This window comes from Mus musculus, chromosome 18 (genome assembly GCF_000001635.26).
Source record: "Mus musculus strain C57BL/6J chromosome 18, GRCm38.p6 C57BL/6J".
Lineage (NCBI taxonomy): Eukaryota > Metazoa > Chordata > Mammalia > Rodentia > Muridae > Mus > Mus musculus.
This window is the reverse complement of record NC_000084.6, coordinates 13,487,553-13,631,731: the sequence shown is the minus strand read 5'-3', so window position 1 is coordinate 13,631,731 and position 144,179 is coordinate 13,487,553. Positions and strand designations below refer to the sequence as shown.

General features: G+C 42.2%; 3 long non-coding RNA genes across 5 annotated transcripts; 2 read left to right on the top strand and 1 right to left on the bottom strand.

The window, feature by feature from the left end:
• The first annotated feature begins 30,447 nt into the window (after positions 1-30,447).
• On the top strand, positions 30,448-85,107 carry Gm41670. Its single transcript, XR_877193.2, has 3 exons — positions 30,448-30,654; positions 35,299-35,422; positions 84,894-85,107. It is a non-coding gene; the product is annotated as a predicted gene, 41670 (long non-coding RNA).
• Positions 85,108-89,452: 4,345 nt separating this feature from the next.
• Gm36802 lies at positions 89,453-107,042 on the top strand. 2 transcript variants are annotated; one of them, XR_386063.3, is made up of 4 exons: positions 89,453-89,544; positions 98,335-98,502; positions 101,863-101,985; positions 104,883-107,042. It is a non-coding gene; the product is annotated as a predicted gene, 36802 (long non-coding RNA). The 2 variants fall into 2 exon arrangements; XR_386065.3 differs by lacking the exon at positions 101,863-101,985.
• Positions 107,043-107,984: 942 nt separating this feature from the next.
• On the bottom strand, positions 107,985-123,341 carry Gm36747 (predicted gene, 36747). 2 transcript variants are annotated; one of them, NR_166720.1, is made up of 6 exons: positions 123,291-123,341; positions 121,313-121,421; positions 120,643-120,801; positions 110,303-110,409; positions 109,333-109,416; positions 107,985-108,250 (listed from the first exon to the last, which is right to left on the bottom strand). It is a non-coding gene; the product is annotated as a predicted gene, 36747 (long non-coding RNA). The 2 variants fall into 2 exon arrangements; NR_166721.1 differs by lacking the exons at positions 107,985-108,250; positions 109,333-109,416 and having other exon boundaries at positions 110,245-110,409.
• Positions 123,342-144,179: the final 20,838 nt, after the last annotated feature.

Sequence of the window (144,179 nt, the reverse complement as noted above, 5' to 3'; positions counted from 1 at the left end):
TAGACCAGTGTGTCAAGATCACCTACATTATCTTAGCAGGACTACCAATGTTGCTTTTGAATAAAACAACACATTTAAAAGAACATATAGCTTGATTTATATAGCTCAGCCTGGGTGTGGGCCTTGCCTACTTCCTACATGCTCTATGTAAACCTTCTCTGGTTTCTGGGATACATCCCTTCCTGGTGCCCCCTATCTGGTAGGCCTGTGACCTGCTGGGGCACTGAAGTTAGAGCAGGGTCATGTGGGGTTGTAGATCAGCTTATGCTGTAGCAAGCAGTATGGGTCATCTTTGTATTCAGAAACAGAAAGATCAAAGGATATATTTAACAGTCTCCCACCACTATTTGAAGTAGTTTGCTCCACTATGTACTTACAGTCGGTCAAACAGACTTAAGATCTTGGATCATCTTAAGCAATTGGGGGAAGTGAGAGACATTTTCCCTTGGCCTTATTACAGACATCTATATCCACCATTCCTGTGGTGCTGAAGTTCAACCTTGCATCAGAGATGCTGGGGCTCTGTGACTTTAAGCACAGCATCATATTTGGTTAAAAGACTAGATAAATGGCTGGTTACTTCAGATGCAGAACTCTGGATCCAGAGGTAATGTGCAGTCAGATGTGACTGGCTGCACACTGGATTGCTTCTCAACCTTGGAATCACCTAGGGAGCTTTTAAAAAATTACTGATGTCCAGGCCCCTCCCCAAGAGAGCTCATTTAATTGGTCCAGGGTGGAGCCTGGGCACCAGTAATTTTTAAAAAAAGCTCCCTAGGTGATCTTAATGTGTACCAGGGTTGAAAACTACTGGTTTACAGTAAAATAGTTTCAGCCATGTAGCAGTAGCAAAGGGGGTGGGGGAATGTCCTCAGATTGAGCATGGCAAAGAAAGGAAGGTTCTATCAACTTCTATAACTCTTACAGACACAGCAGGAGTGTGAAGGTAGAGGTATGTATCAAGAGACTCTACCCCAGAGCTACCCAGGGAGTGAGGGAGGAAGGCTAGGCTCTTGGTGATCCAGGAGGGTGGGAGAGGGATGAAGTACTGTCTCCATGTTGGCAGAATGGTGTGGGATTTGTCTGTGACTCAGATGAAAATGAAGTACCTATACTTACCAGGTACAAATCGAACAAAAGCTAAAAGGACAGTTGGCTAGAACCACACTTTAAATTCTCTGACTTACATCATTCCTTTCTATGAGCCTCACTGTAAGAAGAGGGTTTGGCTAAAAAAAAATCACATTCAACACATGAAGAAGAAATATTAATATAAAAGCAGAGACAAAGGGAGGTGGCAATAGTTTTAACTAGTGCCTGCTGGAACTAAACAGTACCAATTGGAATTAGCTAGTGCTTCCGATGAAACGGCCTCACCCAGTCCTCACCCAGTCGTCTCAGGACAGTGCCATTTGACAGTTGCTACTGTTACTGCTTTTGCATGCTCAGAAGGAGTCACAGCCTTGTTGCTTGCCCAAGAACAGGTGACTGTTCCTTCCCCTTTGCTGTCTTCAAGGGTCACAAATGCAGTGCCTCAAAATAAAGCTGGCAGTCCCAGCCATACAGGAGCTGAGGCAGGAGCATCACCCAAGTCCAGGAGTTTCAGGCTAGGGTGGGCATACATTAGCCTCTCATATCTCTGGCCTCTGCCTCAGTCATTCCGTTTCTTCCAACACTGGCTCTCCTCTGCCATTTCCTCCCTTTTATGAACCTCTGTTTTTAAATAGGACACAGCTCTACAAGACTAAACAATACAGCCCAGTATCCTAAGGTGACACCAACAGTTTCTAGAAGAAAGAATGTGTGTCTCGGGTCAGAGATAAAGGGGCCTGTTGCTGAACCTGACAACCTTAGTTCAATCCTGAGCAAGGTTGAAGGAGATAATGGACTCCTGCATGATGTGCTTTGAGCTTCATGTACACCTGCCAAACACAGAAAGAAAGAAGGAGAGAAAGAAAGAAAGAAAGAAAGAAAGAGAGAGAGAGAGAGAGAGAGAGAGAGAGAGAGAGAGAAAGAGAGAAAGAAAGAAAGAAAGAAAGAAAGAAAGAAAGAAAGAAAGAAAGAAAGAAAGAAAGAAAGAAAGAAGGGAGGGAGGGAGGGAGGGAGGGAGGGAGGGAGGGAGGGAGGGAGGGAGGAAAGAAAGAAAGAAAGAAAGAAAGAAAGAAAGAAAGAAAGAAAGAGGGGCGAGAAAGGAAAGAAGGAAGGAATAAAGGAAGGAAGGAAGGAAGGAAGGAAGGAAGGAAGGAAGGAGCAAAGAGAAAGATAGGAAGGAAGAAAGGAGGGAAGGAAGGAAGGAAGGAAGGAAGGAAGGAAGGAAGGAAGGAAGGAAGGAAATTGTGATGATTTGTGTTGGGGTTTGTATTTCTGCACAAAACATCATGACCAAGAAGCAAGTTGGGGAGAAAGGGGTTTATTCAGCTTACATTTCCAAATTGCTGTTCATCACCAAAGGAAGTCAGAATAGAAACTCATACAGGGCAAGAACTTGGAGGCAGGACCTGATGCAAAGGCCATGGAGGATTGCTGCTTACTGGCTTGCTTCCCCTGATTGCTTAGCTGGCTCTCTTATAGAACCCATCGATGGCAACACCCGCATGGGCCCTCCCACCCTTGATCACTATTTGAGCCTTACAGCTGGATCTCATAGAGGTATTTCTTCAAGGGAGTTTCTTTTCTCTGTGATAACTCCAGCTTGTGTCAAGTTGACTCACAAAACCAGCCAGTACAGTTTGCATATGCTTGGACTAGGGAGTGGTACTATCAGGTGTGGCCTTGTTGGAAGAGGTAAGTCACTGTGGGCATGGGTTTAATACCCTAGTCCTACCTGCCTGGAAGTGAGCCTTCTCTTAGAGGCCTGCAGATGAAGATGTAAACCTCTCATCTCCTCCTGCACCATGCCTGCCTGGATGCTGCCATTCTTCCACCTTGATGATAACAGATTGAATCTCTGAACCTGTAAGCCAGCCCCAATGAAATGTTGTCCTTATAAGAGTTGCCTTAGTCATGATGTCTGTTCACAGCAGTAAAACCCTAACTAAGACAAAAGTAATAAATATTTTTTGGAGAAAATTGACAAAAACCTTGCTATATAATCCTGGCTAGCCTAGAATTTGGTGTGTAGACAAGGTTGGCTTCTAGTTCATAGAGATCTGCCTGTCTCTGATTCCCACGTGCTTGGAATAAAGGCATGTGCCAGTAAACAAATTTTAAATATTTTCCCCTCTCTCTCATCTTTGCCTTTGTGCTTCTCCATGCATATGTGGGAGGGTGGGAGATGTCAGTGTGTTGGCTAGAAGAAGGAGAATTATTCTCCAACCTCTCAGGGACAAAAAAAAAAAAAAAAAAAAAAAAAAAAAAAAAACCTGACCAGAATGGATGACAATCATTTTCCCTTGCCTCTTTTCCAGCACACACACTGTGGTGGTTAGTTTTATGTGAACTAGATACAAGCTAGAGTCACTTGGAAAGAAGGAACCTCAACAGAGGAAAAGCCCTGAGCAGCTTGTTCTGTGGTCATTATCTGGACTGATGATCAGGAAGGAGGCAGCTCACTGTGCACAGTGCCACCTTTGAGCTAGTGGTCTTCAAGTCTATAAGAGATCAGGCTGAACAAGCCCCGAGGAGCAAGCCAGTAAGCAGCTCTCTTCCATAGTCTTTGCATCAGTTCCTGCCTCCAGGTACCTGCCCTGTTTGAGTTGCTGAACTGAGTTCCCTGGATGATGGATTGCAATTATGAGATGAAATAAGCCCTTTTCTCCCCAGGTTAATTTTTTGCTTATCATATTTTACTATAGTAATAGAAGGCACACTAGACACACACAACACACGCACTCCAAAATGAGACCCCTCAAATGGAATTATTCTTTTATGCAATACTTGTTAGATTCTTTTGGACAAAATTATGTGGCCTGAGTTACTGTAACAATCATGCTGTGTTCTTTCTCTTCAAGTCCTCAGAACAGGAACACACAGAGGTCACGTTAATAATAAGTATTTGGGGGGAAGCTAAGCTAACATCATACACACGGACACAGCACAGGAAGAACACTTGTGGATCCCTAGGGTTGGTGAATGTATCTCAAGGCAAAGGGAAGTCTTTGGTGTGACTACACCAAGGAGGATGAGATGGGGCCTTAGCCTGGGTCAGCGGTCTGGGCGCCATCAAACGCTAGGAAGTTGTTAAGTACTTAGATTTTGAGACAACACAAAGGTCTTTCATTACTATGGAGTCAGCACTGGAGATCACATTTAAAGGAATACTGTACACAGAAGAGGAAAAAGACAAAATCATAATTACACAGGGAAAAATAAGTCTCTTCAAAAGAATATAGAAAAACCAGGAACAAATCCATCATGTTCAACACAGCAAACACCTATTAGTAATGGGGGAGGAAAGAAAGAATTAAAAAAATCCAACAAATCAAAAAATAATCACCAACAAAACTGTAAGACTAAATAAATGTACCTCAATAATAGCTTTAAGTATCAATAGCCCAACTCACAAAAAATAAAATATAAAATAAAATAAAATAAAAGCACTCAGACTACACAGATGGATTAAAAACTCATTTCTAACTCTCTGTTGGCTCTAAGAAACATATCTGATAAAGAAGCACACAGGCAAAGGATAAATAGAATTTTCTGTCAAGGGGATGGGAGCCAAACGAAAGCTTAGGGAGTTTCTGTGATATTTCTTAAAGTAGACTCCAAACCGAAATCGGAAGAACTTTTCTTTTTTAAAAAAGCCACTACATAATTATTCAGGGTGATAAATTATTAAGAACTTATAACAATTGTAAATATGAGTGCCAAATATTGGGGTTGCCAATTTAATAAAACAAAGACCAATGGGTGCAAAAGATCAGACAAGCCATGGAGTAATAATAGTGGGTACTGATGTCAGTGCCACCCTCTCTTCTCTAGATGGGTGCTCCTAAAAGTCAGCAGAGAAATCTCAGAGTCAAGCTACACCGTAGATTAAACGAATTTAATGGATGTCTACAAACAGCTCCATCCAACAGAAACTTGATACACAGTAGCCTACAGAACCTTGTATAAAATATAGTTTAGGCCACAAAGCAAACCTTACCAGTAATACTTGAAATCATTTCTTATATTAAAGAGATCAAAGTAGAATAAAGCTATAAATCAATAGCAAGAAAAATTGCAGAAACTACACAAATATAAACAGACTGAAGAGTTCACTGTTGCATGATAAGTGAGCCTTCGGAGAAATCACGGAGGGAAATTAAAAATTCCTAGAATCAAATGAAATGAAAGCACAGTTTGCCAGAATTTTTGATATATGTGTATATGGCAGCCCTGTGAGGGAATTTTTACAGTTCTTTATATTAAAACTTCAAGAAGATGAAAGATTTATACAAACTTGAGAAAGATGAAAAAAGGAACACCTAATGATGTCGCTTCAGGTTGGAAGAAGATCCAGCCAAACACAAGAGCCAGAAAGAGCAAGAAGCAATGAAGATCATGGCAGAGCAGAGAATAATGAAATCAGGACTAAATGGACAATACAACCGAGATAGATCAACCCCTAACCAAGCCAACAAAAAGAGAAAAGATGCAAATTAACAGAAATGGAAATGATATAGGGAAACAAGCTACAATTTCTCACAAAATTCAGAGAATCATTAGGGAATACTTTGAAAAAACCTGTATTTCAGAGCAAATAGATAAATTCCTGGGTACATAAAGCATATACAAAATTAAGGCAAGAGGATGCAGATGACTCACATGTAGATCCATAACAATGAGAAATGGGGGCTGAAGAGATAGTTCAGTCATTAAGTGTATGTGTTTATGTAGATGGATATATATATATGTGTGTGTGTGTGTGTGTGTGTGTGTGTGTGTGAGCTAGGCTGACAACCAAAACATCAAGAGACAGAGAAATAATACAAAGCCTCTCAACAAAGAAAGGCCCAAGACCAAACAGGCTTACTGCCAAATTTTACCAAATATTTAAAGAAGAATTAATGCCAATTTACTCCTGAATTATTTTATAAAATAGAAAGTGAAGAAAGATATACAAGCTAACTCACTCTACAAAATGAGCATTACCTAATACCTACATAGATAGAACTATAACATAAAAGAAAGTGGTAGAATCCTTGACAAACTCAGATGTTATTATTCTTTCAATCCAAATTCAAGAATGCAGTAATAAGACTATTCACTATGAACACTTTGCAAGGTGGGTTCGACTTATGCAAATCAATAAGCATAACATAGCACATATAAGTAGATGCAAAGACAGAAATCACATGACCTTCTCATTAGCAAAGGCCTGTGACCAACTTCAGCATTCCTTCATGATAAAGAGTCTTAAAGAAAATAGGGACTGAAGGAATATACCACAGCACAATAAAGTTCCATAGCCGATGTTCTCATAGGCAATGGTATACTAAATGGGCAGAGGTCGGAAAAGTATCTTCACTAAAAGTTGCAATGAGAAAAGGGGATCCGTTGTCTCTGTTCTGATCTGATAAATTGCTTAGCCTAGGATAGACCAATAAAGACAAGGTCAAGAGTAAAGAGGATACAAATAGGAAAGGCAGAAGTGAAAGTATTCCTAACCACAAAGACATTATCATTTACTTACTTAAAAGATCCCACAGACTCCACCAGAAAACTCCTACAACTAATGAATAATTCAATGTAGTGTTGCACTATGTTGGTATAGAAAAAAAAAAAAAAACAATGCTTTGCTATCCACCAATAACAAACTTGCAAAGAAAGAAACTGGAGAAAATTCCTTTAGAAATATTAAGATATCTAGGAATAAATCCAGTCAAGAAGATAAATGACCTATACAGTGTAAACACTAACATAGCAACTAAAGAAATTGAAGAAGACACTAGAGTATAGAAAGATATCCCACGGTCATGAATTAACTGATTTTATGTTTTGAAAATGGTAATTTTATTAAAAGTGACCTTCAGATTGAACACAACTCTCATCAGTAACCCAACAGCATTCGTCCCAGAGATGGGGGAAATCCACATGGTAATACAGAAGACCCTGAAAGCAATTCTGACAGAGTCAGCTATGATGCAGCTGCCACAATGCCAGACCTCAAACCATACTAACAATGATAGAATAGGATGCTGGCACAGAGCATAAAGACCAATAGGAAAGAATAAAGGATTCAGAAGTAAGTGAACAAAGTCATAGCCACCTTGTTAAAAAAAAAAAAGTGTCAAAACCATATCCCAGAGAGAAAACAGTCCTTTTAACTAATGGTACATGTCCCCATGTAGGAGAATGAGACTTGATCCATGGGCTAGATTCAAAAGGAGCCTAAGTCAACACAGCACAGGTACAGCTGTTCATTGGATTTAGTGCTGCACCATTCACAATACTGAGGGAAGGGAACCAGTTAGATAACCATTAACAGATGAATGAGTAAAGAAAATATGGTTTATACACAATGGAACTTCATAGAGCATAAAGAAAGATGAAGTCATGACATTTGCAGTAAAATGACAGACATAGATGGAAGTCCTTCTTAAGCCAGATAAGCCAGACTCGGAAAGACAGATGCCATATGTTTTCTTTCATAGGCAGAACTTAGATTTAAAAGTGCCTGCTGTGTGTGTGTGTGTGTGTGTGTGTTGGAACTAGAGAGGGATCACAAGGAAGGCGAGAGAGATGAGGAGGTAATGGAATACATATGACATAAAACACAGATTATTTGGGGGAGGGAAGCAAGTCAGCCAGGAGAGCCGGGGACATGGGGGGGAGCAATGAGGGAAGACAATGGGGGAGGGCAATGGGGGAAGGCAATGGGGGAGGGTAGTGGGGGAGGGCAATGGGGGAGGGCAATGGGGGAAGGCAATGGGGGAGGGTAGTGGGGGAGGGCAATGGGGGAGGGCAATGGGGGAAGGCAATGGGGGAGGGTAGTGGGGGAGGGCAATGGGGGAGGGCAATGGGGGAAGGCAATGGGAGAGAAGGATGAATTAGAAACGTGTATGAATATATATTATATGTTTATACACATATTATATATAAATAATGAAGCCCATTTCTTTGTATACTAACTTGAAATTTTGTTTAAAGGAAACTTTAAGATTCTTGAAGAGAGAATTTTGGCTGTGGCTATTTAGCAACTTTGCTTACTTTCCAATATTCAGCTGGAGCTGTTTGAATGCAGTTTGTTCACTAACAGCCCAGAGGAGCTCTTCTTGCTACACCTCCCTGTTAGTCTGCTTTTCTGCTCTATGACAAAATACTGGAGTAAAACAATTTAAAGAAGGAGAGGTTCATTTTGGTTCATGGCTTCAGCCATAGTTGACTGGCTCCATTACTGTTATGCCCACAGCAAGGTAGAAACACTATGGAGAAAGAGCATGGCAGAGGACAGACGTCCTCAGGATGGACTGGATGGCAGAAGACAGGCGTCCTCAGCATGAACTGGATGTCAGAGAGGTTAGGGTTCCAAGCTACCAGTGACTCATTTCCTCCAACTAGACTTAACCTCCCAAAGTCTATATCATTTCCAAATAATGCCATCAATCCAATTCATTGATGAGACCAGAGCCCCAGGATTTAATCAGTCACAATAATTCCTACCTCTAAACACGGTGACATTTTTAGACATGGCCCTCAAGAGATGAGGAAAACTTTAGATCTAAGTTATAATACTCCCTATAGTTTGGAAGAAAAATCTGCCACACTTAGTTGGTTTTTAAGACCCAGACTGAATATATGTGGTCTCTCTGAAGTAGGGGGCTTAAAACATGAGGAGAAACTGACATGGAAGCTGCCTTCTGATCGCCCTGAAACTTCTCTGCTCAGTTCCCTTGGAAGAAGCCAGACCTCCCTTGAATAAACAGAGAGGAACAATTCTCTCCTTGCCAAGGAGAGGTTTATAACATTTAAAAGAATGTTAAGTATACGTTCCAGGGCTGTCAGTAATAAATTCTTAAACTCTCATCATGTAGATCTTGTAGGAACAGATTTAGATGACAGTACTTAAGGCAATATTAAGGTAACTCAAGTTTAATTTACCATGTGGGCAATGTACCACTCAGCAGCAGCCATTGTTCTGGGGATGATTAGACAGCGAGTTCCCTGAAGTGGCCTCACTTACAGTATCTGAGAGTCTACTGAAGCTTGCTCTATAGTACTTGGACTGTTTCTTTTGAGACTCTGACATGGGATGTGTGAAGCTTTGTGTTTGGCTCATGTTTTACCCTCAGTCTGTGTTGAATGGTAACAAGGCACATGTGCCAGGGGTTAACAAGCATGCTACCTTGTAAGCATTTCTACACAAACCAAGAAGACGGTTGACTGTTGGAGAGCTGTGGAGACACTCTTCCCACCAAAGTGTGACAAACATCTGGAGGATGTTTGCTGACCATCTCTTAGGCCAGGGCTCACATCCTACCTCTTCCTGGAGATTTTTTTTTTTAAATCCACCTTTATCTCTTAATGTACTTTGTTGAGTTAGATAGTTGACTCTCTGTGTTCATTTGTTAGTGCTGTCAGGACAAAATTTTGTTTTGTGTGGCTTAAACAATACAGATTTATTTCTTCCAAATTCTGAAGACTGATGTTCCATGGCAAAGATTTGTCTAGGCTGAGCTCGCCTAGACTTCTGTCTCTGTAGATGTCTGCCTTCCCTGGTTTCTTTGACAGTCCTCTCTGCATACCTGCCTTGTCCAAACAGGACATCTTAGAACAGCAGCTATGTCAGATTAGAGCCCACCCTAGAGTCTAAATTTTAATCTAATCACCTCTTGTGGGGATGGAAGGAAGTAAGGAGGAGGAGCAGAGAGAAGCTACTCTTTCCAGGTTAAATGATCATGCAACTGAACACTCTAAAGACCAGGGCCCTGTAGTAGAGGAGGCAGTTGAAATACTCTTAACTGCAGAAATGTCTTTAAACTTCTCTAAAGTACACAACCAGGGGGAAATTGGCATAAGTCATGAACATGCTCTTAGAGATTGTCATTAACAGAATAAAGGGAATAGACTTTTGTCTGATTCCCAGTGGTGTGTTTGTGTCAGAATAAATATGGTCGATTTGGCCAGGAACAAGCACCCAACGATGTTCCACGATCAGAAGAGCACTCCCCAAGGTCTCTCCCAGCTCTTTGACTCTCTGTCTTTGCTCTGCTCTCTCCAGAGGCCGCATGCAAAGCAGGGTTTGCTGTTGTTTCGTCTAACTGTGCAGTCCTGTGATGTGGGCCTCTCAAAGTCACCCTGCTCGGCTGGGCAGTGTTTCAAGGGATAGGGAAGCTGTTTTCCATCCCAGGAGCCAGCCTCAAAGTTAGAAAGTTCTGTGGTTTGGTTTGGATTTCACTCTTCCCAACAGAGCACTGGGCCTGCCAATCTCTACATACATGTCAGAATAAATAGCAACAGATGTACCTTCAACATGTAAAACTCTCCATAAAATATAACCAACTCTGTTTTTCCATTTAAGATGAGTCATTAACCATATGTTTGTGATCGTCTTTCATTTGCAGATCTGAGGCTCACATTCTACCTTGGAGCAAGCCAAGTGCAATTTCTTTTTAGGAGGTTCCTTTCCATCTCAAGAACCGAGTCACTAAAGCCTTGGTCTATTTCTGTGGCTATCTCGAATAAGCACATGGAAAATGTATGGAATTTTCTTTACGTGCACTACATGGTGTGCCTGGGCTTCGCCCTCAGAACTATTCTTGGCCAGGATATTTCAAACCCGCTCTGGTGCTCTGAGTCCTGTTCATATGCCAGCTCCCAGGCTGGCTTCTGGGATGGAGTATGCTGATGTCAATGGAGCTTGTCTAGGGCAGCTTTTATGACTTCTGAGAGAGAAATGTGGCAATTGGTGAGGCTGCAGGTTGGGGATACAGGAGCTGGGGATTAGGGGATGCCATTCTGCAGAGAGCTGGACAGTCCTTTGTGTGTGTCTGTGAATGAGTTGTATGAAAGTCCTCAGTACTGTAGTCTCTGAAAGTAAACTCCTTTTTGAGAAATCTTAAAGTTAGTATTTTCTCAGTATTTAAATGTTTTTCTTGCTTTAAAAAACATTTCACATATGTGTGTACCACATGTGTCCAGTATCTGTGGAGTCCATAAAAAGGTGTCAGATCCCCTGAAGCTGTAGATACAGACAGTTCTGAGTTACCATACATGTGCTGGGAACTAAACTGGGTCCTCTGCTTTGAGTATTGATCCATCTTTCCAGTCTCTAAATGTTGATATTCTGAATGGAAAGTGTGTTTTATTTGATAGATTCCTAAAATACACACAATAGGGAACACATTATAATAAGCCTGCACCACTTAGTCTCCATACTCAACAATTCTTGTCATTTCATTAGAGTAGTCTTTTTTATTGTCTCCTCTTTATTTAAAAAAGTACTTGAAGAAAAAAAATCAACAACATGTCATTCAGAATTGTGCTTATTCTAATAAAGATATTGTCCTATAAACATCCAATTGTTATTATAATGAACAAAATTAATTGTAATTTTTTCCCTGTCATCTGGTGCTAGATCTGCATTCAAATCTCTTGGATTATCTCAAATATATTATTTAATGATCTCTATGATCAAATCTGGATCTAATCAATGTTCACATGATGTGTTTGAAGATGGTAATTTTCAAGATCTCTTTGTTTCGGTTTCTTCAAAACAGACCTTATAATCAGGATTTGAGTGCGAATATTTTAATATGGTAGCCATGAACGGAAGCAAAAATGAGAGACTAGGAAGGCTGAGACAGAATGGGATAATAAGCCATGGAAAGAAATGTACATCCTTGAGTGACTTGTCACTGTGGCAAGTGTGGTCCATCAGTTGGCTTTTCTGGTCACCATGACAAAACAGCTGACAAAATGACTTAAAGAGAAGGAAGGATCATGGTAGAATGAGTGGGTTGAGATGGCTCTGTTCAAGATTACTTAGGACAGAACACCATGGTGGAAAGATCTTCTTTACCCCATTGTGACATCAAAGAGGAGGGAAATGGAAAGAGCGAGAGAAAGTGGAGGGGGAGAGGAAGGGAAAGAGGGAGAGGGGAGGAGGACAGGAAAGGTGGAACGAGAGAGAGGGGAAGGAGAGGGAGAGGGGGAGAGGGGAGAGAAAGGAGGCAGGATGGAATAGGAGAAGGAGAGGGAGGCAAGGGGGAGAGGAAAGGGGATGGGGCAGAACATGGCACAAGAAATGCCAAAGGACATACCTCAATGACTTATACTTCCGAAATTTACCATAACATACCAAATAATGCCAATAGTTTGTCTCTAAGCCTACAATACATGAGACTTTTGGGGGGAACATTTCCCATCCAAACCATGACCAGGGTATTGATAATGCTGAAGATACTCAGAGCAGCCATGGTGCATGCATCTGAGTTGTCTCAGATACAGTGGGCTATGTGAGCTCTGCTATCTTGATCCTCACCTCACCCTTCATTTGTTAAGAGGCATCTCTGCTCATGAAGAGATGGAGCAATTTCGAGTCCAGGAAAAAAGTTGAAAGAGAAGTGAAAGGTCCCGGTGATAGAGCTGCTAGACATGGCCAGTCAAGGGTGGTAATATTTCATGATGGCTGCTTAGAAATCAGAGATAGAGTAGTGATGTCTAGAAGGGGACAAGGTCTCCTACTTCCCATCCTTTGCTGTGTCCTTTGCAGTACCACTGACTTACTGTGCTGTACAATCCCCCACATCTGACATTGAGCTCTATTGCTTCCTTATTGGAATCTGAAATGCAGACTCCTTTCCACCCCCCACATTCCCTGTAAACTGAATGATGGAGTCACAGTCCTGATCACAACTCATCCGTTTCATCCCTGAGAGTTCAGGAAATTTTTTGAACTGTTTTCACCAAGCTGAAAGCCCCTTTAGGTTTATCCAGGGCAGTTTCTTATTTTATTAGAAATGGAACCAATGACCAAAACTCAGTTGATGACGTTTCCTGTCACATACTCTTCATATTTATCTTATACCTTCCCATTCACCAATAATGTTCTACATTTTCTTCCCTAGCTCAACATTCTACTGAAAGCTTCTCCTACCCCACTCAGCCTTTACTGGTAACCTGTCTACTGTAGAAACCTCATAGGTTACTTATTCTACTTGGTGCCTCTGTGGCTCTGATAAATTTCACAGCCAAATTCCTCAAACTTGCTCCTCTAATCTCACGGTTCCATGCATCTCCAACCCTGCTGGTCAACACTTCTTATCTAAGGAGCTAAATGTGTGTGTTTGATAAGATCTGAAGAATACCTGTCTTAGACAGAACAACTTAAAAGAAAACCTCATACAAAATTAAAAGTACATCCTAGGTATTAGCATATTGCCTGCACTTGTTAAGAATGACAGAGAAGAGCAGGAGAGATACCTTAGTGTTTAAGAGCACTGTCTGCTTTTCCGTGGGACCAAGTTCAATTCCCAGCGCCCACTCGGCAGCTCTACTGTCTACTGTCTGTAACTCCAGTTCCAAGGGATCTGACCCTCACCAATGTACACAAAATAAAATTAAATAAATTATTTTTACAAAAGAATGACAGATAATTAGGGGAAGTAAGCAGAGAAAATGTTTTCTTTCCTGACAATGTTCCCAACCCAAAGATAGAAAGATCGAAATGGAATTGGGACAAAAAAACAGGGTTCCTTCACCTAAAGTCTGCTCCTCCTGTGAATCAGTGAGGGCCAAGAAGCTTGGATAAAATGTCTCAGGGTTTCAGGCCAAATTGTTTTCTCTGAGTTGAAAGCTTTGTCCACAAACAAAATCAATCCAGGTAAACAGTGAGATGATCTCATAGCTCAGAGCAACTGACAGATGACCAAGTAAAGAGGACATCTAGATGCTATACACAAAGGTGACTGAGTAAAGAACTTGTCTAGATGCTCTACAGACAGATGACCAAGGAAAGAACTTGGCTAGATACCATTGAGTGTCAGGATAGCCAAACTTTCCAACACTCTTACTTCTGGATGTATGTCCAAGGGGAACTAAACCCTAAGCTCAAAGAAGTGTGGGTGTGGGCTGTCCCTTGTTCACTGAAGCATCTATCATAATTATCAAGATATGAGTCAAATCAAATGTCTGTCACTTGCAACAGCATGTATTGACCTGGGATACACCATCTAAATGAAACACATCAACGACAGAAGGGCAAATATTGTGTGATTCCTTCTTTATTCAGGACCTAAAATAACAGTAGTCAAAAGTCTATAAGTAGACCATAGAATCTGGTTCTCAGCTGTGGTGGTGTGGACAGGCTTTCCCAGGGAGTGCCACAATTAAGAGGTGCAGTCTTGCTGGAAGAAGTGTGTCAATGTGGGTATGGGCTTTAAGACCCTCCTTCTAGCTGACTGAGGACAATTTGCTCTTGGTTTCCTTTGGATGAAGATGTAGAACACTTAGCTCTTTCTGTACCATGCCTGCCTGGAGGCTACCATGATTCCTTCCTTAATGATAACGGACTGAACCTTTGAACCCGTAAACCAGCCCCAATGAAATGTTGACCTTATTCAAGTGGCCTTGGTCATGGTGTCGTCTATTCACAGCAGTGAGACCCACACTAAGGCATCAGGAGATGAGGGAAAGGTGACTTGGGGAGTTACTGACCAATGGATAAAAGCTACAGTTATGCAGGATACATGCAGCACACAAAAGGAATGGGCATTAAACATTATTTGAAAAGCCAAATGTAGTGGCACACACCTTTAATGCCAGCACTCAGGAAGCAGAGGCAGGCAAATCTTTGTGAGTCTGAGGTCAGCCTGGTCTACATAGTGAATTCCAAGACAGCCAGAGCTACATAACCCTGTTTTGAGAAGAAGACAGCAACAGAAAATTATTTGAGATTATTATTTTATCTCGTGTTCAGTGTTCTTATTACAACACTAAGCAAAATAAATAAATAAATAAATAAATAAATAAATAAATAAATAAATAAATAAAGGTTGGGTATTTTTATATCTTGGTCACAGTGACAGTTACACAAGCTTATTAGTATCTATAAATTTGCAATATTGTATGTGTGAATCATGTGCGATTTCTCTATTCCAAACATTCTTTGGTGAAGCTTGAAGGGGATTCTTTGAGCTACACTATTCAGACTTCCACAGTAGATCTTGTGGCATAAGACATTAAGATATTTGTTCTCTCAGTGTTGATGGGAAATTCAAGGCTAAGAGGTCCTACCCACTTCAAAGCAAGGTTTGGATGAAGAAGCTTCAGACCATAAAGAAAGAAGAAAAGAGAGAGGGAGGGGGGAGGGAGGGAGGGAGAGAGGGAGGGAGGGGGAGAGAGAGGGAGGGAGAGAGAGAGAGAGAGAGAGAGAGAGAGAGAGAGAGAGAGAGAGAGGAAGAAGGAGGAAGAGGAGGAGACCGAGGGAGGGAAGGAGAGAGGGAAGGAGGGAGGGAGGGAGGAAGGAAGGAAGGAAGGAAGAAGGGAAAGAGAAGGAAGGAAATTTGAGTCATTAGAAACAGAATGAGGGGCTGGCAAGATGGCTCATCAGGTAAGAGCACTGACTGTTCTTCTGAAGGTCTTGAGTTCAAATCCCAGCAACCACATGGTGGCTCACAACCACCTATAATGAAATCTGACACTATCTTCTGGTTCATCTGATGTCAGCTACAGTGTACTTATGTATAGTAATAAAATAAATCTTGAAAGAGAGAGGAAAAAAAACCAGAATTAGTCTAGAGCTATATGGCTCAGCAAGTAAAGGCATTTGCCAACAGCTCCCAAGTTTAATTTACCAGGGGCCCACATGTTGGAAGAAGAGAACCAACTCCTGGTTGACCACTAACTACACACAGGCAGACACACACACACACACACACACACACACACACACACACACACACACACATACCACTCATGAGTAAATAAGTAAATGTTAAAAAAATGTAAAAATGCATAATATGCAATACCCAAAGACCAAAAGAATGTAAATAAAAAGTCATAGTTTAAAGTAAACTGTGCATCCCAATGCATATTGTAAAGCATGCAGTGTCATCAAGCCCATCTGAGAAGGAGAAGACAGATGGCCCTGTTAAATGGTGAAGACAAAGATAGCAAAGTGAATGTGTGCTCTGTAAATTCAAAGCAAAGGCAGAGAGTAATGTTACTAAAGAATTCAAATTAACTTTTAGAAGAATACACACACACACAAGAAGCCTACTAGATACAATCTATAGAGACTTGTCAGCACTGAGTGAGGAGGACCAGGACAGAAATGGTGCATGAAAGTCAGTGTAGCATCTGCAGGCTGATTCAGACTGGAGTCAAACTACCTGGGCTCACATCCATTGCTTGTGATGTTGAACAGGCTCTGCAGAACTTCAAGAGGGCTGGAGAGATGGCTCAGCAGTTAAGAATACTTGCTGTTCTTCCAAAGGACCAATATGAGGCAGCTCAAAACAACGTATAACTCTAGGACCAGATGCCATCTTCCAGACTGTCACAGGCACTGTACTCATGTGAATATGCCACCCCCCAACATACATATATGCATATATTAAAATAATATAAATCTTAAGCTTGTGTCTAAAAACTGAAATACAAAAGCCTTCAGCCTCCTGCCTGGATGTAACCAACAGTAGAAACCATCAAACAAATCCAGAAGTCACTCTAACAGTAGCAGTGAACTTGAAGATGGAAAGCTCTTGACCAAGAACTCCATAAGCAATCTGTTGTTAGTCTTGTAAAGGCAAAAGAAAGGTGCATGAGAAAGGAGAGCCTTTGAAATGCATAGACAAGGGGCAACTTATCGGAAAGGTCCTTCAAAAACTTTGGAGCAGTAGAAAGGGAGGCAAAATAACATGGGAACTGAAGACTACTAGTGAAATCAACCCCTTGAAATAGTCATGTCACAAACCTTGTTTTACACACCTATCTAAGCTTAAGTAACTTTGAATGCTATGATTATAAACAAAAATTAAATGCTAAATTCATGACAGTGTTGCTGCAAAATATCAACTTAAATAAGTACAAATACTCAAACCGGGAAGAACACTACAAGAGACCACAAATGCATACATTGTTCCAGCCTGAGCTGCCAATAAATGAAATGATGTAGCAACCTTGGATCAGCTGAAGCCACTATGTAAACATAAAAGTAATGCTTAGAAGAGTGAAAGTAAGATGTATGTATTTTAAATGATTAGCATTTAGCAAACTAAATGCAGAATATAGACAGATGGACACAGTGTGGCAAAATGTCCACAGTGAATCTTGACAGTGAGCACCTTCGCTCCTCATGAGTCCCACAACTTTTTTAACCACCCCTCAATTTTCTAATTACTGCCACAACTTTCTTTTTTTTCTTTTTTTTTTTTTGAGATAAAAGTTTTAATCTTTGATTTTTATTTTTTATCTTCTGTTCCTTGAAACTTTTCAGACAAGAATGTGTGAACTTATGCATAAACTTCTGTCATTATACAAGGATCCTTACCCTATCTTTTTTTCTCTCTTTTTTTAATTAGGTATTTTCCTCATTTACATTTCCAATGCTATCCCAAAAGTCCCCCATACCCACCCCCCCAACCCCCTGCCCACCCACTCCCCCTTTTTGGCCCTGGTGTTCCCCTGTACTGGCTGCCCCAACTTTCAAACCATATCCCTTTCCTATCCAGCAAAACATTTTTGCATAAAACCACGTGTGACGATAAACACAAGCAAAACAAACAGCAAACGCTAAGACAGGGAAATTTATAAAAGCCCTATAGTTGCTTTGCTAAAATTAAGCAAATCTCTAAAGTTTCTGCATGGAGTTCAATTTGAAGAGAGCATCTGTTATAGATACACATTAGGAAACCTAAAGCGATCACAGAAACTCAGAGATACGTGTAGCGAGTAAGTCAATCGTGAGGCAGCCCAAGTTTTGCCTTTTTAAAAATTTACCATAAAAGTCTTATGTATTTTCTGCTATATTTTATAATCATTATTATTTGAGTATTTTCTTCTAGAATTAAAGATACATTCTTTAGTTATAATTTTTGTTTTGTTTTACTAATATATTTTTATAACACAGCTGATTCTTTTCAATTATGTCTTATGAAAATGTCTTTATGTGTTTTAATATAGAATAGTGTATTCTTTACAAGTAAATTCTGCTTTGTTTTGTTCCTTTCCAGTTACCCCCTCTATTTTTGCTTTATTCAAAAGATACATTGTAAAGAACCAAAGGTAGAAATAGTATGTGTCTATTTTGGACCAAAGTGGTTAGAAAATGGATGTAGGCTCAAAAGGAAGGGGAGATATGCCTGAAGAATCTTTTCTGCCTCATAGCCAGAGCACAGCTCTACAAACACTACTGGGACTTTTGTGTTGTGCCACTGATGTTTTAGAAGTTATATGTTTCAACAATTATTGTCTTCATAGTTCCCAGAAAGAAAAAAAGTTTAAAAGGGAGATTTAGCCTTCCCTTGTCCAGAGCAACATGGAAGTCTTTTGTTAATCAATCTATAGTTTAGACACTATCTCAATCAACGGATTAATTACTGACTGGGAACTTGACAGATCTTTCTGTTTTGTCTTTAGGAATAAAAAAAAATGACAACAAAGATAAGAAAAGCTAAAGGCAAAACATATTAAATTTGTGCATTGGACTAGGAGAGTGCTTACCTGGTATGCAAGAAGCCCTGGATTTGGTCCCTAGCCCTGCACACAAACAGCTGTAGCAACACTTGCCAATGACCCACACACTCAGGAGATAGAGACACCTACGTCAGAAATGCAAGGTCATCTTGGGCAGCACTTTGGGTTCAAGTTACCCTGGGATACATAGCTTTGCTTCCATAAAAGGTAATGCTGTTGAATATACAGAAATGTCTAACACAATGGAGTCTGTAGTAGTAAAATACATAAGCACCATAGAAGAGAAATTTCAACACGATAAGGGAAAGATAGGTCAACGTAGTGTGTCTTAACAAACAAAGATGGCCGAACATTTCGGTTTATTAATTCATTTGGTATCTTCTTTTGTAGAGGACGTACTATATGCCAAGCTTTCCTCTGTCTCTTAGAGACACCACGTGTAACAGAAAGGGAGAATTCCCCCCCTCACTTGGGACAAGTGTTGCTACAGCTGTTTATGTGCAGGGCTAGGGACCAAATCCAGGGATAAGCAGAGGAGTGATTGAGACATGGCCTAGCTCAAATGGTGACAAGTGTTGTTGAGAGATGTGAAATCATCGAAGCATTGCTCAGTCCTAGTTTAAAATTCCTAAGGACCTAATTCAGTGGCCTGACCAAAACCAAGTACCTAGTTCTCTGTTTAAACCAGGCTTTTAAACCTTTTAACCCTTTTAACGTGCTGATCTGTTCCTGGTAACATTTGCGAGAGCCTCCTTAAGTAACAAAGAGTTTGTGTTTTAACAAGATTAGCTCTTGTGTTTTAGAATGAGTCTGCTCTACTTTCAGCTACTGAATCACTAACTCTTCATTTAAAAAAAAAATTCAAGATTTACCTAACAACCAGGTCACTTTTGCCTAAGATTTGCCTAATGTCACACAAATATTAAAACTAAAACTAGTGAAACTTGATTACTTAATAACCAAATCATGTGGGCTTGGGCCAATGGTGATTGATAGAGAGGTGAAAGGGAGAAGTCAATAGTTTGGATTTCACCCTCTAAAGTCATCTGGGACTCCTGGAACAATGAAGTCTCTCTAAAAGGACCCTTCAGCTCTTGTAAGTCACCTGACCTCTTGGTCAGAGTGACCATGAAGACTTCAGAGACTATGGTCTAACCAGTGCACATCCTACAAACAGAAGATTCACCAAGGGGGAAATGACCTCCACACTCGAGAGAAGCCACATGCCAGCCTGACCCTGATGCATCCCTGTAGATCATACAGCTGGTGAAGGAAGGGCTCCAACCGTAAGGTGCTGCCCTTAAGTTCTTCAGAGTTGCCCTACTGAGCCTTAACTGACCCGAACAGTTAAAGAAAAGATATGCATGCTAGGATGATATTAGGTCATTAGAGTGTGTCCTTAGATGGGCTATTAGAACCTTAGGCTCTTCTTTTCTTCCTTCTTGTCTGGTGCCATCATGCAAGCAGCCCCTCCAACATTTGCTGTGATAGCCCAGAAGTCCAAAGTGATGGGGTCACATGGCCATAGAGCAAAACCTCTGAATGAAAACTAAAACTAAAACTTTGTTCCTTATAAATGTGTGTTTTCAGATGTTACATTCCAGTGACAGAAAGCTAACAAGCATGACCTTCCCAAATACGTGGCTGTGGGACACCATTTAAATGAAGTGAGCAAAGCACCATGTTCCTTCAGACAGAGAAACCATAAAATGAACACAAGGAAGCATGTTTCTATAACTTTCCATAGTCTGCAACCTTAGAATGGGAAAATTGTTGGAAAGAAGTTTGAAATCCTAAGGAAAATGGACAAAACTTACCAACAGAATCCATTACCATTTTAATCCGACTTAGAAGGCAGACGACAACCTGAGAGAAAGTAGCGACATATTGCCACTCTGAAGTGATGCGCATAGGATGATTATGTCTTTACCTAAACTAAGAAACATCAGACTAACAATGCCAGAGGAACAGACATAGTGTAGAACTGCCCCAGAGTCTTTACAGATAAATAAGATAGATACCTCAAAAAATAGGCTGTAAATGGCTAGATGATTGGTATCATCTTAGACTTCACTAATAACAAACGGAAAACTGGACAACAGTAGGCGATCACAGCTTTAGAAAGTGCATGTGCACGTGTGTGCATGCGTGTGTGCATGTGTGCATGTGATAAGGAAGAGGAGCAGCATTCGTTCATGTGGAAGCCAGAGATCAATTTTGTGGACTCTTCCTTCTACCTTTATGGATTCTTGAGACCAAAATCAGGTTGCCAGGCCTGTGCAGCAAGTGAGTTCCCCACTGAGCTGTCTTGCCAGCCTAATGCATAACTTTTGCTAATCTACTTTTTAGAAAAAAATAGAAAAATAGTGGTGATGGCTCTGATGTTGATGCTGTGCTAGAAGAACTTTAAAACAAGTTAAAATTGATTCACGGGGACAGAGACAGCTCAGTAAGTAAGAGTGCTCACTCTTCAAGCCCGCACGAGTACCTGAATTCAACCCCAGCATCCGCACAAGAAAGCCTCGTATGACTGTTCACACTCCTATAGCCCCAGAACTGTGGGTGGTGGAGTAGAAGGATTGCCAGGCTAGCTCCAAGTTCAATGAAAGACTCTGTCTTAAGGAGCTAATGCGATAGGTAATAGAGCAGGACATATGATATCCCCTCTGGCCTTTCTACATGTACACACACATATATGTATGTGTACAACACAATGCAAATTAGCTAAGGGTAATCAGGCAAAAAAAATAATACAGAAGTGCTTGTATTATTTAATCCTGTGTTCCCAGGTCTAATAATAATATAGTATAAAAATAATTAGGCAAGTGGAGAATGGTTTAATACTAGAGTATTGGGTTTTTAGTCATGGCAAAACATATGGAAACAGCTCAGCTGTTCATTAATGGGGACTTATTTTTTTTAATCTGTTTCATGTTCAGACTGTAAAATACCTTGCAGCCATATTATCTAAAGTAGTATCCACCATAGTAAATGACCAGAAATGAGAGCAAACACAGTTCTGTTTCCTCCCAAGGTTCTCTATCTCTGCTTGAAAACTAGCCATGTCTTGCCACCCTCTCCCCCGCTCCGTCCCGTTCTGCCTCTTGTCCAGCCCACGCTAAATCACTACACACTCATTTTACTTCCAGCCCTTTCCTCAAATTAACGCTCTCAGTATGGGCACAGTCAGCCTCCCAAGTGATCGCACACAACAACTTTGCTGTTCATGAATGGGCCAGCCTGAGAGACTGCTGCCTTCAGTGCTGCCTGCCATTCTGCCACTAAGCTGAATGACAGAGATTTCAGACTTTGGTTATGAAAGCACTTGGTTTCAAACTATAAATTTCTCGGAAAGTTAAAGCAGCACTCGCTCCCCTGGGGAGCAGCACTGACTATGCACACTGAAGGGGACTTGGATGTGCTCACATCAAGGCCAATCTAAATGCCCTCAATGGTGGGCAGCCCTGCTCAGCACCAGTTCAAGGCCCCCCCAGCCTCAGTTTCACGCACCCATTCATCTCTCATTCATCTTAACCCCCAAGTAATACTTAGTGCTGGCCCACAGTCCACTGTCACTCAAGATCTGGAGTATGTCATTACCTGAGGACAAGAAGGAAATGTTAGGTGGCTCCATACATGAGACAGAGCTGCCTGCCAGTGCTGCAGAGATGGTACCAGGATTCTCACCATTTAATCTGAAAACCCAGATATTTTTCCATCTAGAGACGGATGACCCACAGGCAGCAGTCCAGACAGGCTCATGTCTCTCTGCTGAAGGTCTCTGACTGAAATGGGCATGGGGGCAAGGAGATGAGGGCCGCCTAAGAGTGTTGCCTCCTTTCTTCCTGGAAACATGCCAATAGCCAGGGTGAGACGCAGAGGGTAGCCTGCTACATAGCCAGGTAGTCAAACTCTGAGCCACCATGGTTATGTTACTGTAAGAATGCTCACAAGTGCTATTGATAAGGGGTCTTAAGTATAGTTCTGTATTGGGAGGTAACAGAAACAGCATGAACACTTTAAAAACCAACCCCATGGAATTTACATGAAGACCAAAACACCTTGCCCTTTGAAATGCACATTAAGTTTACCCTCACCTGTTAGCTTTTTCGCCCTGATTTCTGGGCTGTCTTCTTGAGCTCAGGTAGGAGGGTCAGCAGTAGGGTCCCCTTCACCCACCCCCAACCCCTGCACTGAGGAGCTGGTGAGTGGGGGACCCTGTACTCTTTTTCCTGCTTCCTTAGTGGTCAGGCAGTTATTTCTTAGGGCTTCCAGAAAGTTCACCAAAGATCCAGGAAATCTGGAAAAATACCAAAGAGAATTACATTTCAGCTCTGCACAGAACAACCCAGATGAATGCTGGATTTGAGATAAAGTGTCTCAAAGAGGTCCTCTGTCATCTGTGCAGCTCAACATGTGATTACATCAGAAACCTGGGAACTGAGGGTCCACTTTGGTCTATTTTTCTCTCCCAACTGTGAGGTGAGTGTCACACTGTTCACCTTCAAGCAAGGTATGAAGACATTTTCATGATTATGGTTCTGTATAAATAAATGTACTTGTGTAGGGATATTCTGAAGAAAAATTTTAAGGTTAGTGATTATTAATTATACATATTATTAATTTGTAATAATAATAATGGTATATATAATTAGTAATATTAGTAATGATATATACATATATCATTACTGGTACCTGTGATATACATATACTTAGAGAAAGAAATTCAGAGAAATATTTCAAATCAAGTGGAGAGGTGGTTTAGTGATGAAAATCGCTTCCTGCTCTTCTCAAGTTCTGTTCTCAGCATCCCAGCTCCAGGGTAACCTGCATCTCCTTCCAGCTTCGGCAGACACCCAGCAGCTGCGTCTGCAGGCACCTGTGTGAAAGATGCCAGGGCATTCAGCAGCCCCTTCCAGATTCTGAAGGCACCTGCACACAAGAGACATAAACTCAAAACAGAAGAATGCACATTCCCAAAAGTAATAAAAATAATATTGTTGGGGCAGGAGAAATGGCTCAGCAGGTATAAGTATTTTCTCTTCTCTCAGAGGATTTAGCTTCAGTTCCCAGGACCTACACAGTAGGCACAAACCAGCTATAATTTCAGTTCCTGGAGACCAATGCCCTCCTCTGGTCTCCTCTGAGACCAGGCACTCATGTGGCGGATGTACATACATGTAGGCAAACACTCCTACACATAAAATAAGGACAAGTATAACTTTAAAAATGTTAAAGTAACATGTTAATAGCAATATCTGTATTATAGTTATTGAAAATGATGTTTCTGTTCTTTTTAAATTTGATTTTGTTTTTACCTTTTCCAGTATGACCTAATATTAATTCTGAATCAAGAAAAGATAAAAATAATACCATTTAGCACACATACATTTCTCAATAGCCCCTGTACATGGCAGGAATGTTGTTGCTCCCCTGCCCTTTTTTCAGTTCAAAAATATTCCTGCTGGTGATTGAGTCAGAGACTCCTAAGCATTCAGGATCCAAGACTCACTCCTTGCAAGGCCCTGGTGTTCAGTGGGGAGCTGGCATGTGGGTGGAGGAAAGACAAGGTTAGCGTCTCCTTTGTTTCGCTCTGTCATACTAGCCTTTAGGCCAGATCACATGGCAGGAGGATCTATAGTCCCCAGGGAAACCATCTCCTGAATTTAAAGTCAGAGCGGAGAAGAGGGCAAAGGTGATAAGAAGCAGAGCTGAAATTTTTAATAGGAAAAGCCTCTTGGGGCTACAGGGAGAGTGAGAGGAAGAGTGAGAGGGAGAAAGGGAAAAAAAGGGAGAGGGGGCGGGGCTCTGTATTTTTAAAGAAGTTTGCAAATCAAATTCATTTTTCTTTCTATGTATAATAATTACTTATTTCTTAAGAAAAGAAATTCTAGGATATTTCTGATGAGGCCCCACCTATACAAGCAAGTCATTGTTTACTTAAAGGGCAGTTGCTTTGTTTAGCTGAGGCTGGTGCATGCTCTATGTTGGCTCTAATCTTGTCTATCCAAAAAATTTGTATTGACTACTTGGCTCTATCCAGGGTTTAGCATTTGAATCACTAAATTGTGAACTGTAGATGCTGACCAATGTACATTCAGAAAAGACATATCCAAGATGCTGGCCATAAAGAAATTACTGTGCAAATAAGAATTTCTGGCCTTTAAGCATATAATAAAACACACATAATTAACAGGAGTTAAAGGTCAAATGGTGTAACTGGGGTATAGTTTTTTACAGATCTATGATAAAACATCATGAAGTGTTAAATGTGGGGGCCTCCAGCTCAACACCCCCCCCCCCAGTCATTCTGTCTGTGCCATTGGAAAAGTGATTTGTGAGACTATAATTCAGGAATCTGTGTGAGGAAGAAGCACAGATGTTCATAGACCATATGTCAGTGCCTCTACTCTGAATTTTCCTACAAGCTTCTCTCTGAAGTGACCCCATGCCTCTCGTTCTGCCAGGTTGCTTGGCCCCTCATGTGGAAGTGTGTCCTAATTACCTGCAGTGAAGCAGAAGAGACGGCAACTGGCTCTATGCTCCTGAAACTGTACTGCAGTCTTACTTCATAAGTATGCAAGAGAGCAGTTTAGGACAGTGTTCTACCTCAGTTGTTCCACACTACCTACCTCCCCAAATGTCAGGGTTACTGATAACAAACACTCATTTTTCGTATACGTAAGCACTACTATGGTTTGGGGCAACTTCCCAAGATGGCTACTCTCTGTGTGGTGATCCAGTCACTTAGCTACTTTGGTCTTCTTGTCTCTTCAATGTGAGTCCTCCTTGATCACCAAAGCAGGAAGTGACTACCTGGAGATTCAAGTCTACTTTTTGTTACTTTGGCTCAGAAGTGACTTGTGTCACTTTCAATTGCAGTCTATGGACCAGAGCAAATCACATAACCCCAGCTGAACTCTTAGAAATGGAAGAAATGTGGCTGAGCCCATACCAGGCCTTGGCCCATCATATCCTGTTTCCTCTCACCTTTCTTTATTTATCCTGAGCTAGATTTCATTGGGGTGGCCTAAGTGCATCCGGCATAGAGCATGTGATCATCCTAGATGACCATGACTCATTGATAGTTGACTTGTGCTTCTCTGGTGTTGCTGGTTTCATCTCCCCAGGATAGTACTGTTGGTCTTCCATATCTGTAGGTTACAAGCTTGTCTATTCAATCACCTATGGATCAAGAAACTGGAAGAAAATTCATCTTTACTGACTATGTAGAGGCTTGGGGGGGGGCCTGTAATTGCCTACACAATACAGTATAGCATCTATTTACAAAGCACTCATGCTGTCTTAGGCATATAAAGTAATCTAGAGTCTATTCAAAATATACCAGTGGATGTTTTTAGGTTATATTCAAACTCCATACCTTTTTACATTATGGGCTGGAACATTCATAAATTATGATGTCCAGGGTATATCCACAAACCCCAAAGGATAACTTCGTACACAGCAACAAAATGTTTTTAAATATTCATTTTATTTTTAATTATGTGTGTTCATATGCAGGTATATGCACGTGAGTACAGATGTCCACAGATGCCAGAAGAGGGCACTGTCCTGAGCTGGAGTTACAGGTGGTTGGGTTGTCAACCACTTGATGTGGGTGCTGGGAACTGGGAACTAACTTTGGTCTTCGGGAAGAGCAATAAGTGTCCTAACAACTGACATTTTAAAACATCAGTTGAGACCTTTTTAGGATTAGGAGGTATGGCTTGTTGGAAGAAGTATGTCACTAGAGGTGAGCTTTGGAGTTTCAATGTTCAAGCCAGGCCCAGTGTCTCCCTCTTCTTGCTGCCTGCAGATCCAATGTAGAACTCTCAAGTTCTTTCTCCAGCACCATGTCTGCCTGCACACTACCATGATTCCTGTTATGATGATAATGGACTAAACCTCTGAAACTGTAAGCCAGCCTCAATTAAATACTTTCCTTTATAAGAGTTGTCATGGTCATGTATCTGTTTGCAGTAATAAAACACTGACTAAAACAGTTTAGTAGAAGATTGGACAAATTGATCCTCCTTGGAGCCCATCTTGTGGTGATGCTCAGAGAGGTGGGAAAGGAACAATTAACCCAGACTAGAAAGTCATCAAGAGATGGCAACATTTGAATTAAATAACAAAGCCCAGAAGAAGGAGGAAGGAGGTGAGGAACCTGAAAGTGCATCATCACTTCCTGAAGTTGGACATTGGCAATGGAGAAATGGGCCAAGCATGTGGGTGGGGTCTGCCATCGATCTCCTTCTGGTGTACTCCAAACAAAACCTTCCTAGAAATGGCCCACTTTCAGTGTGACCTGGGATGTGGGAATCAACATCATCTTGGGATCGTGTGGCCACACTTCCTCCCATAAATGGGGACTGTTTTCATGCAGCTTAGAACTCAGAACCCTAAATGAACTACAAAGAGCTCATTTCCTTCCTCTGAACAGGAGCCAGCTGGCAGTGTAGCAAGCAAGTAAGCATAACTTGGAGGGTCACCCTGATGCTCGATAGCCACTTCTGTGTGCCTCCAGACAGTCCTTGAGATAGTCATGTCCACTTAGCCACCTTACCTCCCAGGCCCAGTTCGTACCTGGAGACCGGAACTCAGAGTCTGCTGCCTATGTTACCTCAGACTCTTCACCTCTTCATTCTGCTGGACTGCAGACCCCGAAGACTTCCAGGCTTCATAGCCTGGGTTCTCAAGCCTTGGCAAGAACGTGGAACTAAATATGTGGTAGATGCGAGCAGGGTCAAGGGGCTTTCGTCCTTTTGCTGCTTTGCAGTTTCCATTGACCGTTTTACTCTGCCCAGCAGCTCTGATAAGTTCCTACTCCGTCACAGCACGAGGTCTGAGGGTTTCTCTCCGAGCATTTGATCAACTTCAGTAAGCCATGCATGTCAGGAACCCAAGAGCCAGTTTCCAAAAGAGGCAGGGTAGAATGGTATTGGTGGTAGCTGATGAGATAGACAACCCATGGAAAATTTCATCTCTGTAGGTGACAGACCATGACATATGCTACAAATTCCCAGTGTAAACAAGCATCTCTGTGGTTGGAACTCAGCTCACTAAGGGTCAGAGGGCAGAATCATTTTTGCCCATGCTCTGAGGAATAGATATGCCTGTTACTGATCCAAGGGGCTCGGGGCACTATAGTAAAAATGTTATGCCACCTAGCAACAATAGCTGTGCCCCTGAGATGAATTGTTTGGGGAACAGGCCATATCAGAGTGACTTTTAAATAGCTCATTTCTTTCCGCCTCCAGCTTTTCATCTGGGTGGCCTTCCCAGCTTAAATGCCACTCTCTGTCCCTTAAGGGGGTCTGAGTTTAGGTTTTGTGTGTCTGGGAAAGCACACTATCATCCTACACTTGGAGGACACACCAGTTTTCCATGAGGGAAAGACTGCTATGTTTGTATATGGTAACTCAGTATCAAGAAAGAAAGAGCCGGGTCTTGACAGCCACTATCACTAGAAGGGACTCCTCAGTACTTTCCTGACACGGCAGGCAATGACTGCCGCAGGAAATTAAGCTCCTATAGTCTATCGGTCCTGCAAGTGTGTTATAGAGTTAAGGTGCAGAAAATCTCAGGGGGCCAAAGACAAGTTGTCGTTTGTGTTCTCTCAGTCAAGGAATACTTTAAACCTGGAGACTCTTAGCCATTGTTAATAAAGATCTTTGGCACACCCACATCCTACAGTATGGAAACTAATGACAGTTACCTTGTATGGCAAAAGGGACTGTTTCTAGAATCTGGGGCTGTATATTCTCTAAAACAGTCATGCTTGGCTACCTGTTCTCAATAAGCCAATTAAACAAAGACCAGTGATTCACTCACCGTAGCCACAACAGGAAGAGGAACAAGGAAAACCTGGGTAGTCCATTTTCAGAGACCTGAGTATGAGATTTAGCTTTAAAGAGGGGTGAGTGGATGTATTAGTGAGCTGTCCTGGTCACTGTGTGGTCTTGCCCAACATCACTGTCTCAGTTCCAATCTCTCTGGCAAGTTGATCTGATAAGTTGTAAGTCTCTTTCCCCACGAGACAAGCTTCCTCTTGGGTTGTGACCAGGCCCTAGCCTTTTCCTCTGTCACTATGAGATTCCTGGGGAAATTCCAATATCTTACCCTCCATTGTTTCAAAAACCTAATTAGCCTAATGACTGCAACTTAGTGGCTTACAACCACCAAAGCGTAGCCTGATGCAGTGAACATACTTTCCTGCAATCCTTTCATGTGGAAGACAGAGGCAGGAGCGTGCTAAAGTTCCAGGTCAGCCTGGTCTACGTGGTGAGGTCCAGACCAGACAGGGCTATAGAAAGAGACCCGGTCAACCAACAACAACAAAACCACCAAATCATTCCTACTACAACCTGGAGGCCAAGATCCATGAGATCATTTTGACTATATTAAAGTCTAAATGTCAGCTTGACTCAGTGTTCTGTACCTGTGGTCTTGGCACTCAAGAGACAAGAGGGTTGTTAGAACTCAAGTTCTTTGTCAGTCTGGATAGCTTATCAAGGCCCCACCTAAACCCAAATGCTATAGGAAAAAAAAAACAGTTCTGTGCTTCATCTGGCTGCTTAGTCAACAGTTTTAGAGAGTGGACACATTACTCTGTGCCTTTAGCCTATGCTCAAGACGAAACATGAGCTATGTAGGCTCCACCTTCTCAGTTTAAATAGATAGTTGTTTGTTTGTTTGTTTGTTTTTAATAGGAAAGGAATACAAAGTATTCTTCAGGTTTACCCTATTAAATGGGTTCATTCCTTGTGGCTTCCTCAGAGCAAGCTTTTAAAAGATGCAAGAAGGCCACGGGGCCTCCTGGAATGGACGCTCTCTCCTTTCATGAAAGAAGAGAGCTCCGACAGAGGCACTCCTGGAGCTCTTGCCCAGTCTGGATGGCCTGAGCCAGCAATCCCCTGGGTCACTGCAAAGAACTTGCTGAGTGTAATTCAGGAGCCTCTAGGGAGGAGTCCTGGGAGTGTCCCTCTCCCTGCACCATCATCCTTAGTCTGAACAGGATGTCCCTTTTGCATACACATTCCTTAGACTCCTGCTTTTGGTGACATTCTTCCCTTCAGAACTACCCTGGGGGTTCACTTAGCCTTCAGTGTGTCTGTGTAAATATTCTGGGAGTGAGACACACAGAGTGCTTTGCTGTGGGCCCCACAAACCCCAGAGAGCTTCTTGGAACCTCCTTCTTGGGCTGGACACGCTTGGTTTTTAGTTACGTAAGAGTAGGAGAATTTGCTAAGTTATCACCGAAAGCTTAGGGTCAGAGAGGAGGAATGCAGCACAGAAGGAAGAGTGGTCTCTTTACATCCTTACAATGCCTACCAAAACTCCAGTAGCTCTGGTCTAAAATGACAGGAGGGATCAATGGATTCCTCCGGTTGATTGGCAGGAGCGGGAGGCTTCGGTTCCTTGCTGCAGGTTGCCCACTTCAGTAGCAGGGCTGGGCTCCTCACCCAGGCAGGATTGATTCCAAGGCTCTTGTTTTTCAAGACATAATCTGAAGGCAATACAGGCTCCTGAACAAAATGTTCTGGGCATTTCTGTTTCACCAAAGAGACAGAGAAACCCATACAAGACACTCTTCTCAAATGACCAACAAAATTAGGCCCTGTTTGGAGGGCGGGGTCTTTCTTTTAAATTAAGTTCTCAGCTCATTCTAGAAAGAAGAAGAAAGACTTGGCCTCTGGATATGTGGCCTCTTGCAAGGGTGCCTGGTGGCATTCACGTGGTATTGTTCCTTGCATGGCTTTTCCCTAGAGACATGCCCTGTCTAGGCAGCTACAGAAAGTCTCACTCCTGTTTCCCTTCTCTCTGTATCCAGTGGCTGCCCAGCTCCTCCCCCCTCCTGTTGTCCAAGAATATATCAAAACTTGGTCAGCAGTGGCTGGGAGAAGGAAGAAGGCCCAGAAAGTCTGAGTTGAGTTTATGAAAGTTTTCCACTAAAGTCAGCAACAGCTTAAATTCAAACCAGGCCCAAGCCGTTCAGTCTCCATATGAGTTGTTCATCAAAGGACCAAAGAGAAGAAATCTGAGCCTGGAGCAGAGGCTGGCTTAAAGGCTTCCAAGTGATTCCTTCTGGTAAGAAAACTATTTCCTATGTCTGCACACGCTCAGGAAAACGGCCTGCTTGACTCTCAATTCAGGTCGTTGTTCTTTTAGCCAGTTTTTTTTTTCATCGTTAAGTATGGAAATGTCTGCTGTGCATTACCCATGCATGTCTGCACACACGTACAAGCACACATGCTCAGTGTATGCATCTGTGCCTGAACAGTATAAAACTTCAATGCTGTGTCTGGCTGGTTAAAAGCGGGTTTAGTAAAACAATCTAGGGTTAGGGGTTAAGAGGTGGGGTAGGTCAGTGGTGAAGTACTTAGCCAACAGTCACAAAACCCTATTCTAACATCATTTCCAAATAGATGAACGAATGAATGAATGAATGAGGTCTGTTGGGCTCTCATCATAGTTGGCTATTAAGCCAATCTATGCCTGTGCACACTGAAATCAAAAGAAGACAAGCTTTGTGCCAGTGTGTTCTCTGACAGACTCAGGGCAGAAGCCTTCTCAGGGAGGCTGGCTGGCTGGACAGATCTGCAGTGAGGACTAGGAAGAGGAATCACCATCCCCGTAAGAAGAAGGCATCTCAGCGCTGCCCGCCCATGGCAGGCTGCCTCGCCCAGCACTTTCTTCAGACAAGTTTTCAGTCTTCCTTGAAGTCCTGCAGGAAGGGAATTTGCCCACTTACTGTTTAGCTCTTCTGTCCATGTGCTCTACAGAACCCAGCCCCTGTGGTGGCCAGATAAGCAGAGACAGTCCAGGCCATTTTCTAAGCATGTGCCTCAACATTATTTTCTCTTTCTCTCCCCAATTTTTTCCAGTTTCAATTTGTGTTTCCTTCCTTCTTCCCTCCCTCCCTCCTACCCTCCCTCTCTTCCTCTTCTTCTCTCTCTTCCTCTCTCTCTTCCTCTCTCTCTTCCTCTTCCTCTTCCTCTCCCTCTCCCTCTCCCTCTCCCTCTCCCTCTCCCTCTCTCTCTCTCTCTCTCTCTCTCTCTCTCTCTCTCTCTCTCTCTCCTTCTTTCCCAGTCTAATCAGATTTTCAGACATTAAAACTGAGAACTCTTAACCCAGTCCCTTCTGTCCCTTGCCAGGACATGATTGGTCCCTATGTTTAGTTTTTCATCTCCAGCCAGAGTTCCTTCAAAGCGGCTCTAAGGGTGGGGTTCCCATCCCATGGAGAGTTGGTACCCAGCTTCCCAGAGATGACTGCTGTCTGGAGTATTTTCGAACACCTTTCCTTTGTTCCTGCTGCCCCTCCAGGACTCTGTGGGAAGGTGGATTTCAGTTCCTGTGCCCACTGCACCCTCTGCAGGACACTCAGTTGATGTCCCCATAGGGCAAGGATTATTTTTAAGTGACTTCTCTTTTGGAGCAATGGAAGTGTGTTGGATACTCCATTTGTGAGACAAAATTATATGGCATTCACTTCAGGAGCCTTTTACAAACTTAGGGAAAACACAAAAAGTCACAGTTTTGTCTGTTAGCTGGCTTTCTTTGCATTAATTAGTAGAAAACAGGTCACGTGGCTATTCTCCCTTTCTCTTTCTTAGCAAGATGATCTCGTCTCTTGGTGAATGTTGCTGTCTCTTTCCTAATGGTGTGAGTGAGGGGTAATCTGCAGAGTATCTCTAGAGAAATAACCCTGAACAGTATCCACTGTGACCATGGTAGGATGTTCTGGCTGACGGCCTGTGCTCAGACTCCACCAAAGCTCGGGTCCTGGTTCCAAGTCTTTATGAAATCCGACACTCAGGAAACTTTGAAATGGCTCCTGTGGCTTTAGAATCAAGAGAACTGCCCCCAATGAATAAATAGCAAATAGGTTCAGGAGAGAGAGAGACTCTTTCTAAAGCCCAACGCCAGCACCAAGCTCTATAAAATCAGGGTTCATGAGCCACATAACACAATGAGCTGCCTTTTAACCCGAATGGGGAAGAAACCCTGGGCTTAACAGAGATGTGTGAGTCCAAATTTGTAATTTCCTTCCTTCATGCATTAAGGAAAAAGTGCATTCATCCGTGAAAATATCTGGTCCTTGTTTTATTTTTGACTCACCCCAGTGTCCAGGAAGTAATTGTAGCCTCAATTTGTTTGGGTGATCTGGGGTGATTTCTCCAAGTCTCAAAGATCTTGTGAGGACCAAGAGAATCGCCCACCTGAGTAGGAGTGCCATTCCAGAACATACTCTCTCATATGCCTCTCGCCTCTACTTTGTGAATTTACTTGGGTAGTTACTCTCATTTTGAAAACATCACTTTCTCCATTGCTAGGCCCTGGCATACCCACATGGGAAATTTTTTCCTTTAAATATCCTGCTACACCAACTGTTCTTTTCCCCCTAGCAATAATTTTCATCTTCAAACTCATTTTGGGCATCCGTGTGGTTCCCAGTGAGGGGTCCCCAAACACCTAGAGGTCCTGGAGGTAGATATAGGAGTCTGTGTAGTTTACATATTTCATAAAGCCTAATGAAAATCACAAATATACCGCAGAAGAAACTGGTAAAATGTTTCTGATTGGATTGGAAGCATGGCAAGGCTCTGTGCTAACCACTGATGACTTGTGTGGCTGGGAAGAGTGTCATTGTCACCCTGGTAGAGCTCAGAACTGTTTCTAGGATATTTGGGATTGCTTGCTAGTTACTTTGATGCAGGTTATCTGAGGAGGGAGGTGCTGGTGAGCAGCCTCTGAAAGGCAGCTGGAGGCTGACATAGATGGGCAAGAACTATTGTTCTGTAGCAGCTCACAAACAGCCTCTCTGTCCTCCTGGGCCAGAGTCTTTCCTTTTGACATCTTTCCAGAAGGAAGAAGGATGGGGTGGGGGTGGGGGACTGCAGTGCCCCTGGGGTCTGGTAGAGCATCTTCTCTGAATTTTTTTTTCATTGCTTTATAGAGCAGGAACTAGAGTGAGATTCCAGGGAACTGATAATTCTTACCAACACCTTGTTTTCATGATCTAGGAAATCAAAGTCCATGGCCTTCTTTGTTCCTTCATGCCACACTTAGAAAAGGAAGAATAAACTAAATATTTTCAGTGCTCAAATCCTTGGACTATTGTTCTCTGTAAAAACAACTTGTTACTGCCTATTAGTTTTGAGAAAAAAAGCAAGAATCCAAAGATACAAATATATATGTTCATGTATACATACATACATACACATGTGTGTGTCTGTGTGTGTATATATATATATACATATATATACATATATATGTGTGTGTGTGTGTGTGTGTGTGTACACATATGGAAGTACTTTCTAAATGGAGTCGCATGTTTTTATTCACATAGCCAGATAATTGGAAGCATATATATGCCCACATACAGTCACCAACACTTAATGACATGGATACATGAACATATATGCATATACACCTTTTTTATCTATTTTGTTTGGGGTCTGATTTATTACTAATTAGGGTTTTATAAGGAAGTGGATCGTGTAGGAATTACACAAGCACTCCTGAAATTGCAATGCAGGTTTTACCACTGAGTGTTTCCAAAATCACAGCAGAGCACATATTCCATATTCATATTTCAGATCTGTCAGGACATCCAGATAGCTCATCTGATCAGATGGATTTTCATTCTAGGCCTTGAGAGACAGAAATCCCAGCCATCACGGGGGAGCTGGGGCAATTACAGCAAGTCTGCTCTCCAGCCTCAGTGGATATCTTCTGGGTACCACAGGGGATGCAGGCTGGTGTGAGGCTTAATCAGGCACTAACAGCACCTTGCTGGGAACTTCATGGTTGATAAAGGCAGTGGCATCAGACCAAGTAGCTCCTGCTTTTTAAAGAGACAGCAGCTTCTTTTGAAATGTAAAAGAGGCGGGCTTTTTTGCAAGGTGCAGTGGATAGAGAATCTGAGACAAGTTTTGGTGGGGTCCTTTCTCATGGTTCCCAGCCTTCTTCCAGGGGTTTGATGATAAAATGAAAGACACCCTTGGGGCTAAGGTTTTAAAGGGCTCTCTATGGATACAGGGCCTACTCGCCCTGGGGTCCCTCCCCACTGCTGGGCTGCCTCTTACTTGGAGTCTCACTATGATCCCTGTGCTCATCCTGCTACTTGGCTAATGATGTTCATCATAACATCCAGGTTCGCCATGAGCCGAGAGAGGGGATGAGATGTGGGAGACTGAGCTTCTGGGTGTACTGGCTCTCACTTCTGAAGTAGGAATTTTGAAGGTTCTAGTCTTGAATCTGTTTTATTTTGGACTAACCTTCAACGAGGTTTTAGTCTTAATGGGGCTAGAGAGTACCGAGAGTCCTATCAGATGAGGAGGGCTTTAGGGTAGGCATGGCAGGACACACTCTAACATTTGAAACATATGGGATCAAAACCTCAAGGCCAGCTTGAGCTACATAGTGAGACCCTCATCTCAAAAAAAAAAAACAAAAAAACCAAAAACAAACAAACAAAAAAAAAACAAAAAACAAAAACAAAAAAACAAACAAAAAAACATCAAAGCCATTAGGCTGGAGAGATGGCTCAAAGGTTAAGAGCACTGACTGCTCTTCCAGAGGTCCTGAGTTCAATTCCCAGCAACCACATGGTGGCTCTCAACCATCTATAATGGGATCCGATGCCCTCTTCTAGTGTGTCTGAAGATAGCTACAGTGTATTTATATGCAATAAATAAATAAATCTTTTATTTTTCTATATATTTACAGGTTTACCATGACATTTGCCATTAAAACCAAGATGTGAACGGAGGTCAGATATATAATCTCAGCCCTTGTGTGGTAAGAATGGGAAGGACAAGAGATCAAGGCCATCCTCAACTAGTTCGTGACTGTAAGTCCAGCCTGGGCTACATGGGTTTCAGAAAAACTAAACGGAGGAATAGAAAGGATGAGAAAAAGGTGTCAAAAACCACTCAGAGGCAAGAGGCAAAAACCAGGATTAGTACAGGCAAGGAGCAAAGGTGCTTTTGTGGTACTGTAGCAAAGTCCAAGTTTCCTAATCAAGGACCCATGGTGTGAGTATTAGAAAATAATATGTGTGAATGTATTGGGTTATCATTTGTGTTTGCATTTCATGTGATCAGGTATGTGTGTGTTGGATAATCATGTGTATATATTGGATAATCACACATGTGTGTATTGGGTGGTCACATGTATGTGTATGGGATGATCATAAGCTAAGATCGCTGACTTAACAAACAACCTGGAAGCCCCAGAAACATGGGTGAAAGATGCTCAGTGCAACAGCAGAGAGGAGATGACATCCCTTTTACAACTGCCTAGGACCAGAGTTCCAGAACCCACAGGAACCCTTTTTCTTTTGTTTGCCTCTCTTCTCTTCCTCCAGTATTGGAACGCTTGCCACTGTTCATGCTTCTGATTGGCCACGGCAATGACTGTTACAGATAGAGGTGTCATTTGTCCCTGACATCTGTCATATGTCACCAGGGATTATAAAAAAACATTAAAAATGCCAAGGATATAGCTCAGTCGGTATATTGCTCACATAGCATGCATGAAGCCCTGGGTTTGATGTCCTCACCAACAAAGGGGGATGTGGTAATGCCTGTCTGCAATCTCAGCATTCTAGAGGTAAAGGCAGGAGGGTCAGTTCAAGGTCATTCCCTGCGGCACACTTAGACTACAGGAGCCCTTGTTAAAAAAAATAAATAAGAAAAGAGAGGGAGTGGGAAAGGAAGAGAGAAAGAAAGAAGGGAGTGGGGAAAGAAGGTTAGATATTTAACTCTTTCTAGCTGCCAGGCAGGCCCTTAGCTACTGTCTTCCTCATGAACCCAGTAAGCAGTGGCTGGGTCACCCTAAGTCTAAGAAGTGCCTTCTGGGAACTTGGGACCTCAGAAAATTGGTGGTGGTGGGGGGGTGGGGTCACTTAGGCCAGCTACAGAAACTTACAACTCCTTTTTTAGTAGCAAATGCCCAGAGCACTGTCTCAGAGAGAACCGATGCTCCCTCTCCAAAGTGTTGAGATGCTATCACAGGGTGAATTTTCCTCCCTCATATTTTAATTCCATGGAGTTATTGTCTTCCACTTCAAAGAATACAAAGAAGCTAGGGAAGGGAGGCACACAAAGCAGTTGGGGAAATATTCCTGGGGTAAGGCAATGCAGGGTGACAGTTATTCTGAGACAAAGGGGAGAGAGGACAGGAGACCAGGGAGATGATCAAGATAATGAAACGTTGGTGCCAAAAAGGTCCAGGAATATAGTCAGATGTCAAAAGACCATTGAGGGGACAATTCCCTCTCTACCCCCTGACAAGGCTTTTTTTTTTTTTTTTCCTTTTTCTTTTTTTGGTAAAGCCAGTTCTTTAAAAAACAACAACAACAACAACAAAAAACCCAAAAAACAACAACAAAAAACAACAAAACCAATCACATCATCAAAACTTTGTATCTGTTTTCTCCATCTCTCTGTGGTCTGAGATATGACAGTATTTAACCCTTCATTGACTCATCCACATGCCCCAAAGACAAAGGGGTTAATTGGAAAGGCTATAGACCTTCCCCTCGAGGTGGGACTGCAGGTGGAAGTCTTGCGCTCTCTGTGTGCACATCTATTTGTTCTTTCCACACCATTCTTTCCAGAAGGTTTGGCGGTGGCTGTACTGTATCTTAACTGTCAAGCTATTTTTTTCCTTGCTAGCTTTCATTTGTGTTTTTTCCTCACCTTCCTGAGACCCCTTACCTCTCTCCTCTTAAATCTATACTCACCACAGAGCAGACATAATCCCAGATTTTCAGTAAATCAACACTATATGCTCCCCACTGACTGAGAGAATTTGATACTGACAGACTGTTAGACCTGAAAGAAAAATACTGCCATGCTCTTCGCCTGCAAAGACGGGGGGAGGGATGTCCATTATAAATTCGGTAACATGCAATCTGTTCTTACTATTCTGTGAAAGTATACTACCTTATTCTTACTTATATTTTTGACCAATCAAAACCCACCACACAGAGTATTTCTAAATGTAACAAGCATCCTTCAGTGTGAGGGTCCTGGTGACTTATGCAGAATGCAGCCAAGCTGACGTCTACTGTCTGAGGAAAAGCATGGGCCTCCATGTCTTCGACAGAGTCTGAATGTGGAACTTTCAATGCCACACCTTGCCAGCTCAGGGTTCCATCTCAGGGAGGCATATTTTGGCTATGGGATGAGAGGGCAAGTTTCCTTGGTGATTTGTCCCTGTGTCAGTGACAGTCTCAGCCCTAGAGTTCCTAAGAACAGAACTGACTGAGGTTGCTCATCCTCCCTCCACAGATTGGGATGCTAGGTCACCAGCGTATACTTAGATTTAAAGCTAAGTGTCCTTGTAACAATGAGCCCTTCTATATTGTGGGCTGGACAGTGCAGAAGATTCTGTGGCTGCGTGGTATAGACCACCTGGGCAAGCAGCGTGAAGAGTCCACAGTGGGCAAAAATACCTTGGGGTGAGGGAAACGGCAGCCACAGTTTTACAAGGATTCAAATAATCTCCCAGATCACTAAGGACAGGGACTGAATTACTGTTGGGCAGATCCTTGCATGGAAATTACCACCAAGAGACTGGGAGCTAGTCAAAAGCAGGAGCTGTATGTGGTTTCCCCTCATGGAACAAAGGGTGGTGCATATCCTAGAGTATGTGAGACAGGAGGAGGGTCTCCATCCATGGTAATCCTTGGGAAAAGACACAGACTTTTTTTAAGGGCCCATGATGCTGAAAGAATGATGCCTCAGACTCAAATAGTATGTTAAAGCAAAGAGTGTTTTATTCTACAGAAGTCCAGAGTTCTGGGGTTTCCCATTCCAAGATGGAGACAACCAAGTGAGCTGGCAGATTTGATTTAAAGCACATTAGGGCAATTCCAGGGTAGGTGACCTTTATCTCGATCCATCCATTACCAGGGCATGGGGGCTGGAAACTGTTGCTAATCCGTTGCCCTTGCTTCAGGCCAGCTTCTGATGGTAGGGCAGTTTCTGGCTAGCTACCTGAAGCCTGGATTTTTTTGTTTTTTCTAGTAACTGACTTGCTTGGGCTTACCTGGACTTGCCCAGTTCTTAGGCCTATTTTCCTGAACTGCCAATTTGATGTGTGTCATGGAGTCACTTAGCCTTCTTACTCTGTAAGGGTAAACCATGCACACTTACAACAGGGTGTGAAACACTACCAAGCCTAGCCTCTGCTGTGTGTATCCAGTCAAAGCCTCTTCTCCTCCATACAGAACAGTTCTAACTATCTCGGGGAACTTCTTCAAGGACTGCAAAGAGGCAACATGTTTTCATTCTTTATTCCAAAAAGCTGAATATGACCGTTCTAGATTCTGGGCTTTACAATGGCTCTGCACAGAGTATTGGTATCCCGAGGACTCTGCTGTTCCAGTCTGTTTTCAGTCCTCACAGTTTGTTCAGCAATGTTCCACACCACTCCAACCCTCGAGACTAACCCTCAGTGAGCTAGTGTGAGCCAAGCAGGTGAGATACCAGTGCACCTGGCCCTGGGGAGAGTTACAGCCCAGCTACATTCACACTGTTCTTCATGTAGAAGGTCGTCACCCTATGCGATGAGGCACAATGGGTTCCAGGGCATCATTCCGTTTAGCAATGTAGTCCAGTCCTTGAGTCCTATGGGTCACCCCCCTGCCTCACTCTGTCAATCCTAGTTGTGCGGCTGCCACTGCTTGTGAATCTGGAAGGAAAATTACCCACATTTCCTGGTTTTCTTAACATGTAGCAAAATCAGGATGATTCATAATCTTCATCTCCCATTTCATCTCCCCTTGGGGAGATCCCAACCTCTCAGCCACACATAAAATAGTGCCTAGGTCCTGAGGGCATTCACGACTACTTAAATTATTGCATAGAAGCAAAATTCCATTCCTATCCCTAACTGGAGCCTCTCTCTCTCTCTCTCTCTCTCTCTCTCTCTCTCTCTCTCTCTCTCTCTCTCTCTGTGTGTGTGTGTGTGTGTGTGTTTCCATAGGCCAATGTTTTTCTTCTGGCTTCTGTTTTGTTTTCTGAGAGCAGAGGCTGATGAAAGAAAACCGTCACCCCATCCTTTGTGAAGTTGAAAATCCCCCAACTTCTCCTCTGGTGCCCAGCAATACTACTGAGTGTCAGCGGGCATCTGTCTCCTCCACTCATTTTCCATGGACCCTCCCTGTGTTTTTAGTAATTGATTAGGGGCCCTGCAGAGGACTCCTGCACCCCCTGTGGTCTGTTTCATTTGTGATGACCACACCTCCCTCACGACCCACTGAGATGTCAAAAGCTGCTATTCAGCGGCTGCTGATCCATTTGAAGTAGGTCTGGGCTGGACAGACTCCCTACCCCACCTCCTCCTTCTTTCTTCCCCACTGCCTGGATCTTCAGGAGACTCTCCTGAGTCTCTGCCAAAGCTTGGCAAGTATGGGACACTGATTCTAAGTGATGTAGAATGCAGGACTTGTCTCTGGCTCAAAATCATAGGCCCCAGCACAGTCACCTTGCCAGGAAATATGACGTATTTGTCACGCTCCATGCTTCCTGGCTGTTGTGCTGCTTGTAGGCTCTCCTCATTGGTTGGAGTTTGTCTGTTTGGCATGGACCCACCACTCTCTTATTTACACCGGTTCTCAACTACGAGTTGTAAACAGCTACAATACCAGGCCTGCCTATTTGGGGAGGTGGGGGAGGGCAGAGAGAAAGGCAAGGCAGAGAGAGAGAGGCAGAGGCAGAGAGAAGGGGAGAGAGAAAGAGAGAGAGAGAGACAGAGACAGAGACAGAGAGAGACAGAGAGAGAGAGACAGAGAGACAGAGACAGAGAGACAGAGACAGAGAGACAGAGACAGAGACAGAGTCTCTTGAGATCTTGAAAGAGCTAGCATGATTTAGAAGTCTCTCTAATGGACCTCTCTTGGGAGAAAGGAGCTTATGTAGGGGTTTGAAGCAGGCTCGTCTAAAATACCAGTTAATTTTTAAAAATATGTGGTGACATAAATGCCTCCCTTTAAAGTTGTTGAGATTTGATATTGATTGACATTGGCAAAACCTCCTGGCTTGGCATTCTATTGTTGTGCAGGTCATGTGTGACCACTGGCAGAACCTCGGTGACTCAGAGTAGCTGCAGAGCTTGCACTACTGTCATTGCAATAGCTTGTGAGACTGTAATTACTTCAAAATCTCCAGTTTTAGGTATTGCACTGCCATCTAAGAAAATCTGCAGCTCTTTGAAGCTCCTTAAAATTGGGGAGACATCCAGTCCTAGTGACCCTGGAGATACACTATGGCTCCCTTATTTGTGCTTTACCCAATAAACCTAAGGTGGCCAGCAATGAGGATACATACTCTAGTATTCACACACACACACACACACACACACACACACACACACACACACATACACAAATGAAGAGAGCTACTGTAAGAAAGAATAAACTGCTACCTCACTCAGATTTTCCATCCAAGGAGTGTTAAAAATGGAGGCTTGGATTACACACAAGGTAAACAGACGTGGGTTCTAAAAATTCTCAAATCTGAAGATCTGTTCAGCATAGACTCCTGAAGAAGGTGTGGGAGATAGGCAGGTACAGCGAAGAAGGCACCAAATGCCGCCCTGTGCTTTCCATTACTTCCTACTCTGAATCCAAAGTGGCCACTGGCTCCTGTGAAGAGAACCCTGTCTTATGAGTAGAGGTAAGAGGAAGGAGATGAAGTGGACCAGGTTCCTGGGTGTTCCCTGGGGATTAAAGTTTAGTTCTCAGAGTGCTGGTGGGTGAGCAGCTCATATACAGGTAACATTTGGTCCAAAAGAGCTCCCACATCCTAAAACACAATAAAATATCCACTTTTCCTCTGGGAAAGACTTCTATGTACTCTATGAAATTTTAACTCATTAGTATCATGAAAACTATGTGGATTGTGCCAGACTCTAATTTGTAAGGGCATTCATAGTTTCTGAATACCTACTGTGTTCCAGGGTATTCATAGTTTCTGAATACCTACTGTGTTCCAGGGGCGATGCTTAATATTTTGTTTTATTTTTGAGCAAGTTCTCAGTGCAGAAATTTGCATAAGTGGTATCTTGTCTAATTATAACATTTTCCAGAATTTGATTAATATATTAATTCCAATATTGCGTAAGAATCTCGATTGGAATTGTTGCTCTGGATGTCTGGTCTTCTGCCTCTCACAGCCCCCCATATGCAGTTTGAAGGAGGAACTGACTAGGAAAGTTGTGTTTGGGTTCATGTAAATAAGACACAAGGTTTTCATGCCCTTCCCTTTCACTGGGGACTCATTTCCCTAATACAGTCTCGTTGTAAAACAATCCACTCCCGAGGAGGTCAACAGCGAAAAGTTTGTCTTCTCAAATTAGTAATCAAAGAGTGAAAATAATTAATAGAGAAAACAGCACAGTTCCACACTGCGTGCCCATGTAGATGTCTATAGAACAATAAATCAGTGGGGGAAAGAAACAGTAGAGGCATTTACAATTAGGCCTCGTACAGAATACCCTGGAAGGAGAATTTGTGTTAAAAAAGACAACATCTGCTGCAAGTTGGTTTATAAATAATACAGCCAGATATTCAGGTAATGACATGACAGACGGTCTCTTGTGTCCTTGTCCTTTTGTGTCCAGGGCTGAATGTGTTTACATACCGTAGCTCATGACATATAAGCCTGGCCTGTTTGTGCTGGGGCCAGGGGCACGTCTCTTCTCCAGGTAAACGCTTCTCTGCTCAAACCATAGCACACCCATGACCCAGATATCCAGAGAAATGTGTTCCATTTGTTTTTAATTGATCCCTTACTGTGAGACGGTTAGTGCCTGAAAGAAGTGTGATCAGACACCCTTTCAGGACTTTCAAGCACGAACCAGTTCCCTTGCTGTTGATGCTCTGGCTTGACAGAAAGACTGATGGCCAAGGTCAAGGGCACAGAAGCTAATTCTAAACAAAGATGGATGAGGCAGGGTGTGGGCTTTACCTGATCTAAGAGGGTCTGCTCGAGGTTGGGATTTACCAGGCATTCTTAAAAAAAATAAAACAAAGTTCTTTAATTCTGAAATGAATGAAGTTATCATACAGCCTGCCTTTGTTGGGGCCCTTTCTCTTATTATTCGGCTCCTCGCCACCCAGCTGACAGCGGGGTGAGTGATGGCCTTCAGGCAGATGATTCTTCTTCCCCATGAAGGAACTAATAAATACTGCCTGTCTCAGCGATAAATTGTGCATGAAATAGTCCACTCTGGTAATCTATGGTTATGGTAAGGAAAATGGCATTGTGAAAAAAATACAGCAGATCTGTGATTGAGACACAAATGAACAGAAGCTCTGTATACTGAACTCTGGGTTTGCTTGCTTGCTCTCTTTTGTTCCTGTTTAGAGTCTACAACAAAATAAGGTACCAGTGGGGGACTGACTTCTGGGGTAGGTAACATAATTCACAGAGATTTATTTCAACCTCTGATATCTCCTATGTCTGCAAGTCTTTACCGAGAGTTGCCAGTATTAGTGATGGCTAAGAGAAGCCATTCTGCAGCACCCAGAACTCTCAAAAGAAGCCAATCAATTTTCTTCCTTAAAGTAAAGGACATTGTATGTTGTACATGTTTTTCAAGAGAATGTACTAAATTAAGAGGTTGAAAGACTGGAGATTTTTAAGGTGGAACTCTCAAGCTCAGGGTACAAAATGTAAAGGTTGCTGTTTTTTTCAAAATTGTACTTAGAAATAAACAATGTAAAGTTAAAACTCTTGTTTGACCAATTTTTGTTCTCTTGAAAGCATGCTTTAGAACCCAATATTTTCCTAAGAATGGTTACACTGACTTTGGTAATATACACACAACCTTAGGGTCTTCCTCCAAGAAAATTACCAACGCATAAATGTTTCCTGGCTTGTGGACCAAATGGGTGTGTTCTCTTCTGTATCCATACATTGCCCCTACATATGGTAGGAACCTATTCATTACCCTAAATGTTTCATGTTCTTTCTTTGATTTCCACTGAAATAGACCTTGGTATTTAGCCCTTTACACTCACCGAAAGTTGAACTGGATATGTTGACCTGCCTAGGATGATCTCAGTGTAAGGACTGTTTCAGATAATCAAATTATCTGTCATCATTTTAAATGAGCCTTGGTAATCACGTGTTGGGTTGGAGGCCAAGATTGGCTCAGTTCTGCAGTGTTGAACTATAAGGAATCTGAGAGATGATTCAGCTGCCCAATCCAATGATTTACACCAATTGTATGAGGCCATTCTTTATGTCAGGTGCTTACTCTCTGAACTCTACCTCATTTCATGCGCACAAATCCCTATGAATTTGGAGCAATTTTTGTTGTGTTGTAGGGAAGGTGGCTGAGATCAGGAAGTGTTAATCTATTGTCTGAAATTCTTAGAACAAAAATAGACAGAACTTGTTTAAAAATATATATATTTTAACATTTACTGGCAAGGGTGAGGCCTGGGGCTTTAAACCCTGTTGGTGGAAATGTAGACTAGTTCAGCCACTATGGAAATCAGCATAGAGGTTACTTATACAACCAAAAATGGAGCTACTATAAGAATCAGCTTTTCCATTCCCAGGTGTGTGCCCAAAGGATTCGAAGTCAGAATACAACATAGACACCTGAACATCCACAGTTACCACCATACATTAGCAAGTTACAGAATCTGCCTTGGTAACTATAAACAGAGGACTGATAGAGAAAGTGTGAGTGTGTGTGTGTCTGTGTTATTCACCCCTAAAGAAGAATAAAATTATGCAAAAGGAAAAGAGATAGAATTGTGTATCATCATAAGTCAAATATAGAAAGTCAGATATCACAGTTTCTCTCATATATGGACTTTTTATTTATTATTTTATATATAAAATATATTATATATTTAAATATATTATTTTATATATAATATATAACATGTAAAAGTAAAAGGCAAGGATAGAGCAAGAGTGAGAGAAAAAACGAGAGCACGAGAGAGAGAGAGAGAGAGAGAGGGAGGGGGAGAGAGAGAGAGAGATTGGAACGGAAGGACTATTTGGAAAAGAGGGGCCCAACACAAGAGAGGGATACCAAGAAAGGATAAAGCAATAGTGAATGGATAAGAGTATAGTGTGTCCAATAAATCCATGTGAAATATCCATGCGGAAACTCGTTACTTTGTATAAATAATATGTGGTAATAATTTAAATAAATGAAAAATAAGTAAATCCTGGCATATGGCTCCAAAAAAGACTGTCCACACATGACTAGTCAGTCAGAAATCTTCATGAAACAGAATTTGCCACTGGTGCAATAATATTCTTGATAAAATACATAGGCAAAAGAAAAATAAATAAATTGATTAATAAATTAATCAATCCAGTTATCATTAGCCTCTGCTATTGTAATGGCATAACAAAACCCCAGGAGATTCAAAGGACAAGCAGGTGTCTGGGAGTCCATAACTCCAGGCTGGGCTCAGCTTAACTGAACCTCAAGCTTTGTTTGTGCCCTGGGTCTGTTCTGTGTCTCTCATCTTTTTGGACCAGTGGTCCAGTGAAGACATTTTCTTTTTTTCTTTCTTTTTTCTTTTTATTCTTAGATATTTTCTTTATTTACATTTCAAATTTTATCCCCTTTCCCCATTTCCCCTCTGAAAATCCCCCTACCTCATCCCTTCTCCCCCTATTCATTAACCTACCCACTTCTGCTTCCCTGTCCTGGCATTCCCCTACACTGGGGCATCAAGCCTTCACAAAACCAAGGTTCTCTCCTCTTAAAGATGTCCCACAAGGCCATCCTCTGCTACATATGTGGCTGAAACCTTGAGTCCCACCATGTGTTTTCTTTGGTTGGTGGTTTAGTCCCAGGAAGCTCTGGGGGTACTGGTTAGTTCATATTGCTGTTCTCCCTATGAGGCTGCACACCCCTTCAGCTCCTTGGGTCCTTTCTCTAGCTCCTCCATTGGGGACCCTGTGCTCAGTCCAAAGGATGGGTGTGAGCCACCACTTTGTATTTGTCAGACACTGGCAGAACCTCTCAGGAGACAACTATATCAGGCTCCTGTCAGCAAGTACTTGTTGGCATCCACAATAGTGTCTGGGTTTGGTAACTGTATATGGGATGGATCCCCAGGTGGGGCAGTCATTTGATAACCTTTCCTTCAGTTTCTGCTCCAATCTTTATTTCTGTATCTTCTCCCATGGGTATTTTGATCCCCCTTCTACAAAGGCCCAAAGAATCCACATTGTGGTCTTCCTTCTTCTTGAGCTTCATGCGGTCTGTGAATTGTATCTTGGGTATTTCAAACTTCTGGGCATACCATGTGTGCTCTTTTGTGACTGGGTTACCTCACTCAGGATAATATTTTCTAGTTCCATTCATTTGCCTAAGAACTTCATGAATTAGCCAGGTGTGGTGGCACATGCCTTTAATTCCAGCACTTGGGAGGCAGAGGCAGGCGGATCTCTGAGGTCGAGGCCAAGGCTACACAGAGAAACCCTGTCTCTTAAAAACAAAAACAAAAAACCAACCAACCAAACAAACAAAAACAAAAAACAAAAAAGAACTTCATGAATACATCATTTTTAATAGCTGTTTAGTACTCCATTGTGTAAATGTACATTTTCTGTATCCATTCCTCTGTTGAGTGACATCTGGATTGTTTCTAGCTGCTGGCTATTATAAATAAGGCTGCTATGAACATAGTGGAGCATGTGCCCTTATTACATGTTCGACCACCTTCTGAGTATATACCCAGGAGTGATATTGCTGGGTCCTCAGGTAGTACTATGTCCAATTTTCTGAGGAACCACCAAACTGATTTCCAGAGTGGTTGTACCAGCTTGCAATCACACCAACAATGGAGGAATGTTCCTCTTTTTCACATCCTCACCAGCATCTGCTGTCACCTGAATTTTTGATCTTAGCCATTCTGACTGGTGTGAGGTGGAATCTTAGGGTTGTTTTGATTTGCATTTCCCTCATGACTAAGGATGTTGAACATTTCTTTAGGTGCTTCTCGGCCATTCGGTATTCCTCATTTGAGAATTCTTTGTCTAGCTATGTACCCCATTTTTAATAGGGTAATTTGGTTTTCTGGAGTCTAACTTTTTGAGTTCTTTGTATGTATTGGGTATTAGCCCTCTATCGGATGTAGGGTTGGTAAAGATCTTTTTCCAATCTGTTTGTTGCCCTTTTGTCCTATTGACAGTGTCTTTTGCCTTACAGAAGATTTGCAATGTTATGAGGTCCCAATTGTCAATTCTTGATCTTAGAGCATAAGCTATTGGTGTTCTGTTCAGGAAAATTTCCCTGTGCCCATGTGCTCTAGGCTCTTACCTACTTTCTTTCTTTTTTTTTTCTCTTATTTTTTTATTACGTATTTTCCTCAATTACATTTCCAATGCTATCCCAAAAGCCTCCCACACCCTCCCCCCCCCCAACTCCCCTACCCACCCATTCCCATTTTTTGGGCCTGGCGTTCCCCTGTACTGGGGCATATAAAGTTTGCCTGTCCAGTGGGCCTCTCTTTCCAGTGATGGCTGACTAGGGCATCTTTTGATACATATGCAGCTAGAGTCAAGAGCTCCGGGGTACTGGTTAGTTCATAATGTTGCACCTACAGGGTTGCAGATCTCTTTAGCTCTTTGGATACTTTCTCTAGCTCCTCCATTGGGGGCCCTGTAATCCATCCAATAGTTGACTGTGAGCATCCACTTCTGTGTTTGTTAGGCTCCGGCCTAGTCTCACAAGAGATGGCTATATCACGGTCTTTGCACCAAACGCTTGCTAGTGTATGCAATGGTGTCATCGTTTGGAAGCTAATTATGGGATGGATCCCTGGATACGGCAGTCTCTTGATGGTCCATCCTTTTGTCTCAGCTCCAAACTTTGTCTCTGTAACTCCTTCTATGGGTGATTGTTTCCAATTCTAAGAAGGGGCAAAGTATCCACACTTTGGTCTTCGTTCTTCTTCAGTTTCATGTGTTTTGCAAATTGTACCTTATATCTCACTATATTAAGTTTCTGGGCTAATATCCACTTATCAGTGAGTACATATTATTTGAGTCCTTTTGTGATTGTGTTACCTCACTCAGGATGATGCCCTCCAGGTCCAACCATTTGCCTAGAAATTTCATAAATTCATTCTTTTTAATAGCTGAGTAGTACTCCATTGTGTAAATGTACCACATTTTCTGTATCCATTCCTCTGTTGAGGGGCATCTGGGTTCTTTCCAGCTTCTGGCTACTATAAATAAGGCTGCTATGAACATAGTGGAGCATGTGTCCTTCTTACCGGTTGGGACATCTTCTGGATATATGCCCAGGAGAGGTATTGCGGGATCCTCCGGTAGTACTATGTCCAATTTTCTGAGGAACCGCCAGACTGATTTCCAGAGTGGTTGTACAAGCTTGCAATCCCACCAACAATGGAGGAGTGTTCCTCTTTCTCCACATCCTTGCCAGCATCTGCTGTCACCTGAATTTTTGATCTTAGCCATTCTGACTGGTGTGAGATGGAATCTCAGGGTTGTTTTGATTTGCATTTCCCTGATGATTAAGGATGTTGAACATTTTTTCAGGTGCTTCTCTGCCATTCGGTATTCCTCAGGTGAGAATTCTTTGTTCAGTTCTGAGCCCCATTTTTTAATGGGGTTATTTGATTTTCTGGAGTCCACCTTCTTGAGTTCTTTATATATATTGGATATTAGTCCCCTATCTGATTTAGGATAGGTAAAGATCCTTTCCCAGTCTGTTGGTGGTCTTTTTGTCTTATTGACGGTGTCTTTTGCCTTGCAGAAGCTTTGCAGTTTCATGAGGTCCCATTTGTCAATCCTCGATCTTACAGCACAAGCCATTGCTGTTCTATTCAGGAATTTTTCTCCTGTGCCCATATCTTCAAGGCTTTTCCCCACTTTCTCCTCTATAAGTTTCAGTGTCTCTGGTTTTATGTGAAGTTCCACTTAGATTTGACCTTAGTACAAGGAGATAGGAATGGATCGATTCGCATTCTTCTACATGATAACAACCAGTTGTGCCAGCACCGTTTGTTGAAAATGCTGTCTTTCTTCCACTGGATGGTTTTAGCTCCCTTGTCGAAGATCAAGTGACCATAGGTGTGTGGGTTCATTTCTGGGTCTTCAATTCTATTCCATTGGTCTACTTGTCTGTCACTATACCAGTACCATGCAGTTTTTATCACAATTGCTCTGTAGTAAAGCTTTAGGTCAGTCATGGTGATTCCACTAGAGGTACTTTTGTCCTTGAGAAGAGTTTTTGCTATACCTACTTTCTTTTCTATTATTTTCAGTGTATCTGGTTTTATGTGGAGGTCCTTGATCCATTTGGACTTGAGCTTTGTACAAGGAGATAAGAATGGGTTGATTTGTATTCTTCTACATGCTGACCACCAGTTGAGCCATCACCATTTGTTGAAGATGCTGTCTTCTTTCCACTGGATGGTTTTAGCTCCCTTGTCAAAGATCAAGTGACTATAGGTGGGTTCATTTCTGGGTGGGTCTTCAATTCTATTCCATTCTATTCCAATTCTATTCCAATTCTACCTGCCTGTCACTGTACCAGTACCATTCAGTTTTTAATCATGATTGCTCTGTAGTACAGCTTGAGGTCAGGGATGGTGATTCCCGGAGTTTTCTTTTATTGTTGAGAATAGTTTTCGCTATCCTGTGTTTTTTTTTTTTTTTAAATTCCAAATGAATTTTAGAATTGCTCTTTCTAACTGGATGAAGAATTGATTTGGAATTTTGATGGGAATTACAGTGAATCTGTAGATTGCTTTCACCAAGATTCGGCCACCTTCCGGACCGGAGGACAGGTGCCCGCCCGGCTGGGGAGGCGACCTAAGCCACAGCAGCAGCGGTCGCCATCTTGGTCCGGGACCCGCCGAACTTAGGAAATTAGTCTGAACAGGTGAGAGGGTGCGCCAGAGAACCTGACAGCTTCTGGAACAGGCGAAAGCACAGAGGCGCTGAGGCAGCACCCTTTGTGGGCCGGGGACAGCCAGCCAACGTCCGGACCGGAGGACAGGTGCCCACCCGGCTGGGGAGGCGGCCTAAGCCACAGCAGCAGCGGTCGCCATCTTGGTCCCGGGACTCCAAGGAACTTAGGAATTTAGTCTGCTTAGGTGAGAGTCTGTACCACCTGGGAACTGCCAAAGCAACACACTGTCTGAGAAAGGTCCTGTTTTGGGCCTTCTTCTTCGGCCAGGAGGAGGTCCAAATACAAGATATCTGCGCACCTTCCCTGTAAGAGAGCTTGCCAGCAGAGAGTGCTCTGAGCACTGAAACTCAGAGGAGAGAATCTGTCTCCCAGGTCTGCTGATAGACGGTAACAGAATCACCAGAAGAACAATCTCTAAACAGAGTCAACTATAACTACTAACTCCAGAGATTACCAGATGGCGAAAGGTAAACGGAGGAATCTTACTAACAGGAACCAAGACCACTCACCATCACCAGAACCCAGCACACCCACTTCGCCCAGTCCAGGGAACCCCAACACACCTGAGAAACTAGACCTAGATTTAAAAGCATATCTCATGATGATGGTAGAGGACATCAAGAAGGACTTTAATAAATCACTTAAAGAAATACAGGAGAACACTGCTAAAGAGTTACAAGTCCTTAAAGAAAAACAGGAAAACACAATCAAACAGGTAGAAGTCCTTACAGAAAAAGAGGAAAAAACATACAAACAGGTGATGGAAATGAACAAAACCATACTAGACCTAAAAAGGGAAGTAGACACAATAAAGAAAACTCAAAGCGAGGCAACACTAGAGATAGAAACCCTAGGAAAGAAATCTGGAACCATAGATTTGAGCATCAGCAACAGAATACAAGAGATGGAAGAGAGAATCTCAGGTGCAGAAGATTCCATAGAGAACATCGGCACAACAATCAAAGAAAATGGAAAATGCAAAAAGATCCTAACTCAAAATATCCAGGAAATCCAGGACACAATAAGAAGACCAAACGTACGGATAATAGGAGTGGATGAGAATGAAGATTTTCAACTCAAAGGTCCAGCAAACATCTTCAACAAAATTATTGAAGAAAACTTCCCAAATCTAAAGAATGAGATGCATATGAACATACAAGAAGCCTACAGAACTCCAAATAGACTGGACCAGAAAAGAAATTCCTCCCGACACATAATAATCAGAACATCAAATGCACTAAATAAAGATAGAATACTAAAAGCAGTAAGGGAAAAAGGTCAAGTAACATATAAAGGCAAGCCTATCAGAATTACACCAGATTTTTCACCAGAGACTATGAAAGCCAGAAGAGCCTGGACAGATGTTATACAGACACTAAGAGAACACAAACTGCAGCCCAGGCTACTATACCCAGCCAAACTCTCAATTATCATAGAGGGAGAAACCAAAGTATTCCACGACAAAACCAAATTCACGCATTATCTCTCCACGAATCCAGCCCTTCAAAGGATAATAACAGAAAAAAACCAATACAAGAACGGGAACAACGCCCTAGAAAAAACAAGAAGGTAATCCCTCAACAAACCTAAAAGAAGACAGCCACAAGAACAGAATGCCACCTTTAACAACTAAAATAACAGGAAGCAACAATTACTTTTCCTTAATATCTCTTAACATCAATGGTCTCAACTCGCCAATAAAAAGACATAGACTAACAAACTGGCTACACAAACAAGACCCAACATTTTGCTGCTTACAGGAAACTCATCTCAGAGAAAAAGATAGACACTACCTCAGAATGAAAGGCTGGAAAACAATTTTCCAAGCAAATGGTATGAAGAAACAAGCAGGAGTAGCCATCCTAATATCTGATAAGATTGACTTCCAACCCAAAGTCATCAAAAAAGACAAGGAGGGACACTTCATTCTCATCAAAGGTAAAATCCTCCAAGAGGAACTCTCAATTCTGAATATCTATGCTCCAAATACAAGAGCAGCCACATTCACTAAAGAAACTTTAGTAAAGCTCAAAGCACACATTGCGCCTCACACAATAATAGTGGGAGACTTCAACACACCACTTTCACCAATGGACAGATCATGGAAACAGAAACTAAACAGGGACACACTGAAACTAACAGAAGTGATGAAACAAATGGATCTGACAGATATCTACAGAACATTTTATCCTAAAACAAAAGGATATACCTTCTTCTCAGCACCTCATGGTACCTTCTCCAAAATTGACCACATAATAGGTCACAAATCAGGCCTCAACAGATTCAAAAATATTGAAATTGTCCCATGTATCCTATCAGATCACCATGCACTAAGGCTGATCTTCAATAACAAAATAAATAACAGAAAGCCAACATTCACATGGAAACTGAACAACACTCTTCTCAATGATACCTTGGTCAAGGAAGGAATAAAGAAAGAAATTAAAGACTTTTTAGAGTTTAATGAAAATGAAGCCACAACGTACCCAAACCTTTGGGACACAATGAAAGCATTTCTAAGAGGGAAACTCATAGCTATGAGTGCCTTCAAGAAAAAACGGGAGAGAGCACATACTAGCAGCTTGACAACACATCTAAAAGCTCTAGAAAAAAAGGAAGCAAATTCACCCAAGAGGAGTAGACGGCAGGAAATAATCAAACTCAGGGGTGAAATCAACCAAGTGGAAACAAGAAGAACTATTCAAAGAATTAACCAAACGAGGAGTTGGTTCTTTGAGAAAATCAACAAGATAGATAAACCCTTAGCTAGACTCACTAAAGGGCACAGGGACAAAATCCTAATTAACAAAATCAGAAATGAAAAGGGAGACATAACAACAGATCCTGAAGAAATCCAAAACACCATCAGATCCTTCTACAAAAGGCTATACTCAACAAAACTGGAAAACCTGGACGAAATGGACAAATTTCTGGACAGATACCAGGTACCAAAGTTGAATCAGGATCAAGTTGACCTTCTAAACAGTCCCATATCCCCTAAAGAAATAGAAGCAGTTATTAATAGTCTCCCAGCCAAAAAAAGCCCAGGACCAGACGGGTTTAGTGCAGAGTTCTATCAGACCTTCAAAGAAGATCTAACTCCAGTTCTGCACAAACTTTTTCACAAGATAGAAGTAGAAGGTATTCTACCCAACTCATTTTATGAAGCCACTATTACTCTGATACCTAAACCACAGAAAGATCCAACAAAGATAGAGAACTTCAGACCAATTTCTCTTATGAACATCGATGCAAAAATTCTTAATAAAATTCTCGCTAACCGAATCCAAGAACACATTAAAGCAATCATCCATCCTGACCAAGTAGGTTTTATTCCAGGGATGCAGGGATGGTTTAATATACGAAAATCCATCAATGTAATCCATTATATAAACAAACTCAAAGACAAAAACCACATGATCATCTCGTTAGATGCAGAAAAAGCATTTGACAAGATCCAACACCCATTCATGATAAAAGTTCTGGAAAGATCAGGAATTCAAGGCCAATACCTAAACATGATAAAAGCAATCTACAGCAAACCAGTAGCCAACATCAAAGTAAATGGAGAGAAGCTGGAAGCAATCCCACTAAAATCAGGGACTAGACAAGGCTGCCCACTTTCTCCCTACCTTTTCAACATAGTACTTGAAGTATTAGCCAGAGCAATTCGACAACAAAAGGAGATCAAGGGGATACAAATTGGAAAAGAGGAAGTCAAAATATCACTTTTTGCAGATGATATGATAGTATATATAAGTGACCCTAAAAATTCCAACAGAGAACTCCTAAACCTGATAAACAGCTTCGGTGAAGTAGCTGGATATAAAATTAACTCAAACAAGTCAATGGCCTTTCTCTACACAAAGAATAAACAGGCTGAGAAAGAAATTAGGGAAACAACACCCTTCTCAATAGCCACAAATAATATAAAATATCTCGGCGTGACTCTAACGAAGGAAGTGAAAGATCTGTATGATAAAAACTTCAAGTCCCTGAAGAAAGAAATTAAAGAAGATCTCAGAAGATGGAAAGATCTCCCATGCTCATGGATTGGCAGGACCAACATTGTAAAAATGGCTATCTTGCCAAAAGCAATCTACAGATTCAATGCAATCCCCATTAAAATTCCAACTCAATTCTTCAACGAATTAGAAGGAGCAATTTGCAAATTCATCTGGAATAACAAAAAACCGAGGATAGCAAAAACTCTTCTCAAGGATAAAAGAACCTCTGGTGGAATCACCATGCCTGATGTAAAGCTTTACTACAGAGCAATTGTGATAAAAACTGCATGGTACTGGTATAGAGACAGACAAGTGGACCAATGGAATAGAATTGAAGACCCAGAAATGAACCCACACACCTATGGTCACTTGATCTTCGACAAGGGAGCCAAAACCATCCAGTGGAAGAAAGACAGCATTTTCAACAATTGGTGCTGGCACAACTGGTTGTTATCATGTAGAAGAATGCGAATCGATCCATACTTATCTCCTTGTACTAAGGTCAAATCTAAGTGGATCAAGGAACTTCACATAAAACCAGAGACACTGAAACTTATAGAGGAGAAAGTGGGGAAAAGCCTTGAAGATATGGGCACAGGGGAAAAATTCCTGAACAGAACAGCAATGGCTTGTGCTGTAAGATCGAGAATTGACAAATGGGACCTAATGAAACTCCAAAGTTTCTGCAAGGCAAAAGACACTGTCTATAAGACAAAAAGACCACCAACAGACTGGGAAAGGATCTTTACCTATCCTAAATCAGATAGGGGACTAATATCCAACATATATAAAGAACTCAAGAAGGTGGACCTCAGAAAATCAAATAACCCCATTAAAAAATGGGGCTCAGAACTGAACAAAGAATTCTCACCTGAGGAATACCGAATGGCAGAGAAGCACCTGAAAAAATGTTCAACATCCTTAATCATCAGGGAAATGCAAATCAAAACAACCCTGAGATTCCACCTCACACCAGTGAGAATGGCTAAGATCAAAAATTCAGGTGACAGCAGATGCTGGCGAGGATGTGGAGAAAGAGGAACACTCCTCCATTGTTGGTGGGATTGCAGGCTTGTAAAACCACTCTGGAAATCAGTCTGGCGGTTCCTCAGAAAATTGGACATAGTACTACCGGAGGATCCAGCAATACCTCTCCTGGGCATATATCCAGAAGAAGCCCCAACTGGTAAGAAGGACACATGCTCCACTATGTTCATAGCAGCCTTATTTATAATAGCCAGAAACTGGAAAGAACCCAGATGCCCCTCAACAGAGGAATGGATACAGAAAATGTGGTACATCTACACAATGGAGTACTACTCAGCTATTAAAAAGAATGAATTTATGAAATTCCTAGCCAAATGGATGGACCTGGAGAGCATCATCCTGAGTGAGGTAACACAATCACAAAGGAACTCACACAATATGTACTCACTGATAAGTGGATACTAGCCCAAAACCTAGGATACCCACGATATAAGATACAATTTCCTAAACACATGAAACTCAAGAAAAATGAAGACTGAAGTGTGGACACTATGCCCCTCCTTAGAAGTGGGAACAAAACACCCATGGAAGGAGTTACAGAAACAAAGTATGGAGCTGAGATGAAAGGATGGACCATGTAGAGACTGCCATATCCAGGGATCCACCCCATAATCAGCTTCCAAATGCTGACACCATTGCATACACTAGCAAGATTTTACTGAAAGGACCCAGATGTAGCTGTCTCTTGTGAGACTATGCCGGGGCCTAGCAAACACAGAAGTGGATGCTCACAGTCAGCTAATGGATGGATCACAGGGCTCCCAATGGAGGAGCTAGAGAAAGTACCCAAGGAGCTAAAGGGATCTTCAACCCTATAGGTGGAACAACATTATGAACTAACCAGTACCCCTGAGCTCTTGACTCTAGCTGCATATGTATCAAAAGATGGCCTAGTCGGCCATCACTGGAAAGAGAGGCCCATTGGACACGCAGACTTTGTGTGCCCCGGTACAGGGGAACGCCAGGGCCAAGGGGGGGGAGTGGGTGGGTAGGGGAGTGGGGGTGGGTGGGTAAGGGGGACTTTTGGTATAGCATTGGAAATGTAAATGAGCTAAATACCTAATAAAAAAAAAATTCCAAATGAATTTTAGAATTGCTCTTTCTAACTGGATGAAGAATTGATTTGGAATTTTGATGGGAATTACAGTGAATCTGTAGATTGCTTTCACCAAGATTGCCATTTTTACTACAGTAATCCTACCAATCCACAAGCATGGGAAATCTTTCTATCTTCTGAGATCTTCTTTGATTTCTTTCTTCAGAGACTTGAAGTTCTTATCATACAGATCTTTTACTTGCTTAGTTCTTATCAAGGTAGCAACAGAAGCACAAGATGATAAGATTAACCACAGAAAGGCATTTCCCATCTGTAGTTCTGTCATCTCTAATAGTATTCTATTGACTAAAGAGGAAGAAGAACACCCGTGGGCTCTTAGCTGGGAACCGATCCCTATTAGGAGAGAGAGAGAGAGAGAGAGAGAGAGAGAGAGAGAGAGAGAGAGGAAGAGAGAGAGAGAGGAAGAGAGAGAGAGAGACACTACAAGACAGAGAAAAACAAACAAAAAACAAACAAAAGTTTATTAGTAGCTATAATCCATATATACATGGTTGACACCCAGGGATAGGTAGCTCTCATCAAGGTGGATTTGAATTCCAGACTCTTGAACAAATTACAATAAAATGCTGGCGTGGTGAAAACACAAAGGAGCAGAGCTCTGCATCTCCACAGGGCGCTGTGGGAGAAAAGCAGATAAGGCAGAGAGGAAGGTAGGTTAGGATGCTTGCTGATGTAGAATCCTCTGCAACTACTGCTGGGCCAGCCCAGATCTAAAAGCGTCCTGGGTGGTTAACCTTTGCTCTTCCTGGGTTGCGCATGAAGCCTCTTGTCTTTATAAATTTATGTCCTCATTTTAGGTGGCTGGAGGGAGGGCAGAGTCTCCCTGTGCCCGCATCTTCTCACTTGCTTTCAGCTCTGTAATCTTTCCTATTTTCGTATGGCCTCTTCTGGTTCTGCACATGACTTAAAACAAATGACAAGGTCAAACCCAAACCTACTGTCCCACACACTGTTATTAGAACCCCAAGTATCATGAGATCATGACGTCAGACTCAGAGCCATAAATTTCTTGGGCTAAATCAAGGATTTCTTGGGTTTAAGTGGGTCACATGGTGAAAGGGACTTAGCCACTCCTCTGTGAAAAGAAGGACTGGGAGAGCCATAGCTGCCACTACAACATAGTAAGTGTGGGTGTCTACAGGTCAGATGATGATGGGCATCCTCTTCCTGGGAAGGGATTTAAGTTTTTAATAGTAGCCTATAAAGTAATGAGTTTCATCATGGCACTATTTTGTTTTTCGAGATAGGATCTCAAGAGCCTCTGTCTAACCCAGATCTCTAGAATAAACATGAATTTCTGGTCTTCCTGCCTCTACCTCCCAGATGCTGAGATCACAGGCTGCATGTTCAGTTCATGTGGTACTGGCGACTGAACCTGGGACTTGCTGTACGCTGGGAAGGCACTCTCTTCCTCTCACCCCCACAGTGAAATTTTCATACATTGCTTTTAAGTCCCTCACTTCCTGGTGGCCCTCTTTGCTGCCCACATTTCTTCTCCCTTTCCTCTTTTTTATCCCCTCTCCAACCTTCCCTTAAGATTTCTTCTTCACTACAGGCATAGTTGGTGGCAACCATCTTAACACCAGGGAGGCAGAGGCAGGCAGATCTTTGTGAGTTGGAGGCCAGCCTGTTCTACATCGCACATTTAAAGCTACACAGGCCTGTACACTGAGGTATTGTCTCAAAAGCAGAACACCAACCAAATGAAACAACAAAAAGGACTCTTCTCCCATCTCTTCTGGTTTCATGATCTATACATGCACTGCCTATGTGTCCACATATTCACATATTGTGTCAGTTGGTGTGATGGTTTGTATATCCTTGGACCAGGGAATGGCACCATCTGAAGGTGTGGCCTTGTTGGAATAGGTGTGACCTGGTTGGAGTAGGTTGTCACTGTGGGTGTGGGTATAAGATCCTCACCCTAGGTGCCTGGGCGTCAGTCTTCCACTAGCAGCCTTTGGATGAAGACATAGAACTCTCAGCTCTACCTGCGCCAGGCCTGCCTGGATGTTGCCATGCTCCCACCTTGATGATAATGGACTGAACCTCTGAACCTGTAAGCCAGGCCCAATTAAATGTTGTTTTTTATAAGGCTTGCCTTGGTCATGGTGTCTGTTCACAGCAGTAAAACCCTAACCAAGACAGTTGGCTGATCCAGACTGAGCTCCTTCAGAGTTCCAAAGTGGATGATGAAAGGATGAACCATCCTGAGCGCAGCAGACACCACCACCTGGGCCAGGGTCCTAGGCTAAAAATCAGTGTGGGAGGGAGAATTGAACCGAGCTCCAGGATTCCACTCTCTCTGCCACCATGCTGCCTGGTCAGCCACTGTGTGAGCAAGCAGCCTCCACTGCCCTAGACAAGAGGTGCCACCAGGCCTTCCCCACAGATGGACTGTGGCCACTGGATAGTGAACCAGAGGAAAACCTTGACCCTTATGCTGTCGTGCACTTCATCCACAAAAATGAGAAGGCAGCTAACACCTAGTCACATTGGCTGGCCCAATATTAGCTTTCTATGATTGCTCTGCCATTTCCTCAGACTTACTGACCGAAAACATTGATCTGTTACTCATGGTCCTATAGGTCAGAACTGACGGCTAAGGAGGCAGCAGTACAGCATTTCTTACCAGGCAATCATGGAGAGACAGGCTTCTGAGTTCTTTAAGATTGCTGGCCACTTTTATTTGCTTGGGTTGCAGGACAGAAGTCCTCATTTCCAAGCTAGCTGTCAGGCATGGCTCATCTTTTCTCCTAGAGTCTGCCTATGTTTCTTCTCCCACTTTTTCCAACCATTGTACTCAAAGCCAGCTAAAGCCAGCCACTTTCCATGCTTCTGATCCCTGCCTTATGCCACATGGCTTTTGCCCCCTCGTTCTGACCGACTACAACCAGATGCTTCTTCATGCCTGGGACTCAGACAGACTCACAGGCAGTTACATGTTTTATTTTCTTCTTGCTGTGACAGACATCTAACAGGAAGTAACTTTAGGGTAGAAGGGTTTGTTTTGGCTTACATTTCGAAATGACACCACCTACCATGATGGGGAAGATACGGTGGCAGTGTGGCATCTGTCTACATGAAAAAGAGAGGGCAGACAGGCGATCTGATGTTTTTCCTGTTGACTCCCTTCCTCTGGCACAGTTCTACCTCCTAAAGGTTACACAGCCTTCTAAAATGGTACCAGTCAGCATATGTGCAAATGCATGCGATGTGGGGGATGTTTCAAAATCAAACCACAACACTAGATAACTGTGACTTCTGTATTCACTTCTTTTTAGCTGCTGTGATAAACACTATGACCCAAGTGACAAATACAAGAGTCTGCTCTGGCTTACAGTTTGTTCTAGTGAACCCAGAGTTCATGGTGACAGGAAGGCATGGCAGCAATCGACAGACACAGTGGTGGGAATAGAACACTTGCAACTCAACTTCAAACACACAGGAAGCAAAGAATTTGAACTGGTTTCAGGGCAAAGCCATTCCTCTCAAACCCACCCACAGTGATGCACTTCCTCCAGCAAGGCTTTGTCTTCTAACCCCTCCCAAACTCTGCCATTACAGGGAACCAAATGTTCATATTATGAGGGGCATTGCTAACTCAGACGGCCACCACTAACAGAATCCCCTTGCTTACTCTATGCTTGCCAATCAAACAGTTAAGAAAAAGCTCGTAAACCTTAATTTGGTCCACTGAGGCCCCTAAATCAAGGGGCATGGGCATGCGCTGTGCTCAGCATGAAGCTAAAGTAAGTTCTACAACAAGCTAACATTAATGGGGAGATGAGAGAAGAGGGAATCTTGTCAGAGAGAAGGCAGAAGGAAAGTACATGGTACAAAATTGAAAACCAGAGGTTGGCATGCTTATTTGCTGGCAGCATAGGGAGTGGTTTAGTCCTTGTAAAATGCACGTGTCCGTCGCAGCTGCTCAACTCCACCATTCTAGCTCAGAAGTAGCCACAGACCAGACATCGAGGACTGGACATACTCTGTAATAAAACTTTATTTACAAAACCATGTGGAGGGCCATCTTGGTCGCACATACTGAACTCATTCTGGTTTCAGTCTAAGATGAGTCGCTAGTTATGCCTTAGAAAGTTCCAAGAAAGCCTAAGTGGTAACAAAATGCCAGAAATAACAGTGTCCCACCACAAGAATGTTCTCATGTGGGCAGTCTTTTGTTTTAAATTTCCTTCAAATTTCTTCAACCTACCATTGAAGGCAAGGTCAATAATATGAATTATTTCTATGGTGATTTATATAGACTGTCAACAGACCTAAGATCACCCTGGAAACAAATCTCTGGGAATGTCTGTGAAGGATTTTCTACATTCTGCTTATTTAGGAGGGAAGCTCTGTCTTGAACCATGATCAGCACCCTTCAAGGGGCTGGGGTCCTAGACTGCTCTGGAAAGGAGCAGCAGCCCAAGCTTAGATGTCCCTCTCTGTCACCTCACTGCAGACAGTGTAATTAGGAGACTGACTCCTGCTAGCCTTGATGGCTAGTATTCCCTCTAATACAACAGTATCAGATATACTATTATATACAACATATTAATATAATAAAATAATGGATTCACATATTAATATATAATAATAAAATAATGTATATTTATCTATTAGTGTATAATATAATAAAATAATGAAAATAATATAATAAACCCTCCAATCTTAAGTTCCTTTCTGTAGGCATTTTGTGACAGCAACAAGAAAAGTCACTGATGCCTTTCCACTTCCCTGTGTGTCCCTACAGTCCGCACTGAGCCGTGCTTCTTTGGGCAAACGTCACACTGCCCAGAAGGTTCTCTAGCTGTCTGGTGTATACCACACCTACTTAAACTGCTGAGGCAGGCACAGCTTAAGGTGGCTAAGCCTCATGCTGACATGTGATAGTGGCTACCTTATGTGAGAATTGATCCCACACCCCATAGGCTATGCACAGTGGAGGCAAAGCCATCTTCTCCTTGGATGAGGAAGGCCTCTAGATTTCTATAAATGTACCCTGGGGGAAAGCATCTCCCCGGGCAAGCCCTGCAAAGTCCAGTTAGAAAATGCTGACAAGACCCTTGTGGTGGTTTGAATAAGAATGGCCCCCCAAAGGCCCATATATTTGAATGCTTAGGGAGTGGCATCAGGAGGTGTGGCCTTGTTGGAGTAGGTGTGGCCTTGTTGGAAGAATCACGTCACTGGGGGTGGGCTTTGAGGGTTCAGAAGCTCCAACCAAGACCAGTGGCTCTCTTTTCCTGAGGCCTGGGAATTCAGATGTAGAACTCCTAGCTACCTCTCTGGCACCATGTCTGCCTACAAGCTGCCATGTTTCCAGCCAAAATCACACTGGACTGAATCTCAGAACTGTAAGCCAGCCCCAGTTAAATGCTGTCCTTTGCAAGAGTTGCTCTGGTCATGGTGTCTCCACAGGGCAGTAGAGCACTGACTAAGGCACTCCTGCAACCCCAGGTTCTCAGGAGGTTCCAGGCCCACCCAAGTTAAAGAAAGAATTAAAGACTACCCTAGGTAACTTAGCAAGACTCTGTTTCAAAAAACAAAAACAGAAAGTTGGGGATGATCCCAGCACTCAGGAGGCAGAGGCAGGCAGATTTCTGAGTTCGAGGCCAGCCTGGTCTACAGAGTGAGTTCCAGGACAGCCAGGATATACAGAGAAACCCTGTCTCAAAAAAGACAAAAAAAAAAAAAAAAAAAAAAAAAAAAAAGCTGGGGATGGGCGTAGCTTAGGGATAGAGCCTACTTAGTAGGTACAAAGCCCCAGGTGTAAGCCTGAACCACACACACACACACACACACACACACTTAAGGGCACCAAACATCTCAACAATTCATGGTTCTTCACAAGTCCTGAGGACATGAATAGCATCTCACCAGAGCCCAGGAAAGTGGGGAGAGAGGCCTTTTCTTCTTTTTTAAATATTTAAACATTTTAAAAAATTAGCTGTGTTTGTATGTGTGAGTGTGTGTCTGTGAGTGTACGTGAGTATGTATATATGTGTGTGTGTGAGTGTGTGTATGTGCATGTGAATATGTGTGTGTGTGAGTATGCATGTGAGCATGTGTGAGTGAGTGAGAGAGTGAGTGTTTATGTGTGTGTGTATGTGTGCTTGTGAGTGTGTGTGTGAGTATGTGTTGTGTGTATGAATATATGTGTGTGAGAGTGTCTGAGTGTGATATATATATGTGTGTGTGTGTGTGTGTGTGTGTGTGAGAGAGAGAGAGAGAGAGAGTGAGCAATAGTGGGCTACCTTTTGGGGGTGCTGGGAACCAAACTTGGGTCCCCCGTGAGAGTAGCAAGTGCTCTTAACCACTGAGCAATCCCTCCAGTCCTGTGTGGACTCTTTGCATTGATCTTATTACTTGCTGGACTTTCTGAAACATTTGGGTTTTTCCTTTGTGACAGCTGATTAAAAGACTGCTATTACTGAAGAAAACAAAGATTTACAAACAAAAGCAGTTAGTAGCTTTTATCCATCATCAAGGAATTAACCAATTGGCAACAAGCAAGACAGCTCAATTCCTTTAGATATCTGAGCCCGAATGGCCTTAATTGGGGAAGCATGTTAAAAGGAACGCAATGACATTCATTATGGATTAAGCTAATACATCACAGACCCATCACATGCCTTAATTTAACAAATTCCACATCTTACTGTTTGGCAGGAAATGGCATCTCAGGAATAGATTCAGCAGCCTGCCAGTCTGCCTTGAGTCATCGGGAAGGACTGAGTCCATCTGAAAACTGTTCATCTTAACAGCTCTGTGCCTCGCCTTGACAAAGGGTGCTAGAGGCTTGGGGGATTGTACAATTGGCTTAGTACTCTATTGCCAGCCTCCCTGACACTCTTCTCTTGGTACCTGAACTGAGGCGGACAGGAGTGATGCCTGTATATTCCAGTTCAACCCACACAAAGCAGGCCAGTGTTTGTCCACTGTTGGAAAACCATTTGCTTCCTGCTATGATTACAACCAGATTTCAAATACAAATGTCTGGATTCTGACATGACATGTTTGATGTCAATACATCAGTTATAGCATCTTCTAATGCAGGAAAGGGGGAAATGAAGTATTTAATCAAAACCAGCAAAACTAAAACTAATTTAGTTTTTAATTTTTAAAAATAATAAACCATCTATCATGAACTAGAGATTCTGTGTGCTATTCCCCTCTCTCTTTATATATGTATATATGTGTTATGTTTTTGAGTGTGTGTGTGTGCATGTGTGCATGCATACATGTGATTGCTTATGTATGTGGAGGCAAGAGATTGATGTTCAGTCTCTTTCACAATCTTCGTTCACTTTCAGCTTTGAAATGACCTCTCTCTCTCTCTCTCTCTCTCTCCCTCCCTCCCTCCCTCCCTCCCTCCCTCCCTCCCTCCCTCCCTCCCTCCCTCTCTCTCTCTCTCTCTCTCTCTCTCTCTCTCTCTCTCTCTCTCTCTCTCTCTCTCTCCCTGGATCTCACTAGTTCCCTAAGCTGGCAAGCCAGCAGTTCCTAAGACTCTTTTTCATTTTTACCTTTTCAATGCTGGGTTTACAAGTGTGGGAGACGCACCTGGATGCTGGGCATCTGAACTCCGGTCCATAGGCTTTATCCACTAAGCCACCGCCCCCATACCAGTAGGCATCTGTTCATTTATTCCTCAAAGTAACAGGGGAAGGTTGCTACTGCCATCCCAACATGCTGTGCTGATGAGGAAATTTTCCCAACAGAATTATACAGCTCACCTGTGGTCACCCCTGGTGGAAACAGTCTGTTAGGCAAGCCCTGTTTATTCCAGTCCTTCTGACAGACACCCTCCATTCTCCCATATTATGTCTGGAGAATTGGAGCCTCGTTCCCAATACCAGCAGCAATCCATCTGCCTTTTAAGCCTCAAGCCATAGATGTCCCTTCCAGTTGCATCAATAATCTTGGGTTGAGACATTTCAAATGCCTCCTGTCGTGAAGAAGGGATTCTTCCAGTCTCCCTCCTTCGCTCTGTTAGTAACATGCAGGGAGATTCTGCAAGCTTCCCATGAGTGGTATACGGGTTGTATGTGTAGACACAGGCAGGCTGCCCTTTCCCTTCTGACCCATCAGGGGCATGGGTGATTTTTCTGAGCTCACTCAAGCCAGCACTTCCAAAAGTCAAGAGAAGGCAAGGCTGTCTTGTTCTTATTGCCCTTCTGCTCTCTCATTCACCCACTTGGTTTCACAAGGCTTCCAGAAAACAAGCAACATGGTTTCTGTGGCAGCACCAATAAACATTCCTTCCTTGCCCTCATAGGCACTCTCCTGGAAATGGCTCTAGGTTCTGACAGCTACTAGTGTGACCTGGGCTGGACCCTGACCCTGGTGTAGACCAGACTTGGCTAGTTTTACTGATTTTAGCTGCCTTAGGTAGCTTGAGGCCTCTGTGTCTTTCCTTATTCTGGGGCCAGAGAAGTATTTTTATTTTCCAAACTTTAAAAGATAATATATATATATATATATATATATATATATATATATGTGTGTGTGTGTGTGTGTGTGTGTGTATACGTATATATATATATATATATATATATATATATATATATATGTATTATACATGACAATGGGTTTCCTTGAGGTGACATTTTTGAACACATGCAGAAAGTATTTCAAACACATTCTCTCCACCTATTGTCTTCTCCTTCTTCCACCAATCCCCTTTCTCTTCCCTGCTAACTCCCTTCTACTGCCCTGTATACACGGATGGGTAACTTACCAGCAGCTACACCACCGAAAAATGTACACCCGGAAGGATATCTGTACTCATGGAGAGGTGTCAGAACCAGAAAGGCAGGCAGAAGCCCTCAAACTCTGGCTATTCCCAGCCATAATCAAGTCACATAGGTGAGCCCAGCTTCTGTGGTGTGGAGGGGCAACTTATGGAAAACCAGGCCAGTCTGCGGCACCATCTGTTTAATCAAGGATCAATGAGAAGAATTTGAACTAAGGTAGAGAGGACTGATAAGAACTGGCGGCCCACCCTTTTAAATATCATTTCCATTGCAGCAGAGAAGGGAGTTTTGACTTAAATGAAACAAATTCAGAGTTCTGACGGTAGTTTTGGACCTTAGTGAACACAAGAGGACCCTGTGTGGGTGCAGATATATTCCCTAGGATTCATTTAATTGCAAGTAAAAGAACACCAAAGTGGTTCCAGCCAGGGCTAGAAAGAGAGATCCATGGGCCAGTACTGAGTTAATAAATAAGGGTTAAATGGGATAGAGCTTGATTCCTATGCAGATTTCTTGTCTGTAGCAGAGTGGGAAAGCTGAGCTCTGGTCATGGGATCTGGTAATGGACAAGCCTGAAACGTTTACTCTCTGGATGCTAAGCAAGTGTTGCCTAATGCTTAGGTTAGTCTAGGAGGGGCAGTCTGCACCCCACAGGATCAAGAAGCTGAGCACTTCTTATCATTGTGTTCTTCACGCTTTACTGCCTGTCTTTCTACGAAGCTTGCAGCCTTGTGGTTGCAGTGTGATGACCACATTTGTCCTTAAGAAAAGGAAGGTACTGATGCCCAAGACTGGTTTGGTTTGGTTTGGTTGGTTTTGGTTTTGGTTTGTTTTTGTTTGGCTGGTTTAATTTGGTTTGGTTTATAAAATGAGTGCCCCAAGGAGACCTGCCTTCTACTTAACTATCTGGAACTCACCAGAGGCTACTGGCCACAGGGAAAGCTGGAAAACCAATGATTTCATGAGGGACACAGGCATGTCCATGTCAGGCATCATAGTCAAACATGATCTAATGTCTTGGGCTGACAACAACGACCTAAAAGTGAAATTACAGGTTTGTTGGCAAGGAAGAGCAGGAGAACACCATCAAATTCTCCACTCACCATACTGCTAGCACTAAAGCAGAGGCCAGAGCTCTGAGCAGCAGCCTGAATTATTTGCACATATTAAATACAATAGCATCTGCCAGCCCTTGAGAACCACCTGCTAAAGTGAACCCAGCTCCCTAGTGTGCCTTTGGAACACAGCTCTTTGCATGATTAGGAGACAGCCTTCACGGGTACAAGAACAGAGTTACTGGATGTGAACCTCACCCAGATTCACAGCTATAGCCTTTTGTGAATTGGGGATATGGTTCAGTTAAAAGTGTGCTTACCTAACATGCATGAGACTGGCTTCAGTCCCTATCACTGTATAAAAGCAGGCCTGGTGGTACATACCTGTATCTCAGAGCTAAGGCTGTAGATCAGGAAAGTCAGAAGGTTAAAATCATCCTCAGTTTAAATAAGGAATTCTAGACCTTGTCTCCACACACACACACACACACACACACACACACACACACACACACACACACCAGAACCATGACCTTTTCCAGAAGGAATGGCCTGTGTAGCCAGGTCATCTTGGCTGCCTATATAGTGATATGGAAAAGAGCTGCTTGTGAGAATTTTCCAAGCCAGTTGACTTCCAGACAACGCCCAGCTATTACTCTGTCTCTCCCGTGGTCACTGTCTGTCTCCAGCACATTGTTTGTGCATTTGTGGATGGTTACAGCACGTAGGTTCCAGAGACTTCCTGAGGACCTGGAAGTAGAAAGATGCCGTGTGAAAGCCTCATCTAAGTGGAGAGGTGGATTCCAATGGCATCCTGGAATTTTTGGGATGACCTGAAACTCACAGCAACTCTCCTATTTCAGTCTTCTAAATGCTGGGTTCATGGGTGTGAGCCACCATGCCTGCCTAATGCTGACATTTATTGACTGTTGGTGACACATCTGACGCTATTCTAAGTGTTCTCGGCTGCATGCCAACTCATTAGATTATCAGAAAGAGCTAGGGGAGGAAGAGAAGCCTGCTGCCCTCTGTGCCGTTCCCTCTCTAACAGATGACTAAGTGAAGCAGAGAGAGATGAAGTCATTTGCCTCAGATCAAGGGGCAGAGCTGGGATTTGAACCTACCATCCACATTTTGTCATGGTTGTTGTTTACTGAGATACTTTTTAAAATATAACTTTTGTTTACTATTTGAGAAGTCCATACAACAGTTTTATCTTCTCCCTTAAGTCCTCATTCCTACCCACATCTTCCTCTCAACTTCTTATCCTCTTTTATTTTTTATTCCCTACTGAGCCCAATTAGTGCCTGTATGTGCATTGTATGTATATGTGTGTGTGCCTGCATGTACATGTGTGTGTGTCCATACCCTGGAGCATGGCCACAGCCCTGAAAACAAATCTCTCTCTCTCTCTCTCTCTCTCTCTCTCTCTCTCTCTCTCTCTCTCTCCCTCCCTCCCTCCCTCTCTCCCCCTCTCCCCTCTCTCCCTTCCTCCCTCCCTCCCTCCCTCTCCCTTTCTCTCTCCCTCCCTCCCTCCTTCTCCCTCCCTCCCTTCCTCCCTCCCTCCCTCCCTCCCTCCCCCCCTCCCTCCCTCCCTCCCTCCCCTTCCCCCAGCAAATCACCTATAAGCACCTTCTCAGTCAGGCTTGGAACCTCTGAGCTGTCCCCTACCACAACAGCTCATTATGGCTTGTTGCTGGCTTTATCTTGAGCTAGTCCCATGGAGAGAACTAAAGGCTGCTGTAAATTTGGGCATGGGGCTTGCAGAAGATACTGGTTCACAGCAGTTCTTCACAACCTCTGCCTCTTACAACCTTTCTATTCCTTCACCACAGCTCCCTGAGTGTCTGTGTGTCTGCCTGTGTAATGTGAGCACCCCACAGTCTCTTTCTCTCTGCACTCTCACCAGTTCTGAGTCTCTGTATTGACTGTCAGACTCTTTAAAAAGACAGACCACATTAACCCATGAATATAATTATACTTAGATTTATTCATTTTATTTTATGTGTGAGCATTTTGCCTGTATGCATGAGTGCATATTACATGTCTGTGTAGTATCTGTATGGGTCAGAAGAGGATATTAAATTCCATGGAGCTGGAATTACTGATGGTTGTGAGCCACCACCTATGTTCTGGGGACCACACCCCAGTCATCTGCAAGAAGAACAAATGCTCTTAACAACAGAGTGAAGATCTTTCCAGCCCCAAGGTAAGTATTTAAAAGGCACACTGAAACTATGTCCATTTACTAAAACAACAGTAGTGCATTCTCCTCTAGCTAGACTTGGATCTCAATCACTGTGACATTAAGATCAGAGCTGAACACAAGTGTGTCCTGTGCCTCCAGGGGCCTGAGAGGTGGGTGAGCCCCTAGCCCATCTTGCAGACAATTCCATGAAACATCATGGGGCTGCACTGTGATGGTCACAGGTCACACTCAAGCTAAGTAACTGAGTCACAGTGGTGGCAGTGTTGTTTTCAAGTTAACAAACCAACCAGTTTGAGAGATGTTTCTTTCTCCCTTCTTAACCACTTACTCTCATAAAAAGGATAAATCAAAGCAAACAACCAAAACCAAAACCAAGTGTTTGAAGGCTTGAGTAAGAAGGAAACCAAAGCATCGATAATATCTAAGCATAGTAGAGCTCACAAGTGAAGAACTGGATACCAGAGGGACACAGTCCTGGCCTCTGTGGAGGTGTATCCAGTATCTATCTTCTTACTGGGGGCTGAGTCCTAGCCAAGGGTGGGTCTCTATCAACCAAGGGTCTAACCGAACCCAGAACAAAATGAATAAAATAGCCAAGGCATTAAAAGGTACTTTCTAGGGATCAAATCAGTTAACAACAGTACTGAGCTCACTGAAACCTAGAAGCCAACCATCTGAATTCAGTTTATATTTAGAAAGATAGCTAAAACAAACAAACAAACAAACAAAAAACAATATAGCTCACTTGAGGTGACTTCATTCACTCATTTGTTTAACAAATACATTTAAAAATGCTGGCAAGGATGCAGAGGAGAGGAATTTATGTACACTACTGATAAATATGGAAATTAGTGTGGGTATGATGGGAATTAATACGGAGTATTCTCAAAAACTTGAAAATCAAGTTAGCACATGATCCAGCAATTTCCTACTAGCTATACGTCTAAGTGAATGACAGTCATCTATCCAAGACATGGCTGTGACACTACCACAGGACCAGATATATGGAACCAACCAGATGTCTAGCAATGGATGACAAAGTTGTTTTTAATGTGGAAACTATGCATAATGAAGTATTATTTGGCTGTAAAAGGGACGTATTCCCGACTTTTGTAGTAATCTAAATAGAGTTAGAGGACATTGTGTTAAGGGAAATATGCCAGGCACAGGGAAAGGATGGGCTGCCTTTAGTGGGAACTGACAATGTGGAAAGGAACTTAGAGGTGAGTAGGAGCTAGGGAGGAAGTGGTAGTGGGTGGCTAGTGAGGGAGTAGCTTGTGAATGTACAGTCTAGGAGAACAAGCACACTAATGTCCCTCAGCACAGAGCAGGAGCTCTAGGCTACAGGAAAGACATTCTTAAATAGCAAGGGAGAGGGTGGGGTTTCTTGACACTTAGAAAAGATGATGTTCGAGGAGAGCCTGGTTTCTTTTATTTCTTTTATTTCTGTTTTTCCCCCCTGGGGATACTATTCCTGCTACACATGTACCATGCACATATGGCTGACCCATGAACATTATGTGCACAGCAAAGTAAATTCAGTGATTGAAACAAAACAAAACAAACAGAGCATGTAAAGTTGGGGGGGAGGGACTGGGACAGGGAAGGGAGAGAGTGGAGGAGAAGTGAATTTGATAATTTACTTTAAAAATTACATTTAAATTTAGAATATTAAATGCCCCCCTCCCGCGTCCCAATCTAAGGAGCTGTCACAATAAAGAGAACCTAAGGGGAAAAAGTAAGGGGTGTGGTTTCCCATAGGGAATTTCTTTCTCTTTAGCATACTGCCACCTCTTGCTCCTTCCCTACCCTCTCTCTCCTTCTCTGGGCCTCCTAGTTGTCTCTGTCCTTCAGTCTAGTTCCTTGACTGCCTCTCAGAAGCACCTCCTCAGAGGCCTGTATCTTAAAACTTTTAATTAATTTTAAAATTTGTGTTTGGATGAGTATGTTGCGCATGCTCTTTTGCATGCACATGCTCACATACACATGAGCACTTGTGCTGTTTGCATATATCTTCTCTTGTTCACCATCTTATTTTTGGTACAAAGTCTTGTCTTACCGACGCTGCAGAAAAGCTGCTTTTCCTAGACTGGCTGACCAGAGAGCACCAGAGATCCTCAAGGGAGCCTCCACAGTGCTGGAGTAAGCTACACGCCACCACATTTCCATGGCTCTTTAGCCAAATGTAGGTCCACACGCTTGCTTGCCGGTGCTCTACTGACCAAGTCATGTTCTCAGCCCCTGAGAAACATCCTTTGTAATCATCAAAGGGAGAGCAGAAAGGTCTGCCAGCAATGAAGTTTATCTCTAAGATAAACTTTCGGAGGTCCCAGCAGGAACCCTTGAGAGATGATGCGGATACAGGTATAAAACAGTATCCTCAGCCATTTTGCTGAATATTCCCATTAGCTAACTAAAAGGAGGTCATAAGGGACAGAGGGTCACCTGCCACTGTGGCTAGCATTAGCTTATGACTTGGCCACGTGTGGTAGTGCACACACCAAGGCAGATATCTCACAGAGTGTGAATTTGTACCCAGCACTTCTCCAGATCTCCAGACATAGGTGTTCCGCTGAAGACATGGTGGGGACAAGTGACAACAGATCTCACCATCTCAGAGCACGAGGCTAGACCATGTGGTCCCATCTCAGTCACGGTTGCTCTTCTGCCTAGCAGTATGCCAAGGAAGGAAACTAGCTAAGGTAGCAGGTGATGTGAGGGAAGGAGAAAGAGTGTATATGGATGGGGTGGTCATGGCAGCAGGATGAGAAGCTGGGGAAGAAGGGGAGGAAACTCAGCCCTCAAGTCCCTCCCAATTGGATATTCCAAGATCTGAACCCTGAACTTCTGTGCTAGCTGCAGACATGTTTAAAGATGAAGAACACATGATGTGTCAACATGTGGATGTGTCAGCCAGAAAGAGCCACTGAAGATATAGCAGCACTCACTGGCCTCAAAGGCACAGCAAAGGCACAGGCACCACACTCCCCTGCCTCTGTCAGAAACATTGTTCTGCGTTCCCTGGCTTCAGAAGACTCCCTGTAATTCTAGACTGTGCAGACTCACCATATAAGTGGATCCTTCAAAGCCCTCTTTTCTCTCTGAGAGGGCTGGCTCCACCCACAGCTGTTGGTCCTCAGCCCTCCAAGCACTGGCTATGGTTTTCATCACTAGGACTAAGGGATCAAGTGTAGAGTCACACACCAATCTTTGCATTCTGAGTACTTTGTAAGGACGACCCACTTGACTTCCAGCCCACCTGCAATGTGTCACAGGAAGCCTCTAACCTGCAGAAACGAGTGTTTGGTAAAAAGATCATACTGAGATGCAGTGTTACTGGAGCCTAAAGATCACTGAGCTGTGACAGCCTCTTAAGCAGCTGATGGTTTTCTCAGGACTCAGGAATGAATCACGGAGGAGTTATGCTGACAAGCTGTCCCAGTGCTTAATTTTGCCTGGACAGAGTGGCCCAGGGGCCAGCACACACACTGAATGCTGGTAAGAGCCTGCCAGGTCTGTCTTTACACCTCTAAGTGGAGAGTAGTGTGCAGACACACCCCGGGAGGGGAGTTTTTGAGGGAGATAATGAAGTCCATGTGCTCTGCTCCAGGAAGCCGTGGCATCAGAGACTCGGTGTCCTCAAAAGCATCTCAAAGCCCAGCACTAACAGACCAACGCCCAAGGGAACCCACGCCCTCGCTGTTCCTCACGGTCTCCTCATCTTAGCTCACAGCCCAGTTGTCAGCTCTTGAAAGCCAGGAAGATAAACTTCTCTCTCCAACTCTGAGTGATAGTAAAAAGGAGAGATAGGGAAACTGAGTCCTAACCATTGTGACCGTCACCAGCGACACCTAGGGAGCCAGTTTTTGTTTGCCTTTTGTGTTCTGAATGTGTGTACATGTTCAAATTTGGGTGCATATGAAGGTCAGAGGTCAGTGCCTAGTGTCTTCCTTGAATTGCTCTCCACAGTATTATTATTTTTAATAATTTCATTTTTTGAGATTAGAATTACATCATTTTTCTGTTCCCTTTCCTTATTTCAAATGCGCTGACACCTCTCCTTGTTCTTTCTTTTCAAATTCATGGCCTGTATTTTCATTAATTGTTGTTTTATACACACACACACACACACACACACACACACACACACACACTCCTAATTTTGGAAGTACAACTTATTCAGACTGCAAAATGACTTGTAGGTATGCTTTCAGGGCTGATCCTTTGGTATTGTAGAACCACTAGTGTTCGTGGGGAAGGCAGTTTTTTCTGTTCTCAGCACTCCTTGGTTGTCAGTACTAATTCTCTGTGTAGAGTTGGGGTCTTGTGGACTTTTCTCTGTGTACTTCATCATGTTTCTTGTTGCTGTCCTTCTTTGGCTCACGATTAGGCAGCTGTATTGGTTATAATTTACGGACGCAGCTTCTGGCACAATCTCACAAGAAACTCTCTGTTCCTTTGGCTCTTAGACTCTTTCTCCCCTTCTTCCTCAATGATCCCTGAGGCGTGGGTGCAGGAGTTATACTGTAGATGCATCAGATGGACCTGGGCTCCACAACTCTCCATTTTGACTGATTGTGGTTTTCTATAGTGGCTTCTATTTGTTGCAAAAAGAAGTTCCCTTGACATGGAATGAGGACTACACTTATTTGTGACTATAAGGGCAAGTATTTAGAGGTATTTAGCAAAATGGCAGTTCCAGGTTCTCCTCCAAGATCCGTGATGTCACAAGCTGGGTAGTTGGCTAGATTTCCAGTACTAGGCACAAATTCCCTCTTCTTGAGTAGGGCTTAAGTGTAGTTAGAGAGCTGCTGGTTATTTCCAAAGTATGTGTACCACAACTGTACCTTTAGGGTTATTGTGAAAACTGGTGGTGGTTGTGGTTCATGGGCATAATTGAGCAGTGATGTGGGTTGCATTGCTCCTTTGGAAACTTACATAACATGTTCTGCTATCATGAACACTAGGCCTCAGAGAGGAAGCTTTTAGGTCCACTCCAGCTGAGGGGCTCCTGGGCTCCTGCATCAGAAATATGTGGTGTCTTCAGCCATAGAACTTAACATCTACCCCTGGGGAGTGGGGGAACCAAAGGCAGTAGCAATAGCCTGTAATGTTTTGAGAATCTCTTGGCCAGTCCTGACCAACAATGAAAAAGAGGGTTTTCCATGTCTGGTTTTTGGGGTTTGTTAGATCAGTGGTTCTCAACCTTCTTAATGTTGTGACCCTTTAGTAATGCATGTTGTGGAAACCCCCAGTATTAAATTATTTTTGTTGCTACGTCATAACTGTAATTTTACTACTGTTATAAATTATTATGTAAATATTTGTGTTTTCTGATGGGTTTAAGTGACTCCTGTGACTCCAAAGGAGTTGTGACACATGGGTTGAGAACCTCTGTGTTAAATGGTCTTTGGCTCTTGGAGGGAGTCTTTTCAGCTCAGGAGGAAGGTCTCAGTCTGTATGTGAATACTATTCACTGCCTTACATGTAGTGTAGGTGTGTTTTAGTAGAGTGTTGATACAATTCCCTTTGCATTTTTGGACTTTCTTACTATTGTATGGCACTCCTACTTCTTCTGGATGTCCATCTTCCCTCTCTAATTAGAGGCTTCCCATTCCTCTCATTTGCCTTAATGACTTTTTAGTTCTTTACTTCTGTCAAACATCTAGGTGCCAAAGACTCTTTCCTGTTTCTGTGGGCTGTCTCTTCACCTGTTTGAGTGTTTCATTGGCTGTGCAGAAGTTTCATAGTTTTGGAAGTCCCACTTGTTCAAATGTTGGCCTTAATTTGGAGGCAAATGTAGTCATATTCAGAGAGTCCTCTTCTATACCTGTATCATGTAGGGTACAGCCTATGTGTCTCCTAGCAGTTTCAATGACTCAGGTTTTACATGTAGATTCAAAGGACCCATTTGAAGTTAGTTTTTGTATAACATGGTAGTTATAGGTCTAAGTTCATTCTTGTGCCTGTGAACAGCTCATACAGTTTTCCCAAGACCCTTTGTTGAAGATGCTTTCTTTTCTTCAACAGTTTCTGGCCACTGTGTCAAATATAAGATGGCTAAAGATATGAGTACTCATGTTCGCCTCTCCATTTTGTTCCATTCGTATACATGTCTGTTTTTGTTTTTCTGAACATGGCTCTGTACATATCTTGAGACCTGGAGTAGCAGTCCCTTCAGCAATTGTTCTTTGAGCTCAGGATTGTCTGGCTCTACGGGGTCTTTTGTGTTCCATATAAATTTTAGGACAGTTTTTTGTTTTCAATTCCTGTGAAGAATGAGATGTGGACTTTTGATCGGGATTGCATTGAATTTGTAAATAGTTTTTGGTAACAATTTCACAATGTTAATTCTATGACTCCATGAGTGTGAAGGGTCTTTTCATTTTCTAGTGTCTTACTCTATCTCTTTCTTCAGAGAATTAAGCTTTCATTGTAGAGGTCTTTCAGTTCTTTCTCTTTATGTTTGTTGATGATGTATAGAAAAGCCATTATTTTGTGCAAGTTGATTCTGTACCCTACCACATTGCTAAATTTGTTTTATTTGTTTTACAAGTTTTGTGATAGAATTCTATGGATTTCTAACGTAAAATGTCATGTCATCAGCAAATTAGATTGGTTCTACTTCTTTTCTTGTTTGTGCCTCTTTAATCTCCTTCTCTTATCTTGATGCTTCAGCTGGTGCTTCTGGCACAGTATTGAAAAAGAAGGGGAATAACGAGACATCCCTTTCTTTCCATTGACTTCAGTGGGACTTCTTCAGGTTATTCTCCACTTAGGATGATGTTGGATGTGGGTTTCTCATGAGTAGCTTTTATTATCTCTTGGTATGTTCCCTCTAGTCCTATATTCTCTAGGACTGTTATCATGAAGGCGTGCTGGATTTTGTCAAAGACTTTTCCCAGCATCTATTGGGTTGATCATGTGATTCTTTTTTCTTTAAGCCCATTTTGTGGACTTCATGTGACTTACATATGTCAAAACACCTCTGCACTTTGAGGATAAAGCCAACTTGGTCATGGTGGATTTGTTGTATGTCAGTATTCTGTTTTCTTGTATTTTATTGAGCAATTTTGAATCTATGCTCATCGGGGATATTGACTTGTAGCTTTCTTTGCTTTTTCTTTTTATTTATTTTTCTATTTCTATTGTTTCTTTACCTGGTTTTGGCTTTAGAATGATATTGACTTTGTAGAAAATGTTTTGGGGTGCTCCTCTGTTACTTTTTCTTTTTCTTTTTTTTCTAATAGTTTAAAGGGCTATAGATCTTCTTCCATTTTCTGGTAGAATTTTGCTATGACTCTATCTGGTCCTGGAAGTTTTTAGTTGGAGGATTTTTATTAATATTTCATTACAGATGTTTAGGTTGTTGGATTTTTCTTCATTTAATTTTGGTGGTTTGGCTAAATGAATGAATGTACCAATTTACTTTAGGTTTTCAAACTTGATGAGGTATAGGTTTCTTTTTTTTTTTTTTTTAATATTCCCTAGTAATAGTCTGAGTTTCTTTGGTATCTGCTGTAATGTTTCCTTATTAGTTTTGACTCTGCTAATTTGATCTCTCTCAATCTCTCTCTTTCTCTCTGTCTCTCTCTGTGCCTCTGTCTCTCTCTGTCTCTCTCTCTGTGTCTCTGTCTCTGTCTCTGTCTCTGTCTCTCTCTCTCTCTCTCTCTCTTGCTTAGTTGGTTCAAGAGGCTGTCAAGGTTGTTTATCTCTTCAAAGAACCGGCTCTTAGATTTTTTTCATTTATATGTTTTTATTAATTAATTTCTTTATATGCTGACTGCAGTTTCAGCCTTTTTCCACTCCTGCCAGTCCTCCCCGCCAATTCATCCACTCCTCCTCTCTTTCTCTTCAGAAATGGAGAGGCCTCCAGTGGATATCACCCAGCATTGGCACATCAAGTAGCAGTAAGACTATGTGTACTTTCTCCTTTTGATGCTAGATTTGGCATCCCTGTAGGGGGAAAGGGTCCCAGAGGCAGGCAACAAAGTCAGAGACATCCCCTGCTCCTCTTGTTAAGAGTCCTACATAAAGACCAAGATGCACAACTGTTATCTATGTGCAAAGGGCCTATGTCTGATTGGTGGTTTCTAGCTTGACCCAGAGATGCCTCCCTTCCCTGATTCTGGTTGTCTATCCAAGTACTCTTTTCCTCTGTCTTCCCCATACCTGATTCTGCTTGTTCCCATTCCCATTCATTCCCACCTTCATCCAATCCCCTCCCCATCCACCTGCCCTGTCCATTCTAGTTCTCTTTCTCAGTGAGATTCATCAGTCCTTCCTTGAGGTCTTCTTGTTACTTACCTTGTTTGGGTCTATGGATTGTAGCATGGTTATCCTCTACTTTATGGCTAATATCCACTTATCAGTGAGTACATACCATGTTTGTCTTTCTGGGTCTGGGTTACCTCACTCAGAATGATCTTTTCTAGTCTATCCATTTGCCTGCCAATTTCATAATGTTACTAGTGTTAATATCTGAGTAATAATCCATTGTGTAAATGTTCCACATCTTCTTTATCCATTCTTCAGTTGAAGGGCATCTAGGTTGTTCCCAGTTTCTGGCTATTACAAATAAAGCTGCTATGAACATAGTTGAACAAGTGTCCTTGTGGTATGGGTCTTGAGTGATAACTAGTTCCAATTTTCTGAGAAACCATCAAATTGATTTTCAAACTGAGCTGTACAAGTTTGTACTCCTACCAGCAATAGAGGAGTGTTTTCCTCCCCATCCTCACCAATATGACCCGTTCCTTGAGTTTTTGATCTTAGCCATTCTGACAGGTGTAAGATGGAATCTCAGAGTCTCTTTGATTTTCATTTCCCTGATGACTAAGATGTTGAACATTTCTTTAAGTGCTTTTTGGGCCATTAGAGATTTCTTTTGTTAAGAATTCTGTTTAGGTCTGTACTCCATTTTTTAATTTGGTTCTTTGGTTCGTTGATGTCTAGTTTATTTAACACACACACACACACACACACACACACACACACACACACACACACGAATGATATCAATGATATCAGCCCTCTGTTAGATGTGGGGTTGATGAAAATCTTTTCACATTCTGTAGGCTGCTATTTGTCCTTTTAGCAATGTCTTTTGCCTCACAGAAGCTTTTGAAGTTCATGAGGTGCCATTTATGAATTGTTGATCTTAGTGCCTGAGCTATTAGTGTTCTGTGGGAAAAAATCCAAGATATATAAAACATATAAAGTTCTTTCCTGTGCCAATGTGTTCAAGACTATCCCCCACTTTCTTTTCTATCAGGTTCTGTATTTGGTTTTATATTAAGGTCTTTGGTCCACTTGGTCTTGGGTGTTGAGCAAGGTAACAGACATGGATCTATTTGTATTCTTCTACATTCAGACATTCAGTTAGATCACCAACATTTGTTGGAGTTGCTTTTGTTTGTCCATTGTATAATGGCTTGTCAAAAATAAAGTCTTTGTAGGTATGTGGATATACTTCTGGGTCTTTGATTTGATTCCATTGATCATTTTGTCTGTTTTTATGCCAGTACCATATGGTTTTTTTTTTTTTTTTTATGATTGTCTGTAGTACAGCTTGAAATCAGGGATGGTGAAACCTCCAGAAGATTTTTTTACTGTACAGGATTGTTTTATATATCTTGGGGTTTTTCCCCACATCATGTAGAGTATTGTCCTCTCAAGTCTGTAAAGAATTACGTAGAAATTTTGATTGAAATTGTGTTGAATCTGTAGATTGCTTTTGGTGAGATGACTGTTCTTACTAAATTAATCCATGAGGATGGGAAATCTTTCACCTTCTAATATCTTTTTCAATTTCTTTCTTCAAAAAGTTGAAGCTCCTATTATGCATGTCTTTCACTTGCTTGATTATAGTTACTCCCAAGATATTTTATATTATGTGTGGCTATTGTGAAGGGTGTTGTTTCCTTAATTTCTTCCTCAGCCTCTTTATCATTTGTGTATAGAAGGGCTGCTAATGTTTTTTTCTTTAGTTTATTTTGTGTTCAGCCACTTGGCTGAAGGTGTTTATCAGCTGTAGGAGTTCTCTGGTAAAATTCTTGAGGTCACTTGTGTATATTATGTTATCATCTGAAAATATCAATACTTTGACTTCTTCCTTTCCAATTTGTATTTTCTTGATCTCCTTTAGTTGTCATATTGCTCTAGCTAAAACTCCAAGTACTGTATTGAATAGATAAGAGAGAGTAGGCCCTGGGCATGGTGGCGCACGCCTTTAATCCCAGCACTCAGGAGGCAGAGGCAGGCAGATTTCTGAGTTCAAGGCCAACCTGGTCTAGAAAGTGAGTTCCAGAAAAGCCAAAGCTATACAGAGAAGCCCTGTCTTGAAAAACAAACAAACAAATAAACAAAAAAGAGTAGGCAGCCTTGTCTTGTCCCTGATTTTAGTGGAATTGCTTTAAAGTTTCTCTCCATTTAATATGATGTAGGCTACTGGCTTTGTGTATGTTCTCTTCATTATGTTTAGGTATGTGCCTTGTATTCATGATCTCTCCAAGACTTTTATCATAAAGGGGTATCAGATTGTGTCAAAGGCTTTTTTTTAGGACCTAATGAGATGATTGTGTGGGTTTTTTTTTCCTTTTAGTTTGTTTATTTGATGAATTAAATTGACAGATATTTGTTGTTGTTGTTAAACCATGACTGCATCTTTGGAATTAGGCCTACTTGACTGCAGAGGATAATCTTTTTAATGTGTTCTTGAATAGAGTTTGCAAATATTTTATTGAGTATTTTTGTATCACTGTTCATGAAGAAAATTGTTCCAAAATTCTCTTTCTTTGTTGAGTCTTTGTGTGGTTTAGGTATCAGAGTGACTAGGGCCTCATAAAATGAATATGGCAATGTTCTCTGTTTCTATTTTGTGAAATAATTTGAGGAGTATTGGTATTAGTTCTTCTTTGAAAATTTGGTAAAATTCTGCACCAAAACCATCTGGCTCTGTATTTTTTCAGTAGGAAGTCTTTAGTGACTGATTTCCTTAGTGGTTATAGGTCTATTTAGATAGCTTATCTGATCTTCATTTAACTTTGGTAAGTGGTATCTATCAAGAAAATTGTTTGTTTGTTTGTTTTAAAGATTTCCTAATTTTGTGGAGTATAGGGTTTTGAAGTAAAAATCTAATGATTCTTTGGATTTTATCAGTGTTTCCTGTTAGGTTGCCCCTGTTATGTTGCCCCTTTTCATTTCAGATTTTGTTAGTTTTGTTACCTTCTCTCAGCCTTTAACTTAGTTTGGCTAAGAGTTTGTCTATCTTGCTGACTTTCTCAAAGTACCACCTCTTTATTTTGTTGATTCTTTTAATGTTTCCCTTCTTTCTATTTTACTGATTTTAGTCATGAGTTTGATTATTTCCTGCCATTTACTCCTTTTGGGTATGTTTGGTTCTTTTTGTTCTATAACTTGTAGATGTGCTGTTAAATCACTAGTATGAGATTTCACTAATTTATTTCTAGAGACACTTATTGCTATGAACTTTCCTCTTAACACTGCTATCATTGTGTCTCATATGTTTGGGGATGTTGTAGATTAATTTTTAGAAAGTCTTTAATTTCTTTATTTCTTCTTGACCCAATGGTCATTGACTAGAGGGTTGTTCAGTTTCCAGGAATTTTTAGGTTTTCTGTTGTCTCTACTGCTGCTGAAGTCCAACTTTAATCCATGGTGGTCTGAGAAAATACAGAGAGTTATTTCAATATTCTTGTATCTGTTGAGGCTTGCATTGTGACCATTTGTATGATAAATTTTGGAGAAGATTCTGTGAGGTGCTGAGAAAAAGAGTATATTCCTTTGTGTTTGAGTGATATGTTCTATAGAATCTGTTAGGTCCATCTGGGCCATAACATCTGTTAGTTTCATTCTGATTATTTTTTGTCTGAATGGCATGTCAATGTGTGAGATGAGGTGTTAAAGTTTCCCACTTGTAGTGTGTGAAATTTGATGTGTGATTTAAGCATTAGCAATATTTCTTTTATGAATGTGGGTGCCCTTAAATTTGGGGCATAGATATTCAGGATTAAACATCATCTTGATGGATTTTTTCCTTTAATGAGTATGAAGGGGCCTTCCCCATCTTTTGACTGATTTTGGTTGAAAGTCTATTTGTTAGATATTAGAATAGGCAGCCTGCTTCTTGTGTCCATTTGTTTGGAAAATCTTTTTCCAGCCCTTTTACTCTGAGATAATATCTATATTTTTTTTCCTGTGGTGTGTTTCTTGTACACAGCAGAATAATAGATACTGTTTGCACATCAATTCTTTTAGCCTGTGTCTTTTTACTGGGGAATTCAGTCCATTGATATTGAGGGACATTAATGATCATTGATTGTTAATTCCTGTTAACTCATTGTTGATGGTAGTAGTGGTGGGGGGGGGGGATTGTGTGCTCACACACGCATGCACTCGCGTGCACGCCTGCAGGCAGTCTCCCTTCATATGTTTTCCTGGTGTGAAATTACTTATTTCCTGTGTTTTCCTGTGTGTAGTTAACCTCTTTGGGTTGGTGTTTTCCTTCTAGCATCTTTTGCATGGTTTGATTTATGAATATGATATTGTTTAAATTTGGCTTTGTCATGGAATATCTTGCTTTCTTCATCTATCGTGACTGAAAGTTTTGGTGGATAGTAGTCCAGGCTGACATCTGTGACCTCTTAGAGTCTGCAGGACATCTGCCCTGGCTCTTCTGGTTTTTAGAGTCTTTGTTGAGAAGTTGAGTATAAATCTAGTCTACCTTTACATGTTATATGTTACTTGGCTTTTTTCCCTTGCAGCTTTTAATAGTCTTTCAAGTTCTGTGCATTTACTGTTTTGTATGTATGTGGTGGTGAAGGGGGAGAATTTTTATCTGATCTCTATTTGGTGTTCTGTAAGCTTCTTTTACATTAACTCTTTCTCTGGATTAGGGAAACTTTTTCTATGATTTTGTTAAAAATATTTTCTGGGCTCTCGAGCGGGAAATCTATCCTATTATTGGTTTGGTCTTTTCATAGTGTCCCAGATTTCCTCCATATTTTATATCGGGAACTTTTTAATCTAACATTTTTTGGCTGATGTATTAATTTTTGTATTGTATCTTCTACACTTGAGATTCTCTCTTCCATCTCTTATATTCTGTTAATGATGCTTGTATGTGTCATTTCTGTTCTCTTATCTAGTTTTCTAATCTCCAGGATTCCATCAATTTGTGTGTTCTTTATTGCTTCTATTTCCATCTTTAGACCTTGACTACTTCTCATTTTCCTCACCTGTTTGATTGTATTTCCTTCCATTTATTTAAAAGATTCATCCATTTCCTCTTTAAAGGCCTCTATCATCTTCATATGATAAAAAACAAAACAAAACAAAACAAAACAAAACAAAACAAAGCAGCCCTAAACCACCCATCTAACAAGAATAAACTCAGAAATTTAAGGTCATTTTCTTGTGCTTGAGCTGTGTTGGGATATCCAGGGCTTGCTGTAGTAGGTAGGATAGCTGGGCTCTGGTGGTCCCATACTGCCCTGGCGGTTGTTGCTTGTGTTCTTACACTGGCCTGTAGTCATCTGGGTTATGGTGTTATCATAGGTGAAGGTGCAGATTTCTGAGTTTATTCTTGTTAGATGGGTGGTTTGGGGCTGTTTTGTTTTGTTTTGTTTTGTTTTGTTTTGTTTTTCCCCTTTGATTTCTGTTTCCTCATCGTCTTTGGGTCTGGGGTTCTGGTAACCAGTAGGGTGTTTCCAGTGGGTTTGGTGACTGACCTCAGGAACTTTGGCTGTCAATGCTGCCTCTGGGGTTCCTAGAACCAACATGGCCTGTGGTCCCTGGTGTTGGTGTGGCCTCTGGGAAAGAAGAAGGAGTTTCGGACCAGAAAATGAAGCTCAGGGGGTGAGATACAGTTTATGGCTTTAAGGGGAATTGGGAGGCCCTTCTATTATTTTGTTTTGTTTTGTGCTTCTACCTTATTCTTTTTTGCTCTGACTTTTGTCAGTTCTTGCTGATGATTGGGTTTGGATATGGTTCGATCTTGTTTTTCCAAATGTTTGAGTAGCATTGCTACATTATTTGCTTGTGCTCTTACTGATTTTTTAACATAGGCACTTACAGCCATAAATTTCCCTTGTAGGACTGCTTTCAATGTGTCCCTGCTGGTTTGTTTTCATTTTCTTTTAGTGCCAGGGACTTTTTAAATTTCTTTTTTGATTTCTTCTTTGACCCATTCATCATTCAATAATGATTTGTCTGATCTTCATGGGTTTGTATATTACTAGAGATTTGCTTTCTGTCTATTTTAAATTTTATTGCATCATAATCAGATAGGACACATGGAGTTATCTCAACATTTTTGGATTTGTAATGTTTACTTATGTCCCAGGATGTGGTCTATTTTAGAAATGTTTTTATGTGCTGCTGAGTAGAACATTTATTCTTTGGTGTTTGGTTGGAATGCTCTGCAGACATGTTTTAAGTCCATTTAATGCATAATGTCATTTACATCTAATGTTTCTCTGTTTATTTTCTGTCCAGATGACCAGTCTATTGTAGAAAGTGAAGTACTGGAGTCACCTAGTATTTGATAATCTTGCTTTGTTTTGTTTTAGAAATAGGATATCTCTCTGTAGCCTTAGTTGTTCTGGAACTTGCTCTATCGACCAGACTGGCCTTAAACTCACAGAGATCCAATTACCTGTGTCTCCCAAGCACTAGATCAAAGGCTTGTGCCACTGTTGCCTAGATCAGTATTACTTTTTTAAAAAATGAAATTGTGTCCACCAGAGTTTAGTGCATATATATTTTAGAATACCAATGTCTTCTTGGCTAATTGTTCCATTGATTAGAATGAATTGTATCTCTTCTGATTCTTTTGTAGTTTAAAGCCTATTTAGTTACGTATTCTTCCTGGTCTTGTTTGATTAGAGCACTTTTGTCTATCCTTGTACTTTTAGATTATAGCCACCTTTAACACTAAGATGTGTTTCTTGTAGACAGCAAAGAGATGGAGTTTCCTTGTTGATCCATTTAGTTATCCTGTGTCTTCTGATTGAAAATTCTAGATCATTAATATTTAAAGTTATTATTGGAACATGTGTGTGAAGTGTCATGTTGTTTGTTTTGGGTTATTGTTTGTTTTCCAGGTGATACCTTTGTGTCTTAGTAGAGTAATAGCCCCACATTTCTCTCCATGCTCTCTTGGCTATGTTCATTCTTCCTTTTAGCCTGAAATATGGCCTCCTGTGTTTTCTTTAAGTTTGATGTGTTGCATATAAGTTTCTCTAGGTTGTTTGTTTATGTTATGAAAAGTTTTTCTTTCTCCTTCAATTATGGCAGACAGTTTCACTGGTTATGTTAATCTACGTTGGTCAAAGTGGTGTCTTAGGACTCAGAAACTTATTTTCCAGGCTCTTCTGGCTTTCAAAGTTTTCACTGAGAATTTAGTTACTGTTCTGATATGTTTTCCTTTGAGTGACTTGGTTTTTTGTACTTTCTTTGTCATGCATACTCAGTGTTTTCTTTTCTGGTCACGACTGCTTGGTATTCTACATGCTTCTTGTATTTGTATGGTTATGCCTTTTCTAGTTGGAGAACTTTTCTTTTATGATCTAGTTGAAGATCTGGTTTATGCTACCAACTTTGGATTCTTTTCCCTCATCTATACCTATAATTCGACAACTCTGAATTTTTTTTTTATGATGCCCTGCATTTCCTGTGTTCCTTTCCTGAGTCTTTCCTTTTTTCATACTTGTTCTAGATTCTCTGCTCTGTCTTCAGTCCTCTGCTTGACTCACTTGACTTCTCATGTTTCCTTTTGAGTTTCTAGTTTAGCTATTGGGTTTTTCCATTTCATCTCCCACTTCATTTCTGCTCAAGAGCTCCTCAATGTCTTTATTGAATTCCATTTTCACATCCTAGACAGTCTTTGCCACTCTCATCAACCCCATGCTTGTGTTCCTTGACCTTCACTCTGTGTTTATCCTCCATACACTCTTTCTACTTGATTTCCTCATACTGTTTGTGTCTTCATTAAATTCTTGAATCTTAGAGAAAAGTTTATAATTTTATTTTTCAAATTCTGTTTGAAAACTCCTGGAGTTCATCTAGGTAACTCTCATTAGCAAACGTGTCTACAAAAGAAGACCCAGGGGACACAATTTTTGCAGGGGAGATTCTAGCTTGATCTTAAATATTGTCTGTCTTTTTGTGATGAGATCTGGGCACATGGTCTTCTTTTGTTACTTCTGTGTCTAATATGGACAACACAGCTTGGGGGGGCAGAAGACAGGATATACAAGTGGGTGGAGAAGAATGATCAGGATCTGGCTGAGTGGAGAGTTAGATCTGTCTTATTTTTAAGATAGCCTCTCTCATCCAACCTGCAGCTCACTGGTCCAGCTAAAATGGCTGAAAATAAGTCTCAAGACCCTCCTTTCTCCACCTTTCTAGGGTGGAATTACAGGCACACACAATCGTGAAACAGCTTTTACATATGTGCTGGAGAAATGAACTCAGATTCTCCTGCTTGCAGGGTATTATATTCATTTAGTGAAAGAGGAGTCTAGCTTGAGGACAATAAAATATTATTCCAGGGATCACTCATGGCTAGAAAGCAACAGAAGTCTGGATCAAGATCCAATAAGATATATGAGCCCAAACTCTTTTAAAATTGCATTTTGGACTCTCTTGCTCTCTGTGTGTGTGTGTGTGTGTGTGTGTGTGTGTGTGTGCGCGCGCGCGCGCGTGCGTGCGCAAGTGCACTTAAGACATGGGTTAAGTGGTAGGGGCACTCAAATGTCATGTTCCATATGTAGATATCAAAGGAAAACCTTTAAGAGTCAATTCTCTCCTCCCACTTAGATCACAAGCCTTGGCAGGAAGCCCTTCTCCCTGTGAGCCATCATGCTGGGACCCCAAACCCTTCACCACTTTATTAGTTCTCTTTTTATACTTTTAATATTTTAACTACTATCCTAGATCTAAATAGCTTCTAACCATTTGTCAGAGTCTGTATCATTAACCATACTTAGAATAGGCCATGCTGTTCAAAGGAATAAATCCTGGGATGTTCTTCAAGACATTTCTTGACTACTTTAAACATATCCTCTGTTTTTCAGTGGCAGTGTCCAGGTGCCCTCTCTTTCCCAACAAGAGCCAAGTAATACGAAATAAAAAATAAAATGAATACCTTTCTTCTCATTTGAATTTCAGTTCTCCTCTCCAGAGCCAGTCATCTCATGGCAAGAAAGCTCCAGTCCTGTTAGGACAACACTAGACATTAGCAAGAAGAAAGAAAGACACATTAAAGAAGTGCCACTCCAGGTTCTGCAGGTGAGGGTCACACCTCTGCCACTGCTGATGTGACTTTCTAAGGAAAACCTCACCGACTTTATGTGAAGTTTCTTGATCCTCTTAGACTTGAGCTTTCTACAAAGAAATAAGAATGGATCAATTTGCATTCTTCTACATGCTAACCGCCAGTTGAGCCATCACCATTTGTTGAAGATGCCGTCTTCTTTCCACTGGATGGTTTTAGCTCCTTTGTCAAAGATCAAGTGACCATAGGTATGTGGGTTCATTTCTGGGTCTTCAATTCGATTCCATTGATCTACCTGCCTGTTGCTGTACCAGTACCATGAAATTTTTATCACAATTGCTCTGTAATACAGCTTGAGGTTGGGGATGGTGATTCCACCAGAGGTTCTTTTATTGTTGAGAATAGTTTTTGCTATCCTAGGTTTTTTTGTTATTTCAGATGAATTTGCAAATTGCCCTTTCTGACTCTGTGAAGAATTGAGTTGGAATTTTGATGGGGATTGTATTGAATCTGTAGATTGCTTTCAGCAAGACAGCCATTTTGACTATATTAATCTTGCCAATCCATGAGTATGGGAGATCTTTCCATCTTCTTAGATCTTCTTCCATTTCTTTCTTCAGAGACTTGAAGTTCTTATCATACAGATCTTTCACTTCCTTAGTTAGAGTCACACCAAGGTATTTTATATTATTTGTGACTATTTTGAAGGGGGTTGTTTCCCTAATTTCTTTCTCAGCCTGTTTATCCTTTGTGTAGAGAAATGCCACTGAATTGTTTCAGTTGATTTTGTATCCAGCTACTTCACTGAAGTTTTTTTTTATCAGGTTTAGGAGTTCTCTGGAGGAATTTTTGGGGTCACTTAAGTATACTATCATGTCATCTGCAAATAGTGATATTTTGACTTTTTCCTTTCCAATTTGTATTCCTTTGATCTCCTTTTGTTGTCTAATTGTTCTAGCTAGGACTTCAAGTACTATACTGAATAGGTAGGAAGAAAGTGGTCAGCCTTGTCTAGTCCCTGATTTTAGTGGGATTGCTTCAAGTTTCTCTCCATTTGGTTTGATGTTGGCTACTGGTTTGCTGTATATTGCTTTTATTATGTTTAGGTATGGGCCTTGAATTCCTGATCTTTCCAAGACTTTTATCATGAATGGGTGTTGGATTTTTTCAAATGCCTTTTCAGCAACTAACAAGATGATCATGTGATTTTTGTCTTTGAGTTTGTTTATATAGTAGATTACATTGATGGATTTCCATATATTGAACCATCCCTGTATCCCTGGGATAAAGCCTACTTGACCATGATGGATGATTGTTTTAATGTGTTCTTGGATTCAGCTTGTCAGAATTATATTGAGTATTTTTGCATCAAAATTCATAAGGGAAATTGGTCTGAAGTTTCTTTCTTTGTTGGTTGTTTGTGTGGTTTAGGTATCAGAGTAATTGTGGCTTCATAGAAGAAATTGGGTAGAGTACCTTCTGTTTCTATTTTTTTTTTTTTTGAATAGTTTGAGTATTAGAATTAGGTCCTCTTTGAAGGTCCAATAGAACTCTGCACTAAATCCATCTGGTCCTGGGCTTTTTTGGTTGGGAGACTATTAATGACTATTTCTATTTCTCTAGAGGATATGGGGCACAGGGGAAAATTTCCTGAACAGAACAGCAATGGTTTATGCTGTAAGATCAAGAATAGACAAATGGGACCTCATAAAATTGCAAAGAGATTTTACGGCAAAGGATACTGTCATTAAGACAAAATGGCAACCAACAGATTAGGAAAAGATCTTTACCAATCCTAAATTTGATAGGGGGGGGGGGCTAATATCCAATATATATAAAGAACTTAAGAAGTTGAACTCTAGAAAATCAAATATCCCTATTAAAAATTGGGGTACAGAGCTAAACAAAGAATTCTCAACTGAGGAATACTTAATGGCTGAGAAGCACCTGAAAAAATGTTCATCATTCTTAACCAGCAGGGAAATGCAAATCAAAACAACCCTGAGATTCCACCTCAGATCAGTCAGAATGGTTAAGTTCAAAAACTCAGGTGACAGCAGATGCTGGCGAGGATGTGGAGAAAGAGGAACACTCCTCCATTGCTGGTGGGACTGCAAGCTGGTACAACCACTCTGGAAATCAGTTTGGCGGTTCCTCAGAAAATTGGACATAGTTCTATTAAAAAATCTAGCAATACCACTCCTGGGCATATACCCAAAAGATGCTCCAACTTATAAAAAGGGCATATGCTCCAGAATGCTCATAGCACCCTTATTTATAATAGCCGGAAGCTGGAAAGAACCCAGATGTCCTTCAACAGAGGAATGGATACAGTTAATGTGATACATTTACACGATGGATTACTACACAGCTATTAACAACAATGCATTCATGAAATTCTTAGACAAATGGTTGGATTTACAGGATATCATCCTGAGTGAGGTAACCCAATCACAAAAGAACACACATAATATGCACTCATTGATAAGTGGATATTTGCCCAGAAGCTCAGAATACCCAAGATACAATCTGCAAAACACATGAAACTCAAGAATAAGAAAGACCAAAGTGTGGACACTTTGATTCTTCTTAGAAGGGGGAACAAAATACCCGTGGAAGGAGTTACAGAGACAAAGTGTGAAACAAAGACTGAAGGAATGACCATCCAGAGACTGCTTCACCTGGGGGTCCATCCCATAAACAACCACCAGACCCAGATACTATTGCAGATGCAAACAAGAGCTTGCTGACAGGAGACTTATAATAGCTATAACCTGAGAGGCTCTGCCAGTACCTGACTAATACAGAAGTGGATGCTCACAGTCATCCATTAGATGGAGCACAGGGTCCCCAATGAAGGAGCTAGAGAAAGTACTCAAGGAGCCGAAAGGGTTTGCAGCTACCTTGGAGGAACAACAATATGAACAACCAGTAACCCTAGAGCTCCTTAGGACTAAACCACCAATCAAAGAAAACACACGGAGAGACTCATGGTTGTTGCTGCATATGTAGCTGAGGATGGCCTAGTTGGTCCTCAATGGGAGGAGATGCCCTAGGTCCTGTGCAGGCTCTATGCCCATCATAGGGGAATGCCTGGTCCAGGAAGTGGGAGTGGGTGGGTTGGGGAACAGGGGGAGGAGATTGGGGATTTTTGAAGGGAAACTAGGAAAAATGGATAACATTTGAAATGTAAATAAAGAAAATATCTAATTTAAAAAATAACAAACAAAAAACCTCCCTGGGAACAGTGAAACAGGCCTAAGTGGCCATGGAGATTGATTTGCTAGGATAGGAAGTTAGGGAAGTTCACTCACCTCCAACCTATCCCGAAGTAACCGACCAGGGATGAATGAAGACACACAAATACCATCTGATTGTTGTACCTTCTCCAATAAGGGGCATGATTTTAAGGGTCATAGGTTGAAGGACATGTGGGGTTCAGAGCCCTCAAGTTTAGAGTAAGCCAAGCAGATGCTGTCTTAGTAGCCTTCACATTTCTGCAATAAAATACTTTGAAAAGGGCACCTTAAGGAAGAAAGGGCTGATTTTGGCTTAGAGTTCCAAAGTTCAACAGTTCATCATGATGGCAGCTGCCAGAAGAAAGCCTGTTTGCAGAAGCAGGAGTTAGACTGGACAGATCACAGCCACAGTCAGGAGTTAGACTGGACACATCACAGCCACAGTCAGGAAGCAGAGAGGAAACAGGAAGCAGTTCCAGATCACTATGCATATTATATTTGAAAATAATTTATTTGTGGTTGTGTGTGTGTGTGTTTGTGTGTGTGTTCACCATGACAAATGTGTATGCCAGAGGATACCACGTGACGTTTGTTCTTTCTATCTCTCCATGTTTTAGGTTCTGGGGCTTGAACTCAGGTCATCAGCCTTGCCAGCAAGCATCTTTATTAGCTGAGCTATTTTACTATCTTCCAATTTACTTTCTGAGATAGGATCTTTTACCGAACTGGACACTCACTAATTTGGCTTGGCCCTGGTCATTGAGTCCCCAGGGTCTGCTTGTGTATGCTTTCCTCCCCTGTGCTGGGGTTGTAGGTATACATCCCCATATCCAGCTGTAGGTGGTGCTAGGCAATGAGTCTCAGATCCTTGTCTTTGTGTAGTAGGCACTTTCAACCCAGCCACTCCTAGCCCCTCTGGCTTTTCAGTGTGTGGCTTTAGTTTCTTCTCTATCGTCAGCCCCTCTATGATTACCATTTTCAGGTCCCAATTACCTGGCACAGACTCAGCTTCTGACCTCTGTACATGCTCATCTTCACAGAAAATCTACTCACTTTCAGTACTTGGCTCCTCCCCTGGGAGTTAGAGCATCAGTCCTCCACACCTGCAGGAAACGCTGTCTCTGTTCATGGGATGAGGGATTTCTCCAACTGTTACCTGCAGTCATGAGTTTTGGAAGTCATTGTTTGCCTTTCTTCATTTCAGAACCCATCCATCAATTTCTCAATAGAAAGATGGTGTTTACTGGTGAACTTTAACCTTTCTGAGGTCAAGAGCCCCAGGAAGCAATTTCCTGGATTTAGAAAGGTAAGGACCAAATCTTTCCCAGCTGACCTCTGAGGTAGAAGGTAAGCCTTACATTCTTAACCCATTCTCTGTTAAGTCCTGTCTCTTCTCATGCTTCAGTTCTAATGGTTGCCATAGCTGCCCCCACAACTTCTATAGCTCACTCACAAAAACCGCATGTCTTAGTAATTTCACTCATTCACTGAACAGATTTTCTCCCATCTTGGGTCATGTGCCAGTCTTTGTGACAAAGCTGAACATGGAAAGAAACTAGAGTCTCCACCCTCAGATACTCAGATTAGATGGAGAGGCCCACAGAAATTATGATTGATTGCTAGGATACAGGTTCGAAATGCATAGGGAGCTTGAGTATTGTTGTGGTAAATAACAAGATATACCTCAACAAACAACTTCTAAGTAATTAGTTAATGGTCACTCAAGAGTAATACTTCTCAAGGAAAGGAGCAGGCTCAAGGGAGGGGAGAGCCAACAATGGATGGAATGTCTTGTATTTTCTCTCATGCAGAATCAATTGTGTGTGTGTGTGTGTGTGTGTGTGTGTGTGTGTGTGTGTGTGTGTTGACATGAAAGTAAGGAGAAGGATGTAGGAAGGAATATAGAGAAGTATGGAGAGGGGTAAATATAACTAAGGTACAATACCTACATGTATGAAAGCATCATAGTGGAGCTCATACATTTATGTTAACAACAACAGTGCAAAGTTAGGAAAATAACACTTAGGAGTAAACTTAACCCAAAAGGCGATAAACTGAAACACCACATACTCAAACAGATAAATGAAGAGATAATCTATGTTCACAAACTGGAACAATTAATATTGTTTCTATTATTCAAAATTATCTTCAAATTTAATGCAATTTCTATGAAAGTTGCATGGCAATTCTCCCCAACTAAAAAAGGGAAAAAAATTAAAAAAGCATTCTTAATTAAAAAAGAAAACAGCTAGAGGCTTCCCTTTTCCTGTCTTCAAACTATACTGCAAATCTATAGTATTTAAAACAATGCTATTGGCCCAAGGAGAGACACACAAACTGACAGAGCAAATCAATCGCTCGCCTATGGGGAATTAATTTTCAACAAAGTTGCCAAGAGTGCCCAGGACAGGGCGTGCTCTTCAGTAAATGATGGATACCCATATGCACAAGGAGACCAGGCCAGACATGGCACACGAGGAGAAGCACTTCTTGCCAGATGACCTGAGTCCCATCACCAGAACCCACCTTGTGAAACGAAAGGACCGGGTACCACAAGTTGTCCCTACATGTTCACCCACATGCCATGGGAGCCTGCACCCATATCAATACAGAATAAATGAGTGAATAAATGCATGTAATAAAACTTAAAAACATAATGGAATTAGATCTTTGTCTTATACCACATAAAAATCAACTCAGAATGGATGAAAAACTTAAGCTGAGGGCCTGCAATTATAAAGCTATGAAATAAAAAGTAAAAAAGAAGAAAAGCTCTTTAACATTGGTCTGATTAATGCCTTTTTAAAGTCTAAAGCCCAAAACTTGGGCAACAAAATAAAAAAAATAGATAAAAGGAATTCCATCCAAATAAAGGTCTTCAGTAGAGCAGGAGTGAAATATCAGTGAACTAGATTTGTGATCAGGAATTACCACGAAAAACACACAAGGAGCTCAACAACTCAGTAACAGGACATGAGCAACCCGAAGAGAAGACTAGCAGAAGACTGAGTCAGATGACATCTCTTGCCCTCCTCCTCCTCCTCCTCCTCCCTCCTCCTTTTCCTTCTCCTTTTCCTCCTCCTCCTCCTCCTTCTTCTCCTCCTCCCCTTCCTCCTCCTTCTCCTCTTCCTCCTCCTCCTTCCCTTCCTCCTTCTGTTTATCAAGACAAGGTTTTCTAACAGCTCTGGCTGTCCTGGAACTCACTATGTAGACTAGGTTGGCCTAGAACTCACAGAGATCCACCTGCCTCTGCCTCCTGAGTGCTGGGATTAAAGTAGTACACCACCACCTCCTGGCTTAAAATGAGTATTTTGTGGGGAAAGGGGGAATAAGACACTTCTCAACCTAAGATGTATGATTGGAAGCAGGTGCACGAGAAACTGCTCAGCATAATAAATCACCAGGGTCCATAAATGCCCATCAAAATTACTGTGAGGGAGCTGGAAAGATGGCTCATCAGTTGAGAGCCTGTGCTCCCTTGCAGAAGGTCAGAGATCAGTTCCCAGCACCCTCTTCTGATGACTTATGACTACCTATAACTCAGCTCCAGGACATCTGCCACCTTCTTCTGGTCATGATGAGCATCTACACATACACATGCATGTATCTATACATAAACATGCATATATCCATACACATACATGAATATATCCATATATACACATAAATAAGCAAATTAAATCTTAAACAAAATCCATTGTGAGATCTTAAACAAAATCCATTGTGAGATATGTCACTCAAGGATTGGCCAGGGCAAAGAAAAGAAGGAACACAATAGCACTGTTGTAGAACACAGATTAATGCAGCTATCATGGAAAACACTATAAGAGTTTCTCCAAGAAAAGCTACAAACAGTACTATGTGTGATCTAGCTACTGGGCTGCTGGGTATATCTCAAAAGGAAATGAAACATGTAGAAGAGATATTTGCAATCTCCTGCTCATTACAGCAGTACCTAAAATACCTAAGATATGCCTCATTGATACCTGAAGACTAAAAAGAATGTGGTATACAAACACACACACACACACACACACACACACACACACACACACACACACACCCCAAATGGTATTGTTTACTGCTCTAGAGGTAGTCAGACCTGGCAGAATGAGAGCAATAAATGAGGTAGACTAAGGTCTCATGCACTATCCAACTTCATTTAGAGCATCAGACAATTTATACTCTGAGGGTTAAGAGGACTCAGATGAGTGAAATGTACAATCAAAAGGGCAAGCCGCATGTGGTGGGAAAGCCACATACTACAAAAACATATTTTTTTCATAAAGGCATGTAAACAAACAAAAGTAGCCAGATGTAATAAATAATCTAAAGTAAGTTCATTACTATCCACGATGCCTGGGAGAGACACAATAACACAGTCTAAAACAATCCCATGTTTTGAAGAAACTGAGGTCACAACACTCCTGTCTCTTTTTCTTGGCGTTTTCTTATAAGCACTCAGAATTTTCTTCACATGACTTCATTCTAGAACTGTGTTCCTGTTCTGAGAGATATAGGTATACATAATGAAAATTATATAAATATAAATGCATTTCATTCTTAAAAAGAAAAGAGAAAGAAAAATTGCTCTTTGTAGCAATATAGATAACGTGGAAGCAATATATATTATGAAATAAACCAGGCACAAAAATATTTAAAATAATCTATGATCTCACATGCGTGTTATTGTGGTTCGCATGAGAAAAGTCCTGTGTGAGGAGAATGAGGCTCTTGTGTTTGGGCACTTCCATGGTCCCCAGCTGGTGTCACCATTTAGGGAGCTTGTGGAACCCTTTAGGAGGTGGGACCTTGGGAGGAAGTGGGTCACTGGGGTGGACCTCGGTGTTATGTACCCACGCTTCACTCCTATTCACTCTTTGCTTCCTCTCTGTGAATACCATGTGACCAGCCAGCACTCTCTGCTTCCTGTCTGTGGATACGATGTGACCAGCCAGCCTCTGTCTGGCCACTGTAACTTTCTAGGACTGTAAGCCAGAGAAATCCTTGTGTTCCTAAGTTGCTTTTGTCACAGTAGTTGATCACACCAATTGGAAAGTAAACTAGGACATATGTGAAATCTAAAAAAGTGAACGCAAGGCTTGGGGGTGGGAATAGAGTATTACCAAGGGTTATTGAGGAGGTGGGGATGTTGCATAAAAGACAAGAAAATTCAGTTAGCTAGGAGGCATTTCAGAACTCTAACCTGTAACATGGTGCATATAGTTAATAATTCAACACTGAATTATACTTTTGAAAATAGCTAGAAGACTAGATTTTCTTACCATAAAAATGCTAAGTCAGTGAGCTAATACAGTACATTATACCATGTATGCATATTTCAAAATATGTTGAACATGATCAACATACATCATCATTGCATCAATTAAAACACTTTTTTTTAAGGAATGTAAGTGGTACGATAAATATCCATGTTAATTCTCTGAAATTCCCCCGTTTATGCCTGTGTTGTTATCTAGCATTTCTGGGAATAATTACAATATAGAAATGAGTGTCTCCTAAGAAGACTTCACGTCTGCTGACATCCCTATGACACTTTAGTGTACAGTGTACCTTACTATCCTTGCTCCTAAGGAGACTTCAGCCACTTTAGTGTACAGTGTACCTTACTATCCTTGCTCCTAAGGAGACTTCAGCCACTTTAGTGTACAGTGTACCTTACTATCCTTGCTCCTAAGGAGACTTCAGCCACTTTAGTGTACAGTGTACCTTACTATCCTTGCTCCTAAGGAGACTTCAGCCACTTTAGTGTACAGTGTACCTTACTATCCTTGCTCCTAAGGAGACTTTAGCCACTTTAGTGTGCATTGTGCCTTACTATCCGTGCAGCTATCCATTATTTGCACCCTTCATCAAACAGGGACTCAACAACTTAAGGTCTCATTTTTCTATGTTCAACATGTGAGAATACTTCTGGGATCACAGGGTTCTTAGGAAAATGAACATGGTATAGACCAGGGTGTTTATTTCACCAACACTGTTTATATCAGATTTCATATACCAAAGATGAAAATTAGCATTTGATTCTTAGCAAGCATGACTGTTCTCTCTTCTTTCTGGTCATGTACTTAACACGATGGAAGAACATGTGATTCCACACACTGGTTCAACTTTCTTCCCATGCAATATTTGTGTATGCTTCATGTTATTTGTACAAAGTACATTTTAATATCTTAATTTTTCAGGTGGGGGAATGGACAGTCGCTCTTGCCTGAGGATTATGGGTGGACCCAGCAGAGTTGGAAAGCAACCTCAGGTGCCCCTTGGTTCAGCCCCACATCATAATGCAACTGTAACTCAGTAATAACATCCAATTTTCTCAGCAACAGCAGGGGCAGACCTGAGCTCCTCTTCCTGCCTGGTGGCCAGTTTCTAGCACAGGATTGTGGTACTTTCTTCTACATCATCAATTAGGATAGAATATTCAGGAAAAAGAAAGATTTCTTAAAAGAACTCAAGGCTTGCCCACTCACTCTGTCTTGCTCTCTCTGTCTTGCTCACATGGCTTTTCTCGGTAGTTGCCTTTCAAGTAGCACACTGGACTTCTCACTTCTCGGGCTCAGAGATGCCCTCCTGAGGACACATTCTTTCTTTTAGTTGAAGTCTTCATCATTGGTTGGTTCCGAGTGGTCTAGCATATGCCTTTTTCTTTTCTATAGCTGACACAGACTAGGTATAATGTTCCAAAACATTTTTTTTCAAGTTGCAATTTGGTGCTAGCAGCCAGATTTCTTACTGAACTACATTGAAAAGCCAAAAGCCTAAGTAGGCCCAGAAGCAACAAATAACCTTTAGAGGAAGTTTTTAAAGCTTTTTTTGGTAAACTAAACACACACACACACACACACACACACACACACACACACACACGAGAGAGAGAGAGAGAGAGAGAGAGAGAGAGAGAGAGAGAGAGAGAGAGAGAGAGAGACAGAGAGAGGGAGAGAGAGAGACAGAGAGAGAGACAGAGACAGAGACAGAGACAGACAGACAGAGACAGATGGACAGACATATAGAGGTAGGCCCACAGAGACAAACAGACAGACAGACAAACACACACACACACATGAGAGAGAGACAGAGACAGAGAGACAGAGACAGATGGACAGACATATAGAGGTAGACACACAGAGACAGAGAAACAGACAGACAGACACACACACACACACACACACACACACACACACACACACTCTCACACATTTTCATATTCTTCACTTCAGTGGTTTAGCCTGGATTTCTGTAAACTTTTTACATGTATGGAGCTTTCTAAGGATATGCCTCAAGCCACAGCCATAAAGCACCTCCTGTCCTAAACTTCGCATTCTCTCCAGGGAGCTGGCCCCACTGCCATTCTCTGGTCTTTTCTCTGTCCTTGTTCCGTACTCAGAAGCTGCTTGTTGCTTAAAACAGCACGCTTAGTTCTCACTTCCCAGAGCAACTCCTAGAACTTAATACAGGCAAAACCCCAAATATTTATCAAATCAACTAAAGTTACATCAAGCACAGCCATGTCTTATTCTTCACCCAGACATTTAGAGTAGAGTCAAAGTGACCTTTGCCCCTAACTTAAGTGGCACGTGATGATGGGGTTCATTTTAGTTTCCTGTCTCATAGAGGAGCAAACCAATTAAACATATAATAAAACAGCTGGGAATTTGGACTTTATAGCACTCTGGGAGGGTCCAAGAACCTCCTGAGACCTGCACTAAAGTGGAGACTGCCAATCTCCATCTCTTAAAGAGTTTTGCTGGCCTTGGGGAGGGTGCTAACACAGGGTTCGGCTGCCTTTTCATCAAAACTAAACAGGAGAAAACTAATCAAACTCACCCCCCACTGCCCACTGGTTGACCAAAGGCAGGACTGTTTGTATGGGGGAAGGGGCCAGACTGGGAGGAGGTGGCAGTTTCCTAAGGAAGTGTATTGTTTGAATAGTTTTATTGAGTGTGGGAGAAAGGAGGAGGGGGAGGAGGAGGAGAAGGGGGAAGAGGAAGGGAGGGGAGGGGGAGGGGGAGGAGGAGGTGGCCGCTTTCATACTGAGCATTTATTTGGAAGTTCTGGGAAAATTAACTTTTGATAAAAGTCAGAACTAAAGAACTTTATTGGGAGTGCTACATACATCCCAAAGACCAACAGGAGAATTTAAGTTAGACGGGGTTAGTATGAAGAAAGTTACATTTATTGTACTCTTATGTATAATTGATCACATGAAAGGCCTTTTGTAACTATAAAAGAGACAGCCTATTAAATTGTTTTACCCGGAGGATTATACAAATTTGCGGGTATCAGATTGAATCACCAGCCTATTGGTTTCATAGTGGCATTAAATCATCAAGGTGCTTATTTTAATTCATATATCTTCCTTGTTATTTATTATGAACGGAATAGCTCCTCCCCATCTTAGCGTTAACTTTTAAGCATCAGAATCTACGGGTTGGTTTCTTCACCAGTAAATGATGAGATTGATGCTTGCGGCTCTGCTAGAGTCACCTCTGACCGAGCTCAAGATTTGGTCACAGTCTGTAGAGAAAGTCAGAAGCCACCAGCACCTCCTGATTCAATGGCAGGGGCCCTATACCCTTCACTTTGTGTTGCATGAAGACAGGCAGCCATTTCTTACTTATTTCAAATGGCCCAGAGAACACATAAGCTTTAATATAGCCCACAGATGACTGAGGAAGGCACAGCTGCAAACCACAGCCTGCTTCACAGAGCAATGGAACCCAATTTGTCATTGTCTTTTCTCTTGATTTATGTTTTTCATTTGGCGAAATACACATGGCAGACCTCTGTCAGAAGAAACGTGGAGTTGGAATGAGATGTTTGTGTTCATGTGTGAAACATCTCTAGTTAAGCACTTCACATTTCTACCAGACCTTGTAACATCTACCCAGCTCTCATTTTTAGAGGGACTGCCAACCTTGTGGATGTGCTTGCTGCTGAGGGCATTGCCACTATCTACTGTTCCTTCTGTCCCCAAAGCAATCCTTGAGTGTGCTGATTTCTGCCGTTACAGATCAATTCCACTCAGAATTTTAACTGAGAGGTCAGAAGGTGCCTAGGTATCTATAAATCTAGAACTCTGTCAGTCTGTTGCAGTTTCTCTGTGTGTGTGTGTGCGTGTGTGTGTGTGTGTGAGAGAGAGAGAGAGAGAGAGAGAGAGAGAGAGAGAGAGAGAGAGAGAGAGAGAAATAAATGGCATAAAGTTTTAAAAGAAGTCTCTCAGTTACTATCAAACATTTTTAAAAACAAGGTATCAAAGCTAGAAAAGGTACCTTCTGAGTATGACTTTGTGCTTGGGATGATAATTGCTTTATGACATTTTGGTGTCATTACAGCATAAAACAAGGAGGGCAAAACGCTTCCAGAGTCTTACCTTGGATGCCCTGTTAGGAAGCTATTAAACGTCATGACGGTGCTGGCAAAATGACTTCCGCGTGTGCCTCTGGAACCTGCTCAGGCAAGAGTCAGGAGCCGAGGTTACAAGGCAAATGGTTCCAATGTGTGCCTCTGAGAATGGACTTCCCCAATTCTACTGTATTCAAACTGAACTGGAAAACCAAACTCACAAGCAAAAATAACAGGGGCTGGGGAACATGGACATTAGTCTCAATTACCATGTCACAATGAAATAAGACAATTACACAAATTATAAGCATCAGAACTTAACTCAATCCCCCTGAACCCAACCTGTCTGAAACAACTAAAATCTGAGACAGCCTAATTTTGCTCACCAGCATCAGCAATGAAGTTCTTTACTGAGCTTAAAAGAAGAGTGGTTTTATGTATCAAGAAGCTTAAAACAGTATGTTCTGTGTTAAAGAGGAGGCCAGTCTGTATCTGAAATTTAAAGTCTGCATGAGTGCAAGAAAAAAGTTGACTTTCTTTAGAAGATTGAAAAGTTAGTAACTCCAGCCTTAAGAAGAAACGCTGGCATAGTCTTTGTTATTGCTCCAACAATGACAAATGAAAACCTGCAATGGGGGTTGCCAAAAATCCCTCTCAAGAATACTTAAGAATCACAACCAGGCACACACCAATATTCTACATCTCTCATGATCTCTCCTATTTTCCCCAGATGTTGCCTCCTGCTGTGTAATCTTCTTGTCCAAAGAGGCCCTAAGACTCGGAACATCTGGGATGCTCCATTATAGGAGTCAGTGCCCAGAGGAAAGCAGAGTGAAAGCTAACATTCCTTCCTGGCAGTCCATAAAACCCGGCTCACTTTTCAGATCTGTGCCAGCAGGTCAGTGTTTGTAAAATGCAACCAATTTTTCCAGTCGTCTGGGCGGGTGTTTTTTCTCTCAATGCACAGTGGAGCCTTGCTTGTGTACACCAGTGTCTGTCTGTGCAGTGTGCTGTTAGGTATACTCTGATGACTTCAAAGCCACATAACTGTCTACATAGTCTGTATGATAAGAAAATGTGAAGTTTATTTAGCTAGTACTAAGAAATAGAGAAATAAAAAATTAGTTGAGATTAATATCTCCCATCACAAACACAGTAGGGGAAGGTGCGTGTTATTGGCTGCTGGCAGCAGAGTGCCATTGAAACCATTAGGCACCATGCCATGTTCTTCTCCTCTCATGGTACCACACACACTTCCCCCAAACCCTCTCTTCTGCCTCAGCTATGTGACAAAGTGAGTAATCTGCATTATCAAACAAAAGATGAATGCCTCCCAGTTAGTGGGCTGCCATCTTCTTACACGGGAGGAATCACAAAAAAGAGGTCTGAATACACACTTCGAGTCTTAGAGTCTCCATTTTACTGAATTCTTTTTTTGTTTTTAAACAAAATAATAGTGGTTTTAGATGAGCTGAACATGGGCCCAAAGAAAGAAAAGGAGCCCTATTCAACTGCAATCCAATTGCAATCTTGCAGCTTACACAAAGGTGGTCCCATAAGTTCTGAGTTGTCACCATCTTAGGATTGTAAGCATGCTCTACATGCTATTTCTACAACAAATTCAGTGAATAGCCCATTTCTCAGAATATATATGTATGCATGCATATATATATGTATGTATGTAGATATGTATATATATATATATATATACATATATATATATATATGGCTGTGTTCCTCTTTTATACGTGCTATGATGCTATGATGAATTTAAGCATGTGGCTATAAATACATTTATGATAAATGTGAAACTTATTTAGTCCATACACAGAATGATAGAAATATTTTTTAAAACATTTCATTTTACCTTTCACTTTGTATGTTTTCTACATAACTATGTGAAGGTGAGTCAGGTGGCCTTGGAGGTGAGCAGAGGCGCTCAGATCCACTGGAGCTGGAGTGGCAGCTGACTATGAGCCGTGTGACAGGGTACTAGGAGCTGAACTCTGCTTTATGCAAGAGTGGCAGGCACTCTTTCCTGCTGAACCCTCTCCAGTTCCATGCGATTTGTATTTCTCTTTATTTTCATAATTATTGGTCGCTCCTTAGAATCACTGATATCTATGGAGAAAATTCCCTTTTCGGGTCAGAACTACTGGATTTTTTTCCTACTACCTAACCCCTCCAGCTTTGCTTAGCACTATTACCAAAGCCTTCAGAGAGGATTCGGTTCCATCTCTCTGCTGTGTGACGCGTTTCCGAAGCCCCTTAGAGAGAGCGGTGCTGTTACCGAGTGATACTGTTATTAGAGTTATTATATGCATATGCACTGCCTCTTACTTCTGAAGAGTAAATGTTTGTACTAATTATATCAGTGTCATCCACTGTGCTAATTATATCAATATCAACATGTTGATATTGATATAATTAATTAGCACAAAGCTTTACTCTTCAAAAATACATGGTGGTGCCTCTGAATCATCCTCTGAGGGGAGCAGGAGAGGAGTAGAGCGCTATGGCGCTATATTTAGGCCCTGATATGCAATCAGCCTTAATAATTACCTCATACTGTAGGTGGCCTTACACAAGTGAAATGATGGTTTTCCAGCTTTCCTGGGAATTAGATGCTAAGATGGAAAGCATTTGAGGTACCTGCTCCCAACGTTCTACATCGTGATTAACGGACTCTCCAAGAAGTAAGCTGCTTGTAATTAACCCTAAAGCCCCCAATAGGAAGGTGGAATGAATTAAAGAGTTAAAATACAAAGAAAGGAATTCTCTCAGTTAACTGCCCTTACTCAACAATAAGGGCAGCCTGCGAGATTTTGAAAGGGAAACTAGAAGAATAAGAAAGGCAAGAGAAAAATGCTGCACCCAGAGCCGTGTGCTCAGATGGCACCCCGAGCCCTGTGCTTGGGTGGCACCCAGAGCAGTGTGCTCAGTGCGGTTTGAGGTGCCTCAGGGTGGAACAAGTTCCTTGCATTTCCATGAATAACACTAGAGTTGTGGAGGTCAATTTTTGTTGTCAACTTGACACACCGGGAAGGCAGACTCTCAGTGGAGGAAGGCCTTGCTCAGACTGATAGGAGGCCATGCCTTTGAAGCATTTTCTTAATTGATAATTGATGGAGGGGAGCCCAGACCACTGTTAGAGGTACATCCCTAGGCATCTGGATCTGGCTTGCATAAGATACCCGAGCTAAGCCAGAGCGAATGAGCTAGGAAGCAGCTTTCCTCCACACTTCCTGCCTCTGGTCCTGCTTGAGTTCCTGCCCCGACTTCCCTCAGTGACAGATCATACCAGGACATGCAAGCCAAACAAACCCTTTCTTCCCCACATTGCCTTTGGTCATGGTGTTTATCACAATAACAGGAAAGAGCCTTGTGACAATAGTTCACTTGTTTTCAGCATAAATATAACCTAGTGCAGAGGGTTTTCCTTATGCCTCTCACCTATGTTCACAGCTTTATAAAACACAATAATTCTTGTTCCATAGATGAAAAGACTGAGAACCAGTGAGGAGAAACCAATGTCTTAGCAGTGGGGCTGGTGCTCAGAACACCAAATCTAGGCACATCTTTGCCCAACTGTTCTTTCTTGTGGATGTGCCCAAATAACCAAGCAAGAGGTATTCTGGGGTCCCAACTTCATTAGGACAAAAAAGGCCAGTGACTTGAAGCACACGGCCCTGCCTCCCTGTAAGACTGTACAGGCCTGCCTAGAGAGAAGTATAAAATGCAACTGTGTCACAAGCAAGCAGCCAGAGGCAGAGCTAAGATGCAGCCCATCATTACTACCTGGATTCACAAGCCCTCGAGGAATGTTTTAGAAATAATACCAGCAAATTTTGAAAACCACCAAACTTCTAAAATTTTACTAAGTGGATAGCAATCACAGGCCAATTTAATAAAACAGCATTTAATGTTATATTTATATATTCTTTGAGAATTTCATATATGTATAGACTGTACTTTGATCATACTCCTTGTGTGTTTTCTCAGGCCCTCTAAACACATGTGCTTGATGCCTTTGCATGTCCACTGTTTTTGTTCTTCCCTGAGGCACTGACTCCTCTTTCAGTAAGGCATGATCCTGTTCTTCTCACATGGTCTAACTTCAGTGAGCGTTGGTTTATTCTTCTTAGAGTTCTGCATGATGTTCCTCTTCTGAGTGTCCTCCCCGCCCGCCCCGCCCCCCCCCCCCCCCCCCCCGGCATCCCCACCTTCTTCACACTAAAGTCTTTTCTGCCCTGTCCAGTGTTTGGCAGTGAAGAAGCATCCTGTGGCCTTTGCCTTTCTACTCCCCTCCACTGTGCTTGCCTTTGCTACTCCCTTCATCTGCCTATCTGGCTTAGAGGACACCATCTTCAAAGAGGCATTTGTAAGTATCGTAGGACTTTGAATATGTGTTTTTATTTCTTTCCCTGTGGAGTTAGCAGCATCTGTGGTCATGGTCAGAGTCAGCACTTAAAAGTGCTTTTTATCTTCAAAGATCTCCGTGTTAGATGGGGCCCTTAAGGTGGGCTCCGCTCGAAGGCTGCTCTGGTCAGGTAGCTAAATGAATTAATTAATGACATGTGCTCTGCCTCAGACAAGGGTCACAAGACAGATTTATCACACTCTTTGATTTATTCTGACCAGTTTTGTCCTTGTCGTTCCTTCAAAAGCTATAGTCCATGACATGCCTTTTTGGTGGGGTGACACTTCAAAGTGGTACATGCTCCTGGTGGAAGGTTCTCCGTTTCATACCTCTTAGGGCTACCATGCTCTTTAATTCAGTCATGTAGGGAAGCCATCCTTTAGAGACTTCCCTCACACATATTCCCCTTTCTTCCTGCGTCCTCCTTGCCAATGAATGTCTCAAGAGTAAACCGAGCTACTGTGCTTTCCTTACTCTGTAGGGACAACCAAGGAAACCCTTCCTTCTTCCTGGTGCCTGTTCCCATTCCAAGCTGCCCCTCCCATCCTCAACCATGGGGTAGAGAAAATGCCCTTTGGAAAGCAATCCCAGCAGACTGAAGACTTTCAGTTGGGGCACCTTCAGCCACTCCTCTGTCAGTCCCTGAACCCCTCCACTGCCCAAGGCTCTTTCCCCACCTCTCCCCATCTTCTTCCCTGTTTTCTTTCTTTCCATTTTTACCACTCTCCCTCCACCCTTCTCGGTCATCTTTCGTTCTTTCCTACTTCCCTTCTGAATTTGAGCACCTCTTGCAGATTACGGAACTGGCCCCGGGATAAAGATGTCAGAGCAGGACTTGAACACTAAGCTGAGTGATTCATGAGCCTGCCTTTCCTTTCTCAGTTTTGAAAGCAACTGGTTCATTAATTTGTAACACAGCACGAATCATTGATAAGCCATTGAATGTGTTATAAGTCCCCAGAGAAAGTCGCTCCACCTCCCTAGGCCCATCCCCTTGTACATAAAGCAGAGGGGTTAGTCTGTGCTAATAGGATCTTCTGGTTCAATTTAAGCCTGTAGGTATGATAATTAGAATGAGCGCATCGGTGTCCTTGTTTCAATACAAGGATAATAACCACCTCATAAGTTTGGGGTAATAATTACATTAGAGAATGCACATAAGACCCAGCATGACTTTCTCACATAGTAATTATATAAAAAGAAATCCTTGCCATTCATATATTTAGAAACTATTAAGGTCAAACACTTTGCTAGGCCCTTAAGCTTTCTATCTTTTCTTTATCCCAGTGGGGAGAAAAGGGGGATCCTTGACTTCACATGGTCTGATATGTACCTTCCCCTCACCCTATGTGAGATAGATACCTTTAGGCATTAGCAACTGAAAGCAGAGGGGGATAATTTCCAGCCAGAATATTACCAGGCATTACAAGTAATTCTTATAGGCAGTTACTAAAGGGACTCTGTTCCTAATATTCCTTCCTGGAATATCAGCCAAGGTTGGACCACTTCTACAAATAGGACCAGGAAAGTTCCCATGGTGCTGAAGCACTTGTTTCCAGGGGGTGATGGGTCAGTGGCTGCTCCCTTTTCCCAGGGGGGAAGTGCAAGTTATCCCACGGGCCACAGAGCATGCGGAGAGTTGATGTGCTGTGTGGGAAAGCGAGTGCTGCTGGACTCTGAGACCTGGCTTCTCTTCCCAGCAAGGCACCAACCTGTTGGAATTCTGGGAAAGCCATTGTACCTGCCCAGTGAGAAGAACCATTTACCGTTCCACTGAGTCAGAACCGCCAGAGACTTAAACAAAACTGCCTCAGCCTCTCATTAAAGTTTCTGATTCCATCACTTTTGGAGTGGGGCCCAGGCATCAGTAATTTTTAAAACCTTGCTGGGTTATTCTAATATGCAGTCAGCATTGAAACCATTTGGTAAGATAAAATTCCATAAACTTCTAGATTAATCAAGACCTTTCATTTGGAATTCTCCAAATTCAGGTTTGAAAGGTAAACCTGGATAGAGATACTGGCCTCTAATGAGTTACTCCTTTTTCACAAATCTCTTAGCCACCCTCTCTCACTCTGGGTGGAGAATTAGGAGTGTTTTGTGTGTCTGACATGTTCTTATCACATGCTGACTACACATATAAGCTGCTGGAGACGCTAACAAACAGCTCAATTCCTGTGGACTCAGTTGCTTCAAATCTCAAGAGTCTCCCTGTATCAAATTCAGACTCTCCTCTGGGGCATGGTCAAAAGCTCGGAGTACTTTTCCATCTGGAAAAGGCACTGGGGAGAACGACTCTGCGACGAGAGCAGATGAGGCATTTGGCTGACCTTCCAGTCTCTGCTGATAACCGCCCAGGGACTGGATGAGAACCAACCCTCTCTGCAACCCGAGCACTACCCTTTCTACTCCAACTCACCCATAATTCCAAGAGGCAAGGGGAGCCATCATTAGATCACAAGTAAAGACAGCCATTTTCTTTGGTGTTGACTCTGGAGAGAGAAAGAACAACACTCACAGGTACTCAAAAGATTTGCATCTGAATAAGAGGTAATATCGTAATTTTTCAGAGACATTCCAGTTAATTCCTCCTAAATCCAAATATTTATTCAAAGCCCATTTCTTTCCAGAAAAGATTTAAGGCAAAGGATCAAAAGTTGGTTAGGAACCAAAGCATATCTCCTTTAGATGAAGGCTAGATTGATGGTTCACAGAACTATCTAGAAAAGCAGCTTCCCTGTTTGCATCTGTGGGATGCCTGTAATTCATTCCTAGATTCTGCACATTCATTTCCCTATCAGCAGCTTTGTCACTCATCTTGCTTCTCCTCCATCTTTAAACATCTCCGAATTTTCCAGGGTCACTGAGCAGTGCTGTGTGAGAGGGAGAAGCAGCGTGAGGGGGAGAAGCCGACTTTCAGTCTGGAAATCAGGACCAGGAACTTATTGGAAAACACAGCTGTAGCCTCAGAAAACTTAGTCCTTAACTCTGGCAATCAAAACTCACCAGTGGTAAGAAATTTTCATATGAATAATTTTCATATTAAAACAAAATGGACTTTTACGTCTGATACTCACTGGCCATTTTGTGCCACATTATCATAAATGTAGAAGTCATACAGCTCACAAACATGGGCAAACCCCAATGCTTTAAGAGTACCACTTACTTTGGGAAAGTTGCTTGTTGATAAATTTCTAAATTGCTGCCCTAAGTTTTTAGGCAGTGTTCTCTGCTTGTGGGTTACTGTGGTAAAGCACAGAGAGCAATGGAGAATCCAAGTGCTCTCATTTAGCATGGGAGGAGTCTGAAGCCTGCAGCCATTTCACAACCCACCCAAGTGCATGTGGCTAGTCAGAGGCAACGCTTGGCGTCGAATGTGTATCTTCTTCCCACCATATGCTCTGAGGTTGTGTCGGGATGTGAGAGAGCACCACTGAGTAAGACTAAGGAAGAAATGTTTAACTGTGACCTCAAGTGGGAACCCAGAAACTGGAATTACGTGTGCAAGCTCAGATCATTTCCTACAATCGCAGCACCAGTGGAATTCTATGTGACTTCTGCACGTCTTAGTTCTGGCTCTGGTACCAAGAGTGAAGGATGCAGATGATCTGTCTCGGGGACTCTTCCAGGATTATCACCACAGTATTCAACACATACCTGAGGTTTGTTTTACTATGTGATACACCCCTAAGAGCCTTCAGCCTGGTACTGAATTGGATCACAGAGTCAGTGCTGTCTTGACTTCCCCGGGGCTGATGAAACTTGGAAGAGTTCAACATTATCAGCTGTTGTTTGTATGTCAGTCTGGCCTCACTAACTAAACTACTCTCTTTCAGAGAACAAAAACCTATGGCCCCACTTCCTTTTGTATCCCTGACAGGAGTGATGAATATTTATTCCATGAATGAGCACTTGGCCTTACTGACCTCCTAGGGGAAGTACAAAGATGGTAACAAGGAGTGCCACAGTATCCATTCAGTCAACATCAGAGAAGTGCATCCAGTCTTTCCCAGTCATTGGATTCAGCCACAGGCTGAAAATAGCTTTTAAAATTGCACCTGTACTGAACACTGAAACTCATTTCCCTGCATCTATGCCCTAAACAATACAAGTATTTACATAGCATTTGCATTGTATTAGGTATTCGAAGTCATCTAGAGACAACCATAAGTATATGGAGGGTAGAGGTAGGTTGTATGCAAATCCAACACCATCTTCTAGAAAGGACTTGAGCATCCTTAGATTTTGCTCCCCACAGGGGTCCTGGAACCAATTCCTCAGAGATAGTAAGGGATGACGTTATTGCAATTCCAGGACACCCATTTTTGCTTCATACTGAGAGGTAGAAGTTATTGTGGAGCATTTATCTCAATAATGACTGAGGAGAACAGCTCAGACGTAACACGCTTCAGAAAAGGCTACTTCCAATGTAAAGGCATGGGTAATTTTATAGGAAGACACCAGGAAAATATTTTTCATACTAAGTAATGCCAAAATTTATTATGCACATTTTTAACTTTAAAAAGAGAGCCATTTCTGACTGATAAGATGTTCTAGCAAGTAAAAGTGCTTGCTACCAATCCTTACAACTGGAGTTCAATCATGAGACCCATAGTTTGGAAGGAAAGAACCAACTCTTGCAAGTTGTCCTCAGACCTCCACAATCATGCTATAGAGCATGCTCTTTCGCCAAAACAAACAAATAAAAGTATAAAAGAAGAAAAAGAGCCATCTTATATACCAATGCATAATGTCTTTTTATAGTTACTTTGAAACCCCAGGGAAATCCTTTTGAAAGAGATTGAGAATAATCACCAGATAGAAAGCTCCCCCCTTGTAAATCTAATCCAAGTCTCGTTTCTATGTTTCCTCACGATAAAACTGTTCTGTTCTGTGGAAGTCCTTCCTACAGTGTTTAATGGCATTTTGTCTTTCCTTACCTTTCTGATGGATAAGAAATAAAACTGTATGCCTATCACGTAGCTCCAAACACTTGGCTTAACAAACACACTCCTTAAGCAGCAGAAAAATGTTTCTCCCTGCATTCCTGCCAGGGTTTTTGTTTTTGTTTTTTTTTTTTCTGTTTTTTTTATTTTTTAATTTTTCTGTTTTGTTTGTTTAGATCTCAAGCTCATGGAGGGTTTGATTGGGAGCAATAACATCAAGTACAGGGGAGGCACACACCTCAGATTCCTGGATGTATGTGAGTGTGTGTGTGCATGCCTGTGTCTGTGTGCATGTAAGTGAGTGAGTATATGTGTGTGTGTGTGTGTGTGTGTGTGTGTGTGTGTGTGTATGTGTGCGCATGTGTGTACCAGAGGGCATGTCAGCTGTTTTTCCTCAGGCACTGTGCATTTCTTGTTTTGAGACACTGGCCTGGAGTTCACCAGGTACGCTGGACTGGCTGAATAGTCAACCCCTGAGGTCCACACCTGTCCCCATCTTCTCTGGTGAATTTGACTGGCTAAGAATGGGTAAATTCAACATTACAAGGTCTACTTACCATATCAGATCCTGGAATTAGAAGCCAGTGGCTCTTAGGCTCCATGATGTTATAATGTGGGGTTGGTTTCTATTTAGACAGACACAGTTACTAAGTGAAATGGATCGGTTCTCCCAGCAGGCACCAGAGGAATAGGTTAAAATGGCCCAGCAGTCTCTGAGCCTGTATACATTGTTCTCAGGGACACTGAAAATGTCCCCATCTATGTCTTTTATCATGTCACGAATAGGGTTATACATCTAAACTAAGAATCTGAGTCAAGACAAGGCTGTTCCCAATTGCCATTCTGTCTAACGGGTCTCACCACTGCTCAGTAAGAGGCACCTAACCACACCCTACTCCCCCAAAAGGCCCAGCCTATGAACAGACCCAGCTGCTGTGGTGTGTGCCAAGTGCAAGCTCAAATTTTAAGTAACACTAATTGGAAGTGAATGTCTTATAAATAATCCATCCAACATTCTTTGACGAGCATGTACATTCAGCAAACCAAGGCCAACAGAATGTCTTCAGAGTGGTTCAAGGGGAAGGCCAGTGATGTGTGTGACCCTTCAGTGCCCATACAGATAAAGGGTGCAGACCAAAGCTGGGTTGTTGTCCTTGTCTCTTCAGTTACCATCTCTGGCTGAATTCCAGTATAATGTAAAGAACTCCATGAAGCTTCAGTTTCCTCTCTTGCTTGTTTTCCTCCCTTTCTCTCCTGCTTTTCTTCTTTACAAACAGCGACTGGGGGAAGGGGAAAGAAAACGAACCCTTGGCTTTCACATGTTTTGGGTGGGGGGGACAAAACAGGTCTGAGTAATTGGAATCAATTAACTTAAGTGAATATCTCTAAAGCTTCATTCATCGGAGAGTTTGGCATTTTCAGGAGAAGGCAGTAATTACGTTGCTTGGAAAAATAATTGGCGGTATGAAGCCATCCAGATGTACGGTACCTCTGGAAATATCTGTGTTCTGAGAGTGATAGGAAATGTGGTGATTCCTAGGACCCGTTCCCCAAATTCTTTTTACACTTATTTTGTCTCTTGCATCTGCTCTTTCAAAATCTCATAGTTCTGCAGTGCTGTTCAGGGAGTGGGGGTGGGGGAAGTTGGAGCTGAATTTTCCATATTCATGCCCTCAAATAGACCCTCAGAGGTCCCCTGTGGGTGGGAAAGAGAAACTCAAGCCCAGTACAATAACATACGCTTCTGGGGTCTCCGTGCTCCTCAAATCTATTTTTAAAAAGCATGCTTTAGTAAATTATATATAACATATAGCACATCGTGAATGTATGTGTACAAATGATGAAACGGAATCTCTTCAGGCTGGGAATGCCATTCAGTTCCTTTCTCCACACAAGTTTACATCAAGAGCAAGCCATACAACTGTGCCTTGAGAAGTTGGTCATCCTCTGGTTGAGGGCACTGTTACCTGTCTCCCCACTTGGCTTTTGTGCAGAACCCTAACACTGACCATGGGGTGTCTGGAGATGAGCATTTAGGGTGATGCCACTTGTACATTTCTCGGCCGAGAGCATGTTGGAGCCACCTTGCCAGGTGGTTCTGTTCCGCACGAGAGCATGTGCCATTGCGGATCCTGAGCATGGTGAACACACTGGCCAGATCAAACCTCCATTGGAAGTCACAGCAAAACCAAACCAAACACAAGAAGGTCTTCAATGCTATGTCTGACCCCTTGGACTGCAACAGGAAAGAAGCAGATGTGCTTGCTATATCATGTGTTTACTGTATCCTCTTAAGTTTTAGAAGTATCTCCCTTAGAACCTCCTGTTAATCAAAGCTACCACCTCTACAGCGACTGATTACCTGAGAGCAGCAACATGGACTGAAGACACTAAATTTCATCCATCTGCTTCTCTTTGGCCAGTTTATGGCAGTCACTCAAGTTCCCTAAGACACGGGAATATCAGTAAAGGGGGTGAGGGGCAGGGGTGGGAGGGGAAAGAGTGAGATTTTAATGCTTGGAAATGAAGGGAATGCCCCCAAACTGAAGTCCACCAGGATTCATTAGTGAGTAGTGACTCTTTAAGACCCCTCAAAACCTAGAAGTCTTAAGATTTCTTAAGCTCAGCCTGGACACACACACACACACACACACACACACACACACACACACACACTCACAACTAACCAAAAATGTTAGAAGAGGTAGGCGGAAAGCCATCCTTATTCTTTATACAAACTGTTCACAAAAGGCAAAAGACAATGGGTGCCCAATAAAAGGGAAGCAAGTCAGAGCAATGCCTGAACTTCCCAGATACCCAGAAGAATAGCCGTTCTTCTGAGTCAGTATCTCCCTCCAGAGCACCCAGAACTCTCGGGGATTTTGTTTACTCTTGAGAGGCCTGAAAATAAGTCAGCCATGGTACACAGGTAGAAATCGTGGGGAACACTGACAATGGGCCACCTTTAGATTATGCTTTAGACAGCAAAATACTGTGAGACATGATCAAGAGGCAAAGGACATGAGCATGGTCTGAACCACATGGAATATGCTGGCTAACATCCAGAGTACCATCTAGAATTCTTCCTTGGGGGAGATGCTCCAAGGCATCATTAGCCAGCGTTTCTTCGGCTCTGCTTATAGTCTGCATTTGAAGATGGAGAGTTGGCCTTTTAGTGACAAATCTGCATCTCATCACAAAGATGGAACCTGACATCCTTGGCTTGGTTATTCTCCTGAGAAGTAGACTCCCCTTTAGTTCAGCATGCTCAAAATAGAGACTGAGAAGACACTGAGTTTATTTTGGGCACAATGGAGCAAATACCCACAAACCTATGATGTTGGTGCCATTAGACAATGACACTTCTCCTCCATCCAAGTGGTTCAAATTCCATGTCACGAAATTTCTGAAGAGGCTTCATTGCTCTGTTGTTTCTCATCTAAAAATAGAAAGCCACAAATAAAACAAATGTTTCAGAATGACTGAAAATTATTAACATGTTAGACAGTGTAGGCCAAAATGGCAAAATTATTTTGCTAAGGACCAGGCATATTGAAAGAAAGCTTGGGTACATAAATAATGGGTCATAAGAGAAAATCATTCTTGTATGCTGTTATAGAGCTTCAGTATGCTATTATATCGTTCTTGTTATACACCATTAGCAATATAATAATATGATACTATTACAAACACTGGAAGTAAACAAATGGGTATAATGTTACGAATATGAACATGTGTAAATACTAGTATTTATTAATTTATTCTGTACTTATTAAGAAGTTTGTATGTGTCAATTTATCACTGGTACTCTAAAATATTATAATCTATTTTTGGTGTTGCCTTTTTCCTGGTCACAAAAATACTACTGTCAACACCAAGTCAGCCAGTCTTGGTGGTAGACATTTTAATCCCAGCACCTGTAAGACATGGGCATGCAAAAGACACAGTTATCACTAGCTCAGGTTCATGATACTGGGTTAATGCTTATGATGAAAAGCTTCTGCAAGCCTTCCACCTGTTTGAAGACACAGAAAAGTGGTAGCAGTCTATGGCTGGAGCTGGATATTCCCACCTGAAATCTCCAGATGGTGTAGGCAATAGAATTGGTGGCAGAGATTTGGTGTAGGTCATACATACTCCCAAGTTCCTTTGTGTTGAGGAAGAAGTTTGGGGACAAGGAAGTGAGAAGTTGGGAACACTGTTTTTCTTTAACCTTTAAGATCACATAGTAAGGATGACAGTGACAAAGATAGAAGTTGCCTGAATTCCTGAATTACGACCTGGGGCAGAACCTTACACTATGCTCCCATCGTGTTTCTCTACGGAGTCCTAGTCTGCTTCCAAAATGCACTATGTGGAATGGTATCAGCGTGCAACTAAGGCACAGAACAATCTAGAAGACTCTCAAAATAAACCTGATTTCTTCCCCAAGCAAGTATAGCATGTATAAAGCGTGGGGATGTGCTGGGTGGTGTGTGTATGGACTGGCATGTATGTAGTTTATGCATGTGGTGTGGTGTGATGTGCATGTTTGTGCGGTGTATGTTTCTGTGGTACATAGAGATGGTGTTTGGGATAAATGTGGGTGAGTATGGTGTATAGTATATGATTTACGTGCTGGGTGTAGTGTGTAGTGAGTGTAATTCATGTGGTATAGGAGGTATCATATATGTGGTAAATTTGTTATGGTGGATGTATGTAGGAGGTATCATATAGGTGGTAAATTTGTTATGGTGGATGTATATAGGAGGTATCATATAGGTGGTAAATTTGTTATGGTGGATGTATGTATTTTTGTGATGCATATTTTATGTATGATTGTGTAGTGTGTGCTTCTGTGGTATATGTTTGTTATAATTTCAATCACAATTCAGTTTTTGCCTTTGGACAAAGTTGCATACATTAGTTAAGGCAGGATTTGAAATCAGCTGCTTTGGAAGTTTTAGAGGACTCTGAGAAGCACCTCTGTGAATTTAAACTCAGGACTTGACCATAAGTATCCGTGTACAGAACACAGAAGGTTTCATCTTCTTCCCTGTCTTCCAAGAAGAAATCTTAAAAAACACTTTAATAGTCAAACTCACAGATATAGAGCTGACCCACAGATGCTGCCCACAGTCACGACAAGGACATTGACCTTCTCCAGTAAAATGTCACCTAACGTCCCTAAAGACCCATCACACTAAGACAGAACAAGTTTGCATTTAAACCATTGAAAATGCTAGTGGACTCAATCTTGTGCCTGGGCCAGAGAGCATCTAGGCAGATTGTGTGTGGTGTTTGAAAACTAAGTATTACTTAAATGACCAAGGGTGGCATTGCTCTCTGTCACACTAAACAATGGAGACTTCACATCCAGCAATTCTATCAGGGGCATTCACTCTGTCTCCATTTGTAGTGTTGGATAAATAATAACTACTCTTCCTAGCAAGTTATCTGCCTGGTGTCTTTTAGAGAAACGGGGACTCTAATGATCAGGTTGGTGTAGCACGGGGCCATTAGCGTCTTCCTCTGAGACCTGCTTTTGGAGGGAAGAGTACTATACACTGCAATATGACTCAAGAAAGTATTAACATGCCTGAGATTACTGCAGTTGCCAGCCTTTGGGGCTGTTGTGGGGGACATTGGAAGGAATCAGAGACATTTCCAGGAGATTACAGACATCACAGGGGACATTGTTTGCTAGCATAGTGCACACTGAGATGACTTTAGACACCTGCAAAAATCAGAATCACTGCGTGCACACACACACACACACACACACACACACACACACACACACACACACACACAAGAGCAGAAGGTCTAAGAAAGCAGGGATATTGTCACAGTAGCGACAGACCCTCCTTTCTGTGGCTGTGCTCCGGCAGCTTCCCAGGCTAGTCTCTCTTCTGACTGGCATCCCAGTTCCAAATGGTTTAGACTGGGTCACAGTATTTGTTGAGAAATCCCAGTCAACTGATGAACTGATTTTGTTCCAGTGCTGAAAAAAGCAATCTCCAAGGCAAAGAACATGGTGGGGGTGGGGGGTGGGGGTGGGGAGGTCAATTCCACTTCTGTCCCAAGAAACATTTTGTTTTCTTTCCTTTGGTGCTTGGCACTGACACCAGCAATAGGTCACTCCCTGAAGGCAGGAATTTATCAAAACAAAAGGATAATCTGAGTTGCTGGTGACTTCCATAGTCACCCACCATGTTTGCTCTGTTAAAGACAGTGACTTCTGGATGGCCTGGGTAGAAATACCATAAGGCTACAAGAACCAGACTATGACAGCCAGGAAGCTAATGTGTGTTACCGGGAATGCACCGAGGGGAAAAACTTTGAAACATTTTAAAAATGCAGGTGCACAAATTACTCATGCCAGGAGCGGCTGTGGCACTCTGTAATAAAATCTTATGTTTATTTTCCACTGTTGAATACACATACCTTAGTGTTCCCAGAGAGAGAAGCCAACGATGCTATCCAATGAACAGTTTGCAGATGGATTAAATACATGTACCAATGAAATAAAACGTGCATATTTGGAGCTTTTTCTTCCTACCTTTGCTCTGGGCCCACAACTCCCCAGTGAGGACAGGAGGAGTTTGTGCAAAGATCTGAAGTCAAGAAGGATTAGTTTCAAGTCAGATGGAAAAGGACACGTATGAAAATGCTCCTGCACGGGCTTGCGACCAAAAGCTCAGCTGCGAACATGTCTAGCTCTAGAGCCGAGGGCACGAGGGAACCCAGGAGAAAGCTTTCCAATCGGTTCACAGTGGGTGGGGCAAGGACCAGCAAAGCACTCTGGGATTCGTCTGCTAAAGGATATGATGGTTCTGGAGGAAGTTTTGACTGGCAGCGGTGGTGTAAAACTTGAAGTTGCTGCTTCCTTCTGAGAATGCATCCATTTATTGGAAGAATATTTCCAGTCCAGTAGTTGATCAGTATTATCATTTCTGTGGTGTAGAGACACCAAAAGATGCTTAAGACAAGGCACCAGTGTCCACATGGCTAATTATCGAAGCCAGACAGTGTGCAGAAGAATCATGTGAGTTATTTTATTGAGTGTCATTCAAGGAAAGAAGAGGCAACTCTGGTTTACAGGACAGTAGGGATTTGGAATGGTGGGCAGACTAGTCTCTGGCCTGAAGTCAAATGCATGTACCATGGTTAGGGAGAGAAAAGGAGAATGGTTTTTGACAAAAGCCTCCATGATTGCTGCTTAGACTTCCGTTAGAGGAGAGAGAAGTGGTGATCCTGGAACTGCATTCTTTATGTTCTACAGGGTTCCCAGGAAAACAAGGCAAGGATTCCAGGACTTGTTTATCTTAGGTGCCATCTTTCAGAAATTCATTTTTTTCTTACTTGCCAACTCTTGCCATCCTTTCCTGATTGATCTTCCTACAGCTAAAAGAACTGGTAAGGAAAATTTCCGAAGACACACAATTCAACTGCCCATGCATGCTTGCATATAAACAAAACACACACAGATATGAAACAACACACTCAACAAACCACACATCCAGTCATGTACATGCACACACATATGAGCCTGAAGCGTCCACCTTTCTTTTTTTTTTTTTTTTAAATTTGATTGGATTTTTTTTTCCATTTTTTATTAGGTATTTAGCTCATTTACATTTCCAATGCTATACCAAAAGTCCCCCATATCCACCCACCCCCACTCCCCTGCCCACCGACTCCCCCTTTTTGGCCCTGGTGTTCCCCTGTACTGGGGCATATAAAGTTTGCAAGTCCAATGGGCCTCTCTTTCCAGTGATGGCCGACTAGGCCATCTTTTGATATATATGCAGCTAGAGTCAAGAGCTCCGGGGTACTGGTTAGTTCATAATGTTGTTCCACCTATAGGGTTGCAGATCCCTTTAGCTCCTTGGCTACTTTCTCTAGCTCCTCCATTGGGAGCCCTATGATCCATCCATTAGCTGACTGTGAGCATCCACTTCTGTGTTTGCTAGGCCCCGGCATAGTCTCACAAGAGACAGCTACATCTGGGTCCTTTCAATAAAATCTTGCTAGTGTATGCAATGGTGTCAGCGTTTGGATGCTGATTATGGGGTGGATCCCTGGATATGGCAGTCTCTACATGGTCCATCCTTTCATCTCAGCTCCAAACTTTGTCTCTGTAACTCCTTCCATGGGTGTTTTGTTCCCAAATCGAAGGAGGGGCATAGTGTCCACACTTCAGTCTTCATTCTTCTTGAGTTTCATGTGTTTAGCAAATTATATCTTATATCTTGGGTATCCTAGGTTTGGGGCTAATATCCACTTATCAGTGAGTACATATTGTGTGAGTTTCTTTGTGAATGTGTTACCTCACTCAGGATGATGCCCTCCAGGTCCATCCATTTGGCTAGGAATTTCATAAATTCATTCTTTTTAATAGCTGAGTAGTACTCCATTGTGTAGATGTACCACATTTTCTGTATCCATTCCTCTGTTGAGGGGCATCTAGGTTCTTTCCAGCTTTTGGCTATTATAAATAAGGCTGCTATGAACATAGTGAAGCATGTGTCCTTCTTACCATTTGGGGCATCTTCTGGATATATGCCCAGGAGAGGTATTGCTGGATCCTCCGGTAGTAGTATGTCCAGTTTTCTGAGGAACCGCCAGACTGATTTCCAGAGTGGTTGTACAAGCCTGCACTCCCACCAACAATGGAGGAGTGTTCCTCTTTCTCCACATCCACGCCAGCATCTGCTGTCACCTGAATTTTTGATCTTAGCCATTCTGACTGGTGTGAGGTGGAATCTCAGGGTTGTTTTGATTTGCATTTCCCTGATGATTAAGGATGTTGAACATTTTTTCAGGTGCTTCTCTGCCATTCGGTATTCCTCAGGTGAGAATTCTTTGTTCAGTTCTGAGCCCCATTTTTTAATGGGGTTATTTGATTTTCTGGAGTCCACCTTCTTGAGTTCTTTATATATATTAGATATTAGTCCCCTATCTGATTTAGGATAGGTAAAGATCCTTTCCCAGTCTGTTGGTGGTCTTTTTGTCTTATTGACGGTGTCTTTTGCCTTGCAGAAGCTTTGCAGTTTCATGAGGTCCCATTTGTCAATCCTCTATCTTACAGCACAAGCCATTGCTGTTCTATTCAGGAATTTTTCTCCTGTGCCCATATCTTCAAGGCTTTTCCCCACTTTCTCCTCTATAAGTTTCAGTGTCTCTGGTTTTATGTGAAGTTCTTTGATCCACTTAGATTTGACCTTAGTACAAGGAGATAGGAATGGATCAATTTGCATTCTTCTACATGATAACAACCAGTTGTGCCAGCACCAATTGTTGAAAATGCTGTCTTTCTTCCACTGGATGGTTTTAGCTCCCTTGTCGAAGATCAAGTGACCATAGGTGTGTGGGTTCATTTCTGGGTCTTCAATTCTATTCCATTGGTCTACTTGTCTGTCACTATACCAGTACCATGCAGTTTTTATCACAATTGCTCTGTAGTAAAGCTTTAGGTCAGTCATGGTGATTCCACCAGAGGTACTTTTGTCCTTGAGAAGAGTTTTTGCTATACCTACTTTCCAAAACACCATCAGATCCTTCTACAAAAGGCTATACTCAACAAAACTGGAAAACCTGGACGAAATGGACAAATTTCTGGACAGATACCAGGTACCAAAGTTGAATCAGGATCAAGTTGACCATCTAAACAGTCCCATATCACCTAAAGAAATAGAAGCAGTTATTAATAGTCTCCCAACCAAAAAAAGCCCAGGACCAGACGGGTTTAGTGCAGAGTTCTATCAGACCTTCAAAGAAGATCTAATTCCAGTTCTGCACAAACTATTTCACAAAATAGAAGTAGAAGGTCCTCTACCCAACTCATTTTATGAAGCCACTATTACTCTGATACCTAAACCACAGAAAGACCCAACAAAGATAGAGAACTTCAGACCAATTTCTCTTATGAATATCGATGCAAAAATCCTCAATAAAATTCTCGCTAACCAAATCCAAGAACACATTAAAGCAATCATCCATCCTGACCAAGTAGGTTTTATTCCAGGGATGCAGGGATGGTTTAATATACGAAAATCCATCAATGTAATCCATTATATAAACAAACTCAAAGACAAAAACCACATGATCATCTCGTTAGATGCAGAAAAAGCATTTGACAAGATCCAACACCCATTCATGATAAAAGTTTTGGAAAGATCAGGAATTCAAGGCCCATACCTAAACATGATAAAAGCAATCTACAGCAAACCAGTAGCCAACATCAAAGTAAATGGAGAGAAGCTGGAAGCAATCCCACTAAAATCAGGGACTAGACAAGGCTGCCCACTTTCTCCCTACCTTTTCAACATAGTACTTGAAGTATTAGCCAGAGCATTTCGACAACAAAAGGAGATCAAGGGGATACAAATTGGAAAAGAGGAAGTCAAAATATCACTTTTTGCAGATGATATGATAGTATATATAAGTGACCCTAAAAATTCTACCAGAGAACTCCTAAACCTGATAAACAGCTTCGGTGAAGTAGCTGGATATAAAATAAACTCAAACAAGTCAATGGCCTTTCTCTATACAAAGAATAAACAGGCTGAGAAAGAAATTAGGGAAACAACACCCTTCTCAATAGTCACAAATAATATAAAATATCTTGGCGTGACTCTAACTAAGGAAGTGAAAGATCTGTATGATAAAAACTTCAAATCTCTGAAGAAAGAAATTAAGGAAGATCTCAGAAGATGGAAAGATCTCCCATGCTCATGGATTGGCAGGATCAACATTGTAAAAATGGCTATCTTGCCAAAAGCAATCTACAGATTCAATGCAATCCCCATCAAAATTCCAACTCAATTCTTCAACGAATTGGAAGGAGCAATTTGCAAATTTGTCTGGAATAACCAAAAACCTAGGATAGCAAAAAGTCTTCTCAAGGATAAAAGAACTTCTGGCGGAATCACCATGCCAGACCTAAAGCTTTACTACAGAGCAATTGTGATAAAAACTGCATGGTACTGGTATAGTGACAGACAAGTAGACCAATGGAATAGAATTGAAGACCCAGAAATGAACCCACACACCTATGGTCACTTGATCTTCGACAAGGGAGCTAAAACCATCCAGTGGAAGAAAGACAGCATTTTCAACAATTGGTGCTGGCACAACTGGTTGTTATCGTGTAGAAGAATGCGAATCGATCCATACTTATCTCCTTGTACTAAGGTCAAATCTAAGTGGATCAAGGAACTTCACATAAAACCAGAGACATTGAAACTTATAGAGGAGAAAGTGGGGAAAAGCCTTGAAGATATGGGCACAGGGGAAAAATTCCTGAATAGAACAGCAATGGCTTGTGCTGTAAGATCGAGAATTGACAAATGGGACCTAATGAAACTCCAAAGTTTCTGCAAGGCAAAAGACACCATCAATAAGACAAAAAGACCACCAACAGATTGGGAAAGGATCTTTACCTATCCTAAATCAGATAGGGGACTAATATCCAACATATATAAAGAACTCAAGAAGGTGGACTTCAGAAAATCAAATAACCCCATTAAAAAATGGGGCTCAGAACTGAACAAAGAATTCTCACCTGAGGAATACCGAATAGCGTCCACCTTTCTATCTAGGCCACCATCATTGCATCTAAGACTAGGCTGCCCATGGCATTGGTCTTCTGAAAGACAGCAGATTGTAACACCCTGTTCAGGACCTAGTATAACTGGCTTGCCTGTTCTTAGGGGGAAAGGACAAAGAGAACATAAAATGCATGCCCCTGCATGTCAGAAGTCCTAGAAAAGATGCACAATGGCCTACCTACCCCAAACCTGGTGACAGAATTTGCATCTGGCACAAATGGAAGCCAGCTCTCCCGTCTACTCAAAGATTCTAATCTGTTCAGATTCTTTGACTCTCCTCTGGGGCAATGGAGGTAGCACAAAACACCATCTTTCTAGACATTATGCACAAGGGGGTGCAGTACAGGGGACAAGGCTCTACCCTCACCGTTGTCTCACTTTATCCTACAAGGGCAAAGAAGAACAGGGTGCAGAGAAAACCCTCATGAGCAAATTCTGCCCTACTCAGAGTCTCTCTCATCTCCATGTGCTTTCCCCAGCCTCCTGTCTCTGAGTCAAACCATTAACATGTACAGGTTGATCAGTGGAAGCATGCGGCCTGCTTGACAGACATCAGCTGTGCCACGTGCACAGCTGAGCAAACCTGGTACACAGGTATTGTAGCTGGTGTTCTTCAAGAGCTAGCTCTCCATCAACAGCCATCTTGTTACATTTGCTTGTTAGAGAGAGAGGGAGAGAGAAGGAGGGAGAAGGAGAGAGGGAGGGGAAGAAGGAGGGAGGGAGAGGAGGAAGAGAGAGAGAGAGAGAGAGAGAGAGAGAGAGAGAGAGAGAGAGAGAGAGAGATATTGAGAGAAATTGAGAGAACAAAAGAGTCCATCCCATCTGTCCTGAGATCTCCTTTCCAGTCTAAGCACTCTGGGTCACATTAGGTTCTCTTTTCAAGGGAAGTGGGTTTTGCTTTGGCATCCCAGCTACCACCTGCCTGTACTTTTTAGTTCCTGTTTGCTGGGAAGCTGGGTCCTGCGTGTCTTCACAGCTCGTTCTGTGGAATTGAAAACATTGCTGAACTAAGGTAACTCCCAGCAGGTTTCCAGCTTCCTCCAGATGGAACTCACAGCCTCTGTGAAGATCAGGTACCTCTGACAGTTTTCTGTGTCTCACAGGCAATAGCTTTGAGAGCAGCTCTCTTAGAGGAGGAAGGAAGAGTCTAGGTTGAACACCACCATGCAGAAGGAAACCATTGCCAATCTTTCTGGAACGTCTAGTTGTGGAGTGAAAAGCCCCATTGTTGTGAAACTTCAAGCAAGTGAAAACACAGAAGAAAGAAAATGGAATGACTGCTGACAGGCGAGAACATAACTTAATCAGCAATGAAAATCAATGAGTTCAAGACCGCTGCCCCCAGCAAAAATCAATGGGGGAAGAGGACCTGGAGCCTGCAGCCCCTCTCCAGGTGTATCTGCCCAAGGCCACCCAGATATAGTCCTCCCGCCTCGCCTGCCCTTCTACACTAAAGCAAATTCAGGCACCAGTTAGCCATTTCTGGAAAATTCTCCCTACTCTAAACAAATAAATATAGGGTTACTGTTGTGAAAAACAAACAAAACACCCACAACAACTTCAAAACTCAAAAGATTAGCACAGTAGATATATATTTACTATGTAATTATGTACTATAATATATATGTAGTATATATATGTGATATATATTTTTTCTACCCTAATAAATATGGCTATTTCTCTGCTCCCAGCTTTTCTGAGTGTTCTCAAAGCCATGAGTCAGGGATGGAGACTTCACTCATCCTGAGGCGAGATTTGAGTTTTAACCCACAGGCCTCACCAATGACCATAAGCAGAAGAGGATGTGGTAAGATAGCTCAGGTGTCCTGTCATCCCGTCATGGAGTGGTACGTGCTGCTTCTGGCCACGTCCTATTGCTCTGCACTCTCCTGGCCCCATTCAGTTATTAGGAGTAAAGGACAAGGTTTCCAGCTAGCTAGCATCTTCTTAGTCTGAGCAGTTCGTCTTTCCACATGGCCTACTTCAAAACTTGCAACAAGAAGATGTCTTGGATCCCCAACGAGAAACGCTTCCACATTCCCACCTACTCTGTCCCTCTCCTCTCTTAACTGAAATACCTGCTCGTTGTGGCTGTTTGTCCCAGCTCAGGGAAGTCAACTGCCCCTTCTCTTCTCTCTTGCTAGCTTTTATCAGACTTCACAGACATGTTTTCCGTTCTTTGTATTGTTGATTGGTCTCAAGAACTTTTCCAGTTTCTGTACACATTCTACTGGTTCCTGTCATTAAGGAAATAATTCGCTATCATTATTGCAGAACCATATCCTATTGTAGGCAGTAACAAGCTCTCATTTGACAAGATTCCATATAAATATTACATTTAATATAATTTTTTAAATTGTATTTCGAGACAGGGTCTTGGTATGTAGCTCAAGCAAGTCTTGAACTCATGACTACCCTGTTTCAGCTTCCCAAGGTCAGGAACTAGAGACATTTACCACAACAGAGTCAAAGCTACTCCTTTTGTTTATGCTCGTCTTTTCGTTGTAGTTGTCTGAGAACTTATTACCACGTCATCTGAAATTTTAGGTTACCTAAGAGTAGATGCCGCAGCTAGAGCAGGGTGCTAGAAGACACCCCGCTCAGATTTCTTTGGTGCACATCCTCCGCAGCTGCTCTTGAATGTAAGAGGGTGATGGTGATAGACGCAGTAAGAGGTTGTATTTTCTTACAGAGATGCTTACTACCTTCCTGGCTGTTCATCTTTTTTCACATTACTATTTTACTTACATGTCACTTAAGATGAGATCATACTATTCCTCTATTGAAAAGGTGGTATGGGTATCATGAGTAACTTCAGCATTGCCACATTCCTCTGATGATTTGGTGTCCCCAGAACCTGAAAACATACCATTTATGTGTCACTTGATGAGCAGATGCCCACTGACCACTGCCATGTGCACTGTTGTAAGCATCAAGAAAGTGAAGGGGTCGAGACATGATCTGTTGCTCAGAGAGAAGAGCTACGGAAGTGGCAAGAACAGTTCCTATAGGATATAAGCACTGTCTCTTAGCTCCTTCTCTTGTGGAGAAGAGAAGGCTGGAGTTGGATCTCTGGAGATGAGATAAAATTTCTTTATGAATCTGGTGATATGTAAAGAAGAATCAGTTTGTAAGAATAACATTTGTAAAGGACAAGATATATAAATTAGTTATGAATGAATGATGATGGTGGTGGTGATGGTGGTAGTGATGGTGGTGGTGGTAGCTGTGATGACGATGAGATAATACTAACTCAAAGAGGTAGGAGTGTAAAGAGTATAGCTGGCTCTAAGTGGAGAGTGGACTCACATTGGAAAGTGATTGTAGGTACAATGACAGTCCTCGTTGCTGTGCCTTGGGATCTAGGAAGCCTTGATAAAGGGGCAGTGAGAACAAGCTACTCTTGAATACCATTAGTACTATCCTAGTTTGTGTCCAGTGGCCTTGCTAATTCCCTCTGCCTAAACTTCAGTCTTGCTCATTCCAAAGTTGTGCCTTAGCAAATGTTTATGTGCCTTCTCATGCATAGACCCCGCTGACTCCTCCTTATACCCCGTTGCTCACTGATCCCAGTCAAGGTGCCAGGCAGCATACCAGTAGCCCTGCATTCAACCACTAGTCCATGCAAAACCAACATCAGCCATTTAATCTCTACTCCTCTCTGGCATGTTCCTCTGAAGAACTTTCTTCTGCTGACTATATCGCACTTTCTCAGCTGGAGCTCGAGGAGTTATCTTCCACAAACTATGCCCCCTGCCACACTCGCAGTGTGCTAGCCACACAGAAAATTGCAGATGCATACTTAGTGGTTAATTCAAAGGGAATGTTTATAATGTCATCTTGGGTCCAGTCACATTGTAATTATCTTTTGTTTGTAGGGGAAGGGATAGGAAGATTGCTCAAAACCAGTACAAATCTTGAACATCTGAGTTTAACTGGCAGAACTCATGCAAAAAAGGAAAAACAAAACAAAACAAAAAAACCCTCAACAAACCAAACAAACAAACAAAAACAAAAAAGAGCATGCCTTGTAGTTTGTACTACTGAGTACAAAGTAGTGGAACTTATACTGAGGAAACAGAGACAGAGAGATCCCTGCGGCTCCTTAGCCAATCAATGGCTCTGGGCCAATGAAAGACCCCAACTAATAAGATGTATAGTCCCTGAAATTAACGTTTGCGGATGACTTTCAGCTTGTGTACACAGACACACACACACATTTGTTATTTGTTAGAATGCAGATATCAGGGGTCAGGTCAGAGTTTGCTGACTCTGCATATTTGTTGAGTATGTTCTATGAATGTGGGAATTGTACAGTTAGTGGTCTAATCAGTAATTAGCATATTCTGAAAGGGGCCAAATAGTAAATAATGTAGGTTTTATAAGTCAAATATAGTCTGAGGTGTATTCTCCTTGCTTATCTGTCTCTTTAAAAAGATTTTATGTATTTATTTTTATTAATAAATTTTTCTTATTCTTGAGAATTTCATACATATATACAATGAAATATGATTGAGCCCACTCACCATCCCCCCACAACTACCCCAATACCCCAGTACTTCTCCCTCTCCACTTCATATAATCCCTCTGTTTTATGATACATTGTCTAGCTTGAGGGGCATCTGAGATATATATATATAATCTTAGTTGTAACTTATTTTTAAAAAAGGACGATGGACCATAGGCTAGTTTTGGATCACTGATATTAAAAGGTTGGGCTACTCACTCTCCTTCAGGGAATTCAGATACATGAAGCCCATTGCTTTAAGAATGGCTTAGAAAGAAATGTTCGTTCTTAGAATTTTCAGGGAGCTGGCCTACTTCCTCCATAGGGTTCTGTATTCTGACTACATGGGATGTGCGTAAGCTCCTTAGAAGATGCCTGCTTATCTGGGTAGTGCCGTGAGAATTTCTATGACACCCCTCCCTGGTTCGCATATACAGTTCTCAAACAAGAACTCGCAATGATGCTGTAGTCACACAAAGGAAACAATGAAGCAAAATGGAGGTTGCTGTTCCCTTGTCCCCCGTGTTCTCTCAACCTGCTCCGTTAGCAGATTGCTTTTTGCCAGGGTCTGAATGTAACCTCTAAATGGCTCAGGCTACCTGCCCGGCATCCCCTCCATCAATCCTTGCTTGAGGCCATCCTCTTGCTTGTGGGGCACGGGGAGAAGCCCACCCCACCCTTCTGCACTCCTAGGAAGAGCTTGTCTGCGGTTAAGAGGTCAAGCTCCCCACTCGGCTCCTTAGTGAAGTGTGAATTTGCACAAGACGATTCAATATATTTTCCTGTGTGTTCTTCCGTGTATTCATGCTGCCCGATGATTTTCTGACATTTCGGTCTGCCGCTTTAAGTGGCCTGTGTAAGGGATCTGACCCTGACCTTGACTGTGGCTTTTAAGTGAGAAGAGCCAGAATAAACACACACAAATAATCCTTTGCAGGGCATGTCTGTGCCCAGGCAGCCCTCGGTTATGTGCTGTGTGCTGACCTCCCGAGGTTCTGATGAAAAGGGTAGGGAGCTATCCTTCCAAGGCTATTAGCAGGAGGCCCAGCCTGTCGGGGATGAAGGCGGGGAAGCGTGGACAGCACGACCCCTTCGGTCTCATCTGGGTCTCAGAATTCTGTGATTCCAAAAGTGACTCTTACTTTGTGCTTGGGGCTCGTGCACTTAGTTAAAACCACAACAGTGCATGCTTCTACAAAGAGGAAGGACAAATGAGCCCCGGCAATCTTCCGATCTCAACCAGACCTCATTTTTCCAAGTCACCACCTTACTCTCATCTGTAAGGTGAGACCCAGTTATCTTTGTGACAATCTCTCCCCAGGTGCCCCATCTCGGTGATTATGCTCAGCAGGCATGCGCTGGCTGCCCATCTCTGCAGTTAAACTCATTAAGACGGGAGGCTGAGAGATCTCCATAGAGCGTCCCCACCTTGAAACTGATGGGCACGTTCCCCTTCCTTGGCTACCTGGTTTAGGGCTTGGAGGACTTTGGGGCCTGATTGTCACAGAGCTTGCTTTAACCTGGATTCACTGCCCTGATTGGTGCTTTGAGAAAGATGCTTGCTGTGAGGTCAGGAGAGAGGATGAGCAGAAGGCGGGCCACAGGCAAGTTCTGTCTTAGGAAATAACAAAGCCACCAAGCTTACCCATTTTGAATTTTGGTCATGACGTACATGTTCATTTTTAATAGAGGAGCTTTTCCTCTCTGGTGCTTCAGAGGACAGGAGGGTGAGTTTCAGGAACCATTGAGAGGTGGAGACTAGTGTGGAGATGAGAGAGCATGTGGCCGGTGAGTGGGAGTGGTCCTGCATGAGAGAAAGGCAGGGAGGGTGATAGGCAGTTACAGAGATGCCCTTGGCTGAAGGTCACAGAGGAGGCAGGAGGCTTCGGTCTGTAGTAAGGGCTGAGAGGGAAAGGGAAGAAGACAGAAGTGCAGACAGGCCCCAGGGACAGTAGGTTTGGGATAAGGGAGAGCAAGCATCCCTAGCTGATAAAAGAAAATGAAGGGATGATTCTAGAGGGAAAGCAGCTTTGTCTTAAGCTTGTACTAGATTTCTGAGACTATAATAAAATATCCAAGACAAGTAAATCTTACTAAGAGAAAAAAGTTGTTTTTTTGAAGAGCTTGAAGATTCAGTCTATGCCTGGCTCGGTTCATTGCTTTGATGGCAGAACAAGTTGTGTACTTCATAGTGAGAGGGAAGCAAAGAAAGAGAAGGAAGGAGCAGGGGTCCCACTATCTCCTTCCAAGAATTACCTTCAATAACTAGAGATGTCTAGTTAGCCCCCAGGGTATTAGGTGCTTAACTACCTCCAATTAGCACCAAGAATAGAGTAAGCCAAGGATTCCTGGGGCATTTCAGATCCAAAGTGTAGTAGTTCTGTTGAAAGGAAAGCAGATCCTGGAATACTCAGCTACAGAGAGAAACACATGCAACAAACAAACAAACAAACAAGTGTGTTCAAGAAAGACATGGAGAGAAGGGTGGACCTTGAAGGAGATCTAAGGGTTCCAGCCAAGCAAGCACTGTAATATCTCTCAGCTTGGTGGAAGGTTGAGCAAGATTGCAAGGAGACAACTCTTCTGTTTGTCTTGTCTGATGGAATAGAATCTCAAACATGTGCTGTGCTAAAAAGGAGAACGGGGTCTGTATCTGTGAGAGCATAGCAGATAGCTTTTCCAGTCAAACGGATGGCAGATTCTGCGTTCCATTGTCTCACCTGTACACCCTCTTAGCCATCTTCCCATCACTGTGATAAAATACCCTGACAAGAGTAAGCTAAGGGAGGACTCACAGTTGAGGTGAGTCCAACCTGGGGAAGACACGATAGCAGCACCAGGAAGCTCCTGCTCATTGCACCTGCAGACAGGAAGCAGAGAGTGACAAAAGCTATTCTCAGCCCACTTTCTCCTATTGTGTGCTCCAGCATCTCAGCCTAGGGAATAGTTCTGCCCACACCTAGGGTAAATTTTCCCACTTTGGTTACCATAATCTAGACAATCACTAACAAACATACACGGAAATTTGTTTCCAAGGTATAAGTACTGTGAGGTTAACAATCAATGTCAACCATCACAGACACTAACATAATTCCTGTGACGGTCAAGAGCGGGGCAACCCTGTCCTCAAATATCTATCTGAGACAACACCTCTAAGACCCCCTCAGCATTAGTTTTTATGAAGACAATAAAAATGGTGGTTGTATGAGAGCTATATGCAGTAAAGTATGATTACATGTAAGGGGCTGTAAATGTGTCTTTACTGGGGCTCTGTTCTCAGGGTTCATCCATCCACGCTTAAAAGGTAGCTAACAAATCAAAAGGAGAAACCTGAGAGTGGATGGTGGGTTGGCCAGAGTCTTTGTTCTGATCTGGCTGGTGTTTATTTGCTTCATGGCTCTTGAACATGGCTTGGACCACTTTACCCCACCAAAGCTGCTCTGTTGCTACTGGAAGCTCTGGATTCTGGCTTTGGAATTTGGGGTGAAGAGAAGGGAACCTTTGTTTCTTTTCCTTCCTCTTCTGGCTCTACTGACAGCTGGGCCAGGGACTTTGTAGTTCAGATCTTTGAATGCAGGTCCCCTTTCTGTGACTCTAGTGGCCATCAGATGGTGACTGCTCTCTGGAAACGACATCTTTCAAGTCCTAGATACTGCTTCTGTCTTGCCTTTTTTTCCCCCCTTTTCTTTTTTTCAGGTGTGTGTTTGCTGGTATGTGGGAGCACCTATGTGTGCATCTTTGTGCATGTGCTTGTAGACGCCAGAAGGTTGACACTGGTATCTTCTTGAATACCTTTCTGCCATATGGATTGAGGCAAGTTTTCTCATTTGAACTCAGAGCTCCCCAATTTAGCTACTCTATTTGTAAGCTTGCTCCAGGCATCTCTGGTTTCCAGAGCCCTGAGCCAGGAGAACTTCTATGGCTGTCAAGCATCTATGTGGGTACTAAGGATCTGAACTGCAGTCCTCATGGTTACACAGCTAATAATTTACACACTGAGTCATCTTGCTAGCCCTGGCTGCATCCTTGTTACCTGCTACTACTCATTGGTAGTGTTGGGTCTTTTCATTCTTCCAATGCTTCTATAATCAGTACCACATGTCAAATTCTCTCTCTTGACCTGAAGTAAGCCCTCTTTTTCTGATTGGTTCTGGAGGATAAGAACACCTATTGCTGTTTGCAGAAATTCATTAGGCAGTAAAAGATATAGGAACCACACTAATTCATACTAATTCATTCTCCATGAGCATGTATTTTTCTGTAAAGCCCTCTTATAATACTTGCTGCCGTCCAGTCTTTAGTAGAGGATGCTTTTCCTCTTTTTGCATGACTGTGCATCTGTCATAGAGAAGCTTCTGCTATCGGAGGAAGAACATATAGCAAGGCCCAAAGCCCAAGTTGCAGTTCTTACGGGGCAGATGCGTGGGTTCTTATGAGTGACTTCAAAAATTCTATGGCTATTCTGAAAATTGGGGTTTTAGGCTCTCATGGTTTGATGCTAATGGTGACCACAAGAAAAGTCAAGTAGAGCCTAGAAGATAATCAATTAGCTTGTTGAGCAGAAGAAACTGAGGCAATTTACCTGTGAGAAAAATATGAAGAAAAGAACAAACAAGGAATACATATTAGAAGCTCAGGGACTTTTGAGATGCCAGAAGAGGCCACCTCAAGGAGTAGATGTGTGCCAGAAAAGGGCAACAACTAAGAGTCATATCATCTTAGGATCCTGAGACACAACCTTATACGGTCTAGGTTTGGATCATGAGTGTTCCACAGGTTCATGGACTGCTATCCTGGTTCTCACCCAGTGCTATTGGAAGGCAGAGAACTATTAAGAACTAGAAGTGAGGTCTAGTCAGGGAAAGCCAGGCATAGCAAGCATATGCTTGAAGGTCATATGGAGACCCTAGCCCCACCCTCACTCTCTCTTTACTCTCCAGCTACTGTGGAGTGAGTGGCACTTTCCACCATGGGAGACAATGTTGCTGTGACCCCAGGCAATAGGTCACATGACCTGGTCTGAGCCCTCTGGAGCCAAGAACACAAATATGCCTTTCTTTACTTAAAATTGATTGTTAGATGCCTTTTCACAAAGAAAGAAAGAAAGAAAGAAAGAAAGAAAGAAAGAAAGAACTCCATTTTTCTGTCTCTCTGCCTCTCTGTCTCTCTCTGTCTCTCTCTGTCTCTCTGCCTCTCTCTGTCTCTCTCTGTCTCTGTCTCTCTGTCTCTCTGTCTCTCTGTCTCTGTCTCTGTCTCTCTCTCTCTCTCTCTCTCTCTCTCTCTGTGTGTGTGTGTGTGTGTGTGTGTGTGTGTGTGTTTGTCTGAACGGAATGGGAAGTGATGAACAAGAGGATCACATTCAATAATTCAATTCAATAAACACATAGAAACACCTTCTCCAAGCTAGAGACTGTGCATCTGGCTTGGGGAATAGGAAGAAATGAAACTGTTTCTGTCCTCATCGTTGAAAGGACGTAAAGAATTCAGTGAAGGAATACAGATGGTGGGTGACATACTGTAAAAGCCAAGGTGTGAAGCAAGAGAGCCGAATGGAGGCAGGAGATGCAGACGAATCTGGGCATAATGAAGGCCTCTGAGAACCGCAGAAAGGAAATGGGAGATTCCTCATAGCAAGATGGGCTGAGTCAGGTAGCAAGCTTCTTACCATGGCTCAGATGTGTTTTGCACTTTCTAAGAAAGTCAGTTGCTGCAGTTTTCCCAAGGACATACTGTATAGCATCTTGTTGTAATTCTAAATGGAATGAGAAGGAGGGATGGAGGGAAGGCAAGAGGGAGAGAAGAAAGGGAGAAGAGGGTGAAGAGAGGGAAAAATGAGGGGGAGAGGAGGGTAGAAGGAAGGGGCACAGGCCTGCTTAGTGTTTAAAAACTCAAGTTCAGTCCCCTAGGGAGAGAAAGGCAAGAATATCCTAAAGTCCAGTAGCTATTCTGTGTTCTTGGGCACGGACCTTGTATTGACATTGCTGGTAATTAGAGTTAGCTCAACATGGAAATGGTGTGTATCTATCAAGGACTGAGCCAAATAGAATTTACTCTTCAGTACATAGGCACGGTAGGTCACCATCTCCATAAAACCTTGGTTTGCTTTTTGTGTAGATTTTAGAGATTTAATTCTTAATTGTGAGTTTCTTTACTTTGTAAGTCCTTCCCGAGTGAGGACCACTTACATGTCACCTTTGCTGACTTGTTTTTGTCGTGTATTCACACGCGTAAGAGTTTCTTGTCAAAGAAGCAATTAAAGCAAATAGTGTAATCATGTGTTTATAAGCCTTAATTACAGACCTATAACAGCACAATTATGACATCTAATTTTATTATAAAATATCTGCTTAAATTTTCAGGAGAAAAGGAATTTTCCACTTGAGGCTTACTGTCTCGGGTGTTTTTTAGATTTATTTGATAAATTGCTAAAAAGAAATCTATCTGCTTTTCGAGACTCCATAAATGAGAATTTTGAGGAGCACACAACTACATAAATGTTTCATTTTCCACTTATTTTTCATTTATGTAACTAAAATAAAAGACAGATTATTTCTTGAATTTAAAATTACTCCTTCTTCGGAGCCACAATACAGACCACCCAAATACAACCAGCTATGGTGAGTTTTCCTGTTATGTGTGTTAACAGTCATGATGGAATGGTGGGATGAGGTATATACCTAATGCACCAGCACAGGGAGGCTGAGAAGGGTTCCAAGTTCAAGACCAGCCTGGACCATGTGTATTATACCTTGTCTCATAATGAGAAGTTATATCCCTCATCCCCTTTTGAAATTCAGCTTTCTTCTACATAAGCTTGGCTTATAAAACAATTAAATACAATCTCCCATAAAGTCCAGGCTCTGTTTTAGGAGGTACATTATTTCCTGGGCTGCCTCAAACTCCTTATGTAGCTGAAAATGACCTTGAATTTCTGATCCTTCTGCCTTCACCCTCTGAGTGTGGGGATTATAGGCAAGTGTCACCATGCCTGGTTTAATGTAGCACTAGGGATTGAACTCAGTGCTTAGTGCATGCTAGGCAGGCACTTTATCCACTGAGACACATCCCCAGCCCCTGAGTCCAAGATGTCTAAGAGAGGCTCAGTTCTAATCCACTCCCAGGTCTACCTCTATGGCCAGTGAGTCGCTGGTTGGCTGATTAGTGATTCTCAAAGAGCTGCAGTGTTTACCTCTCATTATGGAATTGGTATTTAACATTCTCTGCACAAGAACGCCAAGTGAAGTCCCATTGCTCTTCTGTCAGACTTGCATCGCCCTGGCAAAGGCCTTTGTCGAAGCTTATTGACTCTGAAGGGAATTTGCTTGTGTGGGGGTTCCAAGGAATAGAGATGAAGGCTGTCCCTAGCACGTATGTGAGGAGAGGCACTAAATCCATGACCACAGATGACAGTGTCTTAAATGTCCTGCTCCCTTTCAAGCTGTCAGTAGCTCTCAGTGAAATAAACTTGGCTCCTGCAGATGCCCAAGCCCACACCTTTGAGACGGTCCAATACAATCATCGCTTCTCCTGAAGCAGCTATGTAGTTAGCAAGGAGGCTCATTTCCTTTACATCGTGGCTGCATTATGTCAAATAGAATTTGTCAGCTCTCAACTAGCTGAATGCCATAATTGATCATGATTCCCCAAGAAAGGAAAAAAAGCAACAATTAAAGAAGCCATGAGAGAATATATTAAAGCCGGGGGGGGGGGTCCAAAAGCCCTTTCAACAAGAGAGCTGGAGAGAGACGGGGGGGGGGGGAAGGGGGGTGAGAAACCAAAATTGTTCTTCTGGTGCTGCTTCATTGATTTGCTTTAAGGCAAATCAGGAAAGGAGGGGGAGAGGGGTAGGGAGGAAGGGGAAGGGGAGAGATTAATCAATTCAAGAAGACTCTGCTAGGTGCCCATTCAACCTTCCCCATGAATACAACATATTAATTGCAGCTGTGTTTGAATGAATGCCTTTCTTTAGTGTGTACTTATCCATTTATCTGTTAATTCATTATTAAGTATGCCCACTGATAAGGAGTCTGTTGCCTAGCTCACTTGCTCTTCAAGGGTTCAATTCAGACAGCTAACTCTGAGCTCCCTCAGAAAACAACAGCATGGGGAGGGGGGGTGAGGGGAGAGGAAAGAAGGGAGAAGGGAAAAGGAGTGAGAGAGAGAGAGAGAGAGAGAGAGAGAGAGAGAGAATTGGGTTTTCTTACAGTGGTAGATTGGGGTGTAGTATCAATAACTTTAATGGAAGTAGAGCCGGCGCCCTGATAGGAGCCCTGCTGCTCCTCAAATAAATGGCTTGGCTCCACCTCAGCATTTATCTGCCAGGGCTCCGGCTTTATCAGGGCACCAACTCAGATTCCATTAATGTTATCTCTTAATTAGCTATGTGATTAACCTGTGCTACTCCTGTGCGATAATGAGTGAGAGGCAGGACCAGGCAGGTTCAGCTGCCTTCTTACTCCCTCTTCAGAAGCCAAATCATCCTGGAGAACATTCCAGGAAAGGAAAAAAGAAAAAGAGAAAAAGAGAGAGAGAAAAAAAAACAAAAAACTCTCAAACAGTCTGATTCATCCTTCACTTGGATGCAAAGACAAATTCTTCCTTTCTGGAAGAAGCTATGGGGACTTCAGCTAACAGAATGCTTAAGACTTTCTTCTAGTGCCTTTTACGAATTAGCTCCTTTCATCTTCACAGTGGGGAGAGAAGGTAGCTCTCCTCATTATCCCCACTTCAAAGAGATGGACATTGAGAAGCAGAGAGGTCAAATCTCTTCCCCAAGGTCACACAGATGGGAGATGGCAGAGCCAGGATCCAAAGACAGGGAGACTTGGCACCCAGCCATCTGTCTCCCTGGGATCTGGAGCCCACGACTTCTCCGACTTCTCCGTGAGAAATCGTCAGAGACCAACCAGCTCAGCCCCTGTGCCTGCCTTGGGGATGTTGGATCACCCCACCCACCCCACCCGCACCCCAGAAAGCCTACTCCTTGGTGCCTGGGACTCCCGGCTATGCTGTGCTGCATCTGACTGAAAACCCGCACTCTCTCGGCTTAGAATTTTCTGTCTGTTAGGAATGCTCTCTGGGATAGTCTTAGGGGCGCCAGGAATAGAGCCGGTGGACTTGGATGGCTCTGAGTGAAATGTAAAGATGGAAAACTACCTTGGCTTGCCAGCCACTCACAGTCTTTTCAGTGTCCTTTTGTCCCTTCTCCTACCCAGCCTCCTCCTTGGCCCCAAGGGAGGAGCAGGGCCCTCCTTTTTCTGCCGAAATTATCCAAATCATCAGCAATGTACTCTGTGGAAACAAACAAAATTGAAGAGACCATGACCTCATCCAGGCTGTCACCAGTGAAGAGCGACAAAGAGAGGCAAGAGCGCCTCCTTCTTTTCTGCTCCTTGCCACCTCCTCCCCTCCTTCTCTGCACCCAGCGGACTGGGCCCAAGCAGGGTGGAGAAGATGCAAACCAACTTTTCTAATAGAAACCCTACCCGGGTGGACAGAGAGGTCTCCTCAGCAAGTCCCCCCAAATTGCTCCCTACCCTGCCGGTTCAGTCTTCCCACCCTTTGTTCCTCCTCCAACTCCCACGCCCTGTCACTCCAAGGACTTTGCGGCCCACCCCGTCGAGTATTTCCAAGCAGTGATTTCAAATAGTGTTTAATAGTTGCTCTCACTCCCCCACCCCCACCCTCGTTTTAGATCTCTCACCTCCTTTTTCCTCTTCCTAGGATCTGTGACACTGATCTCGCAGCCTAAGACAAATCTTGACACCTAGGGTCTTCCTTATTTTCTATTTTCCTATTATTAACAGGGTGTATGCTGTGACTCATTCAGGGTATTATAAAGTGTCGGTGAAAGGACAGAACACACGCGCCTGCTGATATTCCAACTCTTGGATTGCAAAATCCTAGTGAGAATGAGTGATTCCTTAATGGATGGGTTTGCTTCACAGTACACAGTACACAGGTGTGCCCTACATTGTCTCTTCATGTTAAAAATAAAAGTTAGAAATAATCACCTTTGGGGACCATATTTAGGAACTGCACTGTAAGAGAGAGAGAAATCTTTTGTTTCTGGGCTTTTCTGTTTGAGGAAACACCCAGTTGTTTCTGCCAGGAATGGATCCAACTCTTGACATCCTTCTAGTGCCTCCCCCTTTCCCATTGTCACAGACTGGAAAAAACAAGAGATCCACTTCTGTTTTTCAGTCTGTGGGCTACAGCTCTTTTGACAAATCTAGAGAATGGCTGCTTTGGTAGGAATCAAAGGAGGAAGTACAGGAAGCTAGGAAGAGGAAGTAAAGAAAATATCAGACATAGAAGCAGTTCAGGTCCCGCGCTTATTCCATTTCAGCAAAGGCTTGGAAGAGAGATGGAAATGGACACTGCTGACCACATGTAGAAGATAGTGGAGGGTTTTGAATAAGGGAATGGTTCCTGTCTGATATTACATAGGGGATTAAAACTGACAAATTTACTGTGTCTGTGTGTGTGTATGTGTGTGCGCGAGTGTGTGTCCAAAGAATCAAAGATCAAGTTATGATCCCAGACTTGCTTTATTTTCAAAATAATGTCTGCCTAGGTGAAGGTATTTTCTGCGAGAGCTCCAGTTTGTTTCAAAGGCAGCATTAGTGACTAATGGTGAGTCACCCAGTTTTGTGGCTTGGTATTTATTCAAGAGCTTAAAATTTAACTTTGAGCAATGTCCACAGCAGGGAAGAATAATTAATAAATTCATTAATTGTTCTTTTGTGTACACTTTCATTCTCAAGACTAATTATTTGTTTAAATTATTTTTTGCTTCTATCAAAAGTGTTACCACATGAAAATATTTTAGCTTAGGTTTCTGGTGTGAAATACACGGCTCAGGTAGTTGAGCCATTCTTATCAAATGTAATCATCTCCCTTTGCTAATGACAATACTTGAAGTAGAACCTTTTATTTAAGCAAATGAGCAATTAGTTTGTGGGAATGTTGAGTGTATAAAGAACAGTGACTCGTGGTGCTATTTCTCCTTTTCCTATTGTGGACCATGGAGAGCTTCTATATCTGACTGTGAAATATGATCAAATTCTGGTGTGCCATAAATTGGAATGGTGTGGTTTTATGCAGGGAAATGCTGGCCAAGCTGGTATTCTAGTGTACAGAACAAAAGTGAGGGCTTTGCAATGCATGGCCAGGGACGGAAACCGGTCTCCTCCCTTAATTCCCCAAGCGCCTGCTCTGTAGCTGGAAAATGAACCAGCTGCCACTGGAGCAGATTCCTCTCCATGCTCAACTCCAGGTGTTCGGCTGCGAAGATGGATGACTTGGTGCAAGGACAACCAGTCTCCTCCAACAGGCACACGGGAGGGGCTGTCTGGGTCCCAGGCATAGACCAACAGATAACTTCACCATAGATTTCCTAGGATGGGGAGGGGCATCCAGATATCAGGAGAAATAGAGACTCAGAATGCATATCGGAACCCATAAATGTGTGAATGCAATGGCAAAGCCTTTCCATGATACCATGTTGATGTCCTGCCACCTAGTTCAGTACCTAGCTGTAGTAGATGCTTCATTCATTCATTGATTCATTCATTCACTCATCCATTCATTTGTTCAACAAATCTCTATTGAGGGCATATCCTTTTCCTAAAAGCAAAGAGATAAAATGACCATACTTGCCTTCAAATTTTTAATGATAAACAGATGAATTTGTCCTATTCTTGTGGTAAATATTGGCTGAGTAGATGAAGTTTGGAAGCATGCAGGCGAGGCCTATAATAGTGGGACTGTGACTCTCACTATCTCACAGCCCCATGTGTCCCTTTGCAGCCATAGTTTCTACTCCAACATGGGTAGAAAGCAAAACTCCTGAAGCCGAACACCAAGCCACCAAGGAGGAAAAGCAGGAGTCCTGTGGCTCCATCTCAACTGGTCCCAGTGACATCACGGGGCATTTTATAGTGCATGAGAATGGTGACTCAGGCACTGATTCCTTCTTTCCATGTGCAGACACAACTACAGCAGGACACAGCCTGTAAGTCCTAAAGAGTGGGTTCTGCAATGCCCTGCTATTACTCAGGAAGACAGACCTACCCCTCAACCATGAGGACTAAGAACAAGATGCTACCCTTCTAAAAGAGCAGAGCTGAAAATACAGAGAAAGCACAGCTGATCTATCTATAAATGCACACAGGCCAGCTTGTCTTTTAAATGCTTGTATTCTGAGTCTGGTCACAGCTTCAAATCTGTTCCTATCATCACAGGAGTTACAGATGGGAAGGACCTATGAGGTCATCTCTCCAAGCACTGCCTGCAGAGGCCTCATCTCCACACAAAGCTTTTGGAACAATTCTGCAGCTAGTAGAAATGTCCCAAAGGACCATGCTTCCACCCCGTCCCTCAGGAGCTAATTCCAAAATCCACACGCAGTACATTTCAGACTGAAGATGAGGCCTGGGTGGGGGTCTATTTTTAATTATCCAAGGCACTGAACAGAAGCCTGGTGTCATAAAAAATTGCTAAGGGCCCTCTCCTCCTTCTCCCCACGGTGCCTTCCCACCCTGCAAGCCTTCCATCTCAACTGGGAGGCCCCAGCCCGGTGGCAGGTTTCAGAGCACATGGGGAGGTGCCAGGTGGCAGTACCAATATGACTCAGCAGGGTGTGCCAAGGGTCTTGGGTTGGCCAATCATCCCCAGCACACGGAACCGGGGGAAATAACTCTCTAAGCAAAGCTTCCATGCATGCAGCCATGCAGAAGGCTTAGTTTTGAATCCAATCTGCCTGCTTAATACCATCCCAGGCTTAGAGTAATCACCTATGTGCCCAAAGAGCTAACTCAAGATGTTCATCACAGAGCTCTTTGTGAATGTGCGCTGCTAGACAACCATTGTGATGCTTGGTGGTAGGGAATTGGTTTACTACATCATGAGGAAGTCATATGATGTACAGACATTATGAAGCCTTTAAAAATAGTTAACCAGAAGAGAACCAGCTGCATAATGTTTCTACTTTCAGGTCATATAGCTTCTACCCAAGATGCTTGGGACTGGAAGTAATTTTGGATTCTAGAATATTTACTTATATCCGATTGGCTATCCAGGGCAGAAGAGATAGCTCAGTGGTTGAGACATTTGTCACTCCTATAAGAGGATGAAATTTAGTTTTCCACATCCAAGTCAGTAGAGTCACAATCACCTCTAATTCCAGCTCCAGGATTCTGACTCCCTTTCCGGGCTCCACAAGCATCTTCAAGAACATACACACATACATTTTTTTTTAAAAAATCTTTTAAAAAGGATATATATTGAAGATGAAACCCAAATATAAATGCAAAACTGATTCATGTTGCTTACATTTTTATATACATATTCAGATGGCAATTACATACAATATTTTAAATGTTTTTATGTCAGGTCAGGTATGGAATTGTGTGTCATCATGTTATTGGCCAGAAAGTTTCAGATTTTGGAGTATTTTGGGGATGAATGTGTACCCTGTCCACTAAAAAAATAAATAAATAAATAAATAAAATAAAAAAAGAATAAAAAGAAAAAAAAGAAAAGAAAGAAAGGAAGAAAGAGACTCATTATGGGGGCTAGAGAGAGGGCTCTGAAAGCACTGGCTGCTTTTCCAGATGACCAGGTTTGACTCCCAGCACCCACATGGGGGTTCAGAGCCATCTATAACTCCAGTTCCAGGGGACCTTGTGCTCTCTTCTGGCTTCTACAGGCACCAGGCACACGGGTAGTGTGTAGACACAGATGCAGGCCAAACACCCACAAACAAAATAAAATGCTTTAAATTTAAAAGTGGAAATATGCATTTTGAATAACTGGCACTACACAAGGTTACTGTTCCCAACTTAAACACATGCATAGAGGATACTGACATCATTATCTCTTCCTTTTGAGCTGATTGGTTCTCTCCATTCATCATTGTGAGCATCACCACAACAGAAGAAGTGGGAGGACTATCAGCCCCTCCCTCCTAAGCACCTCCTGAGCCTGAGCCTCAGCCCCTGTCTCTAGGAGAGCTAAGCTGATGGCAGTGACAAACTGTGATCCAATCCCACCATACCTCCAGGATTTATAGACTAAATGAGCTTCTGGAAGCTTGGAGGGGGGAACGCCTGTCCCACTACAGAGAACATGAAGGCCAAGGAACTTCATGCTTATCCTAGGCAATAAGAAAACTAGAACAGTTTTTTTGGTTTTTGTTTTTTGGGTTTTTTTGTTTTGTTTTGTTTTGTTTGTTTGTTTGGTTGGTTGGTTGGGTTTTTTTGTTGTTGTTGTTTTGTTTTGTTTTGTTTTGTTTCTAATTCATCAGACTTCAGACCAGGAAAGGATGTTCGTGGGGTTTTGTGTTTAGCCATTGTGTTATATTTCTCTGTAAAGAGGAAGCTGAGACTCAAAGAGGCCAAGTGTCTTGCTTGTACATACAACATTGTACTGAGCCAGGACAGGACCTTGAGACCAACTTCAGCTCCTTATGCCTCTGATGTCTTCTGCTTTCTTTGCTTTTCAGATCTCTGTTCAAATGTCACAGTCTGACATACCTGTCATCGTCTTAGTGATCCCTCTTTCTGTCGACCTTTTTTCATACTTAATCCTACTGTTGCGTTTTTTTGTGCTACACTGTATTTTTCCCGGGGTCTTGCTATATAGTGTAGACCAGCCTCAAATTCACAATCCTCCTACCTCTACCTCTGGGATCGCAGGCATGACTAATCTACTGCAGTGTTTGGTAGAGTCTAGCTCGCTTCCTAGGCTTAAAATTAAAATGTATTTTTTACCTTTGTATTCCTTTGATCCTTCTCTTCAACATCTGATGTTTATCAGCAGGTCTGAGGAACCCCAAAGGGTTAAAGACATTGCAAAGGTAACTTGTCACAGTTTCTTGGTGGATCCATTTTCCTAACCTTTATGTTTATATTCTAGTAGCCTTGAGCTGTTTGCACTGTCGGTCAGAAGGCTATAGAAGTCTCTTTTCTGCCTTTACAGTGGGTAGTCATACAACATTATAGAAAAATCAGCTTTAGAGCCCCCCCAAAAAACAAAATTTCAATCTTAATTTTGCAACTAAGTGTAATGCTAGGTACATGGTTAAGTTCTGGAGTCTCATTTTCCTTGCCTGATAAGCAAGAGGTTTATTGTAAGTTTGTTGATGTCATTACATGGCACATGTTTCTGGCACACAATGAGCATATAGAAGGTGCTGACCTCACCATGACCCTTGGCTCTACAGATGGTAAATCACGACTCATGGTGGTAGCTGAGATGGAAGAACACGTGCAAGCCCAGGGACCCTGAGGGGATGAGAGACCAGGAAAGGGCTCTGCCCCTCTTGACTGACTTTAGCATAGATTCCTTTGACTTGCCACCGTGTTTCACACTGCTTTGTAATAGAACCTTTTTTTCCTACTTTCCCACCTAGATTCTATACCCAGGCACTGCATCTCTATTCAGGAATTTAAAATAAATGGTTGCAAGGTCAGTTTGTAAAGTTTCAAGCTCTACCCTTAGTGATCTACTTCAGCGATGGCAGGTCTAGTTCTTCTAAGTTGTACAACCTTGCAAAATAATGTCAGCAGCTAGAGACCGAGTCTCTTCCAACACAAGGACCCATTGAAGTCATCTAACACTGAAACCACAGGCAGTGAACACACATCTTTTCCTTTTCACTTGCATGCACAGACATGTGCACACACATGTGATCATGTGACTGAGAATTTACAAATAAATTAAATTTAAAAATACGTATTGGGTACCTATTAACTGTCAGATATTTTTCTGAGAACTTAGGACACCTTTATGATTAAAACAAGAAACAGCACACACTGACAAATTATGCCAATTTCAAACCATGGGGCCAGGCTCTAAGTGCACATTCCAAATTACACTCCTTAAGATTCTGTTTTGATCTCTGCATTTCCAGCAGTAGAATTCATGATGGATTCGTGGAAAGCAGACCTTTGGGAGATGAGTTGCCTTTCACTGTGGCAAAGACAGTATTCTGCTAGGGCATCAATTGTAGACTTCTCTTTGCAAAGCCAAGGACACACCCCTTGACTTTCAATGCTCTTCCCTGAGCAGAACCTAAACAATGGAGTCCTCTTTCTACCTTCATGTTTACCTGATATTAAAATAGGACTGAGTTTGCCTGTCTCCCCAACCCTAACAATAGAAGTGAAACAACTATAAATGGTAGTTTTCTCATTCTGATTTCTTTTTAAAACTTTTTAAAGTTTAAAAGTTATTTATGCATTTGTGTCTATCGATGACCGGAAGTCCAGAAGAGGACTTTGGACTCTGGAACCTGAACTTACAGGTGGTTGTGAGCCACTCTATGTGGGTGCTGGAAACTGAACTCTGGTCCTCTGCAAGAGTAGCAAGTGCTAGAATGACGGGATAGTAGCCGATCTGCTCTTGGCTAATGAATAGTGCCTTTTTACCATGCAGAGTCAAGTGTCAAAAGCTGTGTGGTTAGTAGACATATGCCACTCCTTATACCTGTAATCTCTGCACTTAGGAACTGCAACAGGAAGATCAAGAATTCAAAGCTAGCTTGGGCTATGTAATCCTGTCTCAAGACATGAAAGGAAGGAAGGAAGGAAGGAAGGAAGGAAGGAAGGAAGGAAGGAAGGAAGGAAGAAAGGAAGAAAGAAAGAGAAAGAAAGAAAGAGAAAGAGAGAGAGAAAGAAAGAAAGAAAGAAAGAAAGAAAGAAAGAAAGAAAGAAGAAAGAGAGAGAGAAGAAAGGAAGGAGACACACACACACAGAGAGAGAGAGAGAGAGAGAAAGAGAGAACTCATAGTTACTAAATGTTCCAACTAGGGTAGGTACATGCACTGCAAAAGAATCAAAAGAAGATGGCAGAATATCTTCCATTAGGAGAAAAAATGCATGTTATTGAGAAAAAGAAATTTAAATACAGGTTGAGCTTCCTGTAACCAAAATGCCTGCGGCGAGCAGTGTTTCCGCTTTTCCCAGAGTTGAGGCTATTTGCATATATATAATGAGATATGTCGAAGATGGGACCCAAGTCAGAAGATGAAATTCATTGATGTTTCTTATACAATTTATGCACACAGCCTGAAGGAAATTTTATGCAGTAATTTTAGTTGGCCCATGTTGTGACTGCAAACTGTCACAGGAGGTCAGGTATGGAATTGTTCACCTATGATGTCATGTTAGGTGTCTAGGAAAATTCAGATATTTGAGCATTTCAGATCTGGGATTTTTAGTTTTGGGTTGCTTAACTATAGTTGAAGAATTAGGAGATACTAAAGACATGGTGCTAGGTATAGATCTTTGTGGAGATACGGGAACGTATCTCAGGCTTGAAGTAACTGATAGAAGGCTTCTCAGAGCAGGTGTGACTTCCGTTCTAAGACATGGAAGTCTTGATGGAAATGAACTTCAGAAAGAAGAGAAGCAAGACTCAGGCCAAAGAACTATGTGGCAGTCAGAGTAGAGAAACCATTTGGTAGCCAGGGGCAATCCCTGAGAAAAGAGAATGGGGATGGAGTTAGAAAGAAGAGTTTTAGTTCAACTCTGTGTGTCATTAAATGATGGGTTAGAGAATTTACATCTCATCTGATAGGCTTTAAAAAGCCATTGTCAAGTCCTGAATGGAGGAAAGATATAATAAATGTGATCACAGAAATAATTTATTAGATGGTAGTCTTCACAATAGACTACAACAGAGAGTCGAGATAAGTACACGGGCCAGGAAGAAGGGCTGGAGGGAGGGCAGCCAGAGCCACAGTATTGGGACGTTGGACACAGTTGAGAAACAGTGAAAAAATCAAACTCCAGTGATTAAAAATTGGGAAGTTTAGGACCCTGAAATGGGGACTGCAAACTCTGAGAGAGGACAGTGACAAACTTCAGAAGTGCAACATTGTAACATTCCTAACAAACCTGGGCAAAGCGCCTCTGCAAAACAATTCAAAACAAAAACGAAATCAGAGACATGAACAGAGATTACGAACATGCAGTTTTCCAAAGACAGCAAAAGAGTATTAAACATATGAAGCCATGTTTACCCTAGTACAAAATATAAATAAAAGCAACAGCGAGCTACTTTTGCTTATTAATGTGGATAAAAATAATGACATATTTTCAATGACAGTCATGATTGTTTACAAGAAAACACCCATGAAAAGAATCTTTGCTGTGGTGCCTGAGGAGCAATGTGCCACTATAAATACATTCATTCACCTTGGGTCCAAGTCTCATGCCTAGCTGCGTACATCAAAGGTGTACTCGTGGGAAATATAACTGAAAAGAGGCTAAACGCTCAACCTAAGACAGTGCAAAAAGCATGAGCAATTGGAAAGACATTAGAGCCACTGACAAAAATCTTTACCATATGGGAAAATACACATAATAGGTTGAGATTAAAAGGTATATTATAAGCAGCTTGTTCAATATGTTCTTAATTTTAAAAATCTGTATATATGAATAAAATACAACATGCCATTTTTGGATTGTAATTCAAACAAGCAAGCTGTAAAAAGACACCTTTGAGACAGAGAAACCAAATATGGACTAAGGAGTGGATGGCATTGAAGCCTGACTGTTGCTTTTGTTACATAAACTATGATGTTTCAGTTATAATCTTAAGTTTTCTATGTTACAGATACATAGTGAATTGACATCTTATAGAGGGAAACATCATGAACTCTGGAATTTGTTTTAAAATGGAAAAGAAAAATTACTAAGGAAGTTAAATCAGAATGACAGTGTGTTGATAATGATCACTTATACAGTTCTATTCTGAAAGCTCTCCTAACAGAAACACTCATGTTTAAATGTCCAATGAATGCTTTTAGCAAAACTGGCAGGCAAAGCTTCTTGTTACTGTCTTCATTCACATTCCTTAGTGAGGTTAATATGTCTTCATATACTTAATAGCCCTCTTGGTTTCTTTGGAAAGATGCAAGTTTGTATTTCTTCCTTTTTTTAAAGTAAAATTCTGTGATACTTTCAAAATAATGTGTGTGTGTGTATGTATGTATGTGTATATATATATATATGAATAGAAGTTTGTAAAGGTATAACCAAAATATTTACAATGGTTGCTGCTGGTTAGACAAATGGTTTATTTTATTGTTTTTTTTAAAAATATATTTTCAAGTGATTACAATGCATATGTGCATATGTTTTATTTTTAGCAGAAAATACTTATAAATGCTATTTTAATAGCGTTTCTATGTTTTGATGTTGAAGAAGTAAATGAAATTATGAGGCAAGCACTGAAGTGGAGATGGGCACTAACTAGAGAGGGCTTTGAGGAAAATCTTCTCAGAGCAGGGTTAGCAGATGCTGACAGACGGCATTGGGCTAGGACTGGGAGGAGCTCTGTCAGCAGAGTTCTTGCCTAGTATGCAAGAGATCCTGGCTTTGATTTCCAGGACCACATAAAGTGGGTACAGTAGAGCATGCCTGTAATCCCAGCACTTAGGAGACGAAGGCAGGAGGATCAGAAGTTCAAACCCATCCTCAGTCACATAACACATTCAAGGACCATTTGTGTGAAAAAAAATCTAGATAAAGAATCTCAATTCAAAAAAGGGAAGGAGGAAGTTAGAGAAGACAGAAGCCTGAGCGCTACACACAGCAGCTCACAGGAAGCTGGCCTGTTCCCCCTCTCCATTACTGTGCATAGCCCAGGCACTATTTTGAGTACCAAGATGAAATAAAGACGCATGAATGAGTCCTTATGAATTCATAAGGAGGGTAGTCAACTTCAGTACATAGTATGGAAGGGATGTACAAAGGACCTGACGTGCTTGGAACAAAGATTTGATCCAGTCCTGAGAGATTCTGGGAAACTCCCTTGAGGAAATTCTGCTCCTTGGGTATCAACAGGAGTTGGGCCAATAATAAAGCAGGGGCATTTCAATAAAACTGTCAACTAAATTGCAAACCTTAACGCAGAAAGAAACATGACCATCTGAGGGACCAACCAAAGTCAGTAGGTCCAGAGCAGAAAGTAAATTATAGAGAAATCCAAGATAAGGCTGAAGGGTGCGGCTGAGTAGAACGTGCAATGTCTTCAACGTCATAACAAGAAACATCACCTTTCTATTGTTTGTTTGTTTGTTTGCTTGCTTGCTTGCTTGCTTGTTTCTAAGCATTCTGGGAAATTGTGATTAGAGTTCTAATGGGAGAGTCATAGGAAGATCATTTGGACTGTGAGAATAGTGGAGGAGGTGGGGAGGAGGGGGTATAACCTATAGCTTTTCCTTTAATTCCCAAAGAGGAAGAAAAATTGTCAATGAAGACTAACAAGTAGCTAGAGAAGTTAGAGAGACGATAAAGAGGCCAGCATTAAGGTAGGTATGATGCCAAGGAAGGGATGGAGGGAGGGAGGAATGGAGGGAGGGAGGGATGGAGGGAGGGAGGAATGGAGGGAGGGAGGGATGGAGGGAGGGAGGAATGGAGGGAGGGAGGAAAGAAGGGGTTAAATATGTTAGATGATGCTAATGGTGCCTGATAAATTAAGCAAAATCCTAATTGTTGGTGGTTTGATGGGAGAGTTGGAGTTGGCTGGTGAGGCAGAGACAAGACTGGGGTGACTAAACATTGCTGGGGGGGGGCTGAGAATCAAATGGAGACAGCTCATGTACTGGAATGTTTCTAGAAAGAACAGAGAGAATGAAAGGGAAGATTTTTTTAAGATGGAAAACAATTGAACTTTTATTCAGGAAAAATTCTTGAAAAGAAAGGAGCTTAGCAATGTGAGGCAGGGCAGCTAATGATTCTCTGACATAAGAGGAGGAGGTGCTCTTCAGAGCCCACTGGAGGGGCTGGCTGAGACAGGAGGAGCACTATGGCAACAGGAAGCCTGGAGAGGAGGTGGTAAAGGGGGGGGGGGGGAGACTTGTCTTCCAGAGCTCCTGGCAAGAACTTGAGAGAATTCCTCTCTGATTCTTTTTGGTCTCAACAAAAGGGGACAGGATGGTATCTGTTTGGAGTTTATTTGGTAGCCTGGAAATATGTGGTTTCTCTGCAGAGAAGGGAAGGAAGGTGACTCGAGAAGGTTTAAATAACGATATCATGGAGCCAAGAGGAAGCCAACCAAAAAGCTGAAGAGGAGGGAAGAGAGGACACTGAGATG